General features: G+C 43.0%; 1 protein-coding gene across 1 annotated transcript; it reads left to right on the top strand.

The window, feature by feature from the left end:
* Nucleotides 1-30,942: 30,942 nt before the first annotated feature.
* On the top strand, nt 30,943-138,587 carry Fer1l6 (fer-1 like family member 6). The gene is given in 41 exon segments (XM_048358755.1): nt 30,943-31,021; nt 31,833-31,950; nt 34,398-34,452; nt 34,669-34,800; nt 38,170-38,232; nt 41,918-41,996; nt 42,812-42,823; nt 42,826-42,967; nt 43,621-43,807; nt 45,227-45,419; nt 49,678-50,030; nt 53,359-53,467; nt 55,259-55,442; nt 58,324-58,444; nt 59,972-60,072; nt 62,738-62,828; nt 65,805-65,924; nt 68,005-68,157; nt 72,566-72,743; nt 75,945-76,069; nt 79,317-79,451; nt 83,797-83,946; nt 89,980-90,090; nt 90,336-90,497; nt 92,425-92,605; nt 95,238-95,455; nt 97,093-97,215; nt 98,607-98,646; nt 100,003-100,127; nt 102,040-102,171; nt 102,975-103,100; nt 107,567-107,694; nt 113,292-113,462; nt 113,758-113,918; nt 116,053-116,195; nt 117,203-117,291; nt 117,705-117,803; nt 120,717-120,958; nt 123,378-123,541; nt 136,734-136,834; nt 138,404-138,587. Coding segments are annotated over 41 exon segments (5,580 nt in total).
* Nucleotides 138,588-144,179: the final 5,592 nt, after the last annotated feature.

Below are 144,179 nucleotides of genomic sequence, written 5' to 3'. Positions count from 1 at the left end.
ATCTAAAGATATAAGATTTAAGGAAGTCTGATTCCATTAAGCCCTTAGGATTGGCTCTGGTCAATTTTCCTATTTGTATAGTGATCTAGAGGAAGCGGGCAGTGTATGGAGTCAGGACAGTGCGAGACAAATAGTATAGGAAGAGAAGAACAGTCAGGCCATGGGGCTGAGCCACATTTCTGCTCTATGAACTTAGTGGCTGTTGTAATGGGAGAATTCCTTGGCTCTTTCTGTTGTGTACTGCTATCCGCCACTGAAAGGAGCTCATCACCTGGTTTATTTTTAAGAGATGATTCTTGTTTTATTGCTTCTTTCTAGGATGATAGCCACAGATACCAATAGAACCCACAAGACAGGGAAACTTACAAAAATTCTAGAAAAATGTCAAATATTATTGAACTTCGCCAAAATATCAATGAGGCTAGTTGAGTTTTTCTCATAGAACTCCTTTATGGAGTTCCTATGACACTCTACCTAAAAAAAATAAGCCTAGTATGGTGGTTCACACCTGCAATCTCAACTACAAAGGAGGTAGCTATGGGAGAATTGTAGTTCAAGAGGCCCCTAGCAAATGTGCAAGACTCCATCTGAAAAACAACAATAGCCAAAATGACTCAAGTGGTGTAGTGCTTACCAAGAAAACACAGGACCCAAAGTTCAAAACCCCTCAAAAGAATGTCTCACAAAGACAAAGACTGAGATCCTGAGTCCAAATAATTTATTGGGTTCTTTCCAGGATTAACATTTTGAGATTCTCAATTGTAGTATCTAAAACACAGTAGTAGCCATTAGTGAAATGTGGCTGTTTAAACTGATATTAAATTATAAAAGTTCATTCAGTTGCACTAGCCAGGTTTCAGACTCCCAATAGTCACTCTAGAGACTACCATATTGGGCTATGGAGATAACAGAACACTTTTGTCTTTGCAAAAAGTCCTATTAGATAGTCTTGTTCTAGGAGAACTGGATGGTCTATTTAGTGTGTAGATGAAATGTTCTTATCATGAAACTCTTAGAAGAATAGGCATCTGACATTCTGTAATTGAAGGGTGGGGGAAAGACACAGGAGGGTGGGAGTGGTTGGGCAGCCCAGCCCCTCTTTATGGGACAGTTTACTTTTCCATCTTTGATCACACAGGATAACGCGATGCTTGCAAAGAACCATGTAGACAAGTAAGTGTTGATTCAACCACACCCCACAAAGAGCCTCACCCACCTGACGACTTTGAAACTCAGAACCCCGGGGCCCAAGTCATGGATAAAGCCAGACATCAGGACTTAGCTGGTTCCTAGCTCAGAGAAGCCACAAAGAAGAGGAAAAATGGAGAAGACATCTAAAGCCAAGTAATGTGTTTCTATCTAAAGGAAGGGTGAAGCTGGAGGGGGTGAGGGTCTGGCTTCAAGTGTCCTCCTAGGGGTGCTAAGATTTAAGGCTTTGCAGGGAAGGCCATGTATGGGTCAGGAGGGACAGTTGGTCCTGATCACAACCATAAAGTCATACTTTCCTTTGCTAATGAAAATACAAATGGTATTCTCAGTAGCAAATTTGGAAAATGTAGACACTGTGAAGATTTTAGTAATCACTCTTATCATCACTGGAGGTAACCACAGTTTTGAACATCTGAACATTTCTTTTCATCCCTTGAAATAGACTATAGAAGCTATTAAATGTTTTTATTCGAAATCAAGCCTTTTCTTTATTTAATTGCACTGTATTATAAAAAGTCAACCTAAGCCTGGGGTTTGCTTTCTCCCTCTGGCTATCATATTCTGCTTCTAAGTTTCTTGATTTGTGAATGAGAGTGAAGATCACCCCAGCCTTTCACAGGAAGCATGGTCATTGGCCTCAGTTACAGACTTCCTTAGGGGGCTCTGCTGGAGCTATGACTATGTTCTCCCCACCCTGATGGTTTTGGGGGACTTAGTCTTCTGGTTCAGAGAAGGTCTTGTCTTTTAAATTGGTTTGGAACTGGCTTAAAGCTGTCTAGACACATGTATGTCTTTTTATTTGCTAAGGGTTTTGATAGACTTGTTGAAGCGTTTTAAACATTTAATCAATGGCTTGTTAAATTTTATTGACTGTCAGAATGTGGTGCTTTAGGCACGAGGTCCGCAAGCAAAGACCCAAGTTCTCTCACAGAAAATTTATGGATTAGTGCTGTTGATCAGCAATGAAAGAAATGATTACAGTTAGAGCACTGCAAATATGATGTCATGGCACACTGAAGATATTGCTGGAATCTGGGGTGGGAGAGACCCTTCATCCTCTTTAGGGAACCCAATGTCCTCTTAGAGAAATGACTGGTAGGCTGCAAGTGATGTCTAGGAAGTCAGGAATGGACATGGAGATGGAGAGTGTTCCAGAAGGAAGATACAGACTGCCTGAGCAAGTGCAGAAGAGTGTTTGGGAATGACAAGTTCAGCAAAGAATGTACTATGTCCATCTTGCGTATTTTATTAGTAGATGTCTTGGACAATGTTTGTTCCAAGGTTGGCTTGTTTCAGTCTTCAAGGGTACATTTTTTTTCTCCCTCCTCAAGTATAAATGCCTCCTGTTTCTAAAGACCCCCGCAAAGGCTTCTTCTTTGAAGCAGATCTCATCTGGTGGAATTAAGCTTTCCTTCTCACAAATTCTCAGAATGTTCTTGTCTCTAGGAACTTTCCACTGACATAGTAGTCAGCTTATGGTTCTCTCTCCCTTTGTCTTCCCAGGATAGTAGCCCATGAACACATCAAGGACATTCTGACTGTCTTCTATAATGTGTGTGTTCAGGCAATCTGGGTTTGTGATGAGAACTTTTCATCTGTGCCAGTGTCATGTATGTCTTGAGAATTTGTTGCATTCTCTCCCTCATTTTTCTCTATGCGCCTGCCCTCATTTCCTGCCACTGTCAAGCTCAAGGTAATTTTTAAGCAGAGGATAATGGCACTTGATTCCATATATTCATACAGATTGGATTCATTAAGATGCAGGTTTTAAGAGCAGAGCTTCTCACAGGGATAGTAGCTTCTTTTCATGGTGTGGAGGATTTTTAGCAGGGTTCATGCATTTGTTTAGTTGTATTCATTGTTAACATAATGCAACATTCCCAAATCAGTACATGAATAGCTCTCATCTTGAGCCTACCAAGGGCCCTTCTGACTCCCAGGACCAACTTGTGTCCAGCAGTTAATAGTTCATGCCTTGTATAGCAGAAGGGTTCTCAGATCCCATGTGGATGCCAAGCCTGGTAGCATTTTTGCAGACCAATACTGTGCCATTGGTATTTTAACTATGATTCCCATTGGTCAAATGTGTCTTTCAGTGGTATTGAGGCATTTCTTCTCAGAGAAAACAGGTTTTTAATGGCATTTCTGGATAAAATGTATTTGGTATAAAATGCTGATTAGAAGACGACCTACACGATCTTTATTATTTGCTGACTGTATTACCTTAGGTATGTGGCTTTACCTTGCCTTCTTAGTTTTCTTATCCATCCATCCATCCATCCATGTATCATGCATCATGCATCTACCCATCATGTATCATGCATTCATCTGTGTATGCATGCATCCAGCCAGCCACCTGTACATGCATCTGTGTCTATCCATCTATTCATCCTTCTGTATATACATCCACCCATTTATTCATCCATCTATCCATCCTGTCCATCTGTTCATCCATTTTTCTATCCATCCTCTCATCCATCCACAGATTTCCATCCAACAAGCAATACTGACAACCTTAAAATGTTGCCTGATGGTGACCAGAAACATATTTCGCAGTTCAGTCTGAGAAACCAATTGTGGATCGGGTTTGAAGGTCAAATGGGACATTGAAAGTGAAAAAATTTTGAGATTAGAAAAGACTTAGACTGATATTAGGGCGGTGGCCACAGTGAGTGTTTCCTCACAGAATAGGTGAGAGCATCTTCTTGCAGTACGACATCAGTCTTCAACTCTTCATTTATTCATGACATTAGTATAACTCATACTAGTGCCAAAAGGATTGAGTCCAGCTTCTCTTGAACTCATATTTGATGTGAATTTCCTTATCCCAGACACTTTCCCCCAAATATCAAGAGCTTTTTTCCAGTACTTGTTGGACATAAAAATAACGCACAACCTTTTAAAAAGTATAAAACAATACAGAAAAAAAGTAGAAAGACAAAAATAAAATTGAATCCAAGTTCCACCTCCCAGAGATAAATACTTTTGATGAAAAATCTCCTCAGGCATTTTTATATGCACATATGCATTTTTTACCCAACATCTTCATATCACTCATGCTGTTTTATAATCTCCTTTCTTCTGAACATTATCAATATATAGTGGAGTTCTATTACTGGTGTATGATTTTAAAAAGGTCTTAACATTGAAATGGGCTGTGATCTTTTCGGTTTCTTCCATCACAGTATTCTAGGATACCGAGAGTGTTAAATACTATTTTACATTTTCCTCCTTGAACTAATTAAGTTTGTGCTTAGATCTTGACTGCCAAGTCCCCTTTCAGTTCAGCAAGCAGACTTGTAAGGCAATTAACGATGGCTAAGTGACATTCCATTATACTCACAAAGTTAGTTTATTTAACTAGAGTTCAGTTGATAAATAGATAAATAGCTGTGTTATTCCCCATGTAATAATTTCATAACAAACATCTTGATGGATTCAACTTTGCTTCTGTGCCAATTTGAACCATTTACCCTCAGGATAAATTATGAGATATGAAATGGCTGGCATCATAGTGTGTGTGTGTGTGTGTGTGTGTGTGTGTGTGTTACGTACATGCGTGTATGCATGCATGTGTTCCAGTACTGTGCCTGAACTCAGGGCCTGATGCTGTCCCTTAGCTTTTGTTTTCTTTTCTTTTTGCTTAAGTCTGGTGCTTTATAACTTTTGACTTTCTTTTTTATTGTCAATGTGATATACAGAGGGGTTACAGTTACATACGTAAGGCAGTGAGTACATTTCTTGTCAAACTTGTTACTTCCTCCTTCATTTATGCCCCACCTTTCCTCCTCCCTTACCCCTCCCCCCGTCCCAGTTGTACAGTTGGTTTACAGCAGCATATCATCTTGTTGCATTGGTTGGCCTTTTACCCTTTGTCTCACTATTTTGATGTTTCCTTTCCCTTCCCTAGTTCAGATAAACATATATCCAATACCCAGGGCACCAAAATCAGTTGTGACAGCAGGGGTAAAACCATGGGGAAGAAAAACAAACAAAAAAGGCATAATTCCATATCATACATTGAAAATAGCAATAACAATGATAAACCACTTATTTCCACGACTTGGAGTTCATTTTGAAGAGCATCATCTTATGTGACATAAGTCTAGGATAGTCCTAGCAGATGATTACTTTTGACTTTCTGACTTGGAAATTAACCACCAGTCTGATGGACTTTCCTTCCTGGGCTGTCTTTGAGCCAGGAACCTCCTATCTCAGTCTCCCAAGTAGCTAGAATTACAGGTGTGAGCCACTGGTGCATGGCTTAGGCTTTTAAACTTTAATTTGTAGTTGAGTCGGAACTTTATGAGGGGCTAGAGAAACATGGCTGTCATAGCTGAACTAGGCTGAACGGACTTGAATCTGCTGGCAGAGCCAAAATAGCATGAGGCATGTTTAGGAGAGGTAAGGAGTGAATGGCAGTGCGTGGAGAGGATCAATGAATGCTGGAAGCAGTTCCACAGCAAGAGGATGCATTCAGCTTGCTTTGGAGTCCTTAAAAAATGCCATGGACTTTCATCAAAGACTGTGTCTCAGGTAAGACACTGGGAAATTAGACTCTTCACAGTCCAGCACCCGTACCAAGAGTGTCAGGTGGAAGCTATGGAGGTTAGCATACTAGCCTTTATGTGAAGGACTTTTGATCTGGTGGTCAGCAGGAGTTGCAATTGACAGTGGAGAGGTACAGAAGGACCCTGCCCAAGGGGCCGATGTCACAGGTGATTCCCACAAGTTTCTAACTATTCTGGATGAACAGAGAGGACATGCAGAGACACCATCTCCCATTGGAGTTTGATGGGTGGGAGGGGAGCATTAAAGGATAAGCCTGAGCCAGGAGCAGTGGCTCATGCCTGTGATCCTAGCTACTCAGGAGGCTACACTCTGAGGATAGTGGTTCAAAGCCATCCCAGGCAGGAAAGACTTTCATCTCCAATGAACTCTTTCACTATGGCAATTCTAATGTATTTGATAAAATGACAAAATGCTGTCATGGATTATAAAGAGGAACTCGGTAGTATAATCTCTCTTTATAAAACCAGAGCAATCTTGAAGTCCCTCGTGCATTGCTCTGAAGATTCTGGCTAAGAGACATGTGTCTGTAACATGGCCTGTTCGCTGATGCTTCATGAGTGCCAGGCCTATCTCGCTAAATGTATCCAGTATTCATGACATCTTTTGAGGTTGGTACAAACACTGGCTTGGTTGGATGTGTAAGGAAACTAGAACCAGAGAAGTTTTTATGATTTCCCCCGGGTGAGCAGGCAGTGGAAAAGGCTGCTTGGGAACTGATGGAAATGAGTCAGAGGGCTGGCGAGAAATCAATGACCAATCTCCTTGTCAGATAAAACTCTTGCTCAAGCTCATCAGACTTCAGCTCGGCTGAAGTGATTAGACAAGTCCGTGTCATAGTATGTTCGGTTGTTTGGATAAGCTAGAGGCTCCATAAAAGACATTTTCTTTCTCTGGGTTTCTAATGGAAAAGTTCAGCAGCCAGTGGAGCCTGTAGAAAAGCCATAGGATTTCTGTGTGCATTCATTAATAACAGTCTCTATTATCTACCTAAATATTTTATGCATTAAATTGGGTTTTTGGCTTTGTGCACTTTGCAATAAATACACCAAATTTTGAAAATTTTTCCTGCTGGTTTTGTAGCAGGACCATTTTTCACTGCAGAAATCTTCCTTTAATGTTTTTTTCTCAGAAGTTATAGTTCTGGTTAATAGCTTGGTGAGCTGGCTGATGCCCACATTATTCAAGATAGAATCCTAAACCCTGACAGAATAAAAATAGATCCTATTTATTGCTTCTTCTCAATGGTTTGGTCAGAGAGCTGAATTAGATGAGTTTGACAGGATCTGTACTTTATAATGGCTTCATGGACTACCTTCTTCCATCTTTACATATCACACTGTTGTTGTTGATTTTTTTTATCTAATGATTTATTTTCACTGTTTTATTTCCTTTTTGGAAATAGATGCTATGTGCGTATCATGAATAATGACTGGCTTTCTTTATATAATTAATCTATCACCCTTGAATATGAAGGATTGTGTTGTCTTGTAAATTATCTTTTAATGAAATTTGCAGAGTGTTTTCTCATCATAGTTTTTCTACAATATTTTTATAGGTTTTTACCTTTGCATGTGTCTAAATAACATAGGTGCACATTCTGATATGTCCAACTTTTGCAGCAAAGATGATGCTTGGGTTAACAAACATTGTAGCTTGGTAGTAATTTATAGAAGTTCTTGCTGGTAAAGTCAACCATTGTTTTTGCACTGCTTCATTTGAGGTGCTGCAGAAAGCTGCAACTCATCCTTCTCTACCTAGCCAGAGAAGACTTCCATACTTTACAACTAAGCAACCCAGTTGTTCAACAACTAGAATTTGAGGGTATTAAGAAGGGAATTGAACTCTTTCATACCTATCTCCTTGCAACTGTTGAAAGATGTCAAGAGAACAAGACTATTTGCCAGGTCAAATAGTCTGTGATTCATTATTTCCTTAAACCAGCTCATTGCTGAGAATAGCCTTCCAGAGACAGACGCCCAGCCAGCCAAGGCATTTCTAAGGAAAATGGAAGGCCAGTTGACACTAGTGCTATGGATGAATGCCTGTGGATCTGGAATTCACCCATGGCCTTAGGAACATAGTCTCCTGGGAACTTATGAACCATAGAGCTCCCCTGCAACTACCCAGGTTCTTGACTTGGTGACAGTGAGAGTTGGTTGGAGCAAAGAATGTAGTCACTGATCAGTCCTTCTATACACTCATGAAATATACATTTGTTGAGTGTGTAACACATAATATGCATACATGTGTATGCAAGTGTGTGTGTGTGCGGCGCGCGCGCGCTAGAGAAAGCCTTTGGTGCTCTGAGGTTTCAATGTGTTTTCACATGTAAGAGAGAGCAGAATAACAGCTTCTAGCTGTTTGTAGTCACTGAAAGTTAGAGAGGGCAAGTGGTTTATCTCCAATGAGACTGACTTATAAATAGTAAAACTGAGCAGCAAACTCATTCTTCTGCCTTCCAGAATCCTGATTATCTCCAGCACCAGACTCTTTTGCCTGCCAGAGCTCAAGTCAACCCTGAAAGAAAGCTGTAAAAATTGTACTGTTTCTTTCCCTTTTATAGGATGGAAATCTGCCTGGAGCAGGGATTACATTGGTCAATGTAGAAGCTAATGGTCTCTTTACTACCCCATGATTCTACCCCAGCTGACTCAGTTATGTATAATGTGGCTGGAAAGGTGGTTCTGGTGGATGGATGATCATGAATGGATGACATTCAGGGAGGAGAAGACATCAGGTGTCTTTGATGTGAAGGGCAGGTACCATGGAATACAGTCAAGTATGAGAAATGAGGAGAGAGGGGGCACCTGCAAGTAAACTCCATCCACTTAACCTTTGCCACCTATGGCTGTGGCATTCAAGGGAGATGGTTTCCACCCTTGTTGATACCACAATCTAGTAGTCAAAGTAAGCATGCACACAACTGAGTCATTCCTCCCCTTAGGCCTGAGCCTCTTCAATTATATATCCGTGCTCTATGGGATTGGTTTGTTTAATTGCTTTCTTTTTTTTAATTTGGTTCTGGGAATAGACTATAGGTCCTCATGAATGCTATGCAAGTACTCTACCACTGAACCTCACTCCCATTCTTTGTAGACACTTTTTTTTTAACAGAAGAAAAGAATAATCAGAAAGGTTTCTTGAGGGGGGTGAATGATTATGATCAAAGCACATTGTATGTATGTATACAAATATAATAATAAATCATCTTATTTTGTACAATTAGTGTACATTAGTGAAAACAAGACAAAGGATTATTTGACGGTTTTTACCTCTCCTCCTGATTATTATGAGACAGCAGCTGGGCTGTAAATATGATTCTAGGATTTTATTTAGTTATGAGGCATGATTTAGTCTTGAAAGAAATCTGCTCATTTGTTCATTCATCCTTGTATTCTTTAATTCATTCAGGAAAGTACTAAGAAACAATATCTAGTAAAGGAGCCCTGGGGAGGCAAAGCAAAACAGAGAATTTCTGTCATAAAACGTAAATACTGCTACTATCTTAGAGGCACAATGCAGACTAGTTCTGCCATAAGGATCTCATGGATTTCTCTGTTACATTTTCATAGTATGTCCTCTCCCTTCTTGATTTTATCTCCTTTTGTTTTGTATTAGGTGTCCTCAGTACCTGTAAAGATACTTAACTTATGCTGGATGAATAAATGAACTAACAGTGCTATAAGATAGACACACAGCAGAGTGGGAGGACACAAGAAGCAGCCATTCATTTCAGCTTTAAAGACAAAAGCAGAGGAGAGGCAGAGCTCAGCAAGGAGGGCTATGGTTGGAAATGACCAGGACTGGGAGTGCAGGGACTCATCTCAAGTGCTCAGAAAAAGACTGCCTGTGCTAAATTTCTTCCCCACCATGTTCTGTTTGGGTAGGCCCAGGCAAGAGCTTAACTTCTCTAGGTGCTGTCAATTTTCTCAACATTAAAACAGGGGTGAACTAGCCTGCACATTAGGAATTTCCATGGGTAAAGTTGGCACGTGGTAAGACTTTTTCAGTAGACCTGTTGCTCTCAATTGTCTTGGATTTAGTTGTGTAAGATGGGTTTCCAGTCACTTAAAATGGAGTCCTGTCTTAGTCCTGCTTTTGTGAGGAAGCGTAGCAAACTTTCTCCTTGAAACAGTACAGCGGATACCCAGCCTGCATCTCATTATGGTTCTGATGCTGTGTACCCTTCTTGTCTGGTGCTCCCTCCAGCTGGGGATGTGGAATTTATTGCCTGCACTTTTTAATGCGTTTAAAATATGTATGTATGTATACATACATTTTTATGCACATACAGGCATATTTATTGTTAAGTAGTTGTACAAAGGAGTTGCCATTCAGCAGAGCAGCTTATGAATACAGTGCATCTTGATCAATGTTCTTTCAACATTCTCACCCACCCCTCCCAACTCACCCCTTTCCTCACTTTTCTGAATTTTGTAAGATATGCATTGACATTTTCATGTGGTTTATGAGGAAAACATATTCACAGACAGTGATCAATCTAGGGAGTCACAGGTCCCAGAAAGCTTCCTTCTGGGTGTTAGGAACCATACCCCTACTCTTCTCCAACCTGTGCCTCAAGGGCATGAGTTTCACCTCAGTGTAGCTCTGTCCCAGGAAGCTAGTAGGAGGTGGTTTGCCGGAATCCACTCTCTTTGTCCTCTACTTCTTTGTGGAATGGAGGAGGGCTGTTTACCATAGGATTACTGGTCCTGCACCTCTAGCCTCCATTGGGAGTTCCTGGGCACACACATGTTGTGAGAAAAGAAGTCTTGAGTTACAATGACAGCAGGAAGTAGTTATGAAATCTTCACCAATCCCTCACCACTGTCAAGCCCACTGCTGGGTCACACAGCACAGGCCTGTCCAGTGAGGGGCCATTTCCTCTTTGTTTTCTCAAGGAGGGGGATGGGCAAAGTTTCAGTGGATTGTGTTTAGCAGATTAATGATCAGTGTCATGATTGTAAAAAAGTGATTTAATTTTTTTTTATTATTGCCTCTATGTAAAAAAAAAAAGAGTTCATTGTAATGTCTTACAATTCATGTTTCGCATTATTATTATTATTATTTTTTTTTTTGGCCAGTCCTGGGGCTTGGACTCAGGGCCTGAGCACTGTCCCTGGCTTCTTCCCGCTCAAGGCTAGCACTCTACCACCTGAGCCACAGCGCCCCTTCTGGCCGTTTTCCATATATGTGGAGCTGGGGAATTGAACCGAGAGCTTCATGTGTAGGAGGCAAGCTCTCTTGCCACTAGGCCATATTCCCAGCCCCATGTTTCTCATTATTTTGATACTCAAATTGTTCTATATTTTACCAGAGGGGGCCCCTTCGGGGTAACTTATTTTCCATTCTCTTTTTTGAACACATCCTTATTTTCTGGTACAAAAAAGTTATTCAAGTTGATTATAATCAACTGAATGAATGGAAGTATTTAAATATTTAAAAACAAATGCCACTAAGAATGGAAAAACAGAAAGCTGGATATTAACGTACAAGTTTTACCCCAGCAAGTACTGCCTTGGCTCTGGACTGGCTTCATGGATTGTTGAGAAGCCCAGAAATGGGTGTTAGGCTGGTCACTGCTGTCTGTAACACTTCTGGTTACAGACCCAGCGGTTGATGGGGAATGCCAGGACTGAGTTTAGGACAGGGGCACGAGCTTTGCTCACCAGAGCCCCTGGCATGTATCCCGGGTGAGAGGAGACAGAAAGTACATGGCAGTTAGAATCAGAAAGCAAATGATTTGATCTAGTGATTTTCACTCCGCTTCATGGAAAACTATGAGAAGAACAACAAACCAATTATTGAAAAAGTATCTGTTTACACTCATTTCAATTTCTTCAGCCTTCATATCTGTAGAGATGGGGATACACAGGAAGGGAGGCCAACAAAAGGAAAACAGAAGATAATGAGATAAAAAGTTCTCCAAATTGGCTGATCAAAAAAAATTTAAATTGGGGTGGTTCATACCTGTAATCCTACCTACTCAGGAGGAAGAGAAGATTTGGAGGATCATGGTTTGGAGCCAGGCTGGGCATAAAAGTGAGACCCCCCCCCCCCCATCTCAATAGCTGAGACGTTGTGGTACACACTTATCATCCTAACTACGTGGGACACATTACTAAGGCAAGCCTGAGTGTACAAGTGAGGCCCTATTTAAAAAACAGCGAAGGCCATAGAAATGGAGGGACAAAGGCTGAGCACACTGAGAATGAACTATACATACAACTTGTGAATGGGGATGAGAGGGGAAAAACTGGGCAAAAGGGAAGGGAGGGGTGTCATTGTTCAAAAAGAAATGTACTCATTACCTGACGTATGCAACAGTAACTGCTCTGTACATCACCTTCATAATAACAATAGAAATACTTAAGTATCTGCCTAGCAAGTGCAAGGTCCTGAGTTTAACCCCCAGAATCATGTATATACTCACAGACATACACACAAATCAAAATTAGTCTTTTTTTTCCCCATAGAAGTAAGACTCAGCGTTGGGGACATCTAGATGGCATGTATTTAACTTGGCAGGAGTTCCTCTGACGGCTGTGCAGTAACCTGTATGTAAATTAGGAGGAGAAGACAAATAGCCAGTAGGTTGGAGGTGGCCACGGCCATTGGCTATATCTACAGTAGGGTGCATGCTGACAAGGAGGTGCCAAGTTCACAAGCTCTGGGCCTTCCCAGTTATTTCAAGCCAGAAGCCGGGCCCCATTGCTCAGGGCAGTGTCTGTGCACAGGCCAGATCTGAGGAAGGAAGAGGAGCAGCTGCTTTCCTCCCACTGTGCCCTGCCCTACTTTTTCACCACAGATTTTACAAGGCCTGGGAGCATTATTTACTGAGTTAAGTCAGACGCTGCCCTCTGAGTTCAGAAAGTGCATTGATGTTTTTTAGATGAAAGATGATTGCATTTTGAGTTTAAAAATTAAGGAGTGTTGCATTTTCTAAGGCACAATAAAGGTACTGTGACATTTCATTCACTGGGACCCCGTTACCTGACCCTTCCTGGCCCTTCAGTTGTTAATATAATTGGGTGGCTATTAATAAACCAAGCAGGTATGTATTATTCAAGCTTTAAAAAGTCAGCTTCTGAGCTTGGTACAGGTGGCTCATGCCTGTAATCTTAGCTACTCAGGAGGCTGAGATCTGAGGATAGTGGTTCAAAGCCAGGCTGGGTAGGAAGGTCTGTGAGACTGTTATCTCTAACTACCAAAATGCCATATGTGGAGATCTGTTTGAAATTGATAGAGTGCTGGCCTTGAGATCAAGAGCTCAGGTACAGTGCCCAGGCCCAGAGTTCAAGCCCAGGACTAGCACACAAAAACAGTCAATTTCCAGAATATTAAGCATGCTCATTATATCCAAATTCACTAAATTGGGAAAACCGGCTCTCCAGGTAACAAACTTAAATACCATGATCAATTCTTCAAGAAAGGCCATGTACTACAATAGAAGGACCACCACAATGATAGGCAGGGAGCTTAGATCTCACCCCAAGCTTAATCCCCATCTGACCTTGATGCACCAGGGCCAATCTGGTTCTCAGTTTATTGGCGAAGTGAAGGAGCTGAATTGAATTGCTGTTTTCTCCATGTTTCATTAAAGAACTTGAACTCGTGTTATCTTGATTTATTGTATGCCTCTACTGGATGGGATGCTGAGGACAAGAAAAATGAAATATATCTCATTTCTACCCTTCAAGAGCTCTTGGCAGGCTTGAGAAGAAGCCAGGGGTGATGGTGATAGAAATAGATTTTGAAAGCAGGCTCAGGTGATCTGAATCTTGCGGTCAAATAGAATCTAAATATCCACTTTTCACTGCCCAGCAATAAGCAAGTGCACATTACAACATATTACTATCTAGAAAGAGGCCTGTTTCAGTGGTGTTCTTGGGTTGTATAGCATAAATGTGTTTTAGGGTTAGATTGTATGTAATCAAATATGGCTCAAGTCACCCTCGATGTCAGAAATATGTTCTGCAGACATATTGAATATGGGTTAATATGAAGAGGTTAAGAGCAAAGGTTTTGGCATCCAGTTTTGGCCAGTGCTAGACAAGTCATTTAACCTCTGTGTACCTGTTTCTTCCTTTGCAAATTAGAGGTAATAGTAGCTACATGGTAGAGTTTGTTGCTTGGAGATTGAAAAGAGTAAGAATATAAAAGTGCTTGCCATAATTCTGGGTATGAGTGTTAAGTCAAGAATTGCCATTATTACTTCTTATCATTACATGTACCATTCTTACATGTAGAACTTATTTTGGAGGGCACAGCTTTGTGGAAGAGCAGGAGCGTCAGCAGAGAGTCTGTCTTGGGATGGAGCAGTGCCTTGGAGCTAGTATGTTGCTCAGGGATTATAGCTGAAGCTCTGACTATCTGCGATGCCCTGGGTATCCTTGGTTCTTTATTATGATGTCTTTGTTACTCTGTCTCTGCTTTGCCTGGCCACCAGTGAATTGCCTCCCATCCCCTCTCCATTTTGAAACTCCTTTTGCCTTATAATGTATGACAGGAATAGCCATGTCACCATTTCTTTCTTCCTGTGACCTTAGCAGGCTGCCATTTTCTGTGTGAATTTTGGGTTTCTGCCCCTGTTACCAGATTCTGGTGATCTCCAGTCAGAATCCCTCTCTCTCTCTCTCTCTCTCTCTCTCTCTCTCTCTCTCTCTCTCTCTCTCTCTCTTTCTCTCATCCTTACCCACCCATCTATTGTTGTCATTTTTACATTGCCTTCCAGATGACTGGTCTACCTGTGGAGCAACCAGCAGTGGATAATGATCAGGTCACACGGCTAGAAGGCCCTGTCCTCTGAGCAGAGGACTTTGAGGGTCACAGGCAAGCTTAGCCTTTTGGTCTTTTAAATCCTGGAGGAAAAGCAGAGGTTGCCAAACATTCACAGAGCCCTTGAAACCAGGTTGGGAAGAGGATAGGGAGGCAGTTATAATCTAGAACAGGCAGATTTACTAACTACTCAGAATATCAGCATCTTTAGAAGAACTTACTTCTCTCTGAGTCTTTCATGTGCACTCGTGGCCTAATGTAGTTAACTGGTCAGTAACACAAGATTTGTATATATGCCCCTCAAAAAATTAGTAATAGTAAAGCTCTCTTCTCTCTAATTTCAGATTTTTTCCCCTGATATCAAAGTAATTTATGACCTTACTGAAGAGTTCTATTATATAAGAAATACAGGAGCCAGGGTTTGCAGCTCATGCCTATAATCATACCTACTCAGGAGCCTGAGATCTGAGGATTGCGGTTTGAAAACAGCCTAGGAAGGAAAGTCCATGAGACTCTTATCTCCAATTATACACTCAAAATCTGGAAACAGAGCTGTGGCTCAAATGATAGAGCATTAGCCATTAGCACAAAAGCTTAGGGACAGCACTCTTGCCCTAAGTTCAAGCTCTAAAACTAGTACACACACACACACACACACACACACACACACACACACACACACACACAATATGGGAAAGAAATCTCTGTGGTTTTGTGCCAATAACTTTGTCACTGCAGACATCTGTTTCTTCGTTAAAAACAAACAAACCAATAAATAGTATCTGTAATCCTGATTACTCCAGAGGCAAAGATTGAAAGGACTGAGTTTCAAAGGCTAGCCTTGACAAAAAATTAGTAAGGCCCTATCTTAATCTTTCGTCAGTTCAAAAGCAAACACTTATCAGCCACTGTGTGGTTCAGTTTTGATTTCTTCCACAGCACACTGACTTTACTGTCCTCTGTGGGGTCTGAGAAGGGTGACACTGAGAGAGAGACAGAACTGACTGGAGGCAAAGTACTCAGGAATATAAATATTCATCATCATTGTGATTATGAAGTGAGCAACAAAAACTCATTATAAGCAAGCAGGGAACGGTAAAAACAATTAAAATTCACAGTGTAATGGCTGGCCTAAAGCTGGCCCAGGACTTTGGCACTGTTTAGAGATAGGCTCTTTTAAATTTGTTTGCTTGCTTGTTGGTGCTCAGGATGGAGCTCAGCACCTACATATGCAAGGCAAGAGCTTTGTCATTGGACCATGCCCTCCAGTCTTTTTTAAGTCTTAATTCAGCTGTGGTTATCTGACTTGGAATAAAACACATTAGTGATTTTTCCTCCATGCTCTGTATTTGGTGATCAGAGTCCTGGCCTGGGAAGCTAAGTTGAACACAGTAATTTTAAACAGTGATAGGAAGCTGCCAGGCAGGTACACCAAAGGTACTTCCTGGAGCTGACCCACCCTAAGGGAGGGGGCAGTAAGTGCTGATAGCAGAGCTGTTGGCTCACCGGGTTCCCCAGCAGAGTTCCCTCCTCCTATGACACATGTGGATACTGTTCCTCCAGCATCCCACCTTCTCTGGTCCAGGACATCAGCAAGTGAGAGCACTTCTGTGCCCATTCAGGAACCTTCTGGTCAAGGGGAGGCTCAGTGCTTTCTTTTCCCTGAGCTCTGCCCTTGTCCCCAGCAGTGGGGCAGCTGGCGGCCTTTGGAGATGCTGCTTCTTTGTTTGGCTGTACAGACCTGAGCCAGCAAGGGTGAGGCTGCAAGCAGAGTAGAGGCTGAACTTGGATGTCGAACTGCTGTGTGGCTGTAAGCAAGTTCCTCAACCTCTCTAAGCTACGCGCTGTGCAGCTGGTAAGTGAGGATCCCACGGTAGGGAGCTCATGAGCTGCTTCAAAAGTAGTGGCTCTGCAGGTGCTGATGGCTCACGTCTATAATCCTAGTTACTCAGGAGGCTGAGATCTGAGGATTAAGGTTCGAAACCAGCCCAGGGAGACAAACCTGAGAGACTCTTGCCTTCCATGAATCAGCAAAGAGAGACAGAAGTGCAGGTATTGTTCAAGTGGTAGAGCATCAGCCGCGACGGAAAACAATTAGCAAGAGCACTTGGACCTGAGTTCAAGCCCAGTACCAAAAGAAAAAAAGTAAGAAATAGAATTGATGGCTCTGCTTGACATATTGGAGATAGCCTAGACTAGAGATCACAGCCTGGGGTTGATTGCAGCTTGGCTGCTTATAACAGTGGGACTCTGGGCTCTAGTTATTTTAATTATATATATTTAAGCTTATCTCTATATTTCAATTGTCTAGAAAATATAGATCTAGATAACAGAGATAATTAACATATAAGTCATATATAACATAAATATTATGTATGTACAATTAAATATATATGCATTTTGTGCGTATGTGTGAGTGTGTGTGTGTGTGTATTTTGAGACAAGATCTTACTAGGTAGTCCAAGCTGTCCTTGAACTTGTATTCTTTCTGTCATAGTCCCTTGAGTGTTGAGGTAACAGGTGGCATGGGCCACCACACCCAGTCTTTTAGCTTCAATTTTCTCACAGGAGACATTGAAAACTTTCCTCAGATGGATGAGAGACATAACTGAAAAATTCAATCCACAGTGGCTACTATGACTGTCCCAGAGCACCTTGAACAAGAAGAATAAGCTAGATATACATTGTACATGGGTTCAGTTCAGTGAGGTTCTAGAGGAACATCCAGCCAGCAGTAAGGTCCACTGGTTCCAGCCCCAGTTTGGCTAATTTGTAGCTGGGTCACTTGGAGCAGCTGTCCAACCTCTCTAAGCCTTAGTCTTCTTGTGTTGAAATAAAGACAGTAGTATCTATTTCCTTTCACCAGGCCAGGAGCTGTTCTAAGCCCCTTTACATGTCTAAACTCAAGCAGGACTCTGGGCAGAACTATTTGGTACCCATTTTACAGGGGAGGAAAGAAAACAGAAAGAGGTTATGCAGTTGGTGCCAAGTCATACAAAGACTAGCAAAGGCCAAGTAATACCTGAGCTGGGTTTTTCCCCATATACCAACCAGGGTTCCATTTGGTAGATGGCCTCCTGCTCAGAGGGAGGAAAAAGCATCATATTAATACTGTCCACCTTTTTTTTTCTTTATTGTCAAAGTGATATACAAAGGGGTTAGAGTTTCATATATAAGACATGAGTACATTTCTTATCCAACTTGTTACCTTCTCCTTCATTTCTCTCCCTCCTTCCCCCATCCTTATTCTCTTCCTGCCCCCCATAGTTTTTCTTTAAACAAGGTCTTGGCCTATCTTTCTTCTTCATATATGTGTGGCACATGCCATTGGGTAAATTGGGATTTTAAGCAGCTGTAGGAAACAATGTAATCAGTTGATGTATCCTTTCTGTATTGGATTTCTCCTTTCTGATCACTCAATGAGGCCTTCCTCATTGCTTGTGCAGTTTGTGCATAGCAAATCTATTCTGAATCTCTTGGTCTCAAGGTGCATGACTCTGTGTGACTCTCTCTTGGGAGTTCCCAAGATGAGCTGGGAAACCACAGCACGGGGAAGCCTTTGTGAGTTGGGGTCTTGGTCCTTCAGACACTGAGCCCAGGCTGGCAATTCCAGGGCTGTTAGTCCTGTCAGAATCAACAGGCCTGCAAGAGCTTCCTCCTGCCCAAGAGGCACAAACGTCAGTTTCTCCTCAAGGAAATGAAAAGGAATCTGGACAGAACCCTCAAGAACATACAGGAGAAGTTTTGACAGGGTCCTATTGTTTGGGGATTCTGAATCTCATGCAAAAGCCCTGCTCAAGATAAGTGGCTCTCTAAATTCTCCCCCAAACACCTGCAGAGAGGTATTTGATTGCAGGGTTGACAGATGAGCCTTCAGTTTTATTTCTAGCAAGGGTTATTATTCTTTTCCTTCTGAGTCACTGCTGAGCTATGGATGACTGGAGGCTGTGAGTAATTGCATTGAGTTGGCTCAGTATATTTCAAGGATTAACTCATTTTTGAGAGCTTCATTTGACTGCACTAATTAAAGTTTTACTCTTGGATCTAATGAGTTAATAAAGTGTCCTCTTCCTGCTTGCGGAAGTCGTTAAGGAAACCAGACACCAAAGGAGGGCAGATCCTTCGCAGGATGTATTTGAAACACCAAAGGCATTCCTTTTCAACCTTGAACTGCTTTGCCTTTTGACAGGGATTTCCTTTAATACTTTAATTTTGTTAGTAGAGGAAGGTAGTTAGGCTTTCACCTGTGTAACCTTTTAGCACCTTTTATCTAAGGCACAGGAGTTCTGAGGCACTGTGTTTCATGGACGGGATGGAAGCGTGTTGACTCAGCTTGAATTTGAAGCTGAGGGACTAAGACACCCAGTTTTCCAGAGGTCTTAGCATCCCGGCAAGTGAGTACAGCATAATTAGATGTCTAGATGTCATAGCTCTCTCCATGAGTACACTGATGATCTTGGATTGGTCCCTTCTCTACTCAGGGCCTGAGTTTCATCATCTGTTGAGCGAATACTTGAGTTTGGGTTGGTGTTTCAAAAACATAAACTTTAATTTCTTCATGCATTACTCAACGTTCTCAGTATAGAAGTTAGGTCTCCTCAGACTGAAGAAGGCTGGAGGAGAAAGAATCAGATCCGGCCATATGGTCACCTGTGATGGGAGTCTTCGTAAGTTTTGCCGAGGTTAGCCTTGAACTTTGATCTCCTTGATGTCCACTTCCTGAGCAGCTAAGATGATAAGCATGAGCCAGTGTGGCTGACCCTGAGTAAACTTTCTTATCTCTCTCTCTCTCTCCCCCCGCTCCCCTTACTCTGAGCTGACATTGCCTCTAATATTTTCATGGCAGTTTTCTTTTCTTTCATTCTAGCTTCTGCCTAGGAAAGAAAACATGTGATAGTTGTCTTTTTGTACCTGGCTTATTTCACTTAACATGATAGCCCACTAGTTTCACCCACTTTCTTGCAAATGGCATGGTTTTGTTTTCTGTTATGATGGAATAATAGTCCACTGTGCATATGTGCCAAATGTTCCTCATCCACTCATCTATTGATGGGCATCTAGGCTGCTTCCATATCTTTGTTATTGTTATTATCCTATATTTTATGTATTTTATACCTTACTTATATTCTATGAAATAAATATACATTCTATGTATTAGTAATTTATCACCACAATAAACATGAGCATGACTTGCATTCCTTTAGTGTGCATATATATATGCAACATAACAGGATCATATGGTGGCTTTTATATTTAGTTTTCTGAGGAGTCTCCGTACTGTTTTCAATAGTGGCTGCAGTAATTCATGGTCCCACTAACAGTGGATGAAGGTTTGTTTTCCTCCATATTCCCACAAGCATTTGTTGTTTCTGCTGTTCTTGATTTCTGTTCTAAGACCAGGTTTCACATTGTAGGCCACACTAGCCTTGAACTCATGATCCTCCTGCTTCAGTGTTGGGATTACAGATGTATACCCTCAATACCCATTTTTTCTTCTCTGAGTGAGATGGAATCTCCAGGCATGCGCAACGTGCGGATGGGAGGGCCACACCACTTATACTTTCGGCTCCAGACATTTACAGTTGCCATTCCTTCCCTCAGAACTGTGGCAGTGTGAAGAGGGAAGCTTTCAGATGCCGCGTGGGGGTTGGCTCAGGAAAGACATGGTCTAAGGCCTGTAGGGAGGAAAACTGTGTAGTCAGGTAACTAAGAAGGCAGTGAATTCTTCATCTCCAGAGATAGGCAAGGAACGTGGTAGGTCAAGTTAATGGGGACACATATAAAGGAATTTTAAAGACACTTACGACTCTGAGATGCTGTGGGTTGCCGCGGGATGTGTCTTCTACATGGAGTTCTCTTGCTGTCTTTAGAGAAATCAAACAGATGGGAGGAAGCCATTCCAGAGCTGAGCTTAAGACGGTCTGTGGCAGCCGGGGGGGGGGGGTTGTTTTCTCTGATCTGACTTTTCATATCTCTCTCTCTCTCTCTCTCTCTCTCTCCTTGATGTTGGAATTATTCAGTTATTTTCTTAACCTTTACAAAATAACTGGCCCCCTCTCATTTCGCTGCTTTGCTCTAGTTTTTGACTTTGCATCTCTTGATAGGAGGTTTGTGGGGATGTTGTAATTCTGGAAAACCTTCTTAGGAAGGTCTTAACGGTCTAGTTTGCAAATGGTTAATAAAATGGAAAGCGTTTGTCTGACTTCTGCTGATGAACTGGATATTATTAAAGAGATGTGAGATACTTGGCTGAGGGAGGCAGAGATGAGCGAGGGATCAGTCAAGGGACTAGAAACAGAGCTTGGCTTAAAGTCAGCAAAAGAGAAGGAAATTTGGGACTGACCACTCCTTCCCCCAGAGGTCAGAGGGTCCCTCTGGGTATACCTTCCCCTTGTCTGACATGCTGGGTCTGAACCCTGCTAATATGTACTGTTAATGTTAACTTTGGGCAAGTAAGGAGTTTCTCTCTCTATTTTTGCAAGTCCTGGGACTTGAACTCAGGACCTGGGTACTGTCCCTGAGCTTCTTTTGCTTAGGGCTAGCACTCTACCACTTGGGTCACAGTGCCACTTTTGGCCTTTTCTTTTTATGTGGTTCTGAGGAATTGAACTCAGGGCTTCATACATGCAGGCAAGCATTCTATCACTAAGCCACCTTCCCAGCCCTATTCTTTTTATTCCACCAGTTCTGGGGCTTGAATTCGGGGCCTGGGCACTGTCCCTGAGCCCCTGTTACTCAAGGCTAGCACTCTACCACTTGAGCCACAGCACCACTTCTGGCCTTTTCTGTCTGTGTGGTACTGAGGAATTGAACTCAGGGCTTCATATGTACTAGGCAAGCACTCTACCACTAAGCCACATTCCTATCCCCGAGTTTCTCCTTTTTCAGTTGAGACTAATATGGTGTCCTCTCAAGGTTGTGATGGCCTTCAAATGAATGATCATAATGAATCTGGCTTGGAGTAGATATTCAGTGCATTGCTTGTTTCCAGTCATCTCTTCTCTGCTTCCCAGAATCTTATTTCTTTTCTAAGATCCAACTAGAGTGTCACTTCCTTGGTCCTTATAGACCAATGTAAGACATTCTTTCCTCCACTCTTTGAAAGCACTTGGTTCCTACTCATGAGAGTAGTTCTGCTGGCTTATAAGACATGGGTGTCTTTATCTTCAAGCACACTGTGAGCCTCTAGGCTGAGGGCTCTGTACATTTATCTTTGTAAGCCAGGGCCTAGAAAAGTACTCGCGTTTTATATACTCCCTAAATGATCATAAATGAGAAAAATCACCAGCCAACAGAAGATATTTAATCACAATGAAGAAAAGGAAAAATAAGAATGTATTAGAAAAGGGAGTGAGTTCAAGAAATGGATGGAGGTCAAGGCTGTGTGACAGGTAGAATGGATGCACCATTTAACAGAGTACAAATGGACTGTGAGGCCCCACAGTGGATAATTTTCACTTTCTCCTCAGCTTTAAGGTGAATTGGGGGGGGCAAGCCTTAGGCACTGACATTTTGAGTTATTCGCTTCTGCCTTTGTTCTGAGCATCAGAATGGATTTAATTTCTCCTGTCTTATTTGACAAATTTCAAACAGGGCCTACCTACAGCCTCTGTTGAATTTTTGCAGAGCTTTCTCTATATTCATGTTGGCTATCTGTCTGCCCATAACCCAACGTTCCACAGTCCTCTATGCACCAGGCCAATGAGGGTGCAGACATAAACTTGGTATGACTACTGCCTTCAAAAACTCAGCACCTATAAAAGAGAGTGCTTTCTTTTTTTAAATCAAGTAACTGTATGTCCACACAGTAAATGTCATAATAGAGATGAGAACAAAGTGTTAATGGAGTAGAAGAAAGAACAACTTTTATCCCTTGCAAAACCAAGAACACAACACATCAAAGGAGGTAATTGTGTTGAGCCTGAAAGAAAGCTTTGATCTTCATAAGTAGAGGTGAGAGGAAGTCACTTTAGCAGAAGATCCAACGTGAGGAAGGTCCATGGGTAAGAGGGTGATTATGAGTTGTCCATTGGGCTAGAGTGTAGTATCTGGTCTGGTAGGAGCAGGCAATACAGTAGAAAGTCCAACCCACTTAGCAATGCTTACTACTGTATCACCCACTTAAAAAGTCATAATGTACATCAGCCTTTTAAGGCTCTGAAAAATAAAGAGAGTTACTTAATTTATTTTAACACCAAGTTAATGTTCCTGCCTTTGTTGTCCAAAACATCAAAAGGTAAGATTCAGAAAAGGTTTCATTAATACCCTGTTTACCAATTATGAAGATTAGCAAGTCTTTACTTTCCCTCATAGTTCAAACCCCATTGAAAAACAGTCCCATGCATCAAATAGGGAGTGAAACGTGGGGTCACCATGACTGGTAAGCGAGATTGTAGAAGAAGCTGCTCAGACTGATCCCGGACTGGTTTACACATACTCCCTTCTCCTTCACATAGACTCACCCACCCTGCTGTGGGGGAGGGGAACTCAGCTACCTCAAGTGGAAGTGGAAGCAGGAGCCAAAAATAGAATACGAATATTCCATGAGAAGGTAGACCTCAAAAAGGAAAGAACATATGTGGATAGGAGCTTTGGATGCTAAGTCTTCCTAGGAGAAAAGGATTCATTTCACTGACGGATAAACAAAGAATAACATGGGAGAAGAGCAAAGGAGAAAGCTTAGATGGGTAAGACCTCGAAGACATTTATGCTGAGAAAAGGGGAGAGAGCTGCTTGTTTCATGGGAAGAAGCTCATTTGGGGTTTCTTGGCATTCAGGAGCAGAGCGGTGATTTAGTCTGATATAAAGAAGAGGGAATAGGAAAGATGCACCATCTTTTAGGGGCCCAGGGAAGAGAAAGTGTTGGGCCCTAACCACCTTGTGTTACCTGCCAATAGCCATTTCTCTGTCTTCCTTATGCTCTAAGCAGCTCAGCCATGAGTGATGCTTAGCTATAAGGAAGGAGGAGCAGAGAAGGAAGGTCAGGGCTCAGGCTGGGAAAGGGTCCTCCAACCCTTGGAAGATGGCATCTGTAAAGAGTATTGTTGTCATGTGACAGGGTGGGAACCACATCAAAACAAACTTTCTTTTTTCCTGGGGGAGTCCCATAGCAACACCCATCAGCCACCTTGTCTGTGAACAATTGGCAAATATCTCTAAGTGACTATGGAAGACTGGCTTAGCATGGCTAGGCTTTACGAAATATGGCTCCAAATTATTCCTCAGTCATCCTTTGTCTGGAGAGATCACAGGAAGAAAAGAAGAAAATCTTAGAAACATAGGAGGTGAATCTTCTAGACTTAGCTAGCTACTGGCAGGGGAAATATCAAGGTTCTTAGTGCCTATCTGTCAACTTGTGACACTTGAATTCATTATGATGGCTGGTGAGGCTGGAATATATAAGATAAGGGCTAACAGAGAACATCCCTTTGCCATGACAATGTAGTAGAAGATTCCATATCACAGCGGACAAGAGTAATTTGGTGAAAGGTTGGACAAATGGGACTGCATCAAACTGCAGAGCTTCTGCACGGCAAAGGACATAGCTCGCAAGATAAACAGAAAGCCCACAGACTGGGAGAAGATCTTTACTGGCCATTCAACGGACAAAGGCCTCATATTTAAAATATATGCAGAACTAAAAGAATTACCCTCTTCAAAAACAAAACCGCAAAGAACCAATAGCCCCCTCATCGAGTGGGCTAAAGACTTACAAAGAGACTTTTCTGATGAGGAAAGGAGAATGGCCAGGAGACATATGAAAAAATGCTCTACATCACTGGCCATAAAAGAAATGCAAATCAAAACAACATTGAGATTCCATCTCATCCCAGTAAGAATGTCATATATCAAGAAAACTAACAATAACAATTGTTGGAGGGGATGTGGCCAAAAGGGAACCCTACTTCATTGTTAGTGGGAATGTAATCTGGTTCAGCCACGCTGGCAAGCAGTATGGAGATTCCTCAGAAGGCTAAATATAGAGCTCCCCTATGACCCAGCAGCCCCACTTTTGGGTATCTATCCAAAAGACCACAAAGAAAATCACAGTAATGCCACCAGCACAACAATGTTCTTCGCAGTACAATTTGTCAGAGCGAGAATATGGAACCAACCCAGATGCCCCTCAGTAGACGAATGGATCAGGAAAATGTGGTACATATACACAATGGAATTTTATGCCTCTATCAGAAAGAATGACATTGTCCCATTTGTAAGGAAATGGAAGGACTTGGAAAAAATTATACTAGGTGAAGTGAGCCAGACCCAAAGAAACATGGACTCTATGGTCTCCCTTATTGGGAATAATTAGTACAGGTTTAGGCAAGTCATAGCAGAGCATCACAAGGCCCAATAGCTATACCCTTATGAACACCTAAGATGATGCTAAGTGAAATGAACTCCATGTTATGGAGACAATTGTTATATCACAGTTGTAACTACTTTCAACGTCCCATGTGTATCTGGAGCTTCTATTATTGATGATGTTCTTGTATCACCTTCCTGTGGTTGTACCTACACTATCTCTGTAATCTTATCTGAGTATATTGGAAACTGTGTATACTGGTATTGGAACTAGGAAATTGAAAGGGAATACCAAAATTGAGAGACACAGGGTTAAAAAAAGACAAACAACTACAAAAGCAATACTTGCAAAACTGTTTGGTGTAAGTGAACTGAACACCTCAGGGGGGGGGAAAGGGTGAGGGGGAGGATGGAGGGGGGTATGAGGAACAAGGTAACAAGAAATGTATCCAATGCCTAACGTATGAAACTGTAACCTCTCTGTACATCAGTTTGATAATAAAAATTTGAAAAAAAAAAAAAGAGTAATTTGGTTCTCATTAGACTGGAAGTAGGTGCCCATCCCATTCAGGCCATTAGTCTGGCTGAAGACCTCTCATATCCCATAGAAGAATAGCATCTTCTCTTGACCCTGGGGATCCCATATTCAAGAAGACAAGGTATCCAATTCTGTGGGCTACTTATTGGGATAGAAGGCATGTGGGCATTGCATTATAAAAAGCAGCCTTCCCAAGTATGCCCACCAGTATTCTGAATGTAATAAATTTTATTGTTCCTGTTAATGAGAAATTATTTTAAGTTTTCTCTCAACATCTACATACTTGTATATGAATATATCTATGTGTATGCGTATCTTTTAGGGCTAGACTCTGCATAGGAAAGAAAGCATGCAGTGTTTGCCATTTGGAAACTGACTTGTTTTGCTTAAGATAACGATTTCCAATTCTTCCCAACTTCTTGCAAATGTCATAGTTACATTCTTCTGTATGGGTACATTCTACTTGATTGTATATATTCCATTTTCTTTATTCATTCCATTAGTTGGCTATAGAGAATAGTGCTTGCACAGTTGTGCAAGTTTCTCAATTGTGTCTTGACTTAGAGTTCTTTGAATATGTGCCTGAGAGTTGTATCACTGGAGCCTATGGTAGTTCTGTTTTTAGGTTTTTTTTTTGGCCAGTCCTGGGCCTTGGACTCAGGGCCTGAGCACTGTCCCTGGCTTCTTCCCGCTCAAGGCTAGCACTCCGCCACTTGAGCCACAGCGCCGCTTCTGGCCGTTTTCTGTATATGTGGTGCTGGGGAATCGAACCTAGGGCCTCGTGTATCCGAGGCAGGCACTCTTGCCACTAGGCTATATCCCCAGCCCTGTTTTTAGTTTTTTTAAGAACCTCCATGCTGATTTCCATAGTGGTTGCACTACAGTCCCACAAACAGTGTATTAGTGTTCATTTTATACTGTATCCTCACCCGCATTTGTTGTTGGTGGATGGCCATTCTGACTGAGGTAGGATAGACTCTCAATGCATCTCCTTTATGGCTGAGGATGCTGACCTTGTCTTCATTTGCACTTCTGAGAATTTTCTGTTCAGCTCATTTGTCCTTATTAGTTGGGTGGTTTAGTCTTTGAGAGTTTGATTTTTTTTTTTTTTGAGATCTCTGTAAATTCTGGTTGTTAGATCATTTTCAGATGAATAGCTGGTAGAGATTTTTCTCCACTGTGTAGGCTGTCTCCTTGGTGTAATGACTCTTTCCTTTGTGAGTAGAGGATTTTTACTTTGATACAATCCCATTTGTCAATCCTTGCTCTTATTTGCTGAACTAGTGAAGTCATATTCAGAAAATTATCACATGTACCTGTATCTTTCAGTGTTTCCCACTCTTATTTCCAAGTTAGAGATCTCACACTAAGCTCTTTGATCCACTTGGGATTAGTATTAGTACAGGGTAAGAAACAGGAATGTAGTTTCAGTATTCCACATATGGTTATTCAGTTTTCCAAGCACTGTTTGTTGAAGAATCTATCTTCTTTCTATCTTTTCTCTGGCATCTCTCTAAAAGTATATGGCTATAACTGTGTAGGCTTATTTCTGGGTCTTCCTTTTTTTGTTCCATTGGTGTTTTTATGCCAGTACCATGTTGTTACTTTGGATCTGTAGGTTGGGGATTGGGGGGAGGGGGGTGGGGAGTGATAAGAGAATATCAGAGGCTGTCTAATACCAAAATGTATTCTATGTATGAAGATGGCATAAGGAAACTCATCAGATCTGTTGGCTACTAGAAGTCAGGGGTCATTGAAAGGGAAAGCAACTCAAGTTTAACTTATGTTTAACTTGAGTAATAGATAATATATGCATGTATACAATATTTCAGTGAAACCCCTTTGTACAATGGGTATACACTAAAGAAATACAAAGGAATGTAGAATAGGCTCTTTTCGGGACTGGGGGTCAGTGGAAGGTGGTAGGACAAATGGAAAGGGCAAAGGAAAGGGAATACGATGAAAGTACTTTATAGGCACATATAAGAACCAAACCATAAATCTTGTTGAAATTCTGTGCAGAAGAGAAGAGTGAGTGAGAGTGATAGAGGGAGTGGATTTGATCACTCAATGAAGTTTATTGTGGACATGGATATATCACCATGAAATCTCCTTGTACAACAATATTTGCTACTAGATAGAAGCTGCCCTTTGGGGCTGGGGATATGGCCTAGTGGTAAGACTGCTTGCCTTGTATACATGAGGCCCTGGGTTCAATTCCCCAGCACCACATATACAGAAAACGGCCAGAAGTGGCGCTGTGGCTCAAGTGGCAGAGTGCTAGCCTTGAGCAAAAAAGAAGCCAGGGACAGTGCTCAGGCCCTGAGTCCAAGCCCCAGGACTGGCCAAAAAAAAAAAAAAAAGAAGCTGCCCTTTGAGCCTCCTTTTGGTACTGCGGTTTGCAACCCTGGCACACATCAGAATCAAAGTTCACTTGTTCCTCAGTCTTGTTGCTGAGCATGACTCTCTGGGATGGGACCTGCCAGGGTGTGGTGAAGAACTGTAGGAACCCCCTTCTTCCCACAGAAATATAGCATGCAGCTGAAGAGGAATATCTTGTCTTAAATAACTGGGACACTGAGCAACTACATGGTGATAGGAAGAGAGAGGTGGGGGAGGCAACTGTTTCAGGGCTTTAACAGGGCAGGACATCACATGGATTTGGATTTTAACAATCTATCAAATCCATGTTACAGCTGCTTCTACAGTGGTCTGACTTTAGTAAATATATTCCAGTCTTAGAAATAAGATGAATATGTAAATAGGATAATCCAGGAAGGTATTTCCCAGAAGGAACTGGGAATTTATCCAAGGTTCTTTGGGTAAACTAAGAATGATAGAAATACCTTTTTTTCTTTTTCCCCCCTTATTTTTGAGATAAGACACCACTATGTAACTCAGCCTCCCAAGTACTGGCATTACTCCTGTGTACCACCACACTCAATATTTCTTTTGATTTTCAGATTGAGCTGATGACATAAAAATGGATTCTTCTGATGAGGGAATTTCATTAAATATATAACTAAATGTAATTTGTAAGGTTTATCAGAGATTTCCTACAAAAGAAATTCAATTCTCAGCTGGAGAGCTTCTGCTTTATTTTTGGTTTTGCTCTCATTTCCGGTACTGGGTGTCGTGGGTATGGAGTTGGAAAGCGAGGCGCACAGATGACCCGCATCTGTGTCTTCTGGAGGTGGGAAGGGACAGTGTGGACCAGTGGCTGGCCATGCCACTGACCTGCACAGCAGAATAAAGAGGTGGCTCCAATCGAAGAGAGGACTCCAGTGGTGCGACTGGAACACTCTATATTGTACCACTGGCTTCGGGCAACTTTCCAACCCAGGCCCCACTGAGCCTTGGAAATGCCATCACATCAATTGGTTGTAGAAATCTGAAAACAGCTCACCACGAGGCCTTATGCGGCTGTCTGTATAACAACCTGGTGAGGAAAAGCAGAGTTTAAGCTTAGGGCTACTTCCTGAAAGAGACGCAGAAAAGCCTGGTGAGCCCCAGGGCCAGCCCATCAGATGGCTAGAAAGTGGCTAGATGAGAGACCCCACCAGGAGTTCAGCTCCCTTGTCTAGGGGTCAGGCTGGTGACCTCCTGGCCGTGCAGATGTGGTTGTTCCAACTGAGCACCACTGCCTTGATTAGATGGGTGGAAGCAAGTCTAACCCATGCTTTATTGAATGCTTTTCTTGTTTGGACACAGATATCGGAGTCACGGTAGCTTTCACCCCGAGGAGACCAGGTTGGTATAGGTGTATCTGTGTACCTTAACTTATCCTGGGGTAATCTGGGAGGAGATTCATAGATCCTAAGCCAGAAAGCTTGATCCATGTTGGATTCTCATGCTGGAATTCCCAGCAAGAAGGCAAGTGTGATGGCAGCTACCATGGAGGCTTACCAGGTAAGTCTTCCTAATTTGGTAGCTGACCCCTAGATATTGCTAGAAGCCCCTGATCCCTTCTCATTTGTAAGAAATATGGGGAACTGGGAGAGATGTGGTGTGTAAAATGAGACTCCTGGTCATAGCCCCATACCTATGCAAAAAAAATTGAAACCCATTTCCTCCTCATCAACACTGTTCTATTTATAGCGTAATTTACCTTATGTTGCTCTGGGTTGTGGGCAAGTCAGGTCTTTGTATCACATGGGAGGAAACAAACTCATCTAACTACTCAGCACCACATTCAACAGCTGGGGGCCCCTGACCTGGGCCTCATGTCCCCGATTCGATTTCTACTGTTTGTGAAGTTGGATGGGGTGGGGGGCATGGTGGTGCAGACTGGTGAGCCTCAGGGCCTCTCTGCTGCTGGATCAACTAGGGGGAAAGCAACGTTCATGCTGGGTGTCACACTGGGTGTGACCCTCACCACTGACTCATGGTTTCAGGCAAACGCCTAGTGTGTTTGTGAAACTCACATCAACGTGCTCACCGGAGCTGGTGGAACTATCTGAGGGGTTCCTGAAAAGTTGCTTGGTTATTCTGTTGGGGACTCAAGTTGTGCCTAGATGTGAGTTTTGTGAACACAGTGCTGGAATCAGAGTCAGGCTGTGGAGTCCCTGGCCTCCATCATGGTACCAACCCACCTTGGAATCTCGAATGGGGAAGCAAAATGCGGAGGAGTTGGATTATTCTGTGCATTCCATGCCTTGGCCTAGGGCCACAGAGCAATTGGCCTTCATGGCTGTCTCTATGTGTGCACTGCCAGGCTCCTGTTTCTCTGTCCTTTGAGGCCAGCCCTAGCTTGCCTGCCTACTAATACCACTTGCCTTTGAGTTATGATCCTCCAGCCTCCCAAGCACAGCCGAGTGCTCTTCAGTACCTTGGCTCCAGAAATGTTCTCTGGAGGCGAGGTACTGTCTCTCAGAGACAGAAGGCCCTCCTTGTGATGCCAGGAGAAATGGCTGTCTGTTCCTGGCTAATAATATGAACAATGGTGGGAGCTGACATTTTGGGTATGTGCCATGTGTCCATTTAGTTGTGTGCTTGGAGCATGACCTCAGTAAGTTCCAAAGCCTCTGGTCCTTAGAAATGATCTGGGACCCTGCTTCTGACAAGGGAGAATGGGAAGCTAAGGCTTCCCAGGGGTTAGAACGTCACTTTGAAATCAGGCAGACCAGGGATACAGTGACAACTCTGATGCCCAGGCTGTCACCTTAGGTACAATCCCCAGCCTCTCCATGTGAACACAGGCAGGAGAGAATTTCTGTAATAAGTGAATGGTAGCCTTCCTTTCCAGTGCCTGCCACAGTGTTCACTTGGCACAGGTGCGCCAGGAAAATGGAGGAATGACAGAGGTGTTACTAGAATTCCCAGCATGCCTCATCTCCATAACATCGTTTCTGTGAAAGTGGACCTACTGGGGGGCTGTGTGCCCTGATGCTTGTCTTTGGACCCTCCTGCTGGGTGGATAAGGTGACTGTGAGCCAGGAGGACCAGGGCGTTTATGTATTTATGTTCTCCCAATGTGTGTAGATGACTCAAAGTGTCAACTACTGTGCTGTTTAGTTTTTCTTCTTCTTTCTAGAAAGGGGATGTTTGGGCTGAAGCTCAAGAAGAAGAAGAAAAATAAAGCAGAGAAAGGGTTAATCCTTGCCAACAAGGCTGCACAAGGTGAGAGAGAGGTGGAGCAATGACCACCACCAGGGGGCCCTGAGGGGCCTCACCGAGGGGCCTTTCCTGGGCTCAACGTGGCTCTGCTTGCTGGCACTTTAGATTGCCTCCCATCCCAGTGAGGCCCCAAGGAAAACCATTCCCATAGTCCAACAGTGGTGGGGTGGGTGTCTGCTGGACTCTGGTAAGGTCTCTGATGTTTGTTATTTGACCTGAACTATATATAGATCCTATAGCTCTTATTTTACAACAGAGTTTCATTGAGGGTGAATGGCTCGCTGCACATAACACAGCTGGGGAGGGGAGACGTTTTACCGAGGAGCCTGGGCTTTCTGGCTCTTGGGGTGATCTCTAGCCTGCAGCCCCATTGACTGGTGGAGATCGGAGCTGTCAGCCGCAGGTATTTCTGAGGGTCTGGAGGCTCTGGCTCCTGATTACATTCCTCAGCCCACAAAGCAAACAAAGGCAGAGGGAATCAGCCTCTCCTGGAAGGTAAATAGCTCCCATCCTGCTGGGAGGGGCTGGCCCTGCGGGAGCCTCCCAAACCCAGGTACCCGACACACAGTCTTCTTTCTGTTAGACAGTCTACAGAGGCCTGCTCTTTTTTGGGGGGTGGGGGAGGGGAAGGAGATAGTTTAGAAAATGAAGGCAGGTGTCTGGCTTTCTGCCAATAATACGTCCAATTTCACCATGGCAGAGAGAGTTTTGTGGTCACCCTGAACCTCTCCGGTGCCTGCCACAGGGCATGGAGGCTTGGGTACCCACCATACCATCATCTGACAGGATTCTCTGCTTTGGTTTGCTCTCCTAGATGGTCAGAGTGAAGCAGAAGAGCCCCAGGAGGGAGCCTCTCATCTGGAAGGACCGGGAGGAGACCTGGTTCACAGTGATGCTGTCCTTACTCTTTCCTCAGCTCCTCCAAAGAGAAGGTACAGGACCCATGGGGGCGCTCGGTGCATTCCCTGAGCATCGCCTACAAGTTCAGCTTTGGGAGATCAGGAAGAACAACCCGCTCAGTCCACATGGAGCTAATGTTTGAGGCAGGAAGACAGGAATTCTGTATCTATGCCATTTCCTCTCTGAGTGCCGGTCTCTTGATACCTGCCAGTCTTTAGCAGACTCAACTCCATCATGTTCAGATTTTTAAATGTCTCTCAGGGTTCAGGAATTGCAGAAAGAGCAGAAGACAGCTTCAGGAGCTGCCCCTTGCCCTCTCTACAATTTCTCATAGCTTCATGTTTTCCCAGCTGAGAATATACTTCTTACACTAAACACAACTTAAGTGAATTGGCCTTCTGCATGCTGTATCAGTTAGCTATTGATGAATAAAAAAGAATCCCCAAAAGAGTGGCTTAATATAGTAGGCCTTTCTTATTGTTCTTGAGTCTGTGGGCCAGGTGGATAGTTTCATTGGTCCCCAGAGCATTATCAGTTGTGTCACTCAGGGGTCTGTGGTCAGTTGTTAACTCTAGTCATTGAAGCTTGGGGTTAGTCTAATATTACTTTGGTTAGGACCACTTTACCCTGGTACCAGACTTCATAGTAACAGTGGCAATATCAGGGTTCTAAGACAGAAGGACTCACAGGACTATACTTGGTCTGATGCGTAGTACTGTCTAATGAGAGCTAGGAGGTCAGCCCAAGTCGGAGTGGAGGAGTCTACAAGGTACAGGGCAGTGAGTTTATGCACAGAGAAGCTAACACTTGGTGCTACCAGAGCTTTCAGTTTGCTGTGTTTGTTCATGCCCATTTCTTACTCTCATTCACCAAGACCTCTTCATTTCCAACTTAGAATTGTATTTATCAGCAAAGTAAATTTGTACTTCTTGAACAGCTGTTTGTTAGCTGTGATAACACAGTTGTTTATCAGAGGGGACAGAGGGAAGTGGGAGTGAGGTGGAAATCAGGCAAGGTGACAGCCCAGAGGTCATGACACTCTGTGCACAATTCACTGCCACATCTTAACCCCTCAACAGGATACCAGATAGCCATCCCCCCTCCCTATAGCCTCTACCTGCAGACTTTGATCATTCTTTGATGTCTTCAAAGATGTCCCTTGGCATTGCCTTACTAAGAGACAACACTGAATGGAGAAAGGCAAAAGAAGTAAGGGTTTGTTGCCTTCTTCTTTGGTCAGATCATTCTTTAGCCATTGGAATTCTGTCTACTCATCGGTGCCCACCCCTGACTTCTAGTGTTGAGTCATTGTAGCTTACTGAGTCCTTAGGAATGTCTTCTTTACAGTTCTCCTGTCACATTTCATGCTTGAGTACATATATACTTGTTCTCTCCTTGTAGCTCTACAAAGGCCAATGGATGGCTTGTTCGTCTTTGTTATCCTTTTAATTAAACCTAGCACTGCACTTCATGTAATAGCTAGCATGAGCTTGCCATTTTATTGATAGAAGTAATTCTTACTACCTGATCTTCTCTAGCCCTCAGAATAACCCTATGATAAGAATTATAATTTCCACACTCAGATAAGGAATTTAACCCTAAAGTACAAAACTGGGAGAACAGTTGTGCTCCAGATCAGTCTCACCCCAAAGCCTTGAGATAATTTTACTATGTTTTCTTTGCGGGACTGAATTATATGCAGCAGAGATGAAATTAAATCAAATGAAAGATGGTATTGCTGATAGCCAAGAGAATAAAATTCAATAAGAACTCAAGCTCAGTTCAGTTCCTACCCATCAGTGCTTCTGTAACAAGGCTTCTTCAGCTCTTTCCACTGTGATACAATCTCTAAGTGCCAGGTGTTGCACATCTGTTTCCAATTACCTGTGACAGTCTAGATAAATGAAATCTCCTGGAATGTGAACTTTCTGTGAGATGACATTTTGGTCACTTCTTCCAATTTTCTCCTTTACCAATCCTTTCAAAGGCAATCATAAAACTCAGAATTATTTCATCTACTAGAAATGGTGAAGTGGTCCAGAGTTACAATCAGGCTGGAAATTGGGAGACCCTGTTTTGACTGGGGTCTGCCTCTGATTTTCTAAGGCATCTCAGTTTCTGCTTCTGTGAGGACAATTGTAAATACCATGGATAACCTCATTTACAGAAAGTCCCAACATTTATTCTTGCCAGTCACTGGGTTAATAATGTGAATGTATCATTTAATTCTAGCAATCACATCATACACTAAGTGTGATACTTAGCTCCATTTTGCATAAGGAAACTGAGTCATAGAGAGGCTAAGTCACTGACCACTTTTGTTTATCTCCCAGAGAGGTAGAGAAAACATTTGACGCAATGTAAATGAATACACTTAAAAAGACTGGGGGTTGGGGAGGCGGGGACATAGTATCATGGCTTATAGTCCTAAAGTATGTTCCATTTGATGAAGCAAATGCATAATACTTTTTGTTAATAGGTCAAAACTTTTGACAAAGATCCATGATGGGGAGGTCAAATCCCAGAACTATCAAGTAAGTGATTGGCTCTTCCCACTCAGACTCCCTTATTGATGGGTTCTTCCCATGCAGCCTCCCACACTGATTGGCTCTTTTCACCCACCTCTTCCATTGATTGGGTCTTCTCCTGCCCAGCTTCCCCCATTGATTGGGTCTTCTCGCCCCCACTTCTCCCTATGTAAGCAAAAAGCACACGGTCCAGATTGCATATACACTGCTCTCCTCTTGTAGATCTCCATAACCATCATTGAGGCCCGGCAGCTAGTGGGTGAAAACATTGACCCAGTTGTGACCATTGAGATTGGGGATGAGAAGAAGCAAAGCACAGTGAAGGAAGGAACCAACAGCCCATTTTACAACGAAGTAAGTCACCAACATCCCGGCCACAAACATTTTTCCACTGTCATGCTTTCTTCAGTCCAACACAAAACTATCTATACTTTTCAGTTCCTCCTCTAAGTTCATGACAAACACTTGAGCCTGCTTACAAACTTAGTGCATACTTTTTTTTTTAAACAAAAAGATCATGAAAAGGTAAGGAATTCTTTGTGATCTAAAAATGATCACTATGTGATGACACCCAATAGACCCATTGAATTGTTGTAAGTTCCTGAGCATCTATGTTCAAAATAGTTGTGAGTATTAATGTTCCACAAACATTATTAGTCCCATTTTATTTCATGATAGAGATGTGAGAAATTTAATAATTGATTTCGAAATAGGCTCGCTTTGTTGGGAAGCAAAATGTTGTATTTTTCTAAGCTGTGTTGAAATTGTAAAGAAAACCTCAGGGGGCGGGGGCAGCTTTTTACTATTTAACATACTAAATCTTTTTTTTGTTGTTTTCTTTTCTTTTTTTTTTTTGGTCCCAGTCCTGGGGCTTGAACTCTGGGCCTGGATGCTGCGTGTGAGCTTTTGTGCTCAAAGATAGCACTCGACCACTTGAGCCACAGTTCCATTTCCAGCTTTTTTAGTAGTTTAGTGGAGATAAGAGTCTCACAGACTGTCTTGCCGGGGCTGGGTTTGAACCAAGATCCTCAGATCTCAGCCTCCAGAGTAGCTATGATGATAGGCACAAGCCACTGGTACTTGGCTTCTAAATCCTTTTCTTTTTTTTTTAATAAAAATATTATTTAGTTAAAAAAATGACAGAACACAAAATGATATGTAGTGAAAACATTCATTTCCCTCTGATCATTGGGCCTGTATCCCCCAGACCTAATGGCCTGGAGTAGTTTTCACAGGTGTTTGTGAGGGTCTTCCAGAGATGTTCTGGCATGTACAGGAATGCAAGTACATATTGTATCTAAATAATAGCATTCCATAAATGCTGTTTGAGGCCTTATTCTCTTCATAAATCAATGTTTCTGCAGATGAGGGCACAGTTGGATATTGAGTTGGAATCACTTTTCCTGCGTGGCTGCAGAATTTTCCTTTGCCTTGATGGACTATACTTTTCTAAACCAATTAGGTTCTCCTCCATGAATCTTAAATTTGTTCAGCCTTTGGCTACTACTACTACTACTATGACTACTACTACTACTGCTACTGCTACCACTACTATTCCTATAGCATACTTGTGGCACCAGGTAGGTGCATTTAAATGTTTGATAAGAGATCACCATTTGCCCTCTGAGTGCTTCATTTCCTGTAGGTGCCTGGCCATCCTGAATTATCACAATACGTTGCAAGCTCTTAATTATCATATAATGGGAGTGGTAATTAAAAAGCAAGGCAGCGAGAGATGGGTAGTGGCATCAATGGGAAACACTCAAATCCCATTTGAACTGTTAATTCCTTTCCTCTTTATCATTTCTGCCTCCAACCTTTGAAAATGTGACCGTTCCTGATCTCCTCTCACCTCAAAACATCTTTTGACATGAGTGTCATATGAAATATGTGTACAAAAACACTTCAAGACTACAAAGCTGTATAGATTTGTTAATTATTATAACTATGCATACAAGTCCTGGGTCTAAACCGAACACACGTGCATAGTCAATAAGAAACCAAGTAAAATCATAGATGAATTTGGGATATTTATCACAGTTTTGACTATACTTTTGAAGCCCAAAGATCATCAGATGTTGGAGGAACTAGTTAGGAGTGCCTGGGGAATATTTCCCAGCTCAAATTATATGTGTGGGTCCAGATGCCTGAGGAACTTCAGACTGTAACAGAAAACCCAGCAGAAGGGAACAGATGTTGGAACTGAGTTAGGAGCCCAAAGGAACTGGCTACATCTCAGATAGTCAGCCTTGTCAAAGAATGAGGAGTTCCATATACAAAAATCTACCTAAGTTTTGAGACCCAAGCCCTTAAAATGTTTGAACCTAAGTACATGAAACATAAGCATATGAAATATCTACAATGTCACACTTATTTTCTTATTAAGCAGCCGACACTGAATGTAGTCTCGTTGATTTCTGAGGACCACCATTTTGAGAAGCTTTTTATTGTAGTATATGATGATATAGTTGGACTTTTCTGTTTTGTTCTTGGAAAAGAAAACTGTTAGTGTCAGTTTTCCTACTTTCATATCCAATCCTGAGATGTCATTTTTCCAATCTGTAGGCTAAAGGAAATATCTTAGGGGACAATACGCTCCTCGTCCCACCGTCCTCCCCCTTTGAGTTCCCAAACAAACATACAACAAGCACACACAGACACCACCAAATCTTCTGCATCTTTGAATGCTCTAACCTCCATGTAGGGGATTGACTTCAGGCAAAGGTCAAATAAAATGTCTGCTACTCATCTAGTCTGTTAGGTGACACGTTCAGAAGAACTAAGGTTTGGTCCCAGGCCCAGAAATAGACATTGATATGAATCTGGGGATCATTTATGTTCTTTGGGTTTGTTTTTTTTTTTAGTCTTCCTATCTAAAATAGGAGACTTCACCTAGATAATTTTTTCCATATGTAAAATTCAATCACTTTTCTGATATTTAAAAAAAAATCAATGTCCAAAAGTTTTGGTTTTTTTTGTTTTTGCCAGTCCTGGGGCTTGAACTCAGGGCCTGGGCACTGTCCCTGGCTTCTTTTTTGCTCAAGGCTAGCACTCTACAACTTGAGCCACAGTGCCACTTCCAGCTTTTTCTGTATATGTGGTGGTGAGGAATCAAACCCAGGCCTTCATGCATGCTAGGCAAGCACTCTACTACTAGACCATATTCCTGGCCCCCATAATTTATTTTTATCCTCTCTCTCCCTGTCCAATCTTGGTAATTTCACAAGGTGTCTAAAAAATCTTGAGAAATTCAGATTCCAGTCAACTGCACTGTAAATTAAAATCACACCAAAATACCATTTTTACCCATCATTGTAAGCATACAAATGAAAAGAGTTAACAACATCAAGGGTTGGTAAGGAAGTAAAGAAATGACTATTTTCATTATGCTGTGGTGGGGATCTAAAACAGCCTAGCTCTTTACGAAAGAAACCTTGATCCTGTATTAAAATTTCATATGCCAATAATCCAGAAATTTCACTTTTCATGTCTCATTTAGTGACACAGGAACACATATAGCCTATACAAAAGTATTGATAACATTCTTCCTTTTCAGACTTAAAAAATTAGTGCTGAAAACAATGTAAATGGCCTTCAGTAGGAGGTAACTACTCAATTGCTGATATACTCAGGCTGTTGGGAACCATACAATTAGTTGGTTAGAACAAAGCAGACCTAACAAAGGTCTTAGATGCAAGCCAAAGTGAACTTGATGTTTTACAGTACTTTGTCTTCGACTTCATTGGACCTCAAGTGCATCTTTTTGACAAGATCATCAAAATCTCAGTAAGTATTCCATGGGTGGCAGTGGCTTTGGGAAGGAGTTGGGGGAGAGAGTCCAGACACTGGGACTTTGTAGGACTGCTGAATGTGCTTAGGAATGAGTAGATCCAGGAAGCTAAGAGTGGTAGGGGTTTGTGTGTTTGAAGTAAAACTTGAGATTCCCCAGTGCAGAGGAGTTTGAGAAGAGAAACCATCTATTAAAGTCTATGCTTCTTGGAAGCAAGCTGGAAGGAATCAACGATAAAGTTACTCTAATTGAATGTAGGAATGTGAAATACATGCTTCAAATGACATCTTAATGGATTGTCATTTTGAGTTGACTTTTTTTAACCAAGTAAATGAAAAATGCTTGCTTCTTAGGATGATATTCACATGACTGATCATTAACCACTACCCTTTCATTCTTACTTGGTCATAGATACAGAATTGGGAATAAAAACCAGAAAGAAATCACCTGTGTTATGATGCTAGGCCAGAGAATATGATTTGGAGCAAGGAGTAACCATTGAGATTCTTAAATAATGCCTCTAAGTATGGACTTCAAGACCTACCCAGGGAGCACTGGGTCTGCTACAAATACCCTTCCTTAGCAACACTAGGGAGGGGACTTGCTTTCCCCTACAGACAAGGTCTGAAAAGGATAGAGTTACCACAGTGAGCCTGGTGCTTATCCATGTCCCCTCCCCCCACCAAAGTGGGAAGGAAAAACTTCCATGCTGAAGCTATTCTTGTTCAAAAGAGAGAAGGGGAAACCAAATGGGACCAATACGCAGACCATGAGCCAAGGATGAGCAGTAGCACCTGCCTCCCCAGTCTCTGCGATGACCACACCTCCGTGTGCCTGGAATGGGTCGGGGAATGCTTGAGACAAAAATGAGTGCTGTCTCCCAGGAGTTCTTCAAGAATAGAACTAGTTTGTGTGTCAGTGAGAGAGTGTGAAGAATAAAGGAACTCTAGCTGGAACGGCGAGGATAACAACGTGTGCTAGAAATCTCCTTCGGGGTCCTTGTCTTGCCTTCCTGTCTCCCACACACTCAGCGTCTCACACACATATGTGACATGGTGCCTGTAACCATAGCAACACAACAAGAACCATAAAGCCCCGTGTCCAGGCCTGTGGGGTTCTGACGTTACCCTTCCCAGGAGCACTTGAAGCCTGTGACTCTTAAGGAATGAGAAGTCAAGGGCCAAGTGTTCTTAGCGTCTGGCTTTCAGGCATGATGACAACTGGTGCAGAAGGTATTTTGGAGACCCGGGACTGTGCCCGCAAACAGCAGCCTCCTGTTTGTGAGAGGAGCTCCACAGCAGCTTCTAAGGCCGTGGAGGTTCACAGATGAAGTTCTTGATGAGGTTTGCGTGTCACAGCATAGGCAAAGGTGGGAACGATGGATGTGATGTATGGATTTTTAGATACAAAACCAAAGCGAGTGCTGCCCATCTCTTGTGTTCCTATAGTTTAGAAGGAAAAAAAATGCTTTGGTGTCCCTATATAACTAGTGAGGAGAGAGACAAAAGATTATGAGAGGAAAACTACCCTTGGGAGGGGAATGTTTAATACGTCTCTGCCTAGTGTGGTGGTTCATGCCTTTAACCCCAGCTACTCGGGAAGTTGAGGCAGTAGGATCACAAACTGATGCCATCCTGGGCAAAACCACAAGACTCTATCTGCAAAACAAACTAAAGTGAAAAGGACTGGGGGTGTACGTCTTGAGATACGGTGCTTGTCGAGTGAGCTAAAGACCCTGAGTTCAATCCTCTTTCACCCTACCACTTCAGGAAACAAAACTCAGTGTGCTCAGGAAAGATTCCATGTTGGAGAAGGAAGAGAGGGCTGTGAGTAGACTCTCAGGACACCAGGCAGAGGCTGGAGGGAGGGCCTGGCAGGTGGGTAGGAGAGGCCCCTGCAGGCCTGGTAATCTCACGCTTCACTGTGACAGGGTCACCTGACGTGCAGCCCCAGGAAGATGCCTTGAGGAGGCCTGCGGTGTTCATGGAAGGCTCATTTGAGTCTCTTGTACTCCATCTTGCCCATAGGACCCTTGTCCAATGACGAGAAGTCGAGACAAGCTTCTGATCTTTCTCAGGCCCTCGGGAACCACTTTTAACAACCGCTAGCATGTGGGTGACAGAGGGAGGGTTTTGTATGTGGCCTTAAATAACTCCTCCTTATGAGCCAATCTGTCCTTACTTCCCCTCTGTTCTCTGAAACTGTTGGAAAATGTGGGCCAGAGAAAGAGAGAGAGAGAGAGAGATGAGAAGGGCTGTCCTGTCTTGAGGTCAGTTGAGTTTATCTTTTCTTACTGCATATGCCAAAGGGAGCTATTTAGAAGCCACACAATCCCCCCATTCATCCACCATTGGATGCGATTCCTAGTTCACACGATGTGCACTGAGCATCTATTATGAATGAACAAAGCCACGTGGTAGGTAGAAGATCAAAGAACCCATAGATTGGTGGTTAGAAGGCAGCTCAGAGACTGCCTAGTCCATCTTCCAGCCCACACAGCAGTCCGTCTTTACCTACTCCATTGTGTAGAGTTCCCAGGACATGACAATTATCTCCAGTGATAGGAAGGGAGGTCACTACCTCTGGCAATGCTACTCCATGAGAAAGTCTGACTGTCATTCAAAACTGTTTCTATATTGAGTTGAAATCTCCTGTTATTTGAAAACCACAAAGAGGTACCTGACCCCCTTTTCTAAAGGCAGAATTGCCAAGATCCAAGGCCATTTGAGTTACCGTTCCCCTTTTGCTACACATCCCTCCATCCCTCCTTTCCTCTTTTCTGGGTTTAAAGATTAAACGACTCCTGTGTCTCCAGCCACTCCTCAAACAAGGCAGTTTATAGATTAGCAACAGGAAGCTCTGCCACCTTGTTTGAGATTTCCTCAAGCTGGAACACAGTGTTGGCACAAGCCTGTGGTTCCGGCTATGTAGAAGGTGGAGATAGGAGGATCATGGTTCAATACCAGCCCAAAGTTAGAGACCTTATGAAAAACAACCACCACCACAAAGAAGGATTGGAGGTGTATATATAATTCAAGTGGTAGAATGCTTGCCTAGTGAAGTGTGAGCCCCTGAGTTCATACCCTTGTACTGAAGGAGCAAGCAATACACAAACAGACTGACTAACTGCGGTTACCAAGCTGGGCGCTCTATTGCTCGAGCACTGGCAGAGGCTAGCTCCTTTATTCTATTGGACAAGACCAACCTCCCAAGGCAATCTGTGGTAGTTCTCTACTGCAGTGAGCACAGTGGTCTGGAGATTTAGTGGGGGAGATAGGGAGGTTCAGCTGGGGAGATCAGGGAGGACTGACTAGAGGAGGTGACATTCACCCTAGAAACTGAAGAGGAGTAGTTTCAGCAGGCAGAGGTAGGTATTGAAGGGTAGCTTATGCTAAGTTCCTATTGGTTAAAGGAACTCTCAGGCAGTGAGTGGCAGATGTCTTTCAATAGAGGATAGGTTGAGAATCTACTAGGGGGACAGGAAGGGGAAGTACAGGTGGGATATTCCTGGAGATTTTTTTTTTTATAACTACGTGATTTAATGACCAAACTCCCCTGTCCTCTGGACAAGATCAAAGCCAGATAAGGGTGAAGACTCATGAGCCCTTACTGTGTCTTGATCCCATTTCATAAGCTTGTCACAGAAAAGTGAGCTACTCGGGGCTCTGTCTCTCTCCTCAGGTCTTCCACCACAAGCTGATCGGAAGCATATTGATTGGCTCATTCAAAGTAGACCTGGGCACTGTGTACAACCAACCCGGTAAGCAAACATCCCTTCCCATCTCCTTCTCTTCCTCTCCTATGGTACTCAGTGTTATTGCATTCATCTTCATCCACTTAGCCATTCATTCAGTAATTATATGAGGCTGGAAGAGATAGGGCTCTTGTCCTCAAGTTTGACAATTATCTTTGAGAATTATCTTCCATGTCCACTTCTGAGCACTTTTCTTCTCATTGTAAATTCTCTTTAATTTGGTGTATAAGGCCTGGGCAGGACAGGCAATAGAAGACAGATACTTAAACAAGAGATGTCAGAGTCAGAAGGCTCGAATTCAAATTCTACCCTATGCAAATTCCTTGCTGTGCAACTGCAAAGAAAATATTTGCTTCTCTGTACCTGTTTCCTTATCTGTAGAAATGCGAGTAAGTGAAGACTTCCTCCATAGGGCTTTTGGAGGGTTAAGTGAATAAGTATACATAAAGGGCCTAGTGGATCTAAGAATGTTTTGGAGATCTCTGAAAATCTAGACATTGGAAGCCATTTGGACATTTTGACTCACAGGATAAGCCAAAGAAGATCTAGGAGACCCATCTGTGGCCTGTGATCAAATAGCACATGGCTTCTTCACTCAGGTCATGACCTCCTTTCTGTCGAGGCAGGAATCTTGTCTAGGTGATCCACTAGGTTGAAGGTATTCCAAATGCCATGGTAAAAAGACAGAACTGGGTGGGGAGCACATGAGGAGAAAGGGGAGAAGAATAACCAAGATAGCAGCCGTAGGAGGAGAGCGTGGGAAGAAAAGGGGGACACTGGTCCATCTGTGGATGATAGGAGCTGTCATGGTGCTCTTGCAGGTCATCAGTTCTGTGACAATGGGCACTGCTCACAGACCCCAGTGACATCAGGACTGGCACCAAGGGCTACCTGAAGTGTGACATCAGTGTGACTGGGAAAGGCGACATCTTGAACACCAAGCCCAAAACCCCGGATGCTGAGGAACAAATAGAAAAGTGAGACAGGTCCATTCGGGGCCTCGCAAAGGAAATGCCTCTCTTTGTGTGTCTCTTTCCCCACCCGCCACCCCTTCCTTACCAGTCCATGGGAACTTTCACAGTCACTGCCATCCACCTGGGTTTATGCTCTGTCGGAGATGCCAGGGTGTGTCTCCTCGAAGGGATGGCTTGCCTTCGGGAGCTCAGCTTCTAAGCCGAGAGTCTGGCTTTCTGTAACCATCCATTCTAGATGAGCTATTCTTTGTTGTTGTTGTTGGTGGTGGTGGTTTTCTCTTGGTCATGGGGCTTGAATTCAGGGCCTGGGTACTGTCCCTGAGCATTTCTGTGCTTCCCGTTTCCCCTCCCCAAATCAGATAAACTTACATACAAGACAATGGGTACAGAAATTTAAAAAAAAAATAGCAGTTCCTGACAACTGAAAACTGAAAAGCAGAGTGGGATTCTGTTCCAATGCTACCATTTTCGGAGCTGAATGAATCTGCATTCACCCTATCCATGTCCTTTATTATCATTTACACTAGAAAGAAATCTCACTTTAATGATGAACCCTAGTCTTCTGTTTCCACCCCACCCAACCCCCAGCTTCTGCCATTTCTCTCTAGTCTTAGGATTGAGAGTTCTACATTGTTTTGTTTCTTTTCTCTCCATAGGAACCTTCTGATACCCCAAGGGTTTCCATCAGAAAGACCCTGGGCCAGATTCTATGTGAGACTCTACAAAGCCGAGGGGTTGCCCAAAATGAACTCCAGCATCATGGCAAATGTCACTAAGGCATTTGTGGGTGACAGTAAGGACCTTGTGGACCCCTTTGTGGAAGTCTCCTTTGCTGGGCAGATGGTAAGAAACAATTGTAACAATAAAATAAAATCCTTGGCCAGAATCCTGCTCTATATCTAGGAATTTCTCTTTTTACTTTTTGTCGTACTGGGGGTTTGAACTCGGACGTCACAATTTCTAGCAGGTGCAGTACCACTGAACCACACTTCCAGCCCTATTTTTTACTGGTTCATGTTAGGATAGAGTCTTGCTTGTAACTCTGAGGTCACCGCTGAGCCACTAAACAGCTACTCTAGGCTTCCTGTTCATGCTAGGATCATAGGCACAAACAACCATGTCCAGCTTTCCTGCATGGAAATAAAGTCTTGTGGACTTTTCTACCCAAGCAAGTCTAGAGCCTTGATCCTCCAAATTCCAACTTCCCACATAGCTTGGGATGACAGGTGCAAGCCACTGTACTAAGCTATGGGTACAGAAATGCAAAGCTTTCTTTTCTTCTTCCAGATCTCAGCCTCCTAAGTAGCTAGGGTTGTAGATGTGAAGTACTTAGGCATGGGTCTTTTTTTTTAAAAATTCAGGATATATTTTAATCTAAGTTAACTAAGAAACTAGGTTAAAATAAAAGCAAATTGGTGCCCTAAAGAATGTGTTTCACCAGAAGACAAGGATCCGGGTGGCAGGAAGTAGGAGAGAATTGCTCATTCATTCTTTGCTGGAGATAATGAGAAATAGTGAAGAATGGATTTTGGCTTACCTCTGGTGACTTCTTTGAGCCCTTACCCAGTCTCTAGGTCTGGTAGAGTTAGCACTCCCTTCCCCCAGCCATCTCTTTCACAATGTGCCAGGTTGTCCTTGTCCTTGTCAACAGCCAGGACCTTGCTTTTCCTTGCTCAGAAGCCATTGGAAGTATCAGGGCCTGGTACCTGGTCCTAGTGTGGTCCTGGCTGGCTGGATGTGGAAGTTTTCAACAGCACACGTTGTCTATGCTATCAAAATATGTACCTACCCTGACTCCTTCTGCCCTTTGTGAGGGATGAGTGTAGGCAGGGAATGCTGGGGTATTTTTTGCTTTTGGTTGACCTTGGAGGTCATACAGGTCATTGCCCGAGGTCCAAACTGGAGCAGTCATTTTCCCAAGGTCATACTCATAAAACAAGAGCTCAGGGCCAAATATGTTTGCTGCAGTCTTTGAGATGTGTAGAAGAACTCTTGCTCATAACATGGATGTTCGTTAGTTAACTCTGATTACAACTTTTTGAAGTCAGTGACTCACCTTTGCCCCAGGTATCCCCATAACATTTACCACAGTATATCACCAGCAATGTTCACGGGGTGCAATCGATTTCCACTGGTGTCAGGGTGAAATAGGTTCATTACTTTTGGCAACTTGGTTTATATTTCCAGATGGTTTGCAGAATAATTCTTTTTTTACATAATTACTTCCTTCCATGGCTTATATCCTTCTGGTTGTGTTTTTAGGGGCGAACTACAGTGCAAAAAAACTGTGCCAATCCTGTGTGGAATGAACAGATAGTCTTCAAGGAAATGTTCCCTCCCTTGTGTCGGAGGGTGAAAATTCAGGTGTGGGATGAAGGCAGCATGAATGATGTAGCACTGGCAACCCACTTCATTGACCTGAAGAAAATCTCCAATGAGCAGGATGGAGATAAAGGTAGAATCTCAATATCCCACTTGGAAACGAGACTCAGAATGATGATGGCTTTCGAGTCCTCCTCATTGAAGAGTAGAGCAGGCTTGTCCTGGTCCCATCCGTGTCTCTGTGGTCCGTGGCCTGGCTGGCTTCCACAGTAGAAGGAGCCAGGATCTGGGAGCCAAGAGATGTGATCACTGTTGTCCATAGGAAAAAAAAAGAGTTTATATTCAATTAGATATTGGTAAACAAAGATCCATAGGCTGAATCCAGCCTGCTGCTTATGTTTCTATGGCTCACTGGCTATGATAGATTTTGCATATTTAAATAACTGTCCTTCCCCCCCCCAAAAGTTATGTCCCCAACTGCTGATTGGAGTGTAAGAGCATCAGGATGACAGAGAAGAAACAGTGAGTGCTAGCTAGCCCACCGAGGCAGCAGGATGAGGGCAAGGAAAACAGTACCATAATTCTTTATTTACCATAGCTCTTTATTTGCAAAGCCCCAATTAATAAGTGGTAGTTCTCTAATTCAGTAATTCCTCCTTTTTAAAATTCCCAGGCAATCTTTGTCTGTAATACAAAGTTATGCTAATTAACAAGTTACTTATTAACATACACAAATCACACACATACACAAGCCCAAACATGAACACTCAAAAATGTATATCATAAATATATCATAAATATCATCCATAGCTATGGAGTTAGTATAATTATTTTCTTTTTTCTCCTCAGACTAAAGGTTTGCCAAGAATAGAGAAGATGTAAGCATTTCTTAGGCCACCCACAGGGTTGCATTGTAGAAAAGCCTCAGTGAATATCTATTGCATATTTCCCCATTGTATGGAAATGTTTATCGCTTTACAGAAGACATACTCACCCACTTACACCATTTGTCTCCTGGATGTGGGCATGTTTTATTCGTGACTTTTCAGAAGCATCTTGATGTTGTTCTGGAAAATATGTTTGAGTGTTAAAGGTAGACATGAAGAGGGCCATAAAAAATCTTTCTATCATCTTAAGCATAATTTTCCTGTTTCTCTAAATCTACTCTACAGAATGATAGATTCTGAGGGATAGATAGAACCTGTGGAAGTGGAGGCAGGAAAAATAGAGAACATTTAAACACAAAACTATTACTAACTGAACAAATGCAGAAACATGTAATTGGCAACAGTGGAGCAAGTTATGATTCATTTGTTTATTCATAATAATAGCTAATATACTTAAGCATTTTAGAGGTCTATGTAAACACTTAATAGGTAGTATCTTTTCCATTAGTTAATTAATTTTATCAAGTTGAATTCTGTTATTATCTTTTTAGTAGTTCTATAAAGGAGTTGCCATTTAAGAGAGCAGTTTATGAATACAATATATCTTGATCAATGTCCCCCCTTTTAACATTTTCACTATCAGCATTTCCTCCAATGAAGGAATGGAGGCACAGGAAAGTTAACTACAACAACAAACTTGTTCAAGCTCACATAGCTGGGAAGTGCCAGAGCTGGGACTTGAACCCAGGCAGTTAGTATTCAGGACCACCATGCTATACTTCTTGGCAGAAGGAACATTATGTTATCAAAAAGATGTTCACATAGACACTGAATTTTCTAGGATGCTCCATATTAAGAAGAGAAACCTAAGAGTAAGCTATAATCTCCAGGTCTTTTCAGTTCTATGCTTAGAACGTGTCTCAGATCATTCATTTCTCCCCATCTCTGATTCCTTACCCTACTCCAAGCTCCATGGTATCTTCCATTTTCATGATGAAATGAGCCCCAAGCCAGTTTCCTCACATCCATTCTTATGACCTTCACATAGCAGCGGGACGGTCTTGAGTGGTGTGATTGTATTACAACTTCACTTAAACGTCCTTAAAATAGTCCTATAGATTCTACGCAAAGACAAATCCATGTCAACATCCCCAAATCCAGGGCTGGGGATTTGACTCAGTGGAAGAGCTCTTATCTGGCAAGTCCATGGCCCTGATTTTGGTCCTCAGCTATGGGGGGAAAAAAAAGCTATAAAAGACCCAAATCCCCAAATCCTCTGCCTCTCTGATCTGCTCACACAGTTCAATCTCTAGTTCCACATTCCTTCCTATGGCTGCCTCTGCCTAGTCATGTTCTCTCTCTCTCTCTCTCTTTCTCTCTCTCTCTTTCTCTCTCTCTCTCTTTCTCTCTCTCTCCTTTTCTCTCTCTCTCTCCGCCTGCCTATGTCCACTCCATGCTATGTTCATCTGTTATTTATTCTTTTAGCACAAGGTATATCTCCTCCTTGGTATATACAATATAAATATTTATTCATTAATGTTTCTATCTATGAGTCCTCTCCTGGACTCTGTTGTTAATGTCTAGCATGGTTAGATATTGACTTACATTAGGAGCCATTAAATGAATATTTAATGAACAAATGAAGCCAAAGAGGTACACATTTGTCTTTATGACACCACTACAAATGGGAACAAGTGGAAACATACCTAGAAAAAAGAACTAGAAGAAAACTAAGCAAGAGTTGGTCTTTTGGTGACAAGATATTCTGACATTTTTTGCCTTTTCTGTGTATTATATATTTTGATTATTTCTTTCATCTTTTACTTTTTTTATTATCTTTCAGTAGTTGCTCAAAGGAGTTGCCATTTAGCAAAGCAGTTTAGAAATACATCTTGATCCACGTCACCCCTTTCAACATTCTCACCCATTCCTCCCTTACCTACCCCTTCCCTCACTCTTCTTAATTTTGTAGCATATACATTGAATTCTTGACTATGTTCTATTCTTTATTCATTTACACCTTTCTCCTCCACCCAGCCTCCCCCTCTTTTAAGTACCTGCTTCCTGGTGTTTATTTTGCTGAACTTTGCCTTCCCAAAGAATTATACTATTTGAGCTCTACCTTGAGTCTACTGTATTTCAATTAATACATTTGTATATGCTTGTGTATCATCCAGTGCATTTACTTATAAGTTTCTAAGCTAAATCTGGCTTTTGCATTTAGGGGAAAACATGCATCCTTTGTCTCTCTGGGTCTGACTTACTTCACTTAACATAATTTTTTCCAGGTCTTTCCATTTCTTTTCAAATGGTACAATATCATTCTCTCTGATGGATGAGAATTCCATTGTGTATAGATACCACATCCTTATGATTCATTTGTCCATTGAGGGGCATCTGGGCTGATTCCATACCGTGGGTATGCTATGAACATGGTTGTGCTGGTGGCTTTACTCTATCCTTGTTTGTAATCTTTTGGGTAAATGCCCAGGAAGGAAATTGTTGGAGTTTAGGGTAATTATATGTTTCATTTTTTGAAGAACCTCCACACTGCTGCTTCCCAGAGCAGTTGAACAAGTTTGGACTCCCACCAACATCTGTTATGTTTGTTGTCTTGATAATGGCCATTTGCCATTTTAACTGGGATGATGTGGAATCTCTCTCTCTCTCTCTCTCTCTCTCTCTCTCTCTCTCTCTCTCTCTCTCTGTGTGTGTCTCCCTCTTGTCTCTCATGAAGCTTGAACTCAGGATCTGGGCACTGTCCCTGAATATTTTTGCTCAAGGCTAGTGTTCTGGGGGCTGCGAATATGGCCTAGTGGCAAGAGTGCTCACCTCATATACATGAAGCCCTGGGTTTAATTCCCCAGCACCACATATATAGAAAATGGCCAGAAGTGGCGCTGTGGCTCAAGTGGTACAGTGCTAGCCTTGAGCAAAAAGAAGCCAGGGATAGTGCTCAGGCCCTCAGTCCAAGGCCCAGGACTGGCAAAAAATAAAAAAAAAAAATAAAAAGGCTAGTGTTCTACATTTTGAGACACAGTTCCACTCCTGCCTTTTAGGTAGTTAATTGGAGATAAGAGTCTCATGGACTTTTCCTGCCCAGGCTGGCTTTGAACTGTGATCCTCAGATTTCAGCCTTCTGAGTAGCTAACATTACAGCTGTGAGCTACCAACTCCTGGCTCTACGTTGTTTTGATTTGCATTTCCTTTATGGCCAGAGATGTCGAGCATTTCTTCATGTGTCTACTGGCTATTTTTACTTCTAAGAAGATTCTCTTTAGCTCATTAGTCCAGTTGTTGTCTATAAATAGTTGGTTTTCTGAGGGTTTAATATATTCTGGATATTGGGCCACAGTCTGATGTGTAGCTGACAAAAATCTTCCATTTTGTAGGCTGTCTTTTTAGCTTGTTATAATTCTAAACGAGTGGTTAAAACTTTCCTAAAGCAAACACACGATAAAGTGGAAATAATAATCACAGAACTAACCCCTGTGGTCTTCCTAGGCTTCCTCCCCACCTTCGGCCCAGCCTGGATTAACCTGTATGGCTCTCCCAGGAACCACAGTCTAATGGACGACTTCCAGGAATTGAATGAAGGCTTTGGGGAAGGTGTGTCCTTCAGGGGCAGAATCTTGGTAGAAATTGCTGTAGAAATCCTCTCAGGAGGGGCCCAGGAGTCTAAATTCTCAAAGGCCTTGAAGGAGCTGAAGTTATCCTCCAAGGGCAGAGATGCTAAATCTTCCAAAGGCTCGGGTAAGGACAAGACTGACAAAACCAATGATGGAAAACCCCAGCAGGCTTCAGACAAGACACATTCAACGGAAGTGGAGGTGGAATCTTTCGATGTGCCTCCCGAGGTAGGTCTGCACACTGCTCCTCACAACCTAACCTGATGGGAGCCTGGGTCAGAGTCAGCCTCTCCCATAGGCTCCTGACAGTACATTCCTGTGTATGTCTCATTCTCCCTGAGTTGGCCCAGTCCTGTCTTCTGTCCCTTTTTGCACACACAGTACAGCCATTGGTTCTTGATAAATTCCTTTAGAGTCTCACCAAGCATGAGTGACAAATGCCATGAGAACTCAAGGCAAGAGGCATGAAAGTGCTCTGGGGCTGTTGGATTTTGTTTAGCTCTGTTAGTCTGGAGTATGCTTTGGAAGTGTGATGGCGGAGGAGGAGAGAGAAAAAGTAGGTGACACGTGGGTATATAAGAACTGGAGAAACCTATTTTCCTTCTCCAAATCTGTGAGGAAATCACAACTGTTGGGAGCCTTTATCTCTGATGAAGGACACCCACATTTTCCTGGCCTACTTCTGTATGATGAGCAAGAGTTCTAGGGCTGCAAGGTGCATAGCAACTGTGGGTTTTCCCTCTGTGCTTCGCTTCGGGGGTGGTGATTTGTACTGAAGCAAATGAAAGAGTGTTATGTCTTGTTAGAAATAAAGGTAGTAGATTGCCACTGTCAGCCAGGCCAGATCTGCCTCTGGAAGTGTCTCTCTGGTTAACAGGGCAGGAAGTGAGAGCTCCTCTCCCAGGGCTGTCTGTCAGGTGGGCCTTGAGTTCAAATCCAAGTACCACACAAACAAGCTTTGCTCCCTGTGTCAAATTCACATAGGAAAATAAGCAGCATAACAAACACATTTTGTTTTGAAATTCTTTGAACATATATTAAGCAGCTTCCTTACCTAACAACAACAAACCCAAAGGGCTAACTCCATGGAGTTTGTGGTATAGAAGGAAAAGGGAGCTATACAGAATAAATGGAACAGGAAGTAGAAAGTGATGAGTACATCAGAAAGTACTAGTGATAGTATTTCCTGCAATGAGTGAAGAATAGATTAAAAGGTTGGTTCCCCCCAAACAGAAATAAAACAATAAAATGTTGGTCCACAAGTAAGGCAGATGGATTAAATTTGTGGCAGTCAGTGGTCACAGCCTGTGATAACTGATTTATCTCTTTATACTTATTTCTTTTGAAAAAACTATTTATTGCAAAGTTGATATATAGAGGGGTTACAGTTACATGTGTCAGGGAATAACTACATTTCCTTTTAAACAGTGTCGCCTCCTCCCTCATTCTCTCTCTGTTTTTCACCTCCTGATTTCCCTTCCCCCAAAGTTGAATATATACCTATTTCTTATAATTCTTACTTCATAGTCTCCTGGTGAGAGTTTAGTGAATGAACACATTCTGTGTTCAGAACAGAGACTAGTTTAATAAATGCTCGATAAATACCAGGTTTGTTTAATAACATTAGACAGTTCTCTTAATCTGTCATTAGACTCTGTCAGTTCACTCACTCATTTCTGAGGGAGTATAATAAGAGCAACTTCCTCCTTGTGTAGTTGGGAGAGTCACATAAGAAAATGTAGTCGAGTTCTTAACCCTACATCTAGAATGCTGTGAGTTTCGTGAATACTAACAGTAATCAGCTGAAGGTATGCCACCAGAAGGGGGAGCTGTTTTAGTTGGGCCTTTCGGTGTACAGGATTAGAACATCCATTCAAAGCTGTTGCAGTGTTTATGATGACTATTTATGGGGCTTCTATGAGTAGGTTGTTTACCAGGTGTTCCCATGAATGATATAGTTTCTGTCCCCTCTCCTTGCGTGGGCCCTACTAACGGTGCAACTTATATCACAGATAAGGGAAGAGACAGCCAGAGAATGGACGTGCCTTGCCCACAGTCCACCAGGGAGGAAGTTATAGTTGGGATCTGAGAAAAGTCATGGATGGCTGCAGTGGGCAAAATTTCACTTTCTGGCTCCCAGGTCGGCCTTTCTCTACAGTCTCTTAATAGCGTCTACACTCCTGCCAGAGAGTAGACCCAGCCTTGGGAAGGCGAAATAAAGGCTGGTTTGTAGATAGTGGGTAGAGAGCATGACCAAGCTCCAGCACAATGCCCTCACCCTGCCCAATGGTTGATGGTCAGCAGAAACATTTCCTGGGGTTTCCAGCCCCACAGGCGCTCCTCAAAGGCCTCTGTGCTGATGATCTGAGGCTCTCCGAGAGCCCTCGTCCAGGGCTCATGTTCGCATGGGGCTCTCAATCCTTGGGCTCACAATTGCTTTGTTCCCTTAGAGCCACTGCCAATCATAAAACCAAGAATCCCAGACCGTATAAAGCTCACTTATGATATCTGCTCAGAAATGGGATGACATTTCGGGCTGGAGCAAGACTCAAATGCCTGAAAAATAACTATTCTCTATCAGTAAGTCACTGGTGAAAAATTGTGCGTGATGGCTCTCGTCCTGTGGCCTGTCATCGTCCAGTCTTCCAGACTGTAGACTCCTTGACACAGCTACTTCCGTAAAGGCTAAGGCTGACGATTAAACTGACTTTAACTTTCTAGGTGACCCAGGGAAGCCCCTAATTTCTTGGAGCGTTAGTTTATTGAGGTAGAAGGTGGAGACTGGAGGAGATGAGCTCTAGAGTCCTAAATAGAAAAGCAGGAGTCATATGTTCCTTCCATCAGCGCCCGCAGCACGTATGGCCCTGGATGTGCATGATTGATTGACTGATTGACTGATGGATGCTTATCTAAGGGTGCCTAGCCCTCTCCCCTTTTATCTGACTTTGCTCAGTACTTTAGGAAGTCGTCTTTGACTTTAGGTCACCAGAAACCTACTCATGATAAAAAATAATAATAATAATAACAAACCATTTGTGAAGGTTACTAGACAACTTCAGGCTCCTGCCCCCTCACTTTCCTTATCTTTAAAATGAGAATGGTTCCGATTTGACCTCTCAAAGTTGTGAAGGGGAACAAACTAGATAATATATATGAGCACCTATATAAACCATAAAGTTACACTCACAGGTAAAAGTATAACGCTGTGACTCGCAGTATCTCATTGTAAAAGTTTCTGTTTCTAGAAGCCTAGTCAATGGAAGGTTCCATACCAAGCTCACTTTCAGACACAAAAAAAGAGCATTTTCTATATGTTAAGGTGGCAGCTGCAAAGGTTGGGCCTGCATCATTCTATGCAAGCAGCTGAGTTTGGAATGTTGTTTGTGGGTTGTGATTGCGACCTGTCTGACTAGTGAAGAATGACTGCAGCACGGTACTCAAATGCTTATAAATGATGCTGGACATGGTCAACATCACGGATTTAATTTGTTAGGGAGAGAAATTTTTGTTAAGCAATGGGCACAATCTTATTTAGCGATTATTTTTCTCTTTGTAGATTATACCAGAAAAATACGAAGAATTTTTACTCTTTGGAGCCTTTTTTGAGGCTACCATGATTGACCGGAAGATTGGAGACAAGCCCATTAGCTTTGAAGTTTCTATCGGTAAGGACACTGATTGGCACACACCTCTTTTTTGAATAACCTACTTGGGGCTCTACTTGAAGATGAAACTCAGAAATCAACACTTCCTTGACTGTGCTAGTGTCAGTATATTAAGGACATACTTATTTTCATACTTTAGAAGAAGGGCTAAGAGTGTAGAAATAGATTCACAGAGACCTGGATTAGTCATCCTTGTTCTATCATTCCAGGTTCCCTTAATTTCCCCAAATCTTTGTTTCTTTGTTTACAAAGTAGAAATAATAATAACTCCTCACAGTTAATGAAGTAACATAGAAAGCACCACACATCCAGTTGATGCTATTATTAGAATTAATATTATATATGCGATATTATATATTATAATATATGATATAATATAATCACACATTATATAATATATAATATGTATGTAAGTTAAGGGAGCTGGGTGATCACAAACTTGTGATTCCAGATCTTCTCTGGTATAAACAAAACCAAACAGGTCTGCAGTATGGCTCTCTCTGGGGCTTTTCCAAAAGTACTTAATGTTTACCTTAGTCTTTTTTTTTCCAGTTCTGGGACTTGAACTCAGGGCCTAAGTATGGTCCCTGGCTTTGTTTTGCTCAAGGCTAGCACTCTATCACTTGAGCCACAGACCCACTTCTAGCTTATATATATATATATATATATATATATATATATATATATATATATATATATGGCTTAGGAATCGAACCCAGGGCTTCCTGTATATGAGTCAAGCACTCTACCACTAGGCCATTTTCCTTACCCTACCTTAGTCTTTTTAAACATTTGAAATCAGACTGAAAAATGGTATGAATACGATAGCAGGGTTGTCTATTCTTATACAAAGGTACTTGGAGTATATAAGCTACTCTGTTTGCTTCATCTGGTCTCTCCTCCCCTCCCTACTGTTTAAAACATGATATAAAGCCCTGGGTTCGATTCCTCAGCACCACACATATAGAAAAGGCCAGAAGTGGCGCTGTGACTCAAGTGGCAGAGTGCTAGACTTGAGCAAAAAGAAGCCAGGGACAGTGCTCAGGCCCTGAGGCCACGCCCCAGGACTGGCAACAAAAACAAAACAAAGCAATAAAACATGATATAGTCCTTGTAGAGTTTCCCAAGAAGTCTTTCCTTAGAGGAGAATTGATTTGGGAAAGGTATTCATGTTTTTTACTAAGTGAGAAAGTTGGATTACAAAATATATCCTGAATGATCCTTTAGCAACATCTCTATGTAAAAATCTGGTGGGATAGACAGTAAGATGTTAAAATGGTTATTCTATAATAAAAAAGTATTTTTCTCTTGGTTGTGTTTTCTTTTTTTTTTTTTTAAAGGAATTTTCTGTGTCCTGTAACATTTTATTTATTTATTTTTTTGCCAGTCCTGGGGCTTGGACTCAGGGCCTGAGCACTGTCCCTGGCTTCTTTTTGCTCAAGGCTAGCACTCTGCCACTTGAGCCACAGCACCACTTCTGGCCGCTTTCTATATATGTGGTGGTGGGGAATTGAACCCAGGGCCTCATGTATATGAGACAAGCACTCTTGCCGCTAGGCCATATCCCCAGCTCCTTGGTTGTGTTTTCAATATTTTAAATTTAATTGGATTTTATTATTACTGTCTTTAAGTAGTGATCCAAAGGGATGCTATTGTCAAGTTTCTTTATTCTCTTCACTCCCTCTCTTCATCTTGAGATTTATTTCCTGTAGTTGGGAGGACGTGACCTTGGATCCTTCAGGCGCCCCTTGCTGACACCAGGCCCCTCTTCCCTTGCTCCTACCTCTGCAGGGAATTTTGGGAACCTGATCGATGGCGGGTCCCATCATGGGAGTAAGAAGAGGCCAGCTGAGTCTGCTGAAGAAGAGAGCCTTTCTCTGCTACACGAAGGAGAAGGGGATGTGGCGCAGGACGCGGCCGTCTCCATGGCCTCCACCACTCACCCAGAGAAGCCGCTGGTGACAGAAGGGAACAGGTAGGAGGTGCTTCCCCTCCCACCCCCCAACCCCCTCCCAGAAGGACACAGCCAAGATTTCTGATTGGGGGGGGGGGATTCTGCTCTGCCTGGTAGTAGAAATGGTTTCATCCTGTCCTTTTCTAAATTCAGAACCAGCATTTGTGTGTGTGTCACTTATGGGAACAAGACACAAACAGGAGCAACACAGTCCATCCCTTCTCTACTAAGCATCCAACCCAAGGACTCTCCTGAGCCACACCACTCCTTGGCTCCCTGTGGCTTTTAGCATTGATTTCAGAGGCCAAAGCTTGTGGACTCAGCCCCAGCCGACTTCTCCACCCTCATCTCCAGTCCCCAAACTCCGCCTTTCCTCTGGTCATACACTCCCCTGGGAAGTTCTTCAAATGTCTGACTCTTTGAACACCCTCCTCCCGCTGATTGGTAACAAGCTCCTCTTCAGCCAATGCCACCCCCCCTCCCCCGAACCTTTGAGAATTAGCTCCAATTTCCTCCCACATTCCAGGACTTTCTGTATGTACCTTCAGTGATTCCACTGAATGGAGATGGGTTTACTTGTCTGTCTCCCCTGCAAGCCTGTGAATATGTTGGAGGCAGAGACGGGGCCCCTTGCCATTTTATCTGCCTGGATCATAGAAGGAGCTCATATGTTTTTGGATGAGCTAAAGAGTTAATGGGACTGGATTGGGCACAGAGTTTTGTGGGAGCAGTGAGAAGGGGTGGGTGGGTGACTAACCCTCCTGGAGATGAGATAAAAAGTCGGAAAAGATCACAAGAGAGGTGCCATTCTAAAGAAAAAGAAGAGACTTGAAAGACAGAGGGAGAGTATTTGGGACAAAGTAGAGGGGATTAAATAAAATAATCTTAGCTGTTTTCCCCTTGTCATTTTTTTTTGAGAATTCTCTGCATTTCCTGAACCCTGTCCAGTCTATGGACCCCATTCTGGGTCACCTTTAGGGCTTCTTTTAGCTCCCTGGCAGCCTAACTCGGTTTGCCGATGTATGTATTCTAGGCTTTCTACTTTGACGAAGTTTATGCATTTCCAGTTCATGAGCTTGGTCAGGGTTGGGGAATAAAATTGGAGCTGAACACATCCAATGATGGATTGTCCTAATTTCCCAGAATTCAGGATCTTCCCTTGCTCAAAGTCATACGATTAGGTCTGTGTCAGGGCAGCCATTCAAACTGGCTGTCTACTCTTTCTCCTCGCAGTGAGGCACCCTTCCACCTGCTCTTTTCCATCTGTACTGCAAGTAACCTAAGAAGCTACTGATCCTTGCAGACTTAGGATGATAGAGAACTCCAAGGATGCAGTGTAAAGGTCCTCAGCATCATTAGCATGAAATGGTCCAAACCACAGAAGTGTTGGCCACTATACAATAGTGAGTGGAAATGTATTCCATTGTAGGATAATTGGAGAAGAGAGTAAATAAGGAGAGATTTAGCATCTAACCTTTGTCCTGCTATAACGACAACCAGAGTTTCTTCCAAGATCCCATTTGGCTCCTTTTCTAGACCGACACCTGCTGGTTTGTTTTCTTCCCAGCCATCCAGGGAGCCCATTGCTAAAGCTGCCAACTCTCTCATTCTTTGCCTACTTCAGAAGAAATTTGGGTTGGAGAACAAAAAAGAACAACGATTTATTCTTTACAGCTATAGTTCTCTTTAGCTCTTTGGAGATGGAAAAAAAGCTTGTTGTTTTTTTTTCTCTCTCTCTCTCTCTGCCTCTGTTTCTGTCTGTCTGTCTGTCTTCTGTCTCCTCTGCTCTATCACTACAGGATGATTCCCAACACTGGGCTCACTGTCAGCACTACCTGCCCTGCCACACTCGTTCCAAACACTTTGTTCCAGCTTCTCTTCCACAGTTCTCTTCCACAGTCCCAGGTGTCTGTGAGAATGTTACAAAGCAGCTGGGGGAAACCTGGTCAAGAAGATGGTTGTCAAAACACAGGGAATTCCTAAACATTTGCTACATCTCTCCCATCCTGTCTGCCTTCACACCCATCCTTTCCTTCTGGGGAAATAAAGCTATACATTAATCTGTTCTTTTAAGTCTCCCACCTCACCTCATCGACTGTCTCTCCCATCAGAATGTTAAGTATATCCACTTGCACTCTCAGCCATTCCCTGGGGCTCCACATTATCCCTCTTGAGCTACTTTGCTATTACCCTAGCTCCTTCTTAGCCAAGCGGTTCACTTGTATAATTAGACCAAGGCTTGGCAATTAAGTATTGGGTGATAGAAGGGTGCATGGATGGATGGATAGTTGAAAGGAGAAAGCGAGGAGGGGAAGAAAAGAAGGAAGGAAGGAAGGAAAGGAAGGAGGGAAAAAGGCAGAAGGAAGGAAGGAAAGAAGGGAGAGAGGGAGTGAGGAAGGAGTAAGGGATGAAGGAAAGAATGAATAAATGAATGAAGGAACAAAAAGAAAGAAAGAGAAAATGCTAAGCCATAGAACATTGAAATGTAGTTCAAGGCGCATGCCTTCACCTTCATTAATGATATCATGACCTTGCATTTCTCTAACAGACACATCCATACCTAGCATACTGAAAAATAGATGGCCCTGTCTTTTCCCTCCATCCATTTAAAGCCTCTCTGCAGAAGGCTTTTCTGGTGATGAACCTGGTCCTCTGATGATCACTTCTAAGCTTTGCCTCAGGTTTAATGGTAGTGTTAATGCCCCTCATTACAGACTCATGACCTCTTATTGTTCACAGCTCATGCTTTCCCAATTACAGACTAAGGACAGAGTTAACAGTTGGACGGTCTTGTCCCCATCCTCTCCCACCCCACCAGAATATAGAGGACACAGACCTGTGGTTGGAATTGCCTGCCAATATGAATTTCCAATTGACGTCTAGACCTACTGTGCTTTCACAGGAATTACAACTATTTGCCATTTGAGGCCAAGAAGCCCTGTGTGTCCTTCCTCAGCACCTGGGGAGACCAGACCTTCCGGCTGCACTGGTCCAACATGCTGGAGACAATGGCAGATCTCCTCGTGCGTAACTTCACATGCCTGGGCTTTGCAGATTAGCACCCGGGGTAGAAAGGGGCTGGGGGAAAAGAGACTTGTTTCCATTCCATTAGAGGGGCTGGACCTCGTTTGAATACAACTGAATGAAGGCTGCTGCATTTCATGGCTTCCACCGGGTGGACCAGAAGAATGGGAACACTTCTGACAAAATTCCTGCACTTTAAATCAAATTACGCACATTCAAGTCCTTTTTTTTCTCCTTCCTCCTGGGACATATACTAGCAACGGGCTAATCCTTTAATCTCTAAAAGGCAGGGTTGAAGGCATTCTTATAAAACTGTTTTCAACTTGTCTTTTCCCCCTATATCCACAGTTTTATTGCTCACTCTTAGACCCCATCCGGCTTCATTGGAGTACATGCTGAGGAAAGAACAAAATTCTCCCTGCAATTTGCTTTCTAATCCCAATTGTATAAAACTGTCTCTGTCCATGGTATTCCAGGCATCGGGAGGGCTGGTTGGGGTCCCACTATGTGTGGATGACAGTTTGTAAGGCTGGTCTCGAATCTTCTGCAGTCAGAGTACATAGTTCATCTCTAAGAGTCTTGAAAAAATAAATCAGAATTTTCTTGAGAGACCACCGTAGCCTTTAGCACTAATTTTGAATTTCTTTCTCGCAGTCAGGACCCCTTCTCACAGGGCTGACATGACTGATGTTCAAACTCCCTACCATGTTGTGGGAGATACTGTAACTATCCCATTTTACAGATGAAGAAACTGAGTATAAAAGGGCTCACTTGTAAGTGCTGGAGCCTGGATTTAAACCCAGGTTTTCTAACTAAGAGCCCAAATCTTAAACCACTGCATAGGGATACCTTTTTGTCTAGTGAAGGCAAAAAGAGGGAGCAAGTGTCCCAGCCTCTAGACTTTGGCATGGGTTAGAAAACGTCCATTTTGTAAATTTTCATAAAGCAATGTTAGCATGGACATTTTCTTTGGGTACTGTTTCCCTCTGAGCTAATGATTGGACTCTTAGGATGTAGACCAAAAGGAAAAATGCAGTTGTGAAATATACAAGCATAGTCACAACCTGCCTATACCCTCAGAAGAATGAGTAGCCCTTTCATTTCAAGGTTCATTCAACATCATTATATTAGGATATAAAATGGACTTGAACACTGCTTTTGAAATTTTTGGTAATTATATCTATTCACTCTACATTACTATGTATTTCCCATGACATTATATTTCCCTATAGAGTAGACGCTAAACAGATGGTATCCAGTTAGGGAGTGGATCTGTGACAGAAACAACAAGTGAGCAACACAGGAGATGATGTGTATCTGAACCAGTTCTACATAGAAAGGGAAGGCTCAGTGTTAAGATCACAGTAGCATTTCCAGTTTATGCACAAGAAAAGGAGAGAACTCTTCCTTCATTTCCAAAGCCACAATAATAACCAAATATTATTTCTGGGATGTTACAATAATCAGTTTACAGTCAATATCTCTACTAAAACTCTCATCCATCCATCCCTGTGGTTTGTTTTCAGGAAGAAAGCATAGAAGAAGTGAGAGAACTACTCAAGATTTCCCAGGAAGCCCCAGAAGAGAAGATGAAGCAAGCGCTGACTGACTTCATCAACCAGAGCAGGTAGTGGGCTCCGTGGAGCTGCGTGTGTATGGAATCAGCTTTGAATTACCTTGAGAAGATAGTCAGTTTCACATGCATTCAGAGGAATACTTTATAATATTACATCTGTTGTTATTTTGTCTAGTAACTTAACTGTTGGCTTGTGAGCTTGGTACTGCTTCCTGGCAGTATAAAACTGAAGCATAAACCAAAGGGGAGACGTCATAAAGACAGACGTTTACAGCAATGTTTCATCAAACAGCAACAGAAATCCTCACAGTATTTAGGCCAGGCACAGGGTTTTGCATTGCATAGATACTCATGACCATTTTCACAAATAGATACTATATATCAATCATTACTTAATCACATTTTCCACACAGCACATTAGTAAGTGCCATTTAAAGACTCTTATTCCAGGCAGTAAGAAATAAAATTTAAAAACAGTATAATTATTGATTACTGAGTTACAAATGATCCCCAAACTCAGTAGCTTAACACACTATTATCTCAGTTTCTGGGTGTCAGGATCCAGGAGTGGCTCATCTGGATCCTCCAGGCATTGACTTGTAATGGAGTCATTTCTGGGTCCCCCCTGGGCTGCAGCATTCATTTCCAAGAGCATTCATGTGGTTATTTATGGAATTTGGTTCTCGCGTTCCTTGCTAGCTATTGGTTGGGGGCCACCCTCAGTTCCTCGCCCTGTGAGGGCCTCTCCAAGCTGCCACTCATGATGTGGTAGATTGCTTCCTCAGAGGGTGCAGGCAGAGTCTGATAGGATGAGCCGGCAAGTCACAGTCTACAGTAACCATCACTCTGGACACATTCTCTTAGAAGCAGGCCACTACATGAAGCCTGAATTTGAAGGGAAGGGATCAATCATCCAGTGATGGGAATTGCAGGAGGAGGAACACAGGGGTGTGTTGGGGAGGGGGGGGAAGTTTCTCCTTAGAGGCCACTCACCCCATGTGGAAACAACTTAGACCAACTCTTGAAATTCATTAATCCAAGTCTTGAGCTGAAATGAAATATTGCCAAAGTGGAATTAACAGAAAGTGAAGACAAACACTGTGAAATGTAAAGACCAGTAGACAGGCAGTAGTTAAGCCTGGCGTTCTGCTTTTTAAATTCTGTCTTGTCTCTCAACTTAAAGTAAAACTGGCTGGGTTTTACTTTGTACAAAAAAAAGTGCAAGAGAATTATTGTATGGATTTTGCTGCCTTTATTTTTGCATCATAAAAGCAATGTAAAAATTTAAAGAAACAATACATCAAAAAATAAATATATAAACAAAAAGCAATATAGACTAGTGACACTGTTGCTGAGAGCTACATGCTATCTGCAATTCCCTATGTCTTTTGAAAGCCTCATATAGTTTTAGGATCCATTTGTGAATTCAATAATTTTATCCTATTAGAGGATTACTTGAAGGTGACAATTAATTTCTCCCCTTTTCTTCAAGTTTTCAATCAACTGAAAAAGTACAAGCTTTAAAGATTAGAATGTTTTATAGTTGGTAAGTCTGGATTTGAGAAAGCAGATTGAACTTGAAGAACATAAAGGCAAGAGAAAGAAATAAAAAGAATTCAAATAGGGAAAGAGTCAATTTATCCATCTGAAGATGATATGATTTTATACTTAAAAGACTAAGGATTCCAACAGAAAAAGCGCTGATAAACTTTTAGAAATGTAGCAGAATATAAAATTAACATATGCAAATAACTAGCTTTTCTACATACCAATGAACAGGAAGAGGGTGGGGGGGGGAATCATTCACAACAGCCTCAAAAATTTGGAGGAATAAACCCAAGTAGCTGAAAGATCTCTACAATGAAAACTATAAAATCTTGAAGAAGAAACCAAAAAGTAGAAAGAACTCCTAAGCTCATGAATTGATAGAATTAGTATTGTGGAAATGGTTATAGAAGCAATCTACAGACTCAAAGCAATCTCCATCAAAAATCCCCATGTCATTCTTTATAGAAACAGAAATTCAATTGTAAAATTCATATGAAAACAGAAAAGGTCACAAATAGCAAAAGTAATTCTGAGCAAAAAGAACAATGCTAGAAGTCTCATAATACTAAAAGCAAATATTATACTAAAAGCAAATTTTTAGGAAACTCTTATCATATGTTAACATAAGATGAAGAAAAACTGCTTTGCTATGTGTGTGCTTTTCAAAATGAATTTTGATAGCAATTTCAATAGATACGCATTGAGAAAAATGTGGAAAAATATTAATTCCTCAAAACTCGTGAAGGATCTGAATGTGTCCAATTCCCGTTTTAAAAAGTTAGTGCAAGGGGCTGGGAATATGGCCTAGTGGTAAAGTGTTCACCTCATATACATGAAGCCCTGGGTTCAATTCCTCAGCACCACATACATAGAAAAAAGCCGGAAGTGGCGCTGTGGCTCAAGTGGCAGAGTGCTAGCCTTGAGCAAAAAGAAGCCAGGGACAGTGCTCAGGCCCTGAGTCCAAGCCCCAGGACTGGCAACCAAAACAAAACAAAGAAACAAAGAAAAGTTAGGGCATCATTGCTTAATCCAAAATTAAAATCTGCGTTGTGTGGCTGAACTCATCACCTTCCCATTGTATCACAGAAAGCGTATTCGCAAATCTTTGGAATCACATAAACGAATTTTTCACTAAGTAGGCTTTAAAATGGGTTTTCTTCTCTTTCAGTGCCTTTATCTCTGAAGCAGAAAAAAAGCCCAAGATGCTGAATCAAACCACTTTAGATAAGAAACGACTTACGCTCTGTTGGCAGGAGCTGGTACGTGCAAAGCTATTTATACTTTGAACAGAGTTAAAACATGTACTTCAGAAATAAACCTCATGAATGGGGTGTAGGTCATAGGCCAGTTACAGACAAGGGTTAAAGGACATAGCTTTGTGTGATGTAGAGACAAAACAGGCAGGGGAATATATTGAACTGGAAAGGAGCTGGCATTAATTTAAGGTTTACAGGCATGAGTTAGAAATCTGCCAGTCCTGGTTCCTGTTCAGATATTCCTGCATTTTCTTGACATTTCTATTTTGTTAAGGGTGTAGACCTTTCACTTGATTGCTCCACAAACCAACAGACCAAACGAAGCTTAAGTTCCTTTCCTTGGGAATTGTGTTAAACACGGCTAACACTTCTTGAGAATGGAGCAGTCACGAATGCCCTTCTGTGTTCTGAGACCTGCACAGGCTCAGTCCTTGTTGTGTGATCAATGACTAAGAAATCCCAGACCAAATCAGACCCTGGCGTCTCCCCTAGAAACTTCCATTGCAGCCATAGCACCAAGGGACATTTTGTGTGAGGCTCTGATAAATCTGAAAGGCAAAATTAAAAAAAAAAAAAGCTATCTCTTAAACTTTTCAGGGATATCTTAAAGATATGAGCGAATCTTAGAAAGATGAAATCTGTTTTTAAAGGTCACAGCTAGTTCATAGAAGTCCAGAGACTTCTACGTCATTCATCCTTCTTTCCAGAATGTTTTTCTGTCCCTCAAAACACACAAGGGAGGCTGGATCCCACCATCCATAAGATCTTCCTTAGCTTATCTGGCTGAGGTATTGACTCTGAAGTTACCCCGGACTACAGTGTTTCCATATCTTTGTATTAGCTATGTGTTGTTCCTGTATTGGTCCCCAGCTATGTTTATCTCTCCGGCTAGAAGCCTATGTGTCAGTGTTGAACCTTTGGCCCTCACCTTTAACAGCCAATGTGACCCCAGGTCCTTAAACACTCTAGAACTTTGAACTTCCCTGGAGAATCACTGCCTTAATTGCATTTCTTCACATCTCTGGCCTAGACTTTCCAGTTGACTTCCTCCAATCCATCTTTCATACTGCAACCAGACATTTCCAAAGCAAAGTAGCATTAGAGTACTTTAAAAATCATTGGAGTCTCTCGGTCACTCATAGGGAAAAGTCCATATTCCTTTTACATGATACACGGGGCTTCACAGCCTAAAACCTCAGCCTTCTTCCCTACTTTGCGTTTCCCATCTATCTATATATCTGTGCACCAATATTTATGGAGTCATGCTGATTATCTGTGCATGCGATTCCCCCCCTTGGTCTGGGGTGTCTTTTAACTTTTCAACATCTGCTGAATTCTATTCACTTTTTTTTTTTTTTTTTTGGCCAGTCCTGGGCCTTGGACTCAGGGCCTGAGCACTGTCCCTGGCTTCTTCCCGCTCAAGGCTAGCACTCTGCCACTTGAGCCACAGTGCCGCTTCTGGCCGTTTTCTGTATATGTGGTGCTGGGGAATCGAACCTAGAGCCTCGTGTATCCGAGGCAGGCACTCTTGCCACTAGGCTATATCCCCAGCCCTCTATTCACTTTTTAAAATTTGCTTTTTAAGACTTTTATGAAGTCTGTCTTTGTCCCTGTATGGCTCTGCGATGCTTTGTACACCTAAATACTTGCATATATTACTTTCTCTTACTAATTCTGTCCAAGTCTCAGGGAAAAGGTAGCATTGGATCTCACCCCTGTCCCAGGCCATAGCTCCTACCTGATAGGGAGCAGGTGTTCAGTTCTTCTGGTCAGCATTATCAGTAGGTTTCCTGTGTACCCAGTACTAGGCTAGGTTCTAAGGACCCAAACCTAAGAGTTCCTAGTGCTTGTCTCTGATGACCTTTTACATGGACTGGTCTATTTATTCTACAGATATTTATTTACCACCTGCTGGGTTCTGGGAATATGCTAGGGGTCACTGCTAGGTAGCAGTGTTACCCTCGGGCAAGGAGGGTACAAGGTAAGAACTAGACAGAGGAAATCCCTGTCCCAGTGAAGCTTCCATTCTAACAGAGAAGACAAAAGATAGACAGCTAAGTAAAAAGCACACAGAAGTGATGGAAAAGTTTAAAAGCCACAGCACACAGGAAAATGTGGGGAAATGCTATAAGGATGGTACGGAAGTTGAAGCTATGTGGCATCTTGGAAGACCACTTGATCAAGAGGAAGCTCCCAGTAGTCCCGCCATAGGTCCACCATCTTGATGTGCTCTAGGACCAGTGTACCCAGGGCATAGTGGATGTGATAAGAAAGGATGTGATAAGAAGAGGCAGGGAGAAGGCAAGCAGGGCAAAGCCAGTTATGTATAGGCTCTAGGAGGCATTGCAAACAGTTTGGGTTTAATCTCTCAAGCACATAACTATAGACTAAATAAATGAACACGAACAGCCCTTTACTATTTTGACTACTCTAATGAGCTACAGGCAGCATTTGTCAGATGTCGTCTCCTTGAGCTGGAACCCAGGCATGAGGACGAAGTAGTGACTGTGCCAGTCTGGACTCTACCACTCTGAAGCTGCGCTTGCTGTCGCCCCTGCCTTAAAATCAGATGCTTATACGCCATTTGTGAGCTCACTGGAAAAAAAAAAAGGAACTAAGGATTCATCTGGTGGCTGGAAAATTGGCTAGCAGAGAGCAGTAACTCAGTAGAATATAGTCACCGTTATTAAAGATCAGAGAACTGAGATTCGGGTCCTGTCTCACAAAGCCATGTACGTTGACCCGCCTCTGTCTCCTCCCAGCTTCTCATGGGTCGTGGAGGCAGAGATGGTCTCCCATGTGTCCATATTCCCCTACAGTCTCTACTAAATGGACAGCATGTGCAGAGTGAGAGCTCCAAGCAGCCTTCCTGGTGGTTCAACGTGGGCCTACCAGTTCCTTCAGGACTCATCAGCCACAGTGCTGTGTTGGTCATCTAGCTTTCTAGAAAGATCTACATTGATGCTTGTCGTGCTTTAGGAGGCGATGGCTAAGGAAGCCAAAGAGATCATTCAACCGCAGAAGAAAAAGTTATCTCTTGACGAAATGATCCGTGCAGCCCAGGACATTGTGGAGAAAATCCGCTTTCTTGTTGATGAGGTAAGAAGCTGTTCGGGCTAAATGTGAAGGGTTTTTTTTGTTTGTTTGTTTTTTTCTGAACTCTTCTCAGTGAAGGCAAAGGAACAAAGATGGATCAATGGGTTTGTTTTTGTCTTATTTTCTTTTTCCTAGGCCCCGCCGAGCTGAGCTGTCAATATTTCTTTGGGGATGGGAGAAGAGATTTTAGAATTAAGCCAAATTGGGCTGGGGATATAGCCTAGTGGCAAGAGTGCCTGCCTCGGATACCCGAGGCCCTAGGTTCGATTCCCCAGCACCACATATACAGAAAACGGCCAGAAGCGGCGCTATGGCTCAAGTGGCAGAGTGCTAGCCTTGAGCGGGAAGAAGCCAGGGACAGTGCTTAGGCCCTGAGTCCAAGGCCCAGGACTGGCCAAAAAAAAAAAAAAAAAAGAATTAAGCCAAATATGTAGGGATTTATTGATTTAAAAAATTAATCCTGAGCATTTAGCAGAGCAAAGGGCATGATTAAAGTCAAAATAAGCATTTTGATGCCACCATCCTTGACAAGTTTTCAACTGTAGGAGGATTTAAATGCATGTCCGGTAAAGGTCAAACATCATCTCATCTTAAAATTAGTCATAAACAGTGCCTTCTAGAATGATCACCACAAGGCTTTTGTAGTTATGCTTTTGTCATATGCTGAAGCTTTTTTAAAGCCTGGCAATGTGTAGAAATGCCTTAAACTGGGTTTTATAGGGTAAAGTGTTCGGGGCGAGGTACGATTTTATTGCTTCAGTGTGGTTCTTGAAAGCTATAATTCTTGTCTCAAGTCAATCCTTTCCTAGATGTGTATTCAATCCTTTCCTAGATGTGTATTAATCAGTGAAGCAGGCAGGCACTACACAAAGAATTTTAATAAGAATTCAGAATATCTGAAGTAGGCATTGAGCCTTCAGGTCTGTGAACCACCTGGGCCTGGGCCAGGAAAACCCATCCAATACCTCTGTTCTTGTATTGGACAGAAGGGATGGATGTTCCTCCTGGGTGCCAACTGTACATGAGTGTCAAAGCAAGACAGAACACCTGCTTCTACCAGGAGTGTGAAAGCTGCATGCCTCCTTTTGTTCAGATAGTTATGTTAGTTCAGAAATGTGTGCTTCAAAGACAATGGTCTACTTAGAATGGAGGACTGAGTTTCCTGACTTAATTAGCTCAAATTTAAAATCTAATTTTGTGTGCAATTTAGGTGAGTTCCCCCCAAAAAAACCCCGCTGAAAATGGAGCTATGTTTGGCACTTAGGCACTTGTGTTATTTCTGGTCTTGTCTTTTCATTTGAATATTCTGGAAATATTACTGCTTAGGAGGTCTAACACTTTATAACCGGATCATTGCTTGCATATTCAAAAAGAATCCATGGGGAGTTGTAGAAGCAGATGTTTGTTCTACAGATGGAGAAAAGTAGGCAATTAACGATATTAAATCAGCTGGGCACTGGTGGCTCACACCTGTAATCCTAGCTACTCAGGAGGCCGAGATCTGAGGATCATAATTAAAAACCGCCCTGGCAAAAAAAAAAGTCTGTGAGATTCTTTTCTACAATGAGCCACCAAAAAGCCAGAAGTAGAGCCGTGACTCAGTGGTAGAGTGCTAGCCTTGAGCAAAATCGCTCAGGGATAGGGCCCAATCCCTAAGTTCAAGCCAGAGTACTGGGAAGAAAGGAAGAAAGGAAGGAAGGAAGGAAGGAAGGAAGGAAGGAAGGAAGGAAGGAAGGAAGGAAGGAAGGAAGGAGAGAGAAGGAGGGAAGGAAAGAAAAGGAAAAAGGAAAGGAAAAGAAAGGAAAAAGGAAAGAGAGGGAAAGGGAAGGGAAGGGAATACCAAATGACAGGGCCAGCTTGTGTGTCATCAGAATGTCCTCAAAGCACAGGGTACATCTTTTTGATTCATGACCAGGGCTGACCCTTCCCAACAAGGCTGCACGTGACTTGATTGGTTGCACAGGTATTTCATCACCTAGCTGGTTTTTGCAGCGGGAAGTCTGTTTTGCAGGAGAGAGGCTCTTTCTGAGTGGGGGGGCGCTCTGGGGGTGCACTGATAACCACAGCCCATCCAATCCTACAGCCGCAGCACACCATCCCCGATGTCTTCATCTGGATGCTCAGCAACAACAAGCGCGTGGCCTACGCGCGCGTGGCCTCCAGAGACCTGCTCTACTCCCCAGTCCCTGCGCAGAGGGGCAAGCACTGTGGCAAGATCCAGACTCACTTCCTCAAAGTAAGTCCACACTACTGTGGGTTCAAAGGGGGAATTTTCGGTTTTTCCTGGGTGATTCACAATTTCTGCTGCAGATGGGGGTAGTGGGGGGTAGGTTTAGGAAGCCCAAAGTTCAGCCATACGAGGAGCAGGTAAAGAGATAGCAGTGCTTAGCCGGAAAGAGATTTGGTAGCATTATAGAGGTCTTGGGGGGGGGGGTTGCCAGGAAGTTGATGAGAGTGGAAGAGAGGGAGAAAAGAGAGAAGAGAGGAGAGAAGGAGGGGAGGGGAGGAGAGGGAAAGAGTGAGGAGGGGAAAGATGGGAAGAAGGAGAAGGGAATGGAAGCAAGAGAGAGAGAGAGAGAGAATATGAAACTGGGCCTTACCACAGACATTACAAAGATATAGTTCCGTACATGGAAATCTGGGTTGCATTCGTCATGCTTCCACGTGGACAGATCCAGAGCACATATGATAGCAGGCATCGAGATAATAGCCCCTAAGAATCATCCAGCTCTGAGAGGCAACTGTGAAAGAATGTGAGTGTTGGAGTTGGAGACAGAAGATGCCATGTGACAGAAAATGAAACACAGAGCGGGTCGGTGACTTTGAAATCAGGCAAATTTGACTAAGACTTTGGATGAGTATCATGCACCAACTGGCTTAAACAACAGATTAATTATCTCCCATGATTCCATGGACCAGAAGTCCCAAACTAAAATGCTGGCAGGGTTCTATTCCCATCAAAGGTACCTGGGAGAGACTCATTCCACATCGCTCTACTTCCTTCTGGTTAGTTCATTGGCTTGTGCCCACGTAATACCAATATCTACACAACATTCTTCTTCTTGCATGTGCCTGGGTCTGCACAGAGTCTTTTTTAAAGGACATCAGTTATGTTGTGGTTGGGGCCACCCTACTCCAGTTATTTTAATGTTATTTTAACTTAACTAACATCATATGGAAGAAAGGCAAAATAAAAATCCTAGTGCTAAGGACTTCAAAATATTAATTTAGTGGAGATCAGGTACATAAAGTAATTTTTAAACCCACTCCTATAAAAGTGAGATGTTAAAGAGAGAAAACAAACACCTTTCCATTCAAGTCATTGTCCACAAATACCAGAGATTGTTCTTAGGCTTTTTCCATTCCATTAGGTAGGCAAGGATCATTTATCTTAAAAATAGCAAATCATTTATACCAGGCCTTGTGCTAAAAATAACTAGAAAATGGTATGCATCCTAAATATTTAGATGTATCTGAGAATAGTGTAAAATTAGAGCAGAGAACAGCTGTCAGTAAAACCAGAGAATGGACAGGAATTTTCCAGTAGGTTTTCATCCGGTGTGTGTTGTCTTTATTTTTGTGTCTATTTCCCTTGGCTCTTTTCGTTATCTGTAGTTTGATTCTGCCACAGGGATTGCTTTCAGTGAGAACTTTCTAGAACGCATTGAATTCAATTACACCTACGTGATGAAACATCTTGATGAGACCATTCAGTAAAGCTATTTTCATTCCTGTGTTGATCACTACCCGTGATCTGAACTTCCTCACCCACCACCTCCCTTCGTGCCTCTTTCTCCCCGCCCCCCCCCCCCCAACATTGTTAAGTCTGGAAAAAGCAAAGCCTGTGCCAGGAGACTCGGCCTTCCCACACTAGTCAGTCACTCTGGCTTCCACACATTCTAGAGAAATCAGAAGTAGATAAAACCATAAAATGTAAACATCTAGAAATCTAGAAGCTCTGAGCCAGAGATTCCTCAAAGTTTATCTGCTATACAGATGGACATCTCTCTCTCTCTCTCTCTCTCTCTCTCACACACACACACACACACACACACACACACGAGTTTGAACTTTCAGCCTTGCACTTGCTAGCCAGGTACTGTACCACTTGAACCATGTCTCAAGTCCTTTTTCTTTAGGTTATTTATCAGATAGGGTCTCACACTCCGACCCGCCCCTCCCCCCACCTGGGCTAGCTTCAGACTTTAATTCTTCTACTCATGCCTCTGTGTAGCTGAGATTATAAGTATGACCACCACATCTGCTTATTTTGCCCAGGCTGAACCCCCACTGAGCTCCTCCTATCTCCCCGTAGGATTACAGGCATGAGTCTCTGGGCTCGGCCTGCAGAGGTGCCTTTGAGAGGCTCCATCAACATCTGGTTTGAAGAGCCTCAGAAGGTAGCAGTCATAATGCTGGAGACTTGGGAAGTTTTCGTTGTGCCCATCAACCTAAAGAAGGCTGCAAGAAACCCTGCAGTCAGGAAACATCTTGAACTTTATAAGCCCATGTTCGCCAAGTATATTTTTCCAGATAAGCTTTTTAAAGATCTTTTATAAGTTATTAAATCTTTTTCATTGTTTCTGTAAAGGTGATGTACTGAGGGGTTACAATGTCATAAGTCAGGTAACAAGTGCATTTCTTTTTGGATAATATCACCGCTTCCTTAGCTCTCTCCCAGTTGTTTCCTCCTCTCCTTAACCACAAGTTGTGTAGTTCATTTTCAACATAGTGTCTAGTGAGCACCACTGCTACATTTGTTACCCCTTGTCCCTCCATTTTTGTGTCCCCTTTACTCCACCCCCCCCCAAAAAAAGACAGTTAATGAAACAAACAAGACAAAAAGAAAAGAAAAAAGAACTCTTGTTTCCATTTCCTGGAGTTCATTTTGATAAGTATTATTTTATATGATCAGAGGCACATGGACATTCCACCTTTGTGTTCCTCCCCTAAGAGTCTCCTCTTTTGGTCTCACTGTGTGTGAATGCCTAGAGTCCTGTATAATTTATTATGTTGTGGTATATTTTAGATTGAGCTCTCACATATGAGAGAAAACAAGGGGTCATTCATCTCTGGGCTTGGCTTACCTCACTTACCATGATTTTTTTTTCTAGGTCCCTCTATTTACCTGCAAATGACATATAATCTTATTCTTTCTAATGGCTGTGTATAAGTACCACATTTCTTTATCCATTCATCTATTGTAGAGCATCTGGGCTGTTTCCATAACTTGGCTATTGTAAATAATGATGCACCAGATTAGCTTTTTATACTTTTAGGAAACTTCTGTTCTTTGAGGTCCAGTTTGAAAACAATGTAAAAAGAAACAAAAGTGTGTCACCTGAAGTTACATGGTTAAGCGATGATTGATTTGTAACTGTGATGAGAATTTCTTTCGTCTAATTTGAATATATGTGTGATGCTACTAAGAGTGGTGGAACAGCATTTGCCGGGCTCAGACTGTTCATATCCCCAAGCTTCTGAGTTCTCTCCTTTCAGTACTATGTCCTCTATGGCCTGGACAGCCAGAGATGTGGAAAGGAAACTCCTTACCACCATCTTGGTTGGTGATGAACCGCCTTCCTCATCCCGCCTCTACCTCTACTCTATGGCCTGTCAGTCCTCATCGTCCTTGGCTTCCTACCCGGCCTACTCCTTCCATTCACCTGCCCCTGGGATGCCGAAGGAAGTGATGGCTGTGAGATGACTTTTGGATATTTTCCCAGAGAAAAATGCTCTGCAAGACAAGCCTTCCTTTGAACTGATACTGAGTGTCAACTCCAACAGAGTTCATGTGCCTTGCCGCTGCTCTCTCCATTCTCCCCTTTCCTCCCCTTCCCTCTCCTCCCTCCCCCTCCCTCCCACTCCTCTCTGTTTTCTTTTCTTTCCCGCTCTTTATTCTTCTTCTTCCTGCCTTCCCTCCCTCCCTTCCTTCCCTAATTCTTTCCTCTTTTGAGAATGGATTCCACTGTGTAGCCCAGACTAGAGTCAAACTCACTTTCTAGCCCAAGGCTGACTTTGAACTCACGATTGCCTCAGTTTCCTGAGAACTGTGATCAAGTTATAAACCATCATGCCTACTTCTACTCCTTTATTTACATTTTATAGAGAGAATGAAAATATCCATAGTCCCTCCTCTGCTCCCTTATTATGTTGCTTTTCCCATTTCAGTAGGCAAAAGCCAGCTGGTCTCCTTATCCAGAGGTGAGCTCTGGGATTAAGGTGTGGGGGGGGTGATAGAGGGGGCAGGTGTGTCTCAGTGGCTGTGACGATGTCCTGGCCTCTCAGAAAGTCTTGTCCTGTGACTTAAGGACTGAGGGCTCTTAGACAACTTGTTTCATCTCTCTGAGCCTAAGTTTCCTCATGTATGAAGCAGGGGCAATAAACACATGTACCTCTCATGATGTCTAGGCAGTCCTGGGCTCTGAAGTGCTTACCACCGTGCATGTTTCAGCTGCAGGCCTCCACACCTCCATCCTTCTCTGGAGCTGTGCATTGTGGTCATTGGGGCTGTTTCTCTCGCTGTGTGACTGCCTCTCCCTCCTGCCAAAGAAACCCCCAGGTGTGTTTCTAGGAAGGCTCTCTTTTCCTCAGAGTGGAGCTCATGCTTATCTCCTGCTAACCGAGTCGCCTTCTTTCCCCAGCTCCCAGGGAAACGGCCAGCTGGTTGGTCAGTGCAGGCCAAAGTTGATGTGTACCTGTGGCTGGGCTCCACCAGATATTCCAGTGCCATTTTGGACAACTTGCCCACAGGCTATGAAGCAGAAATGCCCTCTACAGTGACTGGCGCTCACCCTCCTCCATCCAGCCTCCTCTACCAAGGTATGAGGCCCACTGGGCAAGGAGGGGCCATAGTAGATGTGGGAGGGGGGCTTCAACACATGCAATGAGGAGGGCCGCATGCACACGTCATTTGCACATTGTTTGAAGATGAACTTTTTTTTTGCCTTTTTTAAATACAATTTTAAGTGGTCTTCTTTGCCATCGAATGTGCCATAAAATGAAGTCACTGGACACACCTGGATTAAATGCTTATACTTTGCTATTCATGGAGGAAAATAAATTTTAATTTCTCAGTAGCTGTAGGTCGAGTTTTCACTTTAAACAAAAAAAAAAATTTTTTTTTCTGGTGCCAGTCTTGCAAATTGAACTGAGTGAGGACGAGTCACTATCCCTGAGCTTTTTTGATCATGCCTAATACTCTACTTCTCTACTGCTTGAACCACAGCTCCGCTTCTGGCTTTTTGGTAATTAATTGGCATCTTTTAAAGACTTTTAAAGTAAGGCCTCGTGTTGCTATGACTTATGGAAGTAATTTGCTTTTTACATGGCATAGAGATTCAGACCCAATACACGTTCCAGTGTTGACCCAATGGCCACCAGCCTTGTTGATGTCACTCATGTTTCTCTAGCTCAGTTCTTGACTTGGGGCTTACACTGGCTGGCAGAGGTGGCTGAAGCCCATAGTCTTAGCTACTTGGGAAGAGGAGATAGAGGAAACACAGTTTGAGGCCAGCATAGGTACCAAAAAAAAGTTTGTGAGACTCATCTCAACCAGTGGCTGGGTGTGGTGGTACATGCCTGTCATCCCATTGACTCAGGGAAGCATAAAAGGAGGATTGAAACCCACGCTAGCCCCGGGCATAAAAGTGAGACCCTATCTTAAAAGTAACCAATATCAAAAAGGGCTAGAGTTGTGGCTCAAGTGGTAGAACACCTACTTAGCAAGTGTGAGGCTCTAAATTCAAACCCCAGGATTCTCCCCGCAAATCAGTGTATTGTATGAAATCCTTCATTCCATACAATTACAGTTTTTTGCATTTTTTTGTAAGTGTCAAATGCCTCACCTTTACATTTTGCTCTGTTTCCAATATGCTTTAGTTGACATGCTTTTGTTTTGCTGCTGGATTTAGACCAAGCTAATTACAGCTTAATCTTTCCTTCTATGGAAGTTGAGATTGGGTCGGAGCCCGAGTTGGAAATGCCGGAGAGCTGTATGCATGCCCGGGTCTCTGTGTCACATGAGCTTCCTCTGCTCTCGATTGACAAAGTGGCTTAATAGTTAGAGAAGAGAAAGTTCTGGAGCTATGGGCCCAGTGGTTTAGCTTATGGCATTTGTGCCCACTGTCACTGGCTAAGAGCATTATCTTGGAGAAAACATGTACAGCCTACTTTGTGTCAATCATGTACTCTAATTTATACATAAGCTCTCATTTACCTCTCATCAACTCTGGGAAGTTTCCTCACTTTCCAGATGGACAGAGTACATACTCATGGTGCTCAGAAATTGCACAAGATTACACAGTAGAGGATGGAGCAAATCTTCTCCAATCCCTGTTTTCCAACCTACCTTTCTATTTTCTACCTTTCTATTTCTAGAAACCTGAAGACAGAGACATGTTCACTATCCATCTACTAACAATTCAGTTTTCTAGTGTCCTCTGATTTTTTGCACCATGTTGTTTTCATGCAGTGACCTAATAAACCTTTTTCTGCTGTGCCCTGACATTGACAGCTTTGGCTGCCTTCCACACCTACCAGAGAATGTTACGCTCTGGAGAGAATCCATCCAGCAAATAATTAGTTTGTAGCTATATATGGAAAGCATGGTGGAGAAACTGGCAGGGGATGTAGTGCTGAGTGAAAGGTTAATTCTGACCCTTCAATGGGGCCATGAGATGCATCTCTAATAACCACAAGACACAACTGAGCCATGGCACAAGAGATAGACCACTGAAGTGTGAGGAGGCTGGCTAGATTAACCCAAGGAACAGAGCTAGGGTGTCAAGAAAAATCCCTCAACCTTAGGCTAAGTAAATGGTGCACCCTAGAGTTGTGTATATGCTACTTGTGTGGCCATAACCAGAAACTCTGCTGAAATTTCAGAGCTAGTCATTTCAGGGGCAACTGGTGGATATTCCCAAAGGATGAGACATTCCCGTTTGTTCCTTCCCACTTAGGAAATCTAGCGGACTATGTAGTAATGTTACGGAGCAGGCGAGCTGTTTTCTGACATTCTCCTTGTGACATCTGCTGAGCAATTCCATCCTTTACTGTGGCCTTTTGAAGGGACTCTCATCAGTCCATTTGCATTAGGGTTTATTGGTATTTGTGGAGAAAGGCTGAAGGCTTGAGAACTGAGCCCAAAGGAACTAAGACTTTTGTTTCCCTGGCTTGTGCAGAGCTTGGGGAACCTTGCATGGGGAAAACACAGTGGGAGACTGTGCAGAGAATAGTCTCTAAATCCTTTGCAGGATCAGAGTACGGAGTGACAAGGTTGCTACATTTTCGGACTTTATGTTGACTTCTTGTAGCTAGACAGTGGTATGGGGTGGGAGTACGAGGGGAGACTGTGTGGGGGTCTCATGAAAATCAAGTAAGGAAATGCCTTTGATGCCCCCTGCCTTCCATGTTCCTCTTTGTCCCACCCCCATCCCAATCAGCATCTAAATCCAGTAGCTCCTGCAGCTGCTAGATTGCTCCCCCCCCCACCCCCGCTCCTTGGAATCCCCCCTGCAGTCCATGAAATCTTCTGCCTTCTTCCACGAGCCCTACCCAGTAGGTATAACAAACATCACTGGCTGGCAGAATGGAAGAATGACCTGACATATTTATTGTGTTTCCTGCAGTAAAGCGATTTGTGAAGCAATCTCTGAACATTCGCACCTTGGGAAAAGGGGAAATGATGAAAGAGTTAGCTATGAATTTTAGACAGAAGTAAAATCCAGACTCTTCACCTTTAGGAAAGTATATTATTCATTTTGTGGACCATTCTCCTCTTCTAGATAAAGGATAGTTCTATTTTTTTTTTCATGAAAATTAAGACTCACAGAGAAGTGAGAACAGCAGGAAAACACCTGACCCTAAGACATTCCATGCAGAGAACCCGTCCCTTCTTTCACAGCTTCCTTCCAATCACAGAGGATGGGGTGCCGTCGTCTCTCATCTATCTGTCGATTCCCACGTGGATGTCCCACGTGGATGCCGTTCCTAACACCTGCCATTTGTATGGTCTGTCCACAGCCCGGCATATCTTCCAGCTGAGAGCTCACATGTACCAAGCTCGGGGCCTCATCGCAGCTGACAGCAATGGCCTTTCAGACCCCTTCGCCAAAGTCACATTCCTGTCCCAGTGCCAGACGACAAAGGTAACCAGAGAACCAGCCTCCTCCTCCCCGTGGCCGCAGCTCACCCACGGCAGAGGCAGCAGAGCAGGACCAGGGACAGGCCCACAGGCTGCACCTCAGAGTATGCAGGGTTTCCGGCTCAGAAACACGTGTGAGTCGGGAAAGAGTGACACCCAGAAGAGCACCAGTGTTCCCTTGGGAGCCACTGTTCTCAGGCAGAGGGAGCAAGTCCTGCATTGGAGGGGAAGTGGACGGAGGAGGAGAAGCAGAGCTTGCACATCTTAGGAGTGCACAGGCCCACGGAGTGAAAGCTCCACATATCCCCAGCACGGGGCATCCCAGGGTGAAGGTAGGTCTAGTTTAGTAAGTCAGAAAGTTCTGGACTAAAATAATGAACAGTTAGAGAAGAATCAGGGATAGTAGAGAGTCACAAAACCTGAAGCCTTTGACAATCAGATTACTAATTAGTCCCGTAAATACTAACCCTTTATAAGCAAGTGTGGACGGGATAGAGTATGTATCGTGAGGAGACTGGGGGACAGGCATTTGCTGAGCACCTACTGTATACCAGGCAGTTAATACTCATTGTCTCAGACAATAGTTTCAGCTGTTCCAGAGGTACCTACTAACCTGGTGTAAATAAAGAAGACTAAAATTGAGAGAGGTCTAATCACCTCTCCTAGTTAGATATAAGGCAGGCCATAGAACTTGGGTTCTGTTCTGAGTTATCTGATTCTAAAGGTACACTCTGTTCATGATATGTGACTCCCTCTCTAGAGTACTTACTTCCATGACCTCCCAAACCAGGATTCAATTCATAACTCCTCAAGGAAGTCCTCAGGAAATGAGGCTCATGATGGAACCTTGGCAGAAGAGTAGGAGAATGCAGTTTGGTTTGCTTGGGCCTTTTAGTATCTCTCCAGTAGTCTTTTATATATGGACTAACTCTGGAGAAGGCCAGTATCCATGTATGAGCACACACCATGCACAAGATTCTGTTTTAGTGTCTAGTGGTATGCCTGACACACTATAAGACCTGGAAAAATATACAATGAATGAGTGAACCAATCAAGGCTGGCCTTTGAAATCCTTTGATTTACTGACTTTGCCAAGGAAAACATCGAAATGTAGGAAAGTGATGTGAAGGTCACAAATAGCTTGGGTACCACAATGTCTGGTTCATGCTTCAATAGAGATCACATGTCTATTTTCAGAGGCAACATAAAAATCACATGGTTCTTTGGGCTGTCATTCTTTGACCCAGGGTTATCTTGCATTGCAATTCTGAAAAGTCCTGTTTACTGCTTGAGTTGAACCAATTTTTTTCCTATCAGAAAAGTTAGATTTTCTCAGAAGAGTTTTTGTTTAAAACCACGTTGTTGGGGCTGGGAATATGGCCTAGTGGCAAGAGTGCTTGCCTCCTATACATGAGGCCCTGGGTTCAATTCCCCAGCACCACATATACAGAAAACGGCCAGAAGTGGCACTGTGGCTCAGGTGGCAGAGTGCTAGCCTTGAGCAAAAAGAAGCCAGGGACAGTGCTCAGGCCCTGAGTCCAAGCCCCAGGACTGGCAAAAAAAAAAAAAAAAAAACACACACACAAAAACAAACAAACAAACAAAAAAAACCATGTTGTTTTGGAGGCATAAAGTACTCTAAAGCCAAAACAGTAAGAAAGTATAGAACCTGCAGAAGTACGTACTGTTCTTCTGTGAGTACAGCGCAAATGGTTTGATTCCGTAACTGACAGTGGCTCCGTGTAAAACTTGGTAATGACAGTTTTATGTGACTTTGGAATCTGGGAGTGGGTCCAGGCCAGGTCTTTCACCTAGCCCTCCCGGCATGAGCAGCGGCAGATCTGTAGTTCTGGGATGCCGTGGAAATTTCCCAAGGCCTCAGAGACTGCTGTGCACAGTCACTTGTGAAATCGCCCTTAGACTACACAGCCTGGAGGAGAGAGCTGAGACTATGGACTCTTGCCAGGCTTGGCGACACAGATTCATGGGGAAGCTGCTGCCCAGGCACCTAGGCTCACCCACCCTGCAAACAACCCCAGTCCTTACTTTTGTGAGAGTGCTTCTGTTTCCAAATATCCAGGTAAACAGGGAAGTGGAGGCATGCCCAAATATGCTCTGCCTTCTAAAGGCATTCATTGAGCGGCCTGGCAGGGTGTAACAAGTCATTTCTCGGTGAGACACTCAGGGAGTTGCACCACTTATGCAAGGTACTGTCCTTCTTCGACCTTGGGTTTCTCCATCAGTATAATGGGTGAAGCGGAGTTCCAAACTCACAGTCTGTCACCCCAGCATACTCAGGGAGAAACAATGTCATACAAAAGGGTAAGCTTTACTTTGAGGACCCTGACCTATGGAATGAGTCACTAAACCACTACAAAGCTGTAGGGATACACAAGGAATACAAAATTTTAAATTCTAGGAGTGTGTGTGTGTGTGTGTGTGTGTGTGTGTGTGTGTGTGTGTGTCCCCTGGGGCTTGAACTCAGGATCTGGACTCTGTCCCTGAAATTCTTTTTCTCAAGGCTAGGGCTCTATCATCTGAGGCACATCACCATTCCTGGCTTTTTCGGAGTAGCTTTTGGTGGTAAGAGTTTTCACCGATTTTCCTGCCTGAGCTTAACTTCAACCCATGATCTTCAGATCTCAGTCTCCTGAGTAGCTAGGGATCACAGGTGTGAGCCACCAGTGCCTGGCTCAACTTTAGTATTTCTAATAACAGAATTTTATTTGCCCATGAATGAAGAATCACCAGATCATCCATCCATAAAATGGAGACAGTGTTAGCATTTACTTAGTGGGTAGACAAGCCACAGCCTGGGTTTTGGTGCCAGATGGCCCAGGTTAGATCAACCTGCAGACTCTGAGCATGGGAGCCTCAGCTTCCTGATCTTTAAACGGTGTATAAATAACTTTGCCCCAAATTATCATGAATGAGGCAGAGCATGTGTAGTGCAATTGGCTCAGCGCAATGAGCACCACAGTAAGGAATGGGTTGAAATTATCCATGCAAATAAAATGTTAAACTTGGCTCTGCTTGTGAAGGTTACTACCCATGTAACTGCTGCTCCCAGAAAAGAAATCTTTGCTCCTTTCTCCTACTTAGCCCATAGGAGCTGCTCAGCTCATGTAGTTACTTGAATATTGAATGAATGAACCACGGTGGTTCATTCTTGCCCTCCATGTCTTCCGGTGAGCAACCCTCAGATCCTCCTTGACACCTAGTTCAGTGTTTCTTTTGGCCTTGCCTTCCAGATCATTTCCCAGACTCTGTCTCCAACCTGGAACCAGATGCTGCTGTTCAATGAGTTGGTGCTGCATGGAGATGAGAGGGAGCTGGTGAAGTCCCCGCCGCTGGTGGTGGTGGAGCTCTATGACAGCGATGCAGTGGTAAGTCCCCGGCCGCACCGACTCTACTCCGTACACAGGCCACACTATACTAACTTTATGTCAAAGTAAATGAAGTCCTGACCCTGTGAGTGCTTGGGACCTCACATGTGCCTAGAAAGCAGCTGACATCAGCAAACGGCAATCCACAGAACCAGGAGAGTTGGGGGTGATGGTTGGTTTTATTCAAGGGTTTTTGTTCCTTAGATTTGCCTCTAAACGTCAATTAACACCAGATCTGATTAGCAACATTTAGGTGACACACATTTCTTGTATGTCCGTCGTATAAAGTAACCACAGATTTTGCAACCCCTAGCTTATCTTGTTATTAATATTTAATACAAATGTGTATAGCTTAAGAAAAGATTTGAGGTCCTGGTGCCCGTGGCTCATGCTTGTGATCCTAGCTACTGAGATCTGAGGATGGGGTCCTAAGCCATCCTGGGCAAGAAGGTCCTATGAGATTCTATCTCCAACAAAACACCAGAAAACCAGAAGTGGCGCTCTGGCTAAAGTGGTAGAGTACTAGTTTTGAGCAAAAAACACAGAGAGAGTGCCCAGGCCCAAAGTTCAAGTCCCATGACCAAAAACAAAAAAAACAAAACAAAAAAAAAACCCAAAAGATAAAAACAAACAACGACAAAAAGCCAGAAGTTTTTAAACTGTTTTTCAAACTGGAAGGAAATGGATGGGTGTTAGGTATTGTCACTGAGTCAGCCTTTGTAATCAGTGTAGTGTGTGTGTGCGTGTGCATGTGTGTGTGTATTTTGGTCACTGCTTTTAATTTTGCAAATCACCACTACCCCTCTTCTGTTACGATTCCAACTTCTTCCTCTCCAAAAATACTGTGTTCTGAAATTTGAGCACTCACAGCTTACTAGAAGATATTAAAACAAATATTCCTAAGTTAAGATATCTAAAATAAATACTAAAGGTTTATTTTCTGGCTCTACCCCCCACCCCCCCATTGGAGATTGAAGTTCAAATCTCTGAAGTATAGTGATTGTTCTGAGAAGCCCTTGTAACGGCTTCTTCATTTCCCCAGATTCTGTTTTCTATTTGAAAGTGTCTTTGGAAGTTCCTGCTATTCCAACCTGCTGACTGTGGTATTTCCCACAATTTATTTTATTATTTTTTCCTATTATTTTTATCCACTCAATAATGGCCTTTCCTATCCTGACCACTAGTCAAACCTTCACAGAAAAATCTAGCTGGAATGTGGACGACAGAAAAGGAAATGCAGAGAGCAAGGCAATGTGAAAGTTAGCCTTCGGATCCTGGAGGGATGTGGGGACGTGTGAGAGATTGCTCACCACAGGGCTGTCGCCAAGTGTGGCCCAGATCCGACAGTGAGCAAGTTATTATAACGGGACTCTGCTGGATCAATGATTTTCGTCTAGAAGTTTCTCAGGGCTTGAAATGTATCACTCTATGCTGTCTAGGCTCTCAGGGTTTTTTGGGTTTTTTTGAGAGGTCTTCTATAATTTCTATCAGCATTTCGTTATAAATCATCTGGCAGTTTTCTCTTGCTGCTTTCAGTGTCCTTTCTTTGTTCTGGAGTCTTGGCATTTTAATTACACTGTGATGTGGAGAGGTTCTTTGTTGATCATGTCTATTTGGGGTTTTGGATTCTGTACTTGAACATCTATACCTTGTCCTAGAACTGAGGGATTATCTGCTATTTCATCGAGGGATATACCTATACCATCTCTCTCTCTCTCTCTCTCTCTCTCTCTCTCTCTCTCTCTCTCTCTCTCTCTCTCTCACACACACACACACACACACACACACACACTATTTATCTATCTGTTGGTCATATCTCCTCCTAAAAACTGGGGTTGTGTTGTTCATTTTTTCTTTATTACTGTCTGAATGTAATATTTCCTTGCCCTTGTCTTTAATATCTTTCCTCTGCTTGATCTAGTCTATTGGTAATGCTTTTTGCTATGTATTTTTAAAATTTGATTTATTGTTTCATTTCCAATATTTCTATTTTCCTCCCCTAAGATGCCCGTTTTCTTGTTGCATTTCCATGTTGCTGACCTTTCTCTATGTCTGGAATTGACTTCCTTCTTTCAGCTACTTGTTTGAATCCTCTTAGAAGTCATTAATCATTTTTTTTTTTTTTTTTTTTTTTTGGCCAGTCCTGGGCCTTGGACTCAGGGCCTGAGCACTGTCCCTGGCTTCTTCCCGCTCAAGGCTAGCACTCTGCCACTTGAGCCACAGCGCTGCTTCTGGCCGTTTTCTGTATATGTGGTGCTGGGGAATCGAACCTAGGGCCTCGTGTATCCGAGGCAGGCACTCTTGCCACTAGGCTATATCCCCAGCCCCAGAAGTCATTAATCATTTTAACCTTAGAGATTTAATTATTCTTTTGCTGGTATTTTAACCATGTCAGTACCAATGGATTTGGATAGTGGGATATTGTGAAGTTTAAGAAGAGTCAAATATTTTGCCTTTCTTTTTTGTATTTCTAGGGCATCTATGGTGCATGTTGCTCATCTGTGGGGATGGATACGTCTTTCAGTTGTTTTTTATTTTATGGGGGTTTTCTTAGTGTTATAGAGGAGAGAAAGCTGATAGCAGCCACAACAATTTAAATGTCATAAAAAGCAATTGGAAACGTCAACTACTCCCATCCCAGTAAGATTAGGGAAGATAGAAATTAGAATATTTCTGAGATAAGCTAGGAGTTTAAAAATTATTAAATGTAAACACAAATTATTAAAAGTAATTACTTATGATTAAGTAATAAAAAGAAAAGAATATGGGGAAAGGAACAAAGAGAGAAGAAGCACCATAAGAAAAAGAATAAATCATGTGGGATGGAGGTATGGTAAGTAACAGTGAGGAAAAACACCATCAATTTAGTGCAGAGGAAGAATAAACAATCATCAAACAAGCAGGCAAGAAAACAAACCAACCCATCTTCTTCCTTGATGAGAAGAAAATGATTAAATGATTTTTTTTCTCCCTGAGTCTTGTCTTTTACTGTTTATGAGGTAATATTTTTTTGCCTGAAATCCAAGCAAGTTATCTCAGGAAAAAGTTTTTGCAGGATGAGGCTTAGCCTGTCTTCTCTTATAGGTTAAATTCTTGTGGAGGAGCCAACATCAAACTGCTTCCCCCAGCTGAGGCAAGGGCCCCTCTCTGTACTGGATGCCTTTTCACTAGAGTTTGGCACAGGAACTTACTGAGTAGCAGCTGCTTTCTCCTTATCTCTCTGGTCCTCTGAAAGTATACAAAGCAATCAAGCCAAAGTAGCCTGTCCTGAGGGTCAAAGCACAGAATTCTGATTGATTCTTTGTGCTCTGATCTCACAGTTCTCTGCCCAGCTGGAGCTGGTCCTTTTTCCTTTTACCATAGTTGAGGTTGCAGATCTGCTGATACATTGACTCTTTTTTTTTTTTTTGCCAGTCCTGGGGCTTGAACTCAGGGCCTGAGCACTGTCCCTGGCTTCTCTTGCTCAAGGCTAGCACTCTACCTCTTGAGCCACAGTGCCACTTCTGGCTTTTTCTGTTTATGTGGTGCTGAAGAATCGAACCCAGGGCTTCATCTATGCTAGGCAAGTACTCTACCACTAGGCCACATTCCTGACCTGATACATTCACTCTTGACTTCCCTCTTCAGTGAGGCTTGTATTTCCAACCCAAGTAGATTTGTATTTGTGAATAAATGCTCAAAAGTCAGAACCACTGTCCTGGATCCACATTCATTTCCTTTCACATTTGAGAAAAATAAACTTAACTTTGCTATCACTTAAACATACAGATTTCAAACATCCTCCTCCTCCTCCTCCTCCTTGTCTTCCTTCTCATTATTCCCATGATCTCATCACATATTGGGCATTTGCTATTATGCAAAAACAACTTATTAGTCATCCTTATGACTCTGTGAATAATTTGTAACCTCTTTAGGCACAAGGCTAAAAAAAAACTTGAATAGATAACCCAAGGCCATAGAGTTAGAAAGAGGAAATTCAGATTTGCTAGTTCCAAAGTTTAGACACCCAACTGTAATGGTGCCCTGCTCTGGAGATTCTTTGGAGCATTTGTACCTTAAGGAAGGCACAATCTACCTAGGATGATTATTTTAACTGAGCTTACTATGGAAGGAGTCTTAGGTGAGAGAGCCACCAAAGTGACCCATTTTAGAGCTTCCCTGGGATAGGGACTAAGGGGATCCTCCATTCTCCAAGTCTGTGAAAGAATTTTGCAGAAGGGAATAAGAGATGATACTAAGGGAGGTGCTAATGCTGACATCTTTGTGAAGATTTATTCATCAAGTTTCATGGGTGCAGAACCAAGTAACGATCAAGAGACAAAAATCCATTTCTTTTCTTCTTTAGGGGAAGCCAGAATATTTGGGTGCCACCGTGGCTACTCCAGTTGTGATGCTAGCTGACCAGGACTATGAGCCCCCCAAGCTGAGCTATCACCCCATCTTCTGTGGGAATCTCTCTGGAGGGGACCTCCTTGCTGTATTTGAGCTGCTGCAGGTAAGGGATCTTGTGGTGGTGTTTGCACTGCTTGGTTGGAGCTACTCTACCTGGCCAGAGAATTAGCTTCCCTGAAGTGTTAGTTCCAGGAGGCTATACTGGGTCTTTCCCTTCAATCTGGCATCTGGAAGAATCTCTGCTGGAGATGGAGGAGGTGGCACTTAAGAACTCGGTGGCCTGACTTATTCCTAGAGTCCTTGCATGTCAGAGTCCCAGTTCCTGGGTTTGATCATCAGTGCTTGAGCTTTAGGGGCTTCCCCAAGCCCCATTCAAACCATAAAAAAATGTACAGACGAGGAAGACAGAAGACATCTGTGAAGCACTTAGCCTTCTGTTCAGTGTTGTAGTTCCTGCCTCTTATCGTCTTTGTCACACAAGGCCTTCTGCAAGCTCCCTGATTTCCATTTCAGAGAAGGTAAACTGAGGACCAGTGCACTTTACTAACTTGCCTCCTCATGCAGCTAGTGAGCGTTGAAGCTGATTTTTTACTCCTTATATTGTCACGTAGTTTCCCATGCTCTGAGTCCATCTCAAGAAGACCTAGAAAAGTTGTGAATTGTGTCTGGGAAGACTCTTTCAGAGGGCAGTAGCAGGATATTAGGAAAGGAGACTGTGGGGGTTGGAGGTGTGGCTCAGCTGGTAGAGCGCTAGCCAATCAGCAAAAGGTACTGAGTTTGAGTAGGAAAAAAATAAAGAAAAGGAAGGGCGACTGAATCCCTACTTCGATGTTCATCTGTCTACAAGATCTTTCTGTGCCACAGGATCCCAAAAAGATAATTGACCTACAGGAACATTTCCTAAATCGGTTTTCTTTTCCTTTTTGAATACAGCCCTTTTAAGCCTGAGTGAAATGGGAAACGAATTGCTTCAAGTTCCATGCTCCCATAGCACCATTTTGTGCTCACTGATTTTCTTTTGAAGTTAATTTCCAGTTATAGAAAATGGTGCTGCTTTTTCCCAGAATAACGAACTTTAAAAAAAAATAATGCTTTATTCAATAAACAGTGGTAGAAATGGTAAAGGCGATAGAGAAGTGGTTACATTGAGAAAACCAGATCTAGGCCAGCACTGGGAGTTGGCATACGAATAAGCTGAGGACCAAAACTAACTAAATTAGTCAGGCATCTGCTCTTCCCATCATGCATCTGCCTTCTGAGTCCCTTGTGTGCCTCCATCTGACTATGAGAGGCTGGGTAAGCTGCCCTGCTCCCTGGATCCCTTGGCCTCGCCCCCTTCCCCCTCCCTCAGTGCTGAGCTGGATGCACTGGAAAGAAGCCCCTGCTGCTTGCCAACCACTGACTTAATAGAGAAGCACTGTCAGAGGCTGAAGAGATACAATCCATTAGGGTTTCAGTAGGGATTCTTCTCATTTGATCACTTGTTCAAAAAGTAATTTGATCATCAGCATGACTGCCTGAGTGTGGGGTTCTCAGACCTGCTGAGAGGAGAGGACTGGAAATGCCTTTGTTTGTCACCAGCTGCTCTCAGTTTGCATCTGTGCATAACTTTCGTCAGTGTTCTGTCTCCTGAAACACTCCCATGATTCAGAAGGACCTAGCAGCTTGGTTCCTTTCAGCACCAGATCAAACTCATTTTACTCCCCATCCCCAGAAAGCTGGCCCTCTGATCTCTTCAGCCTAGTCCATACCATGATGGTGGTCCAGACACTGGCTGGAAAACTGAGAGCAAGCCTTGATTCTGCGCCATGGGTCTGTGCGCATACTTAGGCCAGTCCATGGATGGTTCCTTGGTCAGTTCCACCTCCTCTGTTCCCCTGGACTCAGTTCTCATCTGAACGTTACAATGTGGTCTACTGTCCTCTTGTCCTTTCCCCATTCACTCTATCCTCCACCTTACTTCTAGAGCATGGGTTGGGTATACCATTCACCTCTTCAGTAAGTCAGCTTCCATTTCTTACCTCTGAGAACTATCTCCAATGTCTTTTTTTTTTTAAATCTCCCCATCCCTTTAAATTAAAAAGGGAATTTGAGAAATATTTCACACTGCATTTCTTTTGTAAAGGCCTTGAGATTCTATTGTAAACAACTCCAAGTTCCACTGGCTAAAAAGAAAAAGGGAGATATTCTTTTCTGCTTGACATTCTTTAAGTCATTTCATTACAGATCTGAATTAGGTGACTGAGTTTGCTTCAGATAGCATCTCTGTATGATCTTCCTGTTTTTTTTTTTTTTGTTTTTTTTTTTTGCCAGTCCAGGGCCTTGGACTCAGGGCCTGAGCACTGTCCCTGGCTTCTTTTTGCTAAAGGCTAGCACTCTGCCACTTGAGCCACAGCGCCACTTCTGGCCGTTTTCTATATATGTGGTGCTGGGGAATCAAACCCAGGGCTTCATGTATATGAGGCGAGCACTCTTGCCACTAGGCCGTATTCCCAGCCCGATCTTCCTGTTTTTAAAGGTAGCGAATAGGGCTGGGGATATAGCCTAGTGGCAAGAGTGCCTGCCTCGGATACACGAGGCCCTAGGTTCGATTCCCCAGCACCACATATACAGAAAACGGCCAGAAGCGGCGCTGTGGCTCAAGTGGCAGAGTGCTAGCCTTGAGCGGGAAGAAGCCAGGGACAGTGCTCAGGCCCTGAGTCCAAGGCCCAGGACTGGCCAAAAAAAAAAAAAAAAAAAAAAGGTAGCGAATAATTAATGAATGGTCTACTAATCTGATTTGTATAAAAGACATTAACCTAAAAACAGGCTGGAGAAAAGTCAAGGAAGGCAAGCAGGCCTGACTAAGTTGCTAAGACCTTTGGCAGGGGCTCTTCTCAATCCCTAAGGAGAATCTCCTCAAGTGATCGATTGATCACGGAGATGACACCTGCCTTCTCTAGTGATCAACATGTCATCGGGTCCCTAAACTTGCTGTCAAAGTTCCTTCTTGTTGGCATCATCTGCTGCAGTGACCCCCTCAGTGAAGATATTGAGGTCGGTGTTCTGTTCGACCTCAGACTTGCTGTTTGAACTTGGGCCTGGTAAATTTCCTCTGGAATCTTTTTGTTTGCTGGTATTGTGGCATTTTTTCTTTCAGCATTCTGAAGAATTCTTTAGTATTTGAGCTTCCCATTATCTGCTAAGAAGTTGCATATATCAACCTTATTGTTTCCCCTGAAAAGCTGATCTTTCTTTTCTCAAAAAAATATATCTTGAGAAGCTGTACAGTAAAGTAGAGATTTCAATTCCACAAGTCAAGAACACAATATGTCTTGCTCAATATCACCCCATCTATCATTCTGCCTCTTCTCCCCCCATCTCATCCCTACCCTCAAGTTACACAGTTCAATTTTTACACAATGGACGTCGAATCTAATGAGTTTCTTTTATCACCCTCCTCCCCTCCACTTGTGTGCCTCTCCTTTCCTTCCCACTCCTACTCCTCAACAGAACACGTTTTAGCTTACTGGTATTCATTTTGTTAAATGATTTGCTAGTTGTTCAGAAGAACTGTACCACTGAAGTCCTCCCCTAAGGATAAAGTGACTTTCTTAACCTATTCACTAAGTTCTCTCCAGCAACTATATTTTCAGTCATGGAATTTCCATTTTGTTTATTAGAGGTTTCACATTTCTACTGATATTCTTAATCCTGTCTCTTATTGAGCAGACCAAGCATTGTTATTTCATGGTTATTATATCTGAATTCTTTAAGGGTCTGCTTCTCTGGTTTTTGTTTCTCTTTCTTTTAATCTCTTTGTTTTATCTGCTCACATATTGTATTTTGTTGTATGTCTGATATATTGCATATGACAATTTGTGGAGAAAATTTGAACCCAGGCTGTTATTCTTTCTCTCTAGAGGATTTTCAGGCCACCAGTAAGCTTGGATCATGGTTACCTTATTAGATATTCAGATGACTTGAAGTTGGGCTTTAATCTTTGTAAGAGTCAGTTTACCCTCACTTTTACAGAATTTCCATGTGCCAGAAACAGTGCCAGGCATGTTAGCAGTCCTTCCTAGCAGCTCTATGAATTAGAGGTCAGTATCCTCGTTATACAAAGGACAGAGCTAGGAGTCAGAGATGGTAGCTTTTCCAAGCTTGTGCAGCTAGTAGGTGATGGGATCCACTGAACAGGATCTGAGGACTAATAGAAGGAAGGATGATAGACTGCGGGAGGCAGCGAAAGGAAAGAGGCCACCAAGCATCGGTGACTCTCCAGATGGCAGGACTGTGAGTCGGGCCGTGTATGGACCTGAGAGTCGGTACCTTCTTGTTTTGTGCTCCCAGCTGACTCCCCCTCCCCCACAGCTGGACCTTCTTTGAGGATCGAGTGTTTCATCTCCACTGGGATATTGGAACAGTCTGGATGTCTAGCCAGCTCATCTTACTCATCCCTGCTTCTTCCTGTTCCATCGCCATAATAATCCCTTGGGTTCTCCTGGTCCCATGCACTGAGTAACTGCGTGTCAGGCGGTTTTATAGGCCAGCCACTGACCCATTTCACTGAAAAAGCTTGCTGTTGGTTGGCAACTGTGGGCTGTGTAGAATTCGTAAGGACCTCATTCAAGCATCCTCAGGGCAATCCTGGGCTGAAACGCGGTGCCTTTCCAAAGCACCTCAGTCCATCTCCCTGGAGTCCAGGAAGGGAGAGGGCAGAGGAAAGATGGTTAACGGATGCAGTTAGATGGGAAGAATCGGGGCCTGTGCCCTAGAGCACTGATGGATTACCATGAGTAATAGGGAAGATATTTCATATACACACACAAAGAAATATGTCCCTAGTGATAGATACACCAATTATCCTCATGTCATCCTTTTGCATGATGTCTATAGACATATATTATATATACTACTATAAGTGTGGGAAATTTTTATATTCTATAATCAATATTAATATATAATATTAATATATACATTGTATGATATTAACACATTATATAACATTGCATTCATATACTACTTGGTTATATGGCTCCTCCTTTGTACAACTACTTAAAGATAACAAAAATGTTTTTTTTGTTTTTTTTTATTATATTTTTTTATTATTAATTGAACATAAATTTTTTTACAAGGTGTTGTGCAAAGAGGGTGCAGTTACATAGCAGGGCAGTGTGTACATTTCTTGTGATATCTTACAACCTGTTTTTCCATCCCTTGTCTAGGTCAGGTAGACCCATATGCAATATACAATGTATCAAGCACATATACAGTGTTCACAGACTTGGTCTCTACTGTCTCTCCGGCTCCCTTTGTTAACAGTCATATATCAGGGAGATCATGCCCCTTTGTTTTCTGTGCTCTAGGCTTGTCTCACTCAACATTATTTGTTCGAGTTCTGACCATTTCCCTGCGAATAACAATATTTCACCATTCCTAATTGCTATGTAGTATTCCATTATGTATAAGTACCATATTTTTTGGATCCATTCGTCTGTGGAGGGGCATCTGGGTTGTTTCCATATTAACAAAAATGTTTTTAAAAAGCAATCTGAGCCAGGCACGGCAGTGCATGCTTATAAGCCCAGCAGAGGTGGGAGAATCATGGTCTGAGGCCAGCCCCTGCTAATGCATGAGATCCAGCTTGAGAAGCTAAAGCAAAAAGACTGGGCATGTGGTTCACATGGTAGAGTGCCTGCTAGCCAGCACAAAGCCCTCAGGACAGGCCTTGGTCTCTAATGCATGAAATAAAGGCTCTCCTCTTTCAGTGGCACATCTTGGCCTGTCCAGAGATCTTGATGAGCTGAAAGTAGTGGAGAGTTAAGGCTCAAAGTTTCAGAACCTGATTAAATTCTGTCCTCCATCCTCTCTTGGGTTATTTTTATCGAGATGTGAGGATCTACCCACTTATCTTTTGCTTTCTCCTTCTATGCTGTGAGGTTATTGGAAGTGATGTCTTTCCAATCTTGTGGCATATCCTGTGTGCTCACTAATTGCTTGCCACCCTGTAAATTCATGCATTTGGCACTTAATGATCAATTAAAGGGGACACACTGACAGGTCCTTGTGGCATTTTGAGTTGACTCAATGCTGAGGTGCGTGCGTGGAACTGTTCCTCTCCCTCATCGTCACCTGCGCCTGTTTTGTGTGGCAGGTCCCTTCCTCCGGGCTGCAGGGCCTCCCTCCTGTAGACCCACCCAACGCCGCCCAGATCTACCCGGTTCCTGCCAGCATCCGTCCGGTGCTGAGTAAATACTGTGTGGAGGTATGGCGGGGGATGGCAAGAGCCCTTCAGGATGGAAAGGCCGCGGGCCTGGAGAGCATTGTCCGAGGGGTGCCGAGGGGTGGGCAGCTCACACATGCGAGCCCCCATCCAGCTGCATTCCATGCAATGGACCCCACCAGCAGCTGCCCAGTCACAGCTGGGACGGCTGCACTGTGGCTTTCCAGCCGCTGCACGGCTCCTCCTTGAGTTTGGGTGGGGGACCATTCCTCTGGTCATCTCCTCAGGTTCTCTTCTGGGGGGTCCGAGAGATGAAGAAGGTGCAGCTGCTCTCCGTGGACCGGCCCCAGGTCCTCATCGAGTGCGGGGGGCGGGGCGTGAAGTCATGTGTGATCCAGAGCTACAAGAACAACCCCAACTTCGGTGTGCAGGCAGACGCCTTTGAAGTGGTGAGGACTGCTTGCTTTCTAGTCCATGCACCCCATCTCTTCCCCCTTCCCCATTCCCCCATCTTGCTTGGCTTGGGGAGATGCTCTGGGGGTGTTAGCTGTCCACTGTCTGCAAGGAAGAGCTGTCCAAGTGTGAAAAGTCACAACTTCAGAGTGAGATAAGGCATGTGTACGATTGCTGTTGTATGTGTCAGGTGTTCAGGTGTAGATCAAAACAGGTTGGAACACTTTAGCCTGTAGCAATGGTTCTCATGGTGTGTGCCTCCCCTCCCGGGTTCATCGCAGCATCTCACCTGGGGATTGTTGTAAATGCTCAGGACTTCCCAGGACTCTTGGATCAGAAGCTGAGGAGGGATGGGAAGGTAGCTTTGGTTTATCAAGCTCTGTGGGTGAGTCTGTTATGAGCTGGAGACTGAGAGCCACTGGGAGCTTACTTTAATGGCTAGATTGCTTAAAGAATATTTATATGATTTCAATAGTTTGCAAGTACATTTAGGGTCCCCATTTGGTGTCTTTTGTCATCTGTGCTTTTATTACAGTATTTCAACCTAACTTTTTCTTTAATGTGTGTGCTGGTCCTGGTGTTTGAACTCAGGGCTTGGGCCCTGGTTCTGAGCTTTTCTGTTCAAGGCTGGAGCTCCTACTGCTTGAACCACAACTCCACTTCTGGCTTTTTCCTGGTTAATTGGAGAGAAGAGTCTCATGGACTTTTCTGCTTGGGCTGCAGATCTTCAGATCTCATCATCCTGAGTAGCTAGGATTACAGGTGTGAGCCACTGGTACCTGGATTCAACGTACATTCTTATGTGTTCTTATTTGGAACTATAAAGTAAAATATTTACTTTATCTAACCCAGTCAGCCTCATAGCACACATATTCTAAATTTGTAAAGACAAACGATTGAAGACTATGCACAGAACTGGCAAACTTTCCCAAAGGGTTTCACTGGGCTTTGTGGGCTACCAAAGGAGACAAATGTGCAGAACACTCTCTCTCCATGTTAAATGACTGGGATTGTCAGGTATGATGACACATACATGTAATCCTAGATTGAAAAATTGGGGATCATTGTTGTTGTTTTGTTTTATTTTTTGCCAGTCCTGGGGCTTGGGACTCAGGGCCTAACCACTATCCCTGGCTTCTTTTTGCTCAAGGCTAGTACTTGAGTCACAGCGCCACTTCTGGCCATTTTCTGTATATGTGGTGCTGGGGGATCGAACCCAGGGCTTCAAGTATACGAGGCAAGCACTCTTGCCACTAGGCCATATCCCCAGCCCTGGGGATCATTATTTGAAGCCAGCCCAAGCATAAACCTGGTAAGACCCTTATATAAAACAAGCTGAGTGTGGTGGGGTAAGCCTGTAGTCACAGCTGTGCAAGAAGCAGAGGTTGTGTGATCACAATCCCACGCTGGTCCCTGCAAAAGTATTAAAAATAACCTGAAAAATAACTAAAAATAAAAAGAGCTGGGACATTGCTCAAGTAGTAGAGCACCTTAGTTCAAATCCCCAGTACCACTTTAAAAGGAAAGGAGAAAGGAAAAAATGACTGGACTTGCGTCTGGCCTATATATTGGATCTGGGTAAACGGTCATTTGAGATGAAAGATCTGATTGATGATACAACACAATATGAGGACTGAAAACACTGCCATGAAAAATACCAAAGTGAGCGTTTGTGCCATTCCAACTTGGGATGAGTCGTAAGACACCCTTGGAAGTTTTTGGTCCTGATTTCCCTAGAGTGGGAAGATAACGCTCTGGAATCTTGGCAAGCCACAAGGCTGACCTGAGGGACGGAGTAACCGGGCGGAGACAGGGACGGGTGGGCGCTTGGCTGGCTCTGGGTCTGCTCACAGATAGGTCAGCAGGGCAGATGCGTCCAGACTCAGCCAAGGCAGTGGCTGCCTTGCTCCATCTCTCCCCCAGGAGCTGCCTGAGAACGAACTTCTGCACCCGCCCCTGAGCATCTGCGTGGTGGACTGGCGAGCGTTCGGGAGGAGCACCCTCGTGGGCACCTACACCATCAACTGCTTGAAGCAGTTTCTGTGCAAATCCAGGAATCCCCTCGCTCTAACATCACAAATCGATGGAGGCCACGCTGAGCCAGGTATCCCAGATTCTGTGGCCCAACCTATACGGTATTCATGGCGCCTGCAGGTGCCTGCATTCGGCTATGGCGCAAAGAAGATACCCGCACTCAAGTGGCTGGCTGGGTTTTTCTGCCCAGTTTGCATCTCTGCCTTTATTGGCTGCCAGACTCTTAAGATTTGTATCAGAGTCAACCCCTCCTCGAATAGGATATATCAGGGCCCTTCAGCTTCCTCCCTCGGCCCCTTTCTTGGCATTCTGCTTGATGTGATTTTAATTTGTTTCCTACTGGAGCTCAGGTGCACTGAGTTGAGTTATTTGCACCTCTCAGTTCCATGCTGAATAATCATCGCCGATCTGTTCAAAGCTTCTCTCTCATCGCATCCACCTTCCTTCAATGCCTTTCTTTGTGTACGCTCCCAGTCCCCTCCCCACTGGAGGCTAAACAGCAGCATCCTAATGAAAAATGCACACTTTTGATTCTCTGCATCAGTGATTGGATGCTTTCACCTTCCTTGACTTGCCCATTCTCGTCTCTCCACGCTATGTTAAGACTTTTCCGTGTTGCGATGTGTACAATAATTACCTTATTACTATTGCCTACTATATTTTCCTTTTCTTTTTCTTTTTTTTTCTTTTTGCCAGTCCTGGGTCTTGGACTCAGGGCCTGAGCACTGTCCCTGGCTTCCTTTTGCTCAAGGCTAGCACTCTGCCACTTGAGCCACAGTGCCACTTCTGGCCATTTTCTGTATATGTGGTGCTGGGGAATTGAACCCAGGGCCTCATGTATAGGCGGCAAGCACTCTTGCCACTAGGCCATATCCCCAGCCCCTATATTTTCCTTTTCTTTTCCCATTGCACTGGACCCTTAGGCTGCCCACAACTCCTTATGTGTGACCCCTGGGGGAAGATGCCTTGTGGGAATTTCTCTGAAATGTACACCGTGACATGAGATTACTGGGTCACGGGGAAGATGCATGTGTAATTCCAGCAGGTACAGCCAGAGGGTGCTCTAGAGGATTGCATGATGGCTATCAGTCTCCACGTACTTCTTCCTTTACCACATCCAGAACCCCATATTCCTCCTCCACAACAATGGGTTTGGCTTTTGGTTTTGCTCTTCTGTCAGTGTAAAGAAGCATCTGGTTAGTTTGGGCCTGGGATTTCTCTTAGTTTCTACTAAATGTGTGCAACTTGTAATGTCCTTGCTATCATCTTAGCTCCCACTTCGGTGATTTGGTGACTGTGATTTTTTTTCTTTGACTTTCCTTTTGATTCTCAAAATTTATTTTGTATATACTAGATGCTAGTATGCTGTAGTTCTAAATGTTGCTTATATTTGTTCTTAATGCAATGGCTCCTAAGCCTGCCTACAGTCCTCATTTTGAGCAGAAATCTTTGATTTTTTTGTTTGTTTGTTTGTTTTTGGCCAGTCCTGGGCCTTGAACTCAGGGCCTGAACACTGTCCCTGGCTTCTTCCCGCAAGGCTAGCACTCTGCCACCTGAGCCACAGCGCCCCTTCTGGCCGTTTTCCATATATGTGGCGCTGGGGAATCAAACCGAGAGCTTCATGTGTAGGAGGCAAGCACTCTTGCCACTAGGCCATATTCCCAGCCCCAAGATCCAATGTGTTTTAAACTTTCTGGTTTGTACTTTGGAAATCTTATTTAAGAAACTCTTTCCTTTTGACTACACGCATAGTATCTTGTATTTACTTCAATTTTCTGGTTTTAGTGTTCATATTTAGATCTTTAACCCACCTGCATTTGTATATGAATTTAAGTAGAAATGCAACCACATTCTTCTCTATAGGGTGACTTATTTTCCCCCAAAGTTCTACTAACGAGTCATTTCTCTCTTAGTTGATATAACTGTGATATTTTTCATAAATCAAGTCACCATTTTTTTAGCTTTCTAGCCTGCCCTACTGATTTCTTCATCCCTGTGCCCAACACAGACTAGTTACCTATGAGAGGTGGGATCGAATTCCTTGTTAAAAACCCAGCATATGGAGGCAGGGGAACCTCTGGAGCTCTTGACAGGAAAGAAACGCCCAACTGAGAAATATGCCCAAGGACTGAATTCTGCAGCACAAAATGCAGAGAGAAGAACACTTGTCCATGAAGGACAGTGTTTTGACCCTTTGGTGACATCAGCAACCCAGTTAAGAATCTCATCAGATCCAGGGGCGTGCTGGTCTCCCTAGTAAGCACATGCATGTGTATGTCTAGAGACCTGCCCACACTTAGGGTGGAATGGGTTGCAGAACTTTCAAGCCTCCTTTCAAGATTCCTCAAGTTATTGCACTGGAGAGAGACAATCAACTGGGTGGTCCCATGCCCTAAACCTTGATTTTTGTGATCCCAACACTCACAATTAATTAGCATTTTCTCTGGTGGATCAGTAACAAACACTACCTTGTACTGGTTGCCTATGAGGCACAGATGTCTTATACCACAATCTCATTTTATCCCTAGATAAAATAGATTATGTTACTGTGGTTTAATAAGACATGAAAATGTGGTCTAGAAATGCTAGGAACTTGGCATGTTTGACTCTAGATCTGATTCTTAGTATCTGAGCTCTGAAATGGCCACCCAGTGTTGCAGCTCTACTCCCTGACCAAATCACTTTCATTTCAGCTACTGCAGGTTCGCTAACAGTGTCTGAGTCTTCTGGACTCCTCAGCTCCGCCCAGGATGCCCTACCAGATCACATCTATGTGGATGTTGAGCCGCCTCCCACAGTGGTACCTGACTCTGCCCAGGTCCAGCCAGCCATTCTAGTGGACATCCCTGACTCCTCCCCTATGTTGGAATCTGAACAGAAACCTGATGCCCAGGAACCACCGAAAGATGGACAAGCCAAGGTCAGAATGGGATTCCTCTTTGTATTCCTAACACTCACTGGAGTCTCCTTGGAGGATCTAGGCACTAATCCTCCCCCCAACTACGTGGGTCACCTTGTGCTAGCAACTTTGCATTTCTGAATGTCAATTTCCTCACTAGGAAGACAGAGTTATTGGTGCCTACCTCAAGAATTGCTGTAGGATCAGAAATTCAATGTGCATGAAATTAACGTGCTAGTCAGATATGACAGTGATAGTTAATTGATAGAAATTCTCCTGAATTCGTTAGCTTGCAAAGAAGTGGTTTCCTTCATTTGGGACTATTCTACAAACATTTGGAGCCAATTTTATACAAGATCAGATCAGAACGAAAAGATGTGTCTTATAAAAAAAATTCTAGAGAGGAATAACACTTCCTCATCCTCAGATAGCTGAGACTCCAGAAGGAAAGGTGGAAATGTATGTAGAACCCTGCACAAAACAAGGATGTGATTAGTCTTTCTACATCATAAACTGAACACAAAATCCAACAGTCCTTTTTAAAAGTCTTTGTGTGGCATAGTTGTACATTCCTGCAATCCTAGCACTTGAGAGAGTGAGGCAGGAAGATTTTAAGTTCGAGCCCAGCTTTCACTATAAAGCAAGTCCCTGTCCCCCCCCCTCACTCCCATCCCCCAGCCCTCACCTCAAAATAAAAGGTCTGAAAAAGCTTCTTGCTCAGCAAATGATAAACTCTGGAATAAAAGGAACACTACAGGTGTCATGGACATTTGTTTAGGTTCATCTCATCCCACCCATCGACAGTGACCAGCCGTGACACCTCACTAGCTTCTCCTCATTGTCCTAGCATTGCCATCATTAGTTCATGCTGGACTTTTTAGCTAGTGTTTATTGAAACCATAAAACTACGATAGAGATGAGTTTTTGACATTACATCTCCTTAATGGAGTGTCTGGGCCACTATTGAGGTAGATACCCAAAAGACGATGGGTGAGAAGGGATGATGGGCACAGGATGAGTCTTGTGTGGTCAGCCTCCCTTGCAGCAAGTATCTTCTTCCTGGAATGCCTCCTTTTGTCATACATGTATCCCTGCTTTCTATCCCACCATATATACTGTGCATATCTGTTTTTGCCCCTGTAAAAATTAGAAATGAAGCTAAAGAGGAGTTGACTACATTTATGACACCTAATCCTCCACAGAAGTAATGAAGTAGGCATGTATTATCATCCCAGGGTAGGGAGATTGAGAAACACAAAATTCATATTCATTTTTGAAGATGTATGACGCTAATGTCCTTTTTAATAATCACCTCGTGGCACCTGGTTTGGTGCTCATTTGCTGTAGGACTTTCTCCATCATCAAACCCTAAGTGTCTCAGATGTGAGATTAGGTTAAATCCTGATTTATCCCTGATCCCAAGTACAGTGTCTTAAGACTGCTTCATAAATGTTTTATGAATGAATGGATGAGTGGATAAATAGATAATAAAACTTTCATTTATGAAAGTGATTTAGAGAGTTACAGCTACAGAACCCATATACTACTGTCTACTTCCTGGTAAGAGCCTATTTATTCTCTTCCCCATTCAACCAGTTGGCCACTGGCATGCCACAAGATGAGACTCAATGAATAATCCATCCCTCATCTTTTAGCAGGATGCCAGGAAACCTTCCAGGAGATCCACTAAAAGGAGAAAAAGAACCATAGCAGATGAATCTGCTGAAAACGTCATCGACTGGTGGTCTAAGTATTATGCTTCTCTGAAGAAAGCCCAGAAGGTAGGGTCTCTCCTGCTTGCTACAGCCGAAGGATCCACCACAGCACGTTTTTCTTAGTGGTGGTGGGGCTTGAGTTCCGGGCCTGGCACTGTCCCTGAGCTCTTGCTCAAAACTAACACTCTGCCAGTTGGAGCCACTGTTCCATTTCCAGTTTTCTGGTGGTTAGTTGGAGTAAGAGTCTCATAGACTCTCCCATCTGGACTGGCTTTCAACCACGATCCTCAGATCTCAGCCTCCTGAGTAGTTAGGATTACAAGAGTGAGCCACCAGTGCGCGGTTCATAGCACCGTTTACAACCCTAAATTCCACACACCTTTTTCTAAATTCCACCAGACATAGGCCTTATTAAGTATGGTTCTGTTAACTGTAGGAGAATAAAAAGCTTAGAAGATCAAGGATCCTAAATTACAAAATTCCTACTTTCTATCTGGGACCAACACATAACACAAGCTGTATTTTAAGTGCTGGAAAGATATTTGGTCTAGCATGGTGTCTAGGAAAATCTTCCCTTCTCCTCCAGTGAGACTTAAGGAGATCCATTTGGGAGAAATGGGTCCCAAAGGTACATATAAGTAAAAGGCTTCAAGTGTACTTGAAGATACATAGGGTTGGTTAACTGTCTCCAGCTGGATTCGACCAATGAATGCATGGGGAATTATCAAAGTAAAAGTAGGTCTTGGCCTTAACAAATGGCAATCATCAATGGGCTCCAGACCAGACAAAAATCAAATCATAAAGCTAGTGAACCAAGGGAGTAGATCTGGAAATCAGCCATTGCATTTGGTAAGGCTTATCAACCCCAGGTAAGAAAGGGAAGAGAATTCTTACATGTCATCAGATTGAAGTCAGAGAATGATTGTTCAGATTCTTTAGTTTCGAAAGACTACTGTTTTATCTAGGACTATTCAGAAATATTGATATACAGTAAGGAACCTAGTATTAGTCCCTCCAGCCTCCTTTCTTGTGTTGTGATGGATGCCACCTCTTCCTGTGAATGGTCAGCCCCTGACTTTCTCTGAGACCCTCCTCTGTGCCACTACACATCCACAGATCCAACATGCCAGTGAGTGACACTCATTGTGCAGATCGATGGGCTGCCCTAGGGAGGTGTCAAACTAGCAGGAAGAATTCCCTATGGCTGAATGATGACTATTCCTAGAGAAAAGTAGTGTCTACCTCTTGGGGTCACTTTTATTGGGGGTATAAGCACCTCTTCTCCTGGCAGGTCACCCCCAATGTTCTTAGCACTTATGTTTTTAAAGTGAGCTTTTATCCTGGGACCTTCTTTCAAATATCACTGTTTTAGGGAATCATTGAGTTAGAATGTTTAGCAGTAGAGGGTTAATAAATTAGGTACAGAAGGATCAATAATCTTCTCTCCTTTTTCAAAGGCAAAAGAGAGCAACCCCAAGGACGGAAAAGACAAACCAGGTAAGTATCTATTTCTGGTGGCACTTGGACACAGAATAGGGCCTCTGTAGTAAGAACATTTAAAATAGAATTATAGAATAGAAGCCATGGGGATATGTTAGAACTCAACTCCATGTCCCAGATGAGGAAGCAACCTCAGGACAATGTGGGCACTGGCCTGAGCTCCCAGGTGTCTGGTTCCAGTTCAGTGTAGAAATGGACTCTCTGGCTCATGTCCTACACTGCCAGTCTCACTGTGGAAACAGTGGAGTAAAAATAGGAGCAAGCTTGCATCCCAAGCCAAACCCAACAAGATAAAGTTTAATAGGGGTAAGTGTAAAGATCTGGATTTAGGTTCCATTTACAAAGATTGGATAGGTCCGGTTTGGCAGAAACTCAAACGAAAGAAGCTTGGGACTTGAAATGACCACAAATATTCAATTTAAGCCAACAGTGAATCATGGCCCAAATACAACAGTAATATCAATATTGAAAAAAGTCATTTTAGGTGGCACTGATAAAAGTAGAACCAGGGCCAGCCTCAGTTCCTCAGACCCCTTGTAATTGGTACACTGTAGTTCATATTTTCTTTTGTAACCATCCCCATGACATAGACAGTATCAGCTGCTTGCAGATGAGGAAATATAGGTATCCTTCCCAAGGCTACGTAGATGGAAAATAGCAGAGCTAGAAGCCTACAGCACCTTGTTTTCTCCAAGATCTGTTAGTGAAAACTTACTAAGTGATCTCAATAGTATGATCCTGCTCCAGAGCTAGATGACACTCAAGTCTCCCATTTTTTTTTTTTTTTTTTTTGGGCCAGTCCTGGGCCTTGGACTCAGGGCCTGAGCACTGTCCCTGGCTTCTTCCCGCTCAAGGCTAGCACTCTGCCACTTGAGCCACAGCGCCGCTTCTGGCCGTTTTCTGTATATGTGGTGCTGGGGAATCGAACCTAGGGCCTCGTGTATCTGAGGCAGGCACTCTTGCCACTAGGCCATATCCCCAGCCCCTCAAGTCTCCCATTTGAAAGGGGCATGTAATTAAAAGTTTAGAGGCCATTCAAATCCTGACTGTTCTTTCCTACTTGGCTGGATGGATGAGTCACTTATCTCACTGGGCTAATGAGTTCTTCTACCTGACTGGCCAACCCAGCACATTGCCTGGTCCTAAAGAACCCATGATCACTGCCGTTTCTTACAGGCTCTGTGTCGTTATCCTATAGCAAAATGATTTCTTTTTCCTTTATGATTTCTTTATTAAGAGAAAAAGAACCACATAGGACCCACGACAGAGTGAGAGGAAAGAGGGAGCTCAGGTTTGTTCTTTGTCACACCAGCTGTCACGAGAAATCTAACCATTTCGGGTACATATCCACAGAGGCGAAGCCAGATGAGGTAGTCTTAGATCTAGAAGATGGCCCCAAGAAGAAGAAGGAAAAGCTACTCAGGAAGAAACTGAAAGATGATGGAAATGATGGTATCCCCAACTTAGCTGTCTTGAAGGTATGTGGACCACCTTGGGCAGGGCACAGGGTGGGAATCTCAGCAGTGGGGTCTTCTTCATGCTTTAGGTCAACCCCAGAAATGCCTTTCTTTAAACTAACTTTATTTTGTCTTCTTTATAACTAATACAGAGAAATGAACGTTAATAGGCATATATGCAAGATAATAGAGATATTTTATACTTTTTATTGTTATTATAAAGGTGATGTACAGAGGGGTTACAGTTACATAAGTCAGGTAAAGAGTACATTTCTTTTTGGACACCGTCAGCCCTTCCCTTTCCTGGTTTTTCCCTCCTATCCCCACCCACAAGTTGTATAGTTCATTTTCAACATAATGTCTAGTGAGTAGCACTGCTGCATTTGCTCACCCTTCGTTCCTCCATTTCTGTGCCCCCCTAACCTCCCAGATAAATGAACATAAAAGACACAAAGAAAAGAAAAATAACAACGAAGAATAAAACTTCTTGTTTCCATTTCCTGGGGTTCCTTTTGATAATATTTTCTGTGATCAGAGGAACACAGATATTATGCCTTTGTTCCTCTCCTAAGAATATCCTCCTTTGTTCTCACTGTGTATGAATGTCTAGAGTCTTGTATAATTTATCATGTTCTGGTGTATTTTAGATCTGGCTTCAGCATATGAGAGAAAACATGTGCCATTTGTCTCTCTGAGCTTGAAACTTACCTCACTTAGCATGATTAGTTCTAGTTCCATCCGTTTCCCTGCACATGACATAATCGTATTCTTCTAATGGCTGTGTAAAATTCCACTGTGAATAGGTACTTCAGTTTTTGGATCCACTCATCAGTTGTAGGGCATATGGGCTGTTTTCCACAAGACAATAGGATTTCATTTTCATTTTCTACATCCCCATATTGAAAAGAGGCGTAACTTAAGTTTTCTGGCTTGAGCCAGCGAGATATAGTGTGGGAGCTCCCTTTGGGGTCCCTCTTGGAGTTTGACACTCATGATGCTGTGGCTATCCTCAAAACAGAAAGAGTTTCAACTGCAACCAAAGCTAATTCCATCAGACCAAGGTCAGCATTCCTCATAGCGTATTGGCTAGTGGTATATTTATGGATATGCAAATTTGGAGTATGAAAATTATGTATGTAGAAAACCAATCTGGATGAGCAATTTTGATAGGACACTTGAATAAGTAATTTAATTACGTTACCAAACCTAAAACTTAATTCTAGTTTGCATTTCTTAGGTATATATGTATCATTTCCTACTTGGAAAATTCGTATCTCTTTGTATTATAATAAAGACGAGTATTTTATTATATTATATATGCTAAGAATTAATAAGCATTAGTTATTTGAATTTCTTCAAAGTACTATAGTCTATATATAATAACAAAATAAATGTAAAATGGTTTTCATATTTGTAATTGAATATTGTAAAGATTTTGTTGTTGTTTGGAATTTAAAAATTAATTCCATTAGGTACTGGTGGTTTGTGCCTGTAATTTTAGCTTCTCAGGAGGCTGAGATCTGAAGATCATGGTTGGAAGCTAGCCTCAGCAGGGAAGTCTATGAGATTCTTATCTCCAGCAAAAATCCAGAAGTGCAAATGTTACTCAAGTGGTAGAGTACCTACCTTGAGCAAAAAAACTAGCAGAGAGTGTTGGGTCAGACTCTGAGTTCAAGCCCTAGTGTGTATTTGCACTCACGTGCGTGTGTGCACACACACAGAATCCAAACATTTTATAAAAATCAAAGTAGTAGTTTCTAGGAATGCTAAGCCACCTGTGTTCCTCATGTTATTAAAGGTAAGTTAGAACAGCCTCTGACATTTTTCCAAGGAGTATACATCAAGGCCACTTTTGAAAATCTTGGCATGTCTCATTAAATCAGTCCGGAGCCTCCCTTCTTCTTTAATGCAACCTTCTCCCTCCTCCCTAAAGATATATGATGGTGATCTTGAGAGTGAATTCAACAATTTTGAAGACTGGGTGAAAACCTTTGAGCTCTTCCGAGGCAAGTCTACAGAAGAAGAGCAGGGTCTGGACGGAGACCGAGTCATCGGGAAGTTTAAGGCAAGTTTCCCTGATTTGGTTCATCCTGTCCATCAACGTCAACTGTGGCTCAATTCTAGTAATGATATTTTGGTGTTGAATGGGTGAAGGGAAAAATCCTTAATTCCTACTCAAGACCCTCTGGAGCCCCACAGACCCAGCTCTGGTCTTTGGTGATACTTTTAGTTTGTGGCCATAGGTCAGAGCTCAGTCTGTGGAATGTGAGAGGCCTCATCATTTGAAAGACCACGGTCCCCATGCTTTGCACACTACTGGCTAGACACCTAAACCAATCCAACAGTGCAAATGCTTCCCTAGGACATTTATGGAATCAGTATCACATAGTAATAGCTAGCATTTGCCACCTGCCTACTGCATGCTGGGTCTTTAATATGAACCATGGTGTGTTGCAAATAGACGGAATGTTATAGTTTACCAATCTGGATTTAAATCCTAGTTATAATACTGCTGCAAGACCTGGAACGATGTACTTAACTCCCCTGAGCCTCTAATACTGAAATAAGAATACTGCAGTCAGAATGGAATTAGATCATAGCCTGCCATGCACAAAAGGTAGCTGGGTCCTATGTGCTGTGATCTTCATGTAATGATCCAGTGCTAGGATGTTAATGAATTGACACTGCTCCACCAATGCACCATGAGGAAGTGCAGATGTAGGCAGGTTGGACTTGAATGAACTGCCCGAGGATGTTCACCTAGCAAAGGTAGTGCCAGCTGCCTTGGGCCCCAGCATTGGGCTCTGGGTAGTTTCTCATGGATCATATCACCATCTTGTTTTAATGGGTTGCACTTTCTGCTTCCAGGGCTCCTTCTGCATCTACAAAAGCCCTGAGGATTTGACCTCTGAGGACAGCGGGCAGCTGAGAATCCAGCAAGGGATTCCACCCAACCACCCCATCCAAGTCCTGATCAGGGTGTACATTGTTGCGGTGAGACACCCTTCTTTGTTCTGAGGGAGTGTATTAGGCTGTTTGGGCTGCTGTAACAAATGTTGCAGGATTCTGGAGGCTGTGAGTCCATGATCAAGGTGCTGTCAAGAGTGGTTTCTGGTGGGGCATCTCTTACTGGCTTATAAATAGATGCCTTCTTGTTGTGCCCTTATTTTGCCTTTCATCATCATCATTATTATTATTTTGCCTGTCCTGGGCCTTGAGCTCTGGGCCTGAGCACTGTCCCTAAGCTCTTTTTGCTCAAGGCTAACATGTTACCACTTGAGCTACAGCACCACTTCTGGCTTTTTCTGTGATTAATTGGAGATTAATTGCCCAGGCTGGCTTAGAATCATGATCCTCAGATCTCAGTCTCCTGAGTAGCTAGGATTACAGGTGTGAGCCACCAGTACCAGGCTCATGTGGCCTGAAGTGCCCGTGCAAAATGGGAGCCAAGGGCTCTGGAGTCTTCTCCATTTGTTACAAGGGACGGAACTGTACCCTTTTCATCTCATTTGACCTTGATCGCTTGCCCAGCACCGTATCTCAGTACGATTACATGGTTCTTCAACATGTTTATTCAGAGGCACTCAATTCAGTCAAAACTGGGTATAGAGTTTGTTCAGTAGTGGAGACATTTGCTGGGTTTTCATTCAGGGAGAGTTTTTCCGGGCATACAAACTTTTCTGAGGAGCTTTCTCAGCTCTCTAATTGCCTCCCAGCAGAAAAGAAAGCTGAGGAGGCTAGAAGCTCACAGGGAAGATAGTGAGATGGAAGAGCCAGCGCAGAAGACAACAACTACCACTAGAACATTCTCCCCAGTGGCTGTGCTTCTGCACCATCGCAGCCAGAAACTTCATTTGGAACAGATTTCCAAGAAATAGATTATCTTCTGCCTGCTTCCTCTTTTCTGATAATGAGACATAACACCTTTTAGTCTGAGTGTCAGGAAGCTAGCTAGGGTCAAAATATGGCCTTATGGTTTGTGGATTTGTTTTCATTTTTTTCTTGTTAGACTTGCTTTTCAAATTATATTTGATTATAATAGCCTTGTTTTATGTCAGCTTTTCTTATATCATCTATACTTTTGTTGAGAAGCATAAATGAAGCATGAAATGAGAACACATTATTTAATGCTAATGAAGGACTAAATTTTCTCCCACCATGCCCTTCTTAGGCATCCTTCAACCTTGTAAGCATCTTTGCCACAACTACCACTGACAAAGATGTTGGGACTCAAAGAAGTCTGTCCGTGTGAAAGTCAGACTAGTTGGACAGATTAGAAGGACTTAACAGAATCACTGACAATGCTGGTATATATCTTAAACCCTCTACTCAAGATCACGTAGATTTCCCTTTTCAAAATTTTATTCAGGAAGTAATTGTGTCTTGGGGGATAATGAATTCCTCTGGAAATAGAACTTGTGTTCAAGCAAATGGGAGAAATAGTGCAATTGATCATTTACCTTCTGAGATTTGCAAAGCTCATTTGCACCTTCAAGGCTGAGAATAATAGAAGCAACCCTATTTAGCTGCCAAACCTTTAATGCCATTTTCTAAACTTTATTGTCCCATATCTCTTCTCCTCCAAAAGAACTGGGGCTCTATAGTTGCTCTAGCTTGGGGAATCCAGAAATTGAAAGGATAAATAGTAAGAAGGAGAGAAAGATATTGGTATGAGCTACAGAGATTGAAGTAGGGTCTGTCTCTTTATTAATTATTCATTCAGCAAGTATCTCCCATGCTCCTTTGCGGTGTCCAGTGTCTGCCATAGGCCAGGGTTACTGGTCAGGCTTCCGCTCAGGAGCAGCATGGGGGGCGAGAGGGCTTGGGCTGGAGCTGGAGGAAGGAGGGGATTTTACAGTGAGGGTGGCACCCCGGGGTTGTGGAGAGAGAAGTGGTATGAAAATCAGTGCTATGTGCCAAATTTTCTAGTAGTGATAACTTTCTAGTAGTAGTTCTTGACCTCCTTGCGTAGTCTTCTCTTTTATACTGATATTTAATGAATTAACTATGTAAGATATTGGTTTTGTTTTTCTGGGTTTTTTTGTAGTATTTTTTGTTAGTCATGGGGCTTGAACTCAGGACCTGGGCACTGTCCCCCAGCTTTTTTGTTTAAGGCTAGTGCCCACAGCTCTACTTCCAGTTTTTAGGTGGTTAATTGGAGGTGAGAGTCTTACGGACTTTCCTGCCTGGGCTGGTTTTGAACCATGAGCCTCAGATCCCAGCCTCCTGAGTAGCTAGGATTATAGATGTGAACCCCCTATGTTAGGCCAAGAAATTGTTTAAAAATATGATCTAATAAAATGAAAAAAAAAGAGCAAAACTATTAAAAATTGCATAAAGAACCCAAATCTTTCCATCGCTGTTTTATTTTCAAGATATTTTAGGTAGCATTTTTTTCAGGTCAGTACATGTACTTGATGTGTGTGTTATTACTGGAACTTGAACTCAGGGCCTGGATAATATCCCTCTTTTTTTTCAAGTCTGGTTCTCTGCCAATTAAGCCAGAGCTCCACTTCAGGCTTTTGGCTAACTGGAGAAAAGAGTCTCCCTGACTTTCCTGCCCAGGTGGGCTTTGAACCATGATCCTCAAGCCTCAGTCTCCTGAGTAGCTAGGATTATAGGCATGGGCCACTGCTAGCCATATGCTTTTTATTTTTATTTTATTTTTTTGTAATTTAACAATACAGCTTATGAAGACAATACATCTTGATCAGTGTCACTCCTTCAACATTCTCACCCACCCCTTCCCTCACTCCTCTTAGTTTTGTCAGATATATATATATATATATATATATATATATATATATATATATAAAATTATTGACTGCTTTCCCCCCTCTTCTCCTCTTCATTCATCTACCCCTTTCCCCTTGAGCACACCACACCTCTTTTTATTATGTTTTTTCTTTTGTATTCCTAAAGTTTAAACTCCGAGCCTTGTGCCTGAAAGCCAGTGCTCTGCCACTCATACCATGACCTTAGCTCTTCTTGGTTCAGTTACTTTTCGGATAGGGTCCTGCACTTTTTGCCTGAGCAGGACTTGGGTTGCAATTCCCCTACCTATGCCAACTATAGAGCCAGAATTACAGGCATGGAGAACATACACAGCTAACTCTTCATCGTGTTCAAATAGTGTTTCCTTGAATGAATGAAATATTCTTTCATTTGTTCATTCAACGAATATTAAGGTCCTGTTCTGTGTCCTAAAAATGAAGTAATGGATGGCTGACGGTGCCCTTCGCTTGAGGAGATTACACATTAGTTGAGAGTTACATGAGGACTAGGAAAAATAAAAACTAAGCAAAGGAATGGATACATAAACAGGGTCAGAGAGTGATGTGGACAGAACAGTAGAAGAGGAATGTATAGGTTGTTTACAAGTTTGGCCATTAAGCATTGTTCTACTGGCTGTCCTTTAACATATAGCCTTCATTTTCTTTGCTGTACAGAATCCTATATATGGGATCATTTCTCAGCTTTCTTTGATGGCAATTTCTCCATCTCTTTGATACAATATCTCAGTGATCTTGCCCCTTGGCCCTTCTTTACAGAGTATTCACTTTTAGACATTTGAAGGCTCAGCTAGCCTGGAATTCGACTTAATAATGGAAAACACATCACTGTTCGACATGTTACTGTCGAGTGCATGTCAGTGGATTGACAGGGTCATGGATTCAGGGACCAGTGGTTCAGGTTGGGGCCTTTAGGGCCACACCACATTTTTACTAATTGATCTTAGAAACAACGTAATTTGCCCATGATCACATGACTACTTAGAACTAGTACTTGCTTAGAACTAGCACTGAGTACTAGTACATGCCTTCTGCCTCCCTGTCGAGCACATTCCTCATTTCTTCATACTAAGAGCTCAAGATAGCAGAGAAATTTGAACTTAAGCGAAGCCAATAGGTTTTCTCTTAACAGCAAAGTAGGGACCCTAGAACAATAGTTCTTGACCTTGGCTGCATGCTAGGATCATCCAAAGTGTGCTTAAAACATCCCAGGACCCAGAGCTTATTTAATCAATGTCCCAGACAGTGTCTGTTTATTAAAGCACTGAAAACTGGGAGGATGGTGGCTCATGCCTGTCATCCTAGCTCCTAAGAAGGCTGAGGTCTGAGGATCGTGGTTTGAAACCAGCCTGTGCAGGAAAGTCCAAGAGACCCTTGTCTCCAATAAACTACTCAGAAAGAGCTGGAAGTGGCACCGTGGCTCAAGTGGTAGAGCACCACCCTTGAGCAAAAGAAGATCAGGGATAGCTCTCAGGCCCTGAGTTCCTTTTTTGCCCCAGGACCAGCGATAGATAGATGGATAGATAGATAGATAGATAGATAGATAGATAGATAGATAGATAGATAGATAGATAGATAGATAACAAAAAAAACAAATAAAAATAAAAGTACTAAGGTTGTCAATGCTCATATTAGTAAAATTACAGAGATCTCCTTTTTCCTCTCTAGGCATTTAATCTTAGCCCTGCTGATCCAGATGGCAAATCAGATCCTTACATTGTGCTCAGACTTGGCAAAACTGAAATCAAAGACCGGGACAAATACATCCCCAAACAACTGAATCCAGTGTTTGGAAGGTCAGTGACTAGCCATTGTGGCTGGGTTGTTCTGTACTTTCAGAAATTGCTGCTGCTGTGTTTCTTAAGGGATTGTGTGTGTGTAAGAGAGAGACAGTGTGTGTGTGAGAGAGAGTGCATACACACTTACACATGTATGTGCCTAGTAGCAAGAGGTTAAATACTGACCTTGACTCTGGGTAATAGCCAACCTCCCCATCTCTGGAGACAGAATGTTCCCTGTGGACTCCAGAGGAATGCAGTGAGCGTGGGCATCTTTTAGTTTTCACTTTTCTCATCTTAAGTTTAAGAGGCACCTTGAAGGGTCATTAGATCATCATCTTTCTGCTTTTGAAAAACAGAGATCTCTCTTATACAAACAAGGAAATCAAAGTCCTGAGCACTGAAAGAACATTCAAGTTTACAGAGTTCAGAATGGGAAAAGGGACCAGATACTCATTCTTTTCTTCTACTACCTGAGCGACTTTTTTCATCATGTCATTTTACTGCTTTGAAACTCAGACCTCACGCTCTCACTTGGCTTTTTTGCTCAAGGATGACACTCCATCATTGGAGCCACAGCTCTACTTCTGTCTTTTTGGTGGTTAATTGGAGATAAGACTCTCTTGGATTTGCTTGTCTATCTGGGCTGGCTTTGAACCAAGATCCTCTGATCTCAGACTCCTGAGTACCAAGGATTATTAGTGTGAATCACCAGACTCCCAGAATTACTGCTTATTTTCGACTATCTCTGAGATAACAAAAGTTAAACTATGTCCCCCAAATGTGTTTTGCTTTTTCTGCAAAAGTGGCAGAACCCACTGCATTGTATATGTGAAGGTGGCCTAGGAATCTAGGGATTCTCTTAGTTCACAGAGCCCTACCATCCTCTGTTGACCTTGTAGAATGTCACACATTGGTGTTGGCTTCTTGAGTGTCAAAGGAACCTTGATGTCATTGACTTTGGCATCAAAGTAACCTATATGTTGCTCTGTCACATAGAAGTTAGGTGGCATTTATTCATCCTCTGTGTGACCTTGTGCTGCTGACTTTGCCTCTCTGATCTTAGTTTTCCTCATCCATTAAAGAAGGAGCAGCACCTGACTCTCAGTCTCTCTTGGGGGAATATGTGAATGACTGTCTAGCACAGTGAAGATGTAACCCACCCTAGCTCCCTTCCTCTTCTTCATGATAATTGCAGCAATGCCTGTACATAGTAAGCATATTTCCTTTCTCTTAGGAGTGGGGAATGAATGATCCGTCAGTCTCGTTTAAATCCACTTACACGTTTATAATCACTTTAGACCCTCTTTACATCTGATCGTCCTCTTGGATTTTTATTAATCCCGTGGAAATGAGGCCATAAATGATCTTGCCTGTCCAGATGAATGAAGACGATTAAAATGAGAATGTCAGGGAAAACTTGTCCTTGCTGTCCTGATGCCAAGTTGATTGTACCCTACCTGCCGTTTATGTAACCAGTGTTCTCTTGGCAGTCCCATTTTATTAGCTGCTTTTACCCTAGCACGATTGGACTGGATTTATTAGTCCCATTATAAGGCTAGCGTGATGAACTGTTCCCCTCTGCTTCCTCCAGAGCCCATTCGGGTGTCCAGGAATAGGTGCTTGGTTGGAACTGCCTTTGTTATTCAGGAGCAAAAGCTGCCAGCTCAGGGGGCCTCGTGTTCCAGCAGAGAGAGCAGTAGGTTTGGGGGCCTGACCTAGGACCTGGGGACCACTCCTCGGAACCTTTCTGCTGCTCACTGGCACTGATGTGAGAGGACCTACCTGTTGAGGCCCTGGCTCCATGCCCTGCCTTACTTTCTCCTCCATAGCCTTGGACATGAATCTGATAGGTTCCTGTGTGCATGGGCTCCATTCCCCAGAGGGGCCTTGGTCTAGTCTGCTCAATAACACATCCCCAGTATTCAGGACAGGGCCCAGCACAAGGCAAATACTTAATAAATACTTATAGGATGAATGAATGATTAGATGGGTGGATGGCTGGATGTATAAGGAAGTGATTGAGTGGATGAGTAAAGGAGCAGTGAAAACCTTAGCCACTTACTACTGGGATTTGGTGGGGCCTACCACTGTGTACTGTCCTGAGGTTGTACATATCCATGGAGTTTCACAGGGCCTCTTAGCTCTCATGTTTTCCCAAGAGAGTCTGCATTATCTCCATTGCCCCATCAGTTATCCATAAACAAAAATAATGAGATCCCACGTTGCTGGTTTGTGCCTTGCTAGAACAGTTCCCTGACTCCGCTCATCCCTTTCTGTCTGCAGGCCTTGGCCCTGGCTCTGCTTTCCCTGGGCCTGCCTTTCTCTGCACTAACTCATCATGAGTCAGGTGTTCCGTCAGTCTGTACCTTCCAGGACCCCTGTGAATATGGGGAGGAAGTCAGATAACAAGAAGACAAGGACACAGTGCACCAAGCCCTGTGGAAGTTCTGGGAGATACCAGGGAGAAGTAGTGCATGTCTATCATCTCAGTACTTGGGAGGCTGAAGCAGGAAAATCATGAGTTTGGGGGTACCCTGGGCTACATAGGAAGATGTGGGAGGGCAAATTAGAAGTTCCATAGATCCCACTTGAAGAGCCTTCTTCTTCATCCTTTATTCTCTTCTCCCTAGCAAGTGTGCCCTAACACCTCACACATGGTGCTTGTTATCTAAGCAACTGCGGGCTCTTTAGCCACTTTCTTATCTGTCTTACCCACCCAGAAATGATTCTGCTCATCCTAAAATCTTTAGGGCCTAGCTCGTAGAGGATCTGTAATAAATGTCAAAAGAAAGCATGAATAAACCAAAGGTCAATGGGAAGCTTTGCTCTGAAGCCTGGAGGCTCTGCAAGCTTTTACCATCTTCGTTTTTTGATCATTTCATGGGGTATCATCCTCTCTCAAACCAGCCTTGCCTCTAATGAAGTCACTGGCACAGAAGCTGCCAGAAGCTGGAAACTGAGGTCTCCTCTTGAGAGCTGAGAGTCTCACCATGGTGAATGACGTGAGCAACTCTTTGAACCACAGCTCCAGTTACAATTCGGGCAAGGTTAATCAATGAGCACATCCTGGGAAGCTGAACCAGAGCAATCTAGTTCTCTGTTAATGGTTGCCAGGGGCAGTTAAGCCATTATTAATCCTTCCTTCATGGCAGCCATGGTGATAGCAAAGCTCAGAGGTAGATGGGGGAGGCTTCTTTGTGAGATGTTTTTCCCAGTTACAATTTCTGCTTAGAATTCAACTGTTGGCGTCTAGGAAGACAGCACTATGTCTTCAGAGGACAGACACATGGATTTCTTTCCTATGCAGCCATATTCCCAGCTTGGTAGAGCCTCCTCCTCATCACTGGAGCTGTACTTCATTTCTACATTTTTGTCTCCGGCCCGATTTGATTGGCTCCTGGTCAAGCTGAGACTAGAGAAGTATCAGTCTTAAGTGGATCTGACCCTCAGGACAGCAGTCCAGATGGCCTGCAGACATGCAGGGAAATAAAGGCCCACACTTTGCTTTCCCTCTGTCATTTGCTCCTATCCCAGCCCACCCAATCCCCGAGGGGCCAGAGGCTTCCACAGCTGCAGATTCACTGACATGCATTCAATTTTATTTTTGGAAGACATACCCCTAAAATGCAAGGTTTGACTTAACGTTTAATTCATAAACACTCATTCCAATGCAGAAACTCCATAGCATGCATTCTCCTCCATCCCAGGAAATCAAACAGCATTGCTGTTTCTTTCAAAAATTTGTACTGGTGTGATAACTAGGGCTTAGAGTACAGATTGTCTCCAAAATTGGACTGATTTATAGCCCTAGGCCAGTCACTGATTTCTTTTGTTGTTGTTGTTGTTGTTGTTGTTTTGGCCAGTCCTGGGGTTTGGACTCAGGGCCTGAGCACTGTCCCTGGCTTCTTTTTGCTCAAGGCTAGCACTCTGCCGCCATTTTCTGTATATGTGGTGCTGGGGAATCGAACCCAGGGCCTCATGTATATGAGGCAGGCACTCTTGCCACTAGGCCATATCCCCAGCCCCCAGTCACTGATTTCTGAGATCCCTTGGAGGTCAAAGAAGCAGCCATTAAGTATATATACTCCACACCCAGGCCAAGAGTAAGCTATGGCAAAGCAGAAATCAAAAGAACAGCTCTTCCCTCTCAAGAGGCTCAGTCTCACATAGAGATAGTCCTAGAGCCCTGCAGTTCTTTGTTTATGTGATTTTTTTCCTCAGCCACAGGATTTTCTTCTTTTTAAAATCCATGTAGAGGAGCCTGACGTGGTAGCTCATGCCTATACTCCTAGGCTTCAGTAATCTGAAGCAGGAGTATTGTAAGCTAAGGTTCACTTGAGCTACATAGTGAGACTTTGTCTTTAAATACATAAACAAAAACAAAAACCAAAGCAAACAAATCAAGCTGGCCCTTAAAAGAAGAAAAGTAAAATAAAATGAAAGGACATATGTAAAATATGTAAAAGGGAGTCTATATGGGGGAGGGCAGCCTGTGGAGGGAGAAGAAGAAGGTAGAAAGGGAGGAGAATGTGACCAAAGGTCACTCTATGCATGAAGTAGAATAATGAAACCCACTTAAACTTGTATTTAAAAAGGAATGGGAGCCAGGCGCCAGTGACTCATGTCTGTAATCCTAGCTACTCAGGAGGCTGAGATCTGAGTATAGCGGTTCAAAAATCTGTGAGACTCTTATCTCCAATAAAAACTACCAAAAACCTAGAAGTGGAGCTGTGGCTCAAGTGGTAAAATGCTAGCTGTGAGCAAAGAAGCTCAGTAACAGCACTCAAGCCCTAAGTTCAAGCCCCAGGACTGGCATTAAAAAAAAAAAAGGGGGGGGGTGGGGGGAGAAAGAGTGGGGAGCCAGGTGCCGGTGGCTTATCCCTGAATTCCTCCCTATTCAGGAAGCTGAGTTCTGAGGATCCCAGTTTGAAGCCAGCTGAGGCAGAAAAGTTATTGAGCACAAAGCAGGGCAGGAGATACAGCACAAGTGGTAGAGTAACAGCCTTGAGCAGAAAAGACCAAGTGAGAGCGAGAGAGCTCTGAGTTCAAGCCCTGTACTGGCACCAAAAAGGGGTTCAAGAGGGGCGCTAAGAAAAGAAAATATGTCTGGTATTCCTTGATAAAGTAATAATGGAGGCGGACAACAATACATTAGACATGAGTTAAATGCTTGGGCATGAAACATGTATTTCCCATAGGCAATATTTCACTTAACCACTGTGCTCTATTAGAAAGAAGACCTATTTATCACCATCTCCAAATGAGAAGGAAAAAGAAATTAAATAACTTTCCCCAAATTTTACAGTCAGGAAGTTGCAGATTCAAAACCCAGAATGGTTCTGTTTCAAACTAAAATTTCTGGTTAGACACAGAAGATGTAGCCTTTGAACAGGGGGAATTATTGCTATTAGAAATTGACAAAGGACTTAGAGGGTGATTGTGTCTCCATGAGAAATTGAACTTAACAAATATCTGTTAAGTATTAACTGAATTGCAGAACGGTTAATGGGTTTCTATGAATGGTGGGCCAGCTACAAGCAAGGTTGGAGGAAAAAAAAAAATCCCTGTGTTGTCAGACATTGTTGATACCCGAAGCTTCTGCTTGGATTCAGGTCATTTGAGATCCAGGCTACATTCCCGAAGGAGTCGCTGCTCTCAGTCCTGATCTACGACCATGACATGATTGGGACTGATGACCTCATCGGTGAGACCAGGATTGACCTGGAGAACCGCTTCTACAGCAAACACCGAGCTACCTGCGGCTTGCAGAGCCAGTATGAAATGTAAGTCCTTCTTTCTGATCAAGAAGCATGGCACGCACAAATTGATTCATTGAATGGAAAAGAAAAAAGAAGGGTACTGTGCTTGGGGGAAAAAATGAAACTCCTCACAAAGAATTGTTTTGTGTCAAGTGACTCACAAGAGAAAAAAAATAAACTAAAGCAAAACAAAAACACTGGCCTCAAATGCATAGGTAGACAAGTGAATCTGAAGGAAACTGCATGGATCAAACTTGTTGGGGCCTTCAAATGGGGGGTTGCCAGACCTTATCCTCTCTGCTCTTCCTCCACTTCCCAGAGAAGGATACAATGCCTGGAGGGACACATCCAAACCCACGGAAATCCTCACCAAGCTCTGCAAAGACAACAAGCTGGATGGACCATACTTTTGCCCTGGGAAAATACAGATAGGAAGCAAGGTCTTTTCTGGAAAAACTGTCTTCACTGAAGAGGACACGGGTAACCGCCTGTATCTCTGTGTGAACGTTGCTTCTCGTGAAAAAGCCTGAATCACGTAGTATCTGTAGCTAGGGTCATCTAACTACAAAAGTGATGCATGCTCATAGAATACCTAGGAAACGATGTGGGAAAATGAGAAACATTTAGAGTCCTAAAGTGCACATAGCTGTGCCTTGGTGGTAAACTTCTTTGCAGTCTCTCTGTGTGTATATGTTAAAGAATTGTTAACACGCCATATATAGTTTTGTACCCTGCTTTTTCTATAACTTGTTGATCATGAAGATATTCCTTTACTCTCTGAAATAATCACAGATAATCCTCTTGATGCTTATGACATTCAGTTACATTTTGTTTATATTTGTTGTTGTGTTAATACAAAAAACCTCCTTATCTATATTTTGTACTTCTTATTTCTACAGCATATATTCTATAGGAGGAGAATTGTGTCATAGGTTAGAAATAACATGAAAATTAATGTTATGTAATATAAGTTATTGGAAAGTAACCATATTTCCCATAACTATGATACCAATAACTGCATTTTAACACCAAGAATTAGGCTTCTATATAAACCTTACAGGACAAAATACTACTTAAAAGTTCCCAGAGGAGTGTTCATAAACTTTGGATGAAAAAAAAAGTTCCATATTTTAACAATACAAAACAAGTCTATTTTTAAATTAATTTTTTAATTTCTATTTATCTCTCGGTAGTTGCAGAGTTGCCATCTAACAAAGCAGTTTATGAATACAATATATCTTGGTCAGTGCCACCCCTTTCAACATTCTCACCCATCCCTCCCCTGCCCACCCCCTTCCACAGTACTTTTTTGAAGTCATTATTGACCTCTGTTGGTGCAATGAGGAGCCAGAACACCTTACCAATTGACAGGTTTTAGTCATAGTCAATAAGGAGAGGTGAAAGGCATCCATAGAGACATGGTACCTGAGCACCCTCCTTGCTTAGGGCCACCCTGATTTCCAGACCTACACACTGCAATGTTAGCAAATAGTTGTACATCTCCCCAAATATAGCTTCTCTGGTGTCTGAAATCTACCTTAGAGGCTCTGCAGAATCTAAATTAGCATGTGTGAATAGAATCCTCCCTCCAGATCCCAAGTGCTCTTTATGTCTTCTTATGGACTCCTCCCTTGCTCTTCTCTCTAAATGTTTCATCTCTCTCTTTCCCATCAGCCTATCTTCATCTCTTCTCATTTTCTGTTCCCTTCTTCTCTTTTTGAGAATTGAGTTCAGTGCATCTTGGTCAATGTCATCCCTTCCACCATTCCTCCCCGCATCTGTCCCAACTCCACTCCTCTCTTCAAGCTACCAAGTTCTAGTTTTGCATATGTACATTGTATTTTATCATTCTATTCCCCCACTCTTCCTTTCTCCATTTATTTCTGACCCCTCCTCTTGATGCTTACCCCTCACAAACACACACACACACACACACACACACACACACACACACACACCATGTTCAGCATCCTGATATTCATTTTTCTAACATAACAGTTCATTGTTCAAAACATTGTGCCATGGAAACCCAATTCTGACTCATGTATGAATGCATACAAGCTTGTACACATGTTCATATATGTTTGTATTTAGACCTAAGTTCCACATATGAGAAAAAACATTCATCCATTTGCTCCGAGCCTGACTTACTCCAGTCACCATAAGCCTCCTTCTCATTTCCTATCTTCTCTATTCCCTTGCTTCTCAAAATAAATAAATAAATAAATGCACCTGTAAGGGAAGTGTTCAAAATGTACCTCTACGGGGCTGGGGATATGGCCTAGTGGCAAGAGAGCTTGCCTCGTATACATGAAGCCCTGGGTTCGATTCCCTAGCACCACATATACAGAAAATGGCCAGAAGGGGCGCTGTGGCTCAAGTGGCAGAATGCTAGCCTTGAGCAAAAAGAAGCCAGGGACAGTGCTCAGGCCCTGAGTCCAAGCCCCAGGACTGGCAAAAAAAAAAAAAAATGTACCTCTAGGGTTGGAGGCTTGGCTCAGGTGGTAGAGTGCCAGCCAGTGGGAGAAAGCAAGTCGGAGAGCTAGTTCAAGTACAAGCAATGCTTCTCCTTGCTGGCACACACCACATTGCTCTTCCTTTGTCTTCCCCGCAGAGGAGACAGTGGAGTCTTATGAGCACTTGGCCCTCAAGGTTTTGCATTCCTGGGAGGATATTCCCGTGGTCGGGTGTCACCTGGTTCCTGAGCACATCGAAACCCGGCCGCTGTACCACAAGGACAAGCCAGGGATGGAGCAGGTAGTGAACCAGACACATGGGTCCCCAGGACCCAAGGAATGTGGCTTTGTCCCCAATGCTCACCCTGTGGGCCTTAGAGCCACGTCTTTCATCCAAGCAACGCTTGGCCTTCTCCCCTGGGGATAGTTGACAATGTTCTCGAACATTTTGGATTGTTAGAAGTGGGTAGATGCTGCAGAATTAAGTGCCCTACAATGTATAACACAGTTACCTCCACTCCACATAAATAATATCTAGTCCCAAATATCAATAATAGTGACGTGAAGGAACTCTGCCCTGGAGTCAGTGTTGAACTTTGTACTTGTTCCAACTTTTTTTTTTCTCATTTGAATTAACAAAGTAGTAGTGTACCAGCTTAGCAAACAAACAGGATGATGCCCGGAGTTCAAATGCTGCTGCCACCAAAAAGAAATTTTCTTTTGAATTAATTAACTCTTTTGGAAGAACTATGACATGTGAGAAACTGCAAACTCCTTTGGCTATGCAAGAATTCGTGAGGTAATTTGTGTCAAAGGGCACAGCGCTGGGCCTTCTGCATAGTAGGTGCTCAGTAAGGATTTCCTCACCCTTCTCCTGTTCTGAATTTAGGCCTCAGCCTGCTCCTCATCAAACATTAGTTCTGACTTTGTTAAGAAATACGTGACACATTCATGAAGGTAGGATTACCGGTGTGAGCCATCAGCATTGGGCGGCATTAGCCTTTCATCAGCTAAACAGATTAACTTTTCATTACTGGCACCACTACAGTCATCGCTCTACCTTTTCAGTTTAAAGTCTGATACATGTTGAATTTCACTGAAAGCCTTAGGTGTGCCCCCATTTAACTAAAGGATATCTAGAGTATCACTAGAGTATCTTTATAAAGTAATATCATAGCAAAGTGAACAAATAAGACAGTACCTAATATTCATTTCTAGTGAAAGGATCTTTTAAAAACCATGAATGGTCAATTGCCTACGAATCCCAACCCTCTGCCAAAGCTAAAGAGATCTTCTGTTCTTACTAAGGGCCGCCTGCAGATGTGGGTAGACATGTTTCCTAAGGATATGCCTCCGACTGGACCTCCGGTTGACATTTCACCAAGGAAACCCAAAGGGTAAGTCTGCTGCATCTCCCACTAAAGAAGTAGCTATGTGAGCTGACTTGAAGATTGTAGTATTTGGTGTGATGTCTCTGCAGATACCAGAGCTCGCTTTTCTGCCTGGCTGACAAGAGCAGGGGGTCGGTGGGGGGTGGTGATGACTATGGTCATGGTACTAGTGGTCGGTGTGATGTCATCAGAACTTCGAAGTTCCTCTTCTAAAAGTGCAAGGAAAAAGCTGCCCCAAGTAACTCCTGCCCTGGGAGTGTCTGGGATCTCCAGCTGGCCTGCTTTACTCTGATGGGACGAAGACCTTAAAGGGTTGGTGTCAGTGAACTTGACATAAACATTGAAGTGTACATACCAAAAGCAAAGCATTTGACTCTATTTTCAAGGATGCTACCTAACGCTATATTCCTTCATCCCAGGTATGAGTTGAGAGTGACCATCTGGAATACTCAAGATGTCATCTTAGAGGATGAGAATATCTTCACAGGCCAAAAGTCAAGTGATATTTATGTCAAAGGGTAAGGCTATCTGCACAGTCCATTCTCCCTCACTTTCTCCTCATCCGGTTGATCTCTCACCAAATCTACACCTCACAAAAGACATGGCACCTATACCCCACAGAAAGGTCCCATCTTCGTTGGTGAGATAAGGCTATGTTCTTTTTGTTAATCAAGTACTTCTCTTATATGTTTATTTTGCTATGGTATTACTTTATTAAAATATTCTAGTGACGAAATCTTACTGCAAAAACATCATTCAGTTAGATGTAGCACACCTAAGGTATTAAGTGAAATTCAAAGTATAATCTGCCTTTAAACTGAAAATGTAGAGCAGTGTGGTGGTGCTAGTAATAAAAAGTTAGTCTGTTTAGCTGATGAAAGACTAATGTTACCAAGTGCTAATGTCTCATGCCTGTAATCTTAGATACTCAGAGGGCTGAGATCTGAGGATCAAGGTTGGTTTGAAGCCAGCTGGGGCAGAAAAGTCTGTAATACTCTTATCTCCAATTAACCAGCAAAAATCTAGCAGTGGGGGTGTGGGGGTGTGGGTAAGTAGTAGGGTGCCAGCCTTGAGCTGATAAAGCCAAAGATGAGTATAAGACCTTGAGTTTAAGCCTCAGTACACACACACACACACACACACACACACACACACACACACACACACACAACACAAGAGCTAGAATTTAGGCCTTCTCATTTGCTAGAACTACTGATAAAAAATATAGCCACCTAGAACTTGGAGAGTGAAGTATTTTCTCTCTCTCTTTCTCTTCAGCCTTGGCCTTGCATTATTTCAGTCCTTGGTCAGGGAAGAGGAAGAAGATGTAGCGAGTCAGGAGAAATCTGTACTTCCACCAAAATTCATCTATCTGGGCAGCAGTAAATTCATCGCTGTCTTGAGCTGGCAGCTCTTTTTTGCTCTTCATGAGCAAGGAGCATCCTGTGTTCAGAATGCACATCTCTGGTGCATTTGACAATCAAAGCATGTCCAGTGGTTCAAAATTCTCTTTTTTTTTCAGAATAAGACTATTGGAATGAGTTATTACATGGAAGGAGCAATAGACACTGCAGAATAATATTTGGAAGCAGGCCTAGGCTCCTCTGAAATTGCTTTCTGATCACCAGTTCACAAAAGATTAATGTGTCCTATAAAAAACATATTTTATCATGACTCACATTATACAAGAGTTCTGGAAGAATGCAGATGAAGACCCTCAGAACTTGAGCCCATCAAAGTGTACACAGAGAGATACTTGTATTCATCCATTCCATTCCTTCCCTCCCACTCACTTTTCAGGGCACTCACTGGGCTTCCTTCCCAGAATTCCACCAAAGCAGGTCTTACTGGTGTGTAATGCTCTTAGGCCTGCTAAGGCTAAATGGTCCCACATGGACTGTGCTGCCTCAATTAGACTTTTGCCTTCTACAGACTATCTAACAAAGCTGACCTCTCCTTCTTCAGGAGGTGCTTTCTTTGTTCTGTAGCAACACACTTCTGGGTCTCCCCCCATCCTGTTGGCCTCTTCTCAGTGATTTCATAGTTTATATCCTTCCTCCTAGCTGCTAAATAATCTTTGGTGTTGCCCTTTTTTCATCTTACACTATATTTTCTTTCTCTCCCACATCCACATTTCTCTAAATAATGGGGCCCATACCCCACTCCTCTGTGATGAAAAGAATCTTCATTGCCCCTTCCTTGTCCTGTAGAGCAGGGATGTCTACTTTCACAGAGAATGTGATTTGGGTTATCAATTGGCTTGAATAAAAATACTCATTCCTGAATGAATTCGCCACAGATAAAGTACTACGGAACCCTAGATAGACAGATAGATAGATGATAGATAGATAAACAGACAGGTAGATACTATAGACGATGCTACAGACAAATACATGTATTAATTTATTTACTTCTATCATCTTTAAGTAGTTGTACAGAGTAGGTTCAATTCAACATGTCAGTACAATGCATCTAGATAGGGAATCATATTAATTGCAACTTTTATTTTTCTGGCATGGAAGAGGATGATCAGATAATAATAACTAGAAAGGACGTTATAGGTCACTTGATATACTCAAAACACTTTACAGATATTATCTCACATAATTCTTCAGAACAGCCCTATAAATTGGGCGCAATAGCTGCTTTGACTTCCAGATGCAATGAAAGTGCAGTAGGTAGATCCAAGTTTGGAACCGAAGTGGCTACTGGCAGACTTTCTACCCCGCCACACTGGTCTAGGCCTGTGAGCAGCCAGAGCCAGAAACCCAGTTCTCTCTGAGATAATTCCAATTCTCATGGTAAAGGTACAGAACAGCCTTTGAAGGCCTGGCATGGGGTCTTAGTAAGACCAATATGAGAGCCCTCAATGCAGTGGTACAGGGGTGACATGCCCCACAAAGAATGTTCCCAGGTGGGCAGATGTGACTGTACTTTCATGTCCTACTTCCACAGTCTTCTTTTAGCTCTGCCTAAACAATTTAAAAAAATACACACACAAACATTTCCCAACATGCCTTAGAAAGAGCATTATTTATTCAACTTCTTTCCTCTTTCAAGTTAAAATGGCAACTTCCATTTGAATCCAACTATATACTATTCATCTTAAAGTTATGCTCTGACCACACTCAAACTAGTTCCGTCACTTTTTTTTTTTTTTTTTTGGCCAGTCTTGGTGCTTGAACTCAGGGCCTAAGCACTGTCCCTGGCTTCCTTTTTGCTCAAGGCTAGCACTCTGCCACTTGAGCCACAGAGCCACTTCCAGCTTTTTCTGTTTAGGTGGTGCTGAGGAATCAAACCCAGGGCTTCATGCATGCAAGGCAAGCACTCTACCGCTAAGCCGTATTCCCAGCCCCAAGTCACTCTTGATAAATACTGATACGTGATGGTGTATTCTAAGTGTTTGTGTGTGTTTCATCTTCTTCAATCAGGTGGATAAAGGGTTTGGAAGATGACAAGCAGGAGACAGACGTGCACTACAACTCCCTGACTGGAGAGGGCAACTTCAACTGGCGCTTCCTGTTTCCTTTTCAGTATCTCCCAGCTGAGAAGCAAATGGTCATCACTAAGAGAGAGAACATTTTCTCCTTAGAGAAGATGGAGTGCAAGACTCCAGCTGTGTTGGTGCTACAGGTCTGGGATTTTGAAAGGCTGTCTTCAGATGACTTCCTGGGTAAGCCAATGGCTTCATCAAGTTCATATTTTTGAAGGTTCTGTCCCAGCTTTTGAAGAACTAAGTTTGATGTGTGTGTGTGTGTGTGTGTGTGTGTGTGTGTGTGTGTGTGTGTGTATACATGCACGCACACAGGCCAGTCTTAAGTCTTGAACTCAGGGTCTGGGCCCTGTCCCTCAGCTTTTGTTTCCTCAAGGCTGACACTCTACTGCTTGAGTCACAGTGCTCTACTTCCAGATTTTTTTTCCCCCTGGTTAATTGGGAACAAAAGTCTGGCTTGCTTCTGAGGATGTGCGGATGATGTCCTGAGTAGTTAAGATCACAGGTGTGAGCCACCAGTGCTTATCAGTGCCCGGTCTGATTTTTTTTTTTTTTTAGCAAGAAGAATAAATTCAGTGTTATTTATTTTAAGGGAAAAAAATGGAACCAACTTCAGCAACCATTACTAAGGGATTGGCTAAATTGTAGTGATTTCCTATGTTGGCCATCTATGCATTTACATTGACATAAATTGATTTTCTATCTATTACTATAACACAGTTAAACTTTGACTTCATCATTGGTCTACTCTGTAGACCAATGTCTGTTTATCTCAATTGTTAGATGGTGAAATTGCATACTATATAGGGTAGTAGAACTATAAAAATGGGACCATCCAATTAAAGAACCAGCCACACTGCTTTATACATAATAAGCAATCAATAGTTGAAAACTGTGCCATCATTAAAATATTGGAGTATTTAATGTCTTGGAAAGTTGAGCTGAATGCATTAGGGAAAAATCTCAATTTTTGTAATAAAGGTAGATAGATAGAGATTGATTTTATATATATATATATACTATATAATGAGATCATATATAATGAGATTTTGAGGTTTATTGAGATTTATATATAAAGATTGAGATTATATATATAAAGATTGAGATTTATATGTATTTAGATTTATATATGTAAAATTATATATGGTTACATGTATAGGAGAAAGAGCTAGTCATAGATGTGAATGAGGAGGGGAGAAAGACAGAGGAGAATACAGCTAGGCAGTAAAGGCAGTAAGACAGCAATAGCACAATAGCCAGCTTTTAGAGGATAGAATTATAGAAAACTTTTTCTGTGCTTTTTTTTTTTTTTTTGGCCAGTCCTGGGCCTTGGACTCAGGGCCTGAGCACTGTCCCTGGCTTCTTCCCGCTCAAGGCTAGCACTCTGCCACTTGAGCCACAGCGCCGCTTCTGGCTGTTTTCTGTATATGTGGTGCTGGGGAATCGAACCTAGGGCCTCGTGTATCCGAGGCAGGCACTCTTGCCACTAGGCTATATCCCCAGCCCCTTCTGTGCTTTTTTTAAGGCTAATATGTATGCAGTAAAATTTCCATAATTAACAAATATTATTTTTCCCGCCCCCTTCCCACCAACAAATGTTATTTTATAATGGGAAAAATTAGGTAGAATGAGATACAGAACTCTCTCTCATCACGATATCTGAGTCTACAAAAACACCCTAGAGCCTGGCGGTGGTGGCCGTCACCTGTAATCCTAGCTACTCAGGAGGCTGAGATCTGAGGATCACAATTTGAAGCCAGCCTGGGCAGAAAAGTCCCTGTGAGACTCTTATCTCCAATTAACCATTCAAAAACCAGAAGTGGAGCTGTGGATCCAAGTGGTAGAGCACTAACCTTGAGCAAAAGAGCTCAGGGACAGTGCTCAGGCTCTGTGTTCAAGCCCCACAACTGGCAAAAAAAACAACAATAGAAAACTCATCCTTGGGCTGGGGATATAGCCTAGTGACAAGAGTGCCTGCCTCGGATACACGAGGCCCTAGGTTCGATTCCCCAGCACCACATATACAGAAAACGGCCAGAAGCGGCGCTGTGGCTCAAGTGGCGGAGTGCTAGCCTTGAGCGGGAAGAAGCCAGGGACAGTGCTCAGGCCCTGAGTCCAAGGCCCAGGACTGGCCAAAAAAAAAAAGAAAACTCATCCTTGAGGACCCACTGAGCACTCTCTCATGTCATAGGTAGGACTTGATCTCCAACCTGAAGAAGCTCAATGGTCTCCTAAAGGGACGGGAAGAGGTGGTGATGGTGGGAGGAAGAGTCTGATGGAAAGCTCATGTACTAGAGCAGAAATAAAAGCTGAGGAAGACTCAGGGGACTAAACAGAAGGTGCTCAGCAGTGCTGACACTCAAAACGGAGGCCTGCAAGTGGTACACGGCAGCCTTGCCTTGTCATCTGTCTGTCACCAGTTCTTCAATGGCACCAGGCATGTCTTGGTCATAGCTGTACTTCCAATGCATAGCGCATTATTACATCCAAGGTAGCATGTGAATGACTAGTGGGAGAATGGCTGACTTCTGGTGGTGATGGAAAGTCTTCCATCTCTTGTGAAAGTGTTTGCATACATTTTATGGGCATCTCTCCGCAGGCTCCTTGGAAATGAACCTCAACAGCTTCCCTCGAGCAGCCAAGTCTGCCAAAGCCTGCGAGCTCTCCAAGTTTGAAAATGCGAGTGAGGAGAGCAGGATCTCTATCTTCCAGCAAAAGCGAGTGCGTGGCTGGTGGCCTTTTGCTAAAAGCAAAGAGCTCACCGTAAGTGACAGCTGCAAGGGGCGGGGTTAAGGGCAGTGGGGAGAGGGGAGCATGCACTCTTTCAATGAGTTTTTTGGTGAATTTCAAATGAAGCACTTTGCAGTGAGGTCAAGCCCTCGAAGCAAAGGTTTCATTGAGAAGCAAGTTTCTAAAGCTCTACAAATGCATTAAGCTTTCTTCATTTCAGCTATTTGATTGAGATGGGGGTGGTTTTCTACCTTGGATCTGAACTTATACCCCTGCCTCAAATTTTTTCCTCAACATCATCTGAAACATAAGATCACGATTCCATTTCCTTTTTTTAAATGATCCATTTGCTTAAAATATCCTCAAGAAGGTATTAGTGGGAAGATCCATTTAGTCTGCTCCAAGTTGCCAATGTGGGTGGAATTTCGGACCTTTCACAAATATTAGGAAGAACATTTCCTTTTCTCTTTCTTCCACCCTGTAAGGGAGGAGGACTGACTTAAGTGATAGACGGATTCTTTTGTGTGCTGCTAGCTGCTGTCTCTGCTCTAAGGATCCAATGGGTGTGAAGAAGGGGTTCCCCTTGTACCTCACTGGGTAAACGGCAACAACTGGTCTGACCCATGGTTTCTAGTTTTATTATGTTTTCTGGAAGCTTTTCATGTTGCTCCATTGTCAAGTTAGTTCTCTATGACTGATAAGACTGGTAAAAAAGACTTGAAGACTTACTGAGTACCCTTACTACATGCCACTCACTGGGGTTGGTCCTGGACTCAGGGTTCAATGTTTAATAGATTCTCCGTCAATGTTTGTCAGATGAATGAAGGAATTCAGGAATGAATTAGTCGTGGCATCTGTGCTTGAACAGTTGTGAGCCTGAGAGAGGGACAGAGGTGTTCACACTGAAGTCATTCACGAGACAATTCAAGTGAGAAATGCACAGAAGACAGTGATCTCATTCTCCAGGAGGGAGTTGATGGGTTATGCAGAACAGCATGTGGTTTATCAAGAGCAAAGGACGAGTAAAGGAATTTTCTTGATGAAAATCATAGTGACAGACCCCCATTTGAAAAGCTCAGTAGCTGGAATTTCCAGCATGTCCAATGAGGCTAGGAAATGGGGAGGGTCAAGTCCAGAACTCTAAGTTCAAGCTCATACTTTGTGACATCATTCTTGTGTCTTTACATCCATAAGCTGCACTGTAGCTTCAGTAATCTATTATAGTTCTTACACCCCTTCTGCATTGCCAATCATGGACAGCCCTCTTCTCTCATTTTCATCTTCCATGCTATTTATTTGTTTCTTCATTTCATCCATTAAGCGCTGACTGCATTTCTACTTAATGATAGACCCGGAGAATAAAAGAGATTAATATAGACAAATTCTCCACCATCACAAAGCTTACAGTATAAAGTTAATGAATGGTGATACACATACAGACACACACAGGCAGGCAGGGTTTACAAGAAAAGAAAAGACTAAGCAGGAGGCACAGTGCTGAATTAGAGAATAGCCAATGCTGCTATTTCTATTCATTGCCGTGCTAGGAATGCCTTTCTCCAGCTGTGAAACGACGTTGAGACTGACTGAGCCACAGGACAGAAAACACAGGAAAGAGTTCTTCCACAGGGTAAATATCTCAGTGAAAGACTCAGAGGTGAAAGCAAATCTGGTCTTTACACACCAAAATATGAACGAAAACAAAATCCTTCTCAGAAGCAGAGCACGGGGAGAGAGCGTGGGGGAGGTGGCCAGCACCCGGCTGGTCTCAAGGCCTTGTTGAATGCTTCATTTATTCTCAGACGGCAGCCACTGAGCCGTTTCCACGGGAAGGTGCGGGGAAGGGACTCACAGACTCTGCTCTGCTGTGTGGACGGTGGGCAGGAGAGCATCCAAGTGGAGAAAGAGACAAAGAGCTAGAGTTGAGCCTAGAAGAGGCAGAGAACGAGGATGATTTATCAATGACAGTAAAGATAAGAAGGGATGAAGCAAACCCAGAGAGTATGACCTGTGAGAAGGGCTCTTGGGCCAAGATGTCAAATACTTCTGAGCCATTACATTCACGTGACTGTTGAAGTTAGCAGCAGAGTGGTCCCTGGCAACCTTGAAGAAACAGGGCTGTGAAATCTATAGCAGCTTTATTCCTAATACGCTACAAGTAGAAACACCCAAATGTCCAGAGGCTGAGGAATGCATACATGAGGAATGATGTCACCACACAATGGAACATTATTCACCCATAGAAAGGAATGAAGTATCCATACATACTGCGTGGATGAACTCTGAAAACATGCCAAGGGGAAGAAGCTAGTCACAAGAGCCCATATAATGACTGATTCTTTGGCTGAAATTTCCACAATAGGCAATCAAGAAAAAAACCTACGTTAGTGGTTGCCAGCAGCTGGGGAGAAGGAAATAGGAATCATTGCTCACTGTCCCCACCAAGGCCATCTTAGGTACAAAGTCTGGCTCTGTTACTTACCAGCTATGTGACTTCAGGCAACTTTATCTCAGCTTCTTTACCTGCAAAAACAGGAAAGAAGAACATATGCACCTCACAGAGCTATCAGGAGCCTTAAAAGTTGCAGAATCTGTGTGCTCAGAACAAATCAAGTGCTCCACAATTGTCAGGATTTGGTTTGAGCCATTGCTTGGCAACACATGTTTTCACCATCCTCTGTTCCCACCTCTGATTTTGGCCCCAAGACCCGGGAAATGCTTCAAATCAGAAATAGGGAAATGTCTTAGTCAATAAACAATGTCTGATCCTAATGGGTTAGGAGGGGGGAGGGGAGAATAAGCCCTTTAATACTGGGCATCAAGCTACTTCGTAAATGGTGAGTTGGCCAAGATCACAGACCTGTACTCCCTATAACAATGACTCTCTTTTCCTTATTAAGTGTAGGAGCTTTCAAAGAAACAAATATTCTTCATCTCTATTCGTGAAGAAGCTTCCGTGTGTGTGCGTGTGCGTGTGTGTGTGTGTGTGTGTGTGAGTAGAGGTTACTATGCTGCTCCACCAGCTTGTCACTTGTTGAATGATTAAACGGAGCATCTACTGGGGGCCTTGGGGGGTGTCTTTGGGAGTTGTGTCCTGACTGCAGAGGTGAATGGGTAGTCCCATTGTAGGAAGACAGACCAGAGAAGCATCCAACAACCACCCATTTCCTGAGTGTTGCATGCTTTGACTGTAGCAATAACAAGTATTACTAGTATGAAAGGATTGTGCCCGACACAATTCTGAAGAACTGAAAACACAACATGACAATGGCCAGACCTATTATGACTATAGAAGTCTGACACCCCACTGACCTCTAACCCCTGACCTACATAACACTTACCTCAAGAAATCAAAGCATATCCTTTAAAGTGATCAGCCCCACATGGACAGGCTTGATCAAAGACACCATTTCCCCTGACCTTTTGCCCCTGTTCCAAAGAAGCTCTGCTACTCAGTCACCTCCCCCAGGCCAGCACCCTCCAATCAGAGCTCCTGTAAAGCAGGGTCACGCTGAAGCTCCCCAAGCCTCTATCTGTGAGTCTACACCAACAGAAGTGATAGGAGCTGGCTCCTTACTACAGCAAGCTCTGAACAAATACTCTCCATTTAGTCTCATCTCAGAAGGACTTTGCCGACTTCTATCATTTAAATGATTAATATAGACTAACTCATTTCTCTGCTTATGTGTGTGTGTGTGTGTGTGTGTGTGTGTGTGTGTGTGTTATCAATCTCTAGTTCACAAATAAGGAAGGTGAGGCACAAAGAGGTTAAGTAACCTGTCTCGTGTAACATAGCTAGTCAAGACTCAAACCCAAGCAGTGTGGTTCTAAGTTCCTTTGCCTTAACCCCTGTGCTCTGTGCCTCCTTTGCTGGCAGAGGGTTACAGAGGCACAGAGGGACGTCCAATCCGGTCCTCGGCTCATCGGCAGTCTTCTGCATGGAAGACTCCAGGGACATCTATTGTGAAAATAAAACATAAGACAACACCTTCTTCCAACCCTGAAAGCTTCTCCACACACTAGTGGGGTGGGAGTGGGGAAACAATTTTATTACTAGATAATCATCAACCCAGAGTGTGATGTGCATCCCAAGCAACCTGCTTGGAGATGACAAAGTGCGTGAGAATGCTGAAGGGGTGGCATTAATCAAGATATTGTATTCATAAACTGCTTTGTTAAATGGCAACTCCTTGGTGTAACTGCCTAGAGATAATAATCATTAAAAAAAAAAAAAAGATTACAGATAGAAAGAAACCTCATCCCATGAGGGAGTTTAGTGGTTATTACCTTCTATATACCTATTTTCAAGGTTAGTAATAACTAGTTCTCTCAAAGAGGACTTAACTAATATCCTCATTTGTCAGACCTCCTTGTTCATTCTAGATTTTCTCAGTAGTAACAGCAACCACCCGTGTTAGATACTTGACTTGCTTGTAGAAAGGGGGAAATTAGCAAATCTTTGCAATAAAAGGTCATTTTGCAATTCAGAATTGTTAGGTTTTTAAAGTAGGTAGCCGGTAAAGGAGAACGCCACGCGGTATTCAGGCAGGAGAGAAAGTTTATTACCGAACTGCTGGCCTGTGGCCAAGATGATCCATGGCCTGAGAGAGGGGAGAGAGAGCGTGAGGGCGACCCCCACCCAGCCCTGCCTTATATCTAGGGCAGGGGCAAGGGGTGTGGCCAGGTGGATTAGGAGGTGACCTCAGGGAAAGGGGAGGTAACTGCCTCCAGGTCTGCAGGTTACCCAGGTAACTGGGTGGAGACTTAATGAGGTGGGGGCAGCTACATGGAGCCCTCAGGGAGAGGACCTTACAGGAATAAGGTATTGGCAGAAGTTAGGCTTCTACCCTCCCTCATAATAGAAATAGGAATTCTCTCCCTGCTCTCCTCTCTCTAAAAGCTCTTTTTAAATTATTTATTTATTTTAGCATTTGAGACAAGGTTTTACTCTGTTGCAAGATTGGCCTAGAAACTTGCAGTCTGGGCTAGCAACTTGTGACCCTCCTGCCTCAGCCGTCAGAGTAGCCAGGATTGCAGGCCTGCAGAACCTGGTCAGACTGGGATCTAATTAAGGCTTACACTTCACATCATGGATTCCAAAGTCATTGCAAGAAGACATTCCCGATAAAGGCAAAAGCCTATGCAGTCTTCAACATGATTGTACATTTCAAAGAGAAGGGGAAAAAACACAGATAATTACAGCTCTTTTCTAAAGTAGCACTGTGAGAAGGAAGAGGTCAGGTCTCTTCCCTTTACTTTCACAACAGGGAAGAGGAAGCCTCTTTGTTATTTCTTACATATCCTAAAGGGAGAACAAAACTCAATGCTTTTCTCCACACAGCCTCTCTGTGCTGACTCCAGGATGAGACCCAGACCTTGAAAGCCCTGCTGGGCCTGAAGAAGGAGTACAAACCCCCTCTAGCAGCCCCTTGGGGAAACTCAGCCACCAGAGACATTCTCTTAATACTGTAGCAAGACCGAGTTGCTCAGAGCAAGATGGTGTAATAGAAAACCTCTGCCACTGGGAGCACTTCCGGGCTCCAGGCCTCAACTTCCGGGTCTCTCACTGAATGGGCTGGAATGGTTGGCCTTCAAGGCCCAGCAGGTTTGCAAATACACAACTCTGATACTGTCCCTGTGATCTGAAGCACTCACAACCTCACTGTTTTCTCGTCCCAGCTACTGGCAGGGAAGAAGGAGTTTGTTTACAGTCACCACCATCTGCCAGGTTTATTTTTAAAGCTGCTTATCAGTACCCCAAGCAGGATGATTTAGACATTTGGATCACACAGAGCCTAGGTCTGCCTCAAGGTCTGCGTAGAAGAGCTCAGGGGGTTGCTGAGGAATGGGTGCCCTTGGGAAAGAAAAGGACGTGCCTAACAGCGCATGTTCTTCATGAAACATGTGGCACCATGCACCTGATACCCTGTCCCGATTCCATCTCCTACCTTGATAGAAATCACTCCAGTAAGAGATGGAAGTGTCTTTCATAGGTGAATCCCACAAATCAGTACCCCAGGTCAGGTCTCAGGGACATCAACGACTATAATTTAAAGGGAGAAGGATTCTGTGCCTCCACCGCCATTTTCCTCTGTGGCTGTACTCTCACAGCATAGGACCAACGGTTCAACTTACTGGTATTGTAAAGTGCATAGCTTAGCTGAGGAAGCTTATAAGCAGCCCATGAAATACTCAGCAGATTCAAATTCTGTAGGATCAGAGAAGGGGTAATTTTTATATAAATATTGTGTGTGTGTGTGTGTGTGTGTGTGTGTGTGTGTGTGTGTGTGTGTGTTGGTATTGGGGCTTGAACTCAGGGCCTGAGCACTGTCCTTTTCACTCAAGGTTGGTGCTCTACCACTTGAGTCACACCTTCATATCCAGCTTTGTGCTGGTTAATTGGAGATGAGACTCTCATAGACATTTTTATCCAGACTGGCTTAGAACCATAGTCCACAAATCTCAGCCTCCTGAGTAACTAGGATTATAGGCAGGAGCCATCAGTACCCAGCTGATGAAGAGTATTTTTAAGACTGAGTACATAATGTGTATTTATATTTTAAAAGTTGAGAAGCACAAAATGGTAGAAAAGAAGAAATAGCACACATTCATATTTTATCTAGGGAAAACTATTGCTGGTGTGTTGGTTATTTCCCTATTTTTTTCTAGGGACAGACTAACTGCAACAGTAGTCATCAGTCCATGTTTACAATAGGATCTTCTTTGATTGCCTAACGTGTAAATCCTCAGATTCAATCCTCGGCACTCTAACATAAGTATATACAAATTATATATTCTTCATTTTGTTTTCTTGGTAGTACTATGATCATTTCCAAGCATTATGTTTTCTAAGCTATTGTTAAATCTTTATCTTCTCAAAATAGAGAGGCCACAATGTAATCGCTATGCTTTTTCTCAACATTTATCCTTTTTGTTGTTGTTTTTGTCAGTCATGGGGCTTGAACTCTGGGCCTGGGCACTGTCCCTGAGATCCTCAGCTCAAGGCTAGTGCTCTACCACTTGAGCCACAGTGCTACTTCCAGTTTTCTGGTGGTTAATTAGACATAAGAGTCTCCTGGACTTTCCTGCCTGGGCTGGTTTTGAACTGTGATCCTCATATCTCAGCCTCCTGAGTAACTAGGATTAGAAGTGTGAGCCACCAGCACCCAGCTGTTCTTTACAAAAACAAAAAAGTTTATGGAGAAGTTGAAGGCATAAGGGTACAATGATCAGCCATGAATTTTCTACCAAGATTCCATACTTGGTACTACTTTTGGTATATTTATTGTGTCCATATATTTGTGCAAGGATGTTTAGGAATTTATTTTACTGTTGTTGTTGTTTTACTATTTGAGTGTAAATTATAAGCATTCTGGAACTTTATCCCTAAATCATGTATTTATCAATTATCTCTTAAGAATATAAGCACTCCCCTACAGTGAAAACATCATGAATAAGAGAGTTTTAATAAAGATTTCCTTGTACAATTGGATATCTAGACCTATTCGCTGCTTTGTCTATATAAAAATAATATCCATTGTTCCCCACATATTCTTCATAGCTGTTTCTTTTTTCATACAATATCTGCTCCTAGTTTCATATGTTGCCATTGTGTTTACCTCTCTTTGGTCTATTTAATTTGAGATTAGTCCTCTGAATTTTTTTTTTTTTTTTTTTTAGTAAGGCATTGACTAATTGATGAGATTGGTCCTGTTGGATCTGGCTGTTTTCCCATGGTGTGGCTTATTTTATTCCCTAACCCTTCTGTCTCCTATGAATGGGAAATGAGACACAACAGCTTTGTCAGGTTCTGGTTACATATTATTTTGACCAGAACACACAGCACGTGATGCTGTTTACTCCAGGGCGAAGCGTGTCAGGAGGCACATGCTGTGCTGTATATATGGCGCTTGGTTGGCTCACTGGGTTATATTGGTAAAGGTACATTTTCCCCTTGGCATTTAGCAAATCGCTGGTCGGGTAACATCTTGGCGCTGCAGAAAATTCCTCTGCTGCCACCACCTTTCACCCAGTGGTTTTAGCAACACTAGGGACCTTGATTAATCATTTCATTGGTTTTGTAAGATTGTTTCCCTTCCCTTCTGTTCTTTCTTCTTTTTTTTTCTTTCCTTTTTCTGCCTGTCTATCCACTTACCAGTATCTATCATCCAAGTCTATCATTCTTTCTCCATTTTTAGTTGCCATTCATCTATTAAGCAAAGACTGGAAATAAATTATAACCTGTCCCACTCCCCAAAGAGACACAATAAATACTTCATTTTAATCTTTCAATTTTTAAATTTTGGAACCAAGAGTTAGTATAACAACCACTCCCAAGGCTGGGCACCAGTGGTTCACACCTGCAATCCTAGCTACTCAGGGGGTTTGGGAATCTGCCTGGGCAGAAAACTCCATGAAACTCTTATCTCCAATTAACTACCCAAAAGCCAGAAGTAGAGATAGGGCTCAAGTGGTAGAGTGCCAACTTTGAGTCAAAAAGCTAAGGGACAGCACTCACTCCCTGAGTTCAAGGCTCAGTACTGGTACAGAAAAGGAAGAAAGATAACCTCCACTCTTGCCACTAGGCCATATTCCCAGCCCTTCTTGTTCCCTTTTAAAATATTCCTATAGGCTCATGAATTTTAAAAAAATACTGTCTAGTAGTATACACTGAAAATACCTATTAACAAAATTGACTTTAACATCTGGATCCTGGTTTTGGAATACCAGTTCCTACCCAAAAAACCCAAAGTGACTGACTTCAGGTCTAGGGCAGGTAAATCCAAGATGAGCCTGAGATTGCTCATTGAGGCAAACGGGACAATTTGAACACCTAAAGGAAGAATAACTGCTTTGTGCATTAGGCTTTTGTGAGTTTTGAATTGTTACCTTAATTCAGCACTCAGAAATGGAACTTCTAAGTTGAGAGTATGACTATACATACACATACCCACACATATATGCATGCATATATATGTATATATGTATGGTACATCTGCGTGTATACATAATGTATAGAGTTCTTTTTCTAAAGGATTTTTCCAGTGTACATTTTACCATTAATATGTAAGAATGCCTTGTGTAATCCAAATGTAATGCCCGAGAGATTTGCATTTTAATGAACACTAATTACCGATGCATACGGTATGTCTATTCTGAATGCAATCACCTCCCAACTCCCCCCCCCCAGCCCTGAAGTTTGACACTCATCAACAGTTAAAAACAGTACAAAACACCACAATCTTTTTTTAAAAGAGATGGTTCCTTATCATTTTCTCCCCTTCACAGATAGCCTTAGGTTAATAGGTAGTTTCTCAAACTGTCTGTTTTTGGTTTTCACTAACCTTGATTTCAAATTACATTTGACTGATATTATTAGCTCAAGACCTCTGTTGGGTGCTGGCTGGATACTGATGACTGGGGCAGGATGTGGAAGGCTCTGTGCCGAGAGATAGGCAGCAAGAAGCCACATTTATCAGAACATGTCGGCTCCCTCATTGCCTTCCTGATACCCAACAAATCTGTGCAGCCACTCAGGCAGCATGGTGAGCTGGAGCAAGGCCACACCAGATAACCACAGATGATTCTTAATGTCTACAATAGAATTGACTTAGTATTCTCCACCTTCTTTTTTTTTTTTTTTTTCCATTCTTTTTCATTAAGCATTTGGATCCATGGTATTTCCTTTTTTTTTTTTTTTTTTTTGGCCAGTCCTGGGCCTTGGACTCAGGGCCTGAGCACCTTCCCTGGCTTCTTCCCGCTCAAGGCTAGCACTCTGTCACCTGAGCCACAGCGCCGCTTCTGGCCGTTTTCCATATATGTGGTGCTGGAGAATCGAACCAAGAGCTTCATGTGTAGGAGGCAAGCACTCTTACCACTAGGCCATATTCCCAGCCCTCTAGGTATTTTCTAGATGGACAGATAGGTTTATCATCAAACCATGTGTTTCTACTGATGGCAGAGTGTTGAAGGGGATAACTTTATTTTTAAAGGTTTCAGCCTGCCAGGTCCTAAGCTCAGCATTTGTACATGTGTTATTTCATTTATATTTCAAAGTACATCCTGCTAACATCCCCAGCACACAGAGACTTAAAGAGAACAGAGCGAACTCGTCCAAGGTCACACAGTTCATAGAGCCTCATTTCAAGGCTGATCAGTTTACAGTGTGTCTTGTTCCCTCATTCTTGGCTGTGCTGTGCTATGCTACACTATAATACCTTAAACTCTCCGAGGTCAGCTTGCAGATGGGGTCAATGCATATAGCAATGCCAAAGCAAAGGTAAGGTGATGGGTCTCTCCTGTGTATTTCAGAGAAGGTACGCTCATGGTTAAATGAGTAGCCCACTTCTTACCTTCCTCACTAAGGGGCTACTTGGACACAAACCTGGCATGCTCTGTAAGTGTTGTAACCCCATTGGCCACCTGCATGTGGCTGGTTTGACTATGTGATGTTTGCCTTTATAACCAGGCCTGAAAGGCCAACATGGCCTCAGTTTCAGCTCCCGAGTCTGGGCTGCGACCCTGGCCGGTCGGTTCACTTTTTACTTCCCCAATAAATCCATCATTTTATCATCTTTTTCTGGAGACTGAGTGGTGGACTCTAGGAGGAACCAGGAATCCCCTCCCTTTGCGGGGGGGTGGGGGGGTTGTGACTCCATTACAGACACCTAATCAAGTAGCAGGAAAATCAAAGTTGAGATTAGAAAACCTAGATACAAGTCCTGATGTTATAAAGCAAATTAGGACACCTAGTCAATCCTTGGTTTCCTTAGCTCCAAACTGCTATGTACTTGTCTGAGTTGAAAAAGGCTTTAAATGCGGTCGTGAATTCGTGAAGCACTGCACAAGCTATAAAGCTCTATGGCTGAGCTTAGTAATAGAAAGCAAAGAGCACTTTAGTCCTTTTGGTCTGGTCCCAATGTGTTCTCTGTTGATTTCTGTTCTCTCTTCCAAGCAGTCCAGAGCCTAGCAACTGATTAGCTCCTCTTAAACTGACTCTCAATCAAATAGAGCCACTGGATGAAACTCCTAGTAAATAAAATGCTGCTCAGTGCAGCCAAGGTCACTCCAAAAAGAACTCTGGAGATAAGTCCTGTGCAAACAGGAAAGCAGAAAGCCCTTTGTCATGAGCTTGAAGCTATAAAATCTTGCCAGAGTTCCTTGGGCTTTAACCCTATCTTTTATAAATTTTTGAAGTGAAAGCCAGATAGTTCTAGCAAGCAGCCTTTTGACAGATAAAGAAACTGAGACTCAAGAACACAAGTGCTTTTAGGTGCTGATTATGTAGACAATCATGGAATCATCTCATGTTAGAGTTGGGAAGAGCCTTGTAAAACCTCTGGTCTAATTATCTTACCACTGGATGAATAAATTGGCAGAAAGCTCATTATTATAGAAAAATATACATTTAATATCATTTAGACATGGGTTCAGATTCTAAGTGATTGGCTTCTTTTGTATATGACTTTAGAAAAATTATTTGACCTCTCTGGGATCATTTCATCATATATAAAAAGGAGATCTACTTGGTTTATTGCTGAGATAGAAATGTACATACATACATATGTTTGTACCTAAGTGTATGTATAAATGGATGGATGGATAGATATGCAGACACATAAATACATAATTATATAGATACACACATACATAATTAGACATATAGATAATTATATAGATAGATAGAACCAATAACAGAATAAATGAACTTGTATCTCTTCTCTTTGGGGGATGAACATATAAATTCACATAGGACCTCTGGCTCAGATGAACCTCAGACTTCTGGTGGGATAAGAAATCAACCATGGTGGTTGCTTGTCAGTGTATGATAGGTAGCTTAAACTAGGCAGATCATGGTACAGATGTGTTCCTGGGCAGAAAGTAAGAGCTCATCTTCAAATAATGAATGCAAATCAAAAGCAAAATCAAAAAGAGTGGGAGGCATGGCTCAATGGTAGGACACCTGCCTTGCAAATGCAAGGCCCCAAGTTCAAACCCCAGTACCACAAAAGAAAAGAAGAAGAAATCAACCATGCCAAGTAGTATCTAATCTATGTGTCATCTAGAGAGGAAAGCAACCATTAATGCCATCATTAATAAGGGTGGAATGTGCTAAATCACTCCCACAATGCTCTAGGCCCCCGCCCATTCTGCCTTGTTCCTGTGTCCTTGAGTCTTAAGTGCACAAATCCCAGGAGGCAGGAGAGAGAGTATCCTCCACCCCGAATAGGTACTTTTCTTTTTCTTAGAGATCATGGCTTCTATTCTTCTTCATCTCCGTTATGCCCCCAGTGACTAGAATAAGGACTGGCTGAGTGACTGAATAAGAAAGCATCACTTGACTTTTGTATGGATCCTGTCCCATCCTTAGACATTCCAAGATTTACAACACGGCCCATGATTTTGGCTTTAAAGAAATGGATGACTCTCAATGTTCAAGTCAGAGTGTCTGCTTCTTACAGTGGGGGTGAGGAGGGTGTACAAGGTGGGGAATGGGATGGGAAAGTGCTAGAATAAAAGAAATCTGAAGCAATTAGTAGGGAGAAAAATATAAATGATGGCTGAAAAGCCATGAGGCAAGTGTAAAGCTACCACCACAATTTTCTCTTGAAAATGGGCAGAAAAGAAATATGGCCACAGGTGCAAAAGGGCCCTTTAATCAAGTCATTTGTGCCCTTTCTGATTATGGTTAGCATCTTTCTTTTATTGGGGAGGAGCATGTGGTACTGGGTTTGAACTCAAGTCTCATGCTTGCCTGGCCTGTTTGCTTGACTGGTGCTCTTCTGCTGAACCATTCTTCCAGCCTGGTTTTTTGCTGTTTATTGTAGAGATGGAGTCTTATGGAGCTGTCCATCCATGACTGGCTTTGAACTCTATCTCCACTTACTAAATAGGATTATAGATTTAAGCCACTGGCACCCAACAATAGCTGAATTTTTATCATTAGAATTCTTTCTTTCTTTCTTTCTTTTTAGAAGTGGGGTGGTACATGTGACCAGGTGTCTGTGTGTCTGTAGGTACTCAGGAGACTCTCCTTCTGCAAAACTCATTAGTAAAGTCATTCTGGGGCCTTGATTATTCATCATAAAATGATTTCTCCCAGGACCCAAAAGACAACAGTATTTCTCAAAATAAATCAGCACATAGTGCAAATACTTCCTGACATTCCCATTGCCCAAGTAGGTCTCTGTGACTAGAAGCTAAAATGGTTGTCTTCTTTATACAGGGCAAGGTTGAAGCCGAGTTCCACCTCGTTACTGCAGAAGAAGCTGAGAAAAATCCTGTTGGGAAAGCACGGAAGGAGCCAGAGCCCTTGGCCAAGCCCAAGTGAGCAGGCTGTGGGTGGCACATGGGAAACGGACCGGCCTCTGCGGTCCCTTGGGGTTCAGATGAGCTGCCATTTCCTGAAGCTTGCCTCGGGAGGGCTCAGAAGCCAGGGGTCCTCCAGCTGGTAGGACCTCTGCCCCTGCCATCCAACTCTCATATCTAGGGCTGGGAATGTGGCTTAGCGGTAGAGTGCTCACCTAGCATGCATGAAGCCCGAGTTCAATTGCTCAGCACCACATAAACAGAAAAGGTCAGAAGTGGCGCTGTGGCTCAAGAGGTAGAGTGCTAGCCTTGAGCAAAAAGAAGCCAGGGACAGTGCCCAGGCCCTGAGTCCAAGCCCTAGGACTGGCAAGTATATATATATATATATATATATATATATATATATATATATATATATATATATATATATATATATATATATATATATGTATATGTATATGTATATATACATATATATGTATGTATGTATATATAATATTTAATATATGTATTAAAAACCCTCTAATATCTAAAGACCTGAGAAACCTCAGAAAATGGAGAGAGCCTTGTCTGTAATACACCACACACACACTTTCTAGAATTATCTCCTATATTTTTCTACTTATTTTTGGTATGAATATGAATTTCACAGGAGGTTTTTCTTTTCCTGCTTGATCTCTCACTATACAGAAATTTTGTCTTAGGTTTTTAGATCTCTTGCTGAAAAGTTTTGTCTTATTGTCATAATTATCCTAACTAGAACTTTGAGTGATTAAAATAACTCATAGAATTACCCACAACTGACCAGGCTGCCTTCCCCTAAACAGACATTCAACTTACATTTACCTTTTTCGTTGTTGTACTATGAAGAGAACATGTTTCTCTCATAAGGCACAACTTTAGAACTCCAGAAGTAGAATTAGTAGGGAAAAAAGGGGTTACTTAATTTGATTACATATCAATTTAAAAAATGACTAGATAGAAATATGAAATGTATATACAAAAGTCTCTTTGGAGATGAATTTGTCGTATTCCCCTCCAGGCCCAAGTGTCTTGTTTCAGACTTTCACCTCTGTAGTCTTAGGAAAACAGTATTTATTCATTAATTCAAACTTACTACTCATTAAAAGGACACTTCAGAGAAAACAGAAGAAATATAAGACAAAAGCTATACCTTCTAAGAGCTGTCAGTTAATTTAGGAAGAAATAACAGAGATGCATACAATAGTCCTGAGACTATTAGGCTCAGAAAGGGAGTGAGTCAAGCGATCAGTGGAACTGGAATTCAGAATGAGAGGACTCGTGGGCTGAGGTGGTCAGGACAGGCTTTATGCAAAAGGTAGGGTTGAGCTGGTTGCAAGCAGATGGATGGGAGACAGCCTGGCCTCTCCCTGGGTTCTGCCTGGATCTGGCTCTATCCAGACCAACCTTCAAAATCACAGGGAGACCGCATATGGTCTCCTCGTCCAGTTGCTTCTTTTTCGGGCAGCATAGTCTTCTGTCTCCATCCAGTAGCCTCCTCTTTTCCTTGTGGGTCCCCAGAAAATGAGAGTCACAGGCATGCTCTATGATTGCTTTTTTCCTCAGCCGTCCAGACACATCTTTCTCCTGGTTCGTGAGCCCCTTTAAATGTCTGTACCACCTCATCTGGAAGAACTATAAGAAGTACATCATCATTGCTTTCATCCTCATCATCCTCATCATCTTCCTCGTCCTCTTCATCTATACCTTGCCTGGAGCCATCAGCCGAAGGATCGTGGTGGGCTCATAGAAGTCATGGCGGAACCAGAGCGTCCCTGTTCAACAAATGGTCTTCTGTTCTTCATCTGTGAACATCTAAGAATGTGGACTGGGCAAGATATTGTGCTGAGCAATGAAGGGTAGACTCCAAGCTTCCAGAAACTGTCCTTACATCCCATGCCACAGAGGAGGGCATTTCCAACCCGCTATCATCTTTCTAACTTTATAAGTGTTAGCTCATGTTTTGGGTTTTGTTTGTTTGTTTGTTGTGGGGTTGGGTTTTTTTTTGTCAGTTGTGGGGCTTGAACTCAGGGCCTAGGCACTGTTCCTGAGCGCTTGCTCTTTGAGCCACAACACCACTTACGGTTTTTGAGTGGTTGATTGGAGACAAGAATCTCACAGGGACTTTTCCACCCAGGCTGGCTTGGAACTGTGATCCTCAGATCTCAGCCTCCTGAGTGGCTAGGATTACCAGTGTGAGCCACCAGTATCCAGTTTAATTCATGTTTTTATCCATAGATCGAATGAAATAATGATTCCTTCACCTCCAGATATTCAACAGAGACCTCAAATGGATTTAAGTCAATGTTTTACTTCTATAACTGACTGTAGTCAGAGACATTTAACTCTAGGTCTGAGATATTACTAGCAGTACTTTATTTCACATAAATATTTGTAGCAAATAGACTGAAAATATTTGAGCAAAGTACTAGATAGTTTAGCCTGTGCTATCTATGTTGGACTCAGTTTAATCCTTAGGATTTTATACCATAACTCTCACTTATTCAAGCTGTGGAACTGGCTTGGAGAAAACCCTGTATGCGTTATCAAAAATAGTTACTTGTTGAAATTCCTATGTAGAGACCAGATATGGCCATTCCATAATTAAAAGTGACACTAGTAGAGCATGCTCAGTAGTAATAGTGAGACACAGAGAAATCAACTCTTATGTACACTTCAGCAACTTCCAACACCTATGAACTATAAACCATAGACTATGCTATAAATGATCATCTCTCAGCCTGACCGGCATAGGATTGGGGTTCTAAGTCTCAAGCCCAGATTAATTTCACAAACTAGTTTAGAAACGATGCCCTATGCACTTGTCAAATGTTTTTCTTGAAAGCAATCTTCTGATTGTTCATAACATAGTCTCTGTATACTAGCCAACCTAAGGCAGTGAGGGACAAGATTTCTTGAACATAATGAAGAAACAAAGGAACTAAAATGCTTAAGCCTCCGTTTCCTTGTGGAATTTTTTAGTACACAAATAAATATGAAAACCATTTCTTCGATCACCATGCACCTGGTTTGGTGGTATTGGAGCTCCTCTCTTGGACACAGAATTACCAGAACAAGTCTCTTTCTTTCTTCTCTTTTCTTTTCGTTCCTTCTTTCCTTGCTTTCTTTTTCCTTTTTTTCTTCCTTCCTTCCTTTCTTCTTTCTTGGTAAGATGGATGATGTAACTCTTCTAAAGGCAGATGCATTTATTTCAACACAGAAAGTCTTCCTAGGATGGGTCTGGGCATGAGAAAGAGAAACCCAAGTATGTTCTTCGTGGTTGCAGACATCAGCATTATTCATTGGATTCTGTGGAACTCGGCCCTGGATTCCCTCCTCTCCTCAAACACCCGTGGAATGCTTTATTTTCCTAGTAAGATTGTTTCCATCTAATGGTGGTTCAGAACTGCTGCTCAACAATGCAAGAGACTCTTAGGAATATAGTAAGAAACACTGGCTGGCATGAGATACATGCATTGAAATCATTATAAGTAATATATCTTAGAAAACTATGTATAGCATGTATATATACCATATATACATGTAAACTTTGTACAGCACATACATACATACATAATACATATGTAGAAAAAAGTGGGCAGAGAAATGTGCCAGAATGTTAAATAGTGATACTTCTAAGTCATAGGCTCTTCTTTCGCTTCTTGTTTTTCTATTTTTCATGAAACCTCTGAAATAAACATGCATTATTCTTAAAGTAAAAGATAATAAATTTACTTATGTTCATTCTGAAGTATTTATTGCTTATAACTCCTACAAGCTGAGCCATAGGAGCCGGCAGAGCTAATACTCATGGTCCTACCACGATGGATTTTATATTCTACCCAGCTCCCCAAGATTTTAGGAGTTTTGTTTTTGAAGTACAGAGATTTGAACTCAGGATGTCTCACTTGCTAGGCTGGCACTCTACCACTTGAACCATGCCTGAATGTTATTTTTGCTTTAGTTATTTTTCAGGTAGGATCTTTGGGTTTTGCCCTGGTGCTGACTTCCAACCACAATCCTACCTATACCTCCTGGAGTGTTGGGATTAGAGGAGCAAAACACCACACCCAACTTGTTGGTTAAGATGAAGTCTTGCTAATTTTGGCTGCAAACTATGATGCTTCTGATCTTCATATCCTAAGTAGCTGGAATTATAGGAATTTGTAACCATACCCTGGCCCAGGATATCATTTTAACTTCACTTTAAGCTGAGTCAGACAAAAATGGCAGCAGATACAGTATGTGACTCATGGTTTAAGAGCAAGCGCATACATCTCTGGTGTTGTTGAAAAGATAGAGAGCAGCATTTTTAGGAGAAGTTTGGAAGGAAGATCTTATGAACTGGAATGTAAACTATTGGCAAAATAGTGCACTTTGTTCATATGCATCATAAGAACAAATTACACACTGGAAATTCTGAATTCAATAGAGCTCATCAACTTCCCTTTGATGTCAAATACCCAAATACTAAGAAATGCTTTTGGTTCCAATGCCATTGTGTAAATGCTAAAGGGAAGTGGTTAAGTGGTTAGCAAGCATAATTCTGGAATCAGCTATGTCTGATCTTCTAGGATCTTGTAGGATATTGCATATGTGCTGTCTTGCACAGAACAAATAAATCACATAATGTTCTATGCCTCATTGTGCAAGTCCTAGCCCTAAAGATATTACAGTAAAAAAAGAAGTGCATTTTAAGTTGTCATAAATCCTTGTTCTTCAGTGAGATTGAGTTAAATCTGTTTGTTTCATAGCACAGAGTTTTTCTTGCAGCTAAATTTGTTTCTGAATAATTGTATCTTTTTTACTACATTCAAATTCTTTCCCCAAAACAAAATTAGAGTCAGCACCAGGTACAGTGATAATCATAGCTACTATGAAGGTGGAGATCAAGAGGACTGAGTTTAGAGGGTGGCCTGGAAAATTTTTGAGGGACCCAATCCCAGTTCTGGGCTTGAACTCAGGCACTGGATGACATCCATTTAATTATGATTTTGTTTTGTTTTGTTTGTTTTAGGGGGTTTGTTTTGGGTTTTTTAGCAAGGCTCTCATTCTACCAGCTCTACCATTTAAGCCACAACTCTGTTTTGGTTTTTGTAATTGGAGATAATAGTCTCATGGACTTTCCTGCCTGGCTGGTTTAGAACCTCAATCCTCAGATCTCAGCCTCTTGAGTGTAATCCTGAGGATTATAGGTGTGAGCCCTGGACATCTGGTTCCATTTTTTTGCTTTCTAAAACTGGATGCTGTGTGACATGCATCTATTATCCCAGCTGTTCAGGCAGCATAAATAGGAGGATTGATCTCAAGACAAGCTGGCCCTGAGCATAAATGCAGAACCCTATTTGAAAATAAGAAAAGAGAAAGAAAGATGGGGGGGAGGGGGGTGATAAGCATATGGCCTAGAGTTGAAATCCCAGCACCTTCTCTCCACCACCACACCAAAAAGAAAATAGTTTCAGCAAACCAACAAGCAATGTACCGTACAGGATATGCAATCCCTTATCACAGAGCTAAACTATGTGGTAATTTTCTTGCTTTCTCTCATAAGATGCAAGTGGTGATGACAAGCTCTACTTCAGGGCTGGGGCATCTGGTTTGCATTCATTTAACATACCTTATTGACTTCTGTCCTCATTCTAGTTGTTGTGATCAGCACCAGAGATACAACAGTGTGCAAAGACAAACAGTGTGCCATGAAACTCATGGCGCATGGAGTTGGATGGAGACATGAATGAGCGCTCTCTCTCTCTCTCTCATACCACACACACACACACACACACACACACACACACACACACACACACACACACACACCCCTACAGCCTTGATGCAGTGTCCCACGCAGGTCTGGGAGCAGTCAGCATCTCACAGAGGGCCTCCACTCCTCCTGACATCAGGAAGGCACCCTGGGGAGCCCATGGCTGAATGGACATGAAAGACGAACAAGGAGGAAAGAAAGAGACCTCCAAAGGCAGCACAAGGGAAGGCCCTGTGGTGAGAGAGAGTCTGAAAGAGAACAGGGATCACAGTGAAGGTCTATGGCTGCTGTAACCAGTTACACATTTTAAGTTGATTAAAGCAACACGGATTTACCATCTCACTGTCCTACAAGCCCAAAGCCCAGCTTGGTTCTCCAGTGAATAGTCTTCCCTTCTGGAAGCGCTGGGGGATAATCTGTTTCCGGGTCTTTCCAGGCCTCTCCCAGGCTGCTAAGTCCCTTGATTTGTGGTCCCATTGTCACAACACCAACAGCACATCTCTCTGTGCCTTTCTCCTGCGTTTGTATCTCATTCTGCCCGCAGCCAGATACGTTCGTGCTTTCAAGGCCTGAGAAGGTAACACGCAGGTACCTGCACAACCCCCTACCTCAGGGCTCCTGGGTGAATCACATCTGCAAAGGTGCAAAGGCCCTTTGCGGTGTGAGACAACACACCTGCGGTTCTGGGGAGGAGCCATGTGCGTGGCGGAGGCAGGGACTGTCCCGCGGCCCAGCACCGCCGCTGCAATCATTTAGACCCATTAGGAAGTCCTTGCAGCGCAGCTCTGGCAGTCAGTGGGGTGACTGCACGGGTACCACGGGGGCAGAGCTCTTTTCTTGGCAGAACAATTTGTTGTGTTGGTTTTTTTTTCTCCCTGCTCTGACTCTAAAGTGACCAATTATCTCAGAAAAAACAAGTGAAGGATTCATTCTGGCCTCCCAGCCTGACTAGAGTCCTCAGAAGCCCTGTGCATGAGGGGCTGAGAAATGAGTGTGGAAGGCTATTTGCCTGCCTCTGCCCCGCCCTCTGCCCCTCCCTCTCCCTCTCCTCCTTCTCCCTCTCTCCTCTCTCCTCCCCTCTACCCCCTCCCTCTGCCCCTCCCTCTCCCTCTCCTCTCCTTCTCCTTCTCCCTCTCCCTCTCCCTCTCCCTCTGGCCCCTCCCTCTCCTCTCCCTCCTCCTCTGCCCCTCCCTCTCCCTCTGCCCCTCCCTCTCCCTCTCCCCTCTGCCCCTCCCTCTCCCTCTCCCTCTCCCTCTGCCCCCTCCCTCTCCCTCTGCCCCTCCCTCTCCCTCTGCCCCTCCCTCTCCCTCTCCCTCTCCCTCTCCCTCTGCCCCTCCCTCTCCCTCTCCCCTCTCCCTCTCTCCCTCTGCCCCTCCTCTGCCCCTCCCTCTCCCTCTTCCTCTCCCTCTGCCCCTCCTCTCCCTCTCCTCTCCCTCTGCCCCTCCCTCTCCCTCTCCCTCTGCCCCCTCCCTCTCCCTCTCCCTCTTCCTCTCCTTCTCCCCTCTCCCTCTCCTTCTCCCTCTCCCTCTCCCCTCTCCCTCTCCCTCTCCCTCTCCCTCTCCTTCTCCCTCTCCCTCTCCC

This window comes from Perognathus longimembris, chromosome 12, assembly GCF_023159225.1.
Source record: "Perognathus longimembris pacificus isolate PPM17 chromosome 12, ASM2315922v1, whole genome shotgun sequence".
Taxonomy (NCBI): Eukaryota; Metazoa; Chordata; class Mammalia; order Rodentia; family Heteromyidae; genus Perognathus; species Perognathus longimembris.
This window is presented reverse-complemented; position numbering and strand designations above follow the sequence as displayed.